The sequence below is a fragment of the Mercenaria mercenaria genome, chromosome 11 (genome assembly GCF_021730395.1).
Source record: "Mercenaria mercenaria strain notata chromosome 11, MADL_Memer_1, whole genome shotgun sequence".
NCBI classification, from domain to species: domain Eukaryota; kingdom Metazoa; phylum Mollusca; class Bivalvia; order Venerida; family Veneridae; genus Mercenaria; species Mercenaria mercenaria.
In genome coordinates this window covers 80,162,500-80,283,938 of record NC_069371.1, presented here as the reverse complement: position 1 = coordinate 80,283,938, position 121,439 = coordinate 80,162,500, and the positions used below count along the sequence as shown (strand labels likewise).

Genomic DNA, 121,439 nt, shown 5'->3' with positions numbered 1-121,439 from the left:
AAGTTCATTTCGGTACACAAAACTATGCAAGTGGTCCAAATTTGAAGGCTGTAGCTTGAGAAATGTAAAAGTAGGTCACTAGGTCAAAATCATGGTCAAATTTTATTTCGGAATACAAAACTATGCATGTGGTCCAAATTTGAAGCCTGTACCTTAAAAATGTGAAAGTAGGTCACTAGGTCAATGTGAAGGTCAAAGTTTTTTTCGGCACACAAAACTATGCATGTGGTCCAAATTTGAAGGCTGTAGCTTGAGAAATGTGAAAGTAGGTCACTAGGGCAAAATCAATGTCAAATTTCATTTTGAAACACGGAACTACGCATATGGTCTAAATTTGACGCCTGTACCTTCAAAAATGTGAAAGTAGGTCACTAGGTCAAAATCAAGGTCAAAGTTTTTTCCAGTGCACAAAACTATGTAAGTGGTCCAAATTTGAAGGCTGTAGCTACAGAAATGTGAAAGTAGGTCACTAGGTCAAAATCAAGGTCAACTCATGCCAAGGTTCATCTTGCCACTCAAAAATATACAAGTGGTCCAAATTTGAAGGCTGTAGCTACAGAAATGTGAAAGTAGGTCACTAGGTCAAAATCAAGGTCAACTCGTGTCAAGGTTCATCTTGCCACTCAAAAATATACATGTGGTCCAAATTTGAATGTTTTAGTTATTGACAAGAACATTTTAAAAGCTTTTCCCTATATAAGTCTATATGAACCATGTCACCCCCGGGGCGGGGCCATTTTTGACCCTAGGGCGATAATTTGAACAAACTTGGTAGAGAACCACTAGATGATGCTACATTACAAGTATCAAAGCCTTAGGCTTTGTGGTTTGGACCAGAAGATTTTCAAAGTTTTTCCTTATGTAAGTCTATGTAAACCATATGACCCCCAGGGCGGGGCCATATTTGACCCTAGGGGTATAATATGAACAATCTTAGTTGAAGACCACTAGATGATGTCACATACAAAATATCAAAGCCCCAGGCCCTGTGGTTTTGGACAAGGGGTTATTCAAAGTTTTTCCCTATATAAGTCATTATAAACTATGTGACCCCCAGGGCGGGGCCGTATTTGACCCCAGAGAAATAATTTGAATCATCTTGGTAGAGGACCACTAGATGATGCTTCATACCAAATATCAAAGCCCTAGGCTCTGTGGTTTTGGATAAGAAGGTTTTCAAAGTTTTTCCCTATATAAATCTATGTAAAATATAGAAATAAACAAAGGGCCATAACTCACTCATAAATTGTTGAACCAGTCTGATTTTCAGGGGGACACAACTAGGGTACCAATACATCATTCTGACAAAGTTTGGTCAAAATCCCCCTAGTAGTTTCTGAGGAGATGCGATAACGAGAAATTGTTAACGGACGGACGGACGGACGGACGGACGGAATGACGGACGGACGGACCACGGACGCAGAGTGATTTTAATAGCCCACCATCTGATGATGGTGGGCTAAAAATGTGTGCAGAAGGTAGTAAACCGTTGCAACGCTTTTGAAATAATGCGGAAAATTTGCATTCTTTTTGCATTTTTGCCAATATCTAACTTTTATTTTCACCCATTTTATCATTTTTCAGTGTCATATATACATTCTATGCCAAACTTGGTGGAAATGAACATGTTGAAAATTTTCATCCAAACTATGGGCGAGTAGCTTTAAAAATGCAGATAAAAATCATATGAACTTTCATTTTTTAACTTTAATGCCTCATTTGAAAACCCATCTCTAAGATCGAAAAATGTTAAAAAAAAGGAGACCGGCATAACGACACTATTATCCATCAATTAGTAACATACTTAAAGAAGCATGATTATATAATTTGTCGTAAAAATGTGTTTTACTTTTGTCACCATAGCATCGACAATATTAGATGCATCAATAGAATAAAATGGCCTAAAATTCTCTGTACTGTTCTTTCTCAACCGATTTATGAAAAGTACCATATGAAATTTCAAAGCGAGTGCGTATCCTTTATTTTTTTTATATTTTAACTATTTAAAGGCAATGAAACCATTTTGATAGTGTAAAAGGACCGGGAAAAATCACTCGTAATTAGATTTTCGCAATATCCACTGTTTTTGAATGACAGACGGACAGACAGACGGGTGGACAGACAAAGAACGAAGACAAAATAACATAGTGTTTGTCTTCTGCTTATGAACCAAGTTTCTTAAAGTTCAAGTTATTACAGTATCCATTTGTTGTAATGTTTATCAATTATTTGTTATCATAGCAACCAGAAAGTTTGACAAAGCAATAAAATAAAAGGACGTGCACTTTCTTTACATTTCCATGAAAAAAAATCTCTTGAACTTTACAGTTATCCCATAATTCACGTGTTCTCTAATTCATCAAACGTTTTTTGCCATGGTAACCGGACGTTTAACAAAGCAACACAATAAAAGATCATGCAAATCACCATATTGTCATCTGTTAATGTAATAAGTTTCATGACAAAATGCTGTTTATAAAACACATATGTCTGTCGGAGGTAATGGATAGTGAAATTTTTAGTTTTAACCCTTATTATGCTGGACACGATTGATTCTGTCTATATCATGATCAGCCTGCACATCCGTGTTTTAACAGTTAATGGTACTGTCCAAACTGAAAGATGGATAAGTTCATTATAGAAATTTAGCAGGATAAGGGTTCAATATGATGTGACCTTGTCCTTTCACTTAAATGTCTCGTAATAAATAGGAGTCGTCTAATAACAACAGGCAATCATGCTATGAAGTTTGATGACCGTAGGCCCACCGGCCCAAGCATTATCCTTTCATACAGAATAAAACAGCTAACACACTATTTGCTTTTTTTTGCCAATATCCGTTAAAAATTACTGGAAGTTTTTCAATTTTCAATTAGGTGTAGATTAAAATATATATATAATATATATATATATATATATATATATATATATATATATATATATATATATATATATATATATATATATATATATATATATATAAAGTTATTTTATTTATTTCATAACTACAATCCATTACAATCCACTAGAAAACAGAGGTGTAGATTTTGATTTTTTACAAGAAAACGGTTAATTATCATACAAATATCAAATGATCTTTTTCGATAATGCACGAAAACGATGTTAGTTTGTTTTTGTTGTCTTTTTCCCCCCTCAGGTCTCCGTCCCCAACAATCCCACGGGCTTCTTCAGACGTTAATACACACACACACACACACACACACACACACACACACACACACACAAAAAAAACAACAAAAAACGTGTATTGTCCCTATACCTTTGTGACTTTTCAAAAATGTGTTAACATCTTAAAATGAGTAAATTTATATGATGCTTTTGTTTGATTTTGTAAAAAATTCGAAATAAATTTAGAAGACAGTACTTTCAGTAACTTTTAAGATACTGGCAAAATAACAAATGGCGGGTTCAGTATATATTACAAAACAGTTTTACATTAAGACCTACTGGCCCTCAAAACAGCAAGAAGTTATGTGCTGACTGCTGACATCCTATGAAGTTAGCACGCGTTTTCCAGTTATTGATTGTAAAATACACCAAACTGATAGGCAGTCGTCTGCGGATCATAGGCAATCATGCCATGAAGTTTGACCACTGTAAGATAGAGACATTTCCAGTTAGTGATTGGAAACAATTTTAAGTCTCGATGTCATTGTGACCTTAACTTTGACCTTATGAACCCCTAAACTGATACGAGTCATTTAGTGCATTCTATTCCGATTGCCTATATTGAAGACCACAAACACAGTTTTCAGATTCCATGTCACCATGACTATAACTTTGACTTTCTAAACCCCAAAACAGTACAGGTGATCTACTGATCACATGTAATCATCTCATGAAGTTTTGACCACTGTAGGTACAATATCAAGGTCACTTTGACCTTGTCCTTCGACATACTAAATCACAAAAGAACAGAGGACATCGGCTTCACATTTCACATCTGTGTTAGTCTCTTATTCAGTTTTTTTTTTTTGCCTTTATTATAACGCAGTTAAACTTTTTGGTTTTCCCAACGTAGATACGCATTTATTTTTCATTCTGACAAAACGTGAACATTCATTTCAAAATAACGAAAAAGAAGATAAAATAGGTTTGTAGCACACTTGTTTTCTAGGCCACTAGGGTACTGGTTCATCTGATATAGTTTTCATTGTCTGAATTAAATACTAGTAGATACTGGAGAATTATACGTGAAACCCGAGCTGTATCAGCTCACACACTGGCTCATTAGCATTCTCGTCTGGGTATACAGGATGTCGTCTGCATACCACGGTCACTGTGCTTCCTGCAAAGTATGCTCTTCTAGTACCGGTAGTAGATATTTTTATGTGGAGCTCGCAAAACCTTCGTGACTGCCTTTGTTTGAATACTGAATAAGTTAATAGTAATACTGCCATTTGTGAGACATGGCAACCACGAGTATCAAAGTAGGTGGTTGGTAGGAAGTGGGGCGCGGTCCTTACATAGCATCGCCAGGCGACGGTCTGTCAGAAAATTACAAATTAAGATGTAAACTTCATTATAAATTCCTTTTTTTAAAGTTAGTATCTTGTTACTAAATTCACACGGTAGATGTTTAACTTTATGCTTCATGCAACAACCTTCAATAAAGTCTTGTCTACTTCGAGTCAAGTCGTTAGGTAACGTTCTGAATTTTATTGCGAATTATTTCTTTCTGACACTTACTTAAACTAGTGAGTTACCTGTTTATAAATTAATAGGTGGGCAAAATATAAATCTTCTGAAGAATATGAAGAAAGGTAAGAAAATAAATACACAAATTAGCAATATTTCTTGTTATCTTTAATCATTTTCAGTTCATTTGCTTTCAAACTGAAACAATATAAAGTGTTAAATAGGGTCCATCAGTATAAAACACCTGGTATATGGCTAGGTCCAGCTAATCTGTACACATATTTATACATATAATTCTAACACATTAATCATTATAACTGGGGCCACAATATTAAATATAAACACGAGACAGCATTTGGCCTACATCATATCAAAAATATCCTAAAAGTAATTAACTAGGAACAGGAGAGCTTTTACAGCATACCAAAGAGATTTACCTTATTTTTTCATCCTGCTCTCAAAAATTTGCAGTTGACAAGATTAATTCATATTTCACAAATATTTTCAAACATTGACCTATCAAGACCACTGAAAATTTATCAAAAAATACCATTTATAAACTTTTAATAATTTTCCATACTGAATATTTTAATGTACATGAAAATACATAGTCTGAAGTATAGGTAATAAATCTAAAATGCTTTTCACAGGTAAAATAGTAGACTTACAATAAATCATGTGAAAGCATTTCAAATCTGTATTTATTCAATAGTGTATGTACTACATTACAGTATCATACAAGGATATCATTTATGACAAATGTTGTAGAGAAAGGTAATAAATTAATATGAACTCTTTAGTATGTACATAGAAAATATGAAAATGATTTGTAGACTGTAGTCTCTCACACAAAGATTACCAACAATCCCCTGACCATGTGTAAGTACTGGTCATGCACATTAAACTCTCTCATCATACACTTTAACCCTTACCCTGCTAAAATGGACTCATCCATCTTTCAATTTGGACAGTACTATTAACTGTTAAAAGGGGTGCATACCAAAAAGATATTGACTGAATGGCGACCAGTGCAGGTCATGATCAGACTGCACAAACGTGCAGGCTGGTCAAGATCTACACTTGTCGCAAAGCCAGAATCAATCTGTCCAGCGTACATGATCCAGCATGATAAGAGTTAAAACAATGATTTTTGCGTAAATAACTTTTTGCTTTACTGTTAAAAAATGTTACACTTCCACCATGTACACTTTAATTGATGTCAAGTAGACCATTATACATGTATGTTTTTATGAAATTAAATATTTTTGATGGTTGTTAAAATGAATGATAAGTGACTAGATTTACATAAACTGTTATCAGATCTCGTACACATTTGCAATAAAACACCACAATAGTATTAATCTGATATGAAAACAGCGTAAAATATTGTAAAACTTTGGTTTCATTACTATAACAAAGAAAGATCTCAAAATGTAAGACAGAAAAAAAAGAAAGTTTTGGTCATAAACAATGTTGTTAAATATCAAACGGTTGAATTTCCACCACTCCCTACCACCACAACTTGGTGACATTTAAATATGCTTTTCGTCTAGTTAATTGTTCCATTATATTTTGATGCATAACTGAAAAGTTATATGAGAGTGTGTTTGAAGACAGCTTTTTGCAAGTTTTTGCCTCAAAACTGACACCTAAATCCTACATAAATTATAATTTATAGTTGTGATTTCTTTTGCAGGAAGTATATATTCAATGGGTGCAAAAAAAACAAACATGTTTTTTAAATTTATAAGTAATCATATATCATACAACCAAAAACTGTTTTAACTTCATTTTTTTCTGCTTACAACACTAAGTTTTGCCAAAAATCTATACAAAAAGCAAAAAAGAAAAATAATTCAGGTAATTTTCCAAAAACGAGAATTTAGTGAAAAGTCATCAATTACACGAAAAACAAATAATTTGTCTGTTTTAGCCTAAGAAAATAAAAGCGTGATTTATCTTTAAAACTATAAATTTTTATAAACACTTATGAACATGTTTAAGGGGACAAGAACACTAATTTTTAAAGTGGTTTTAAAGACACCTGAAGTTGTAAAGCAAACAGAAAATAAAAATGTCATTAAAATTTACAAAATAAAAATATAGACAAGAGATAAATTGTTATATTGAGATAAAATAATATCAACCTAGGACGCAAGTATGAAGGGTGTCAAGTTCTCATGACTGTAAACTATTTTAACACATCTCTTACCAGATCAAATATTGTGAAGATCTTAAATTAAAGGAAAAAGTATGCATTTGGTAAATCTCATAAAAACAATGGCACATCATGATTTTAAGATCAAAATCAGAATTAAAACTAGACATGCTTTTGAGAAAAGCGCATGTCTCCCACAACTGCCTAATCCTCTGAATAGTAGTATATGAGTCAACCATGCACCAAGACCTCAACTGCATTATCAGACTTTGAGTGCTTTATCAAAAACAAGTTTCAAGGGCTATAATTCTGAAGTGCCTGGGCCAATTTGGCTAGTTATCGAACTTGGCCAAGGACTTATTGGCAAACACATTTTGTTCAAGTTTGGTGAAGATCGGATGAGAAATGTTTGACTTAAGAGTGCGTACAAGCTTTGTGACAGACAGACAGACACACACACGGACAGGAGTAAATCAATATGTCTCCCACACCACTGTGTGGTGGGAGACATAATTATGCATCTTTAATTAAAAAATAATAATGAACAAAACAAAATTTTCTTTAAACAAAATGCGGATGATATTGTGACCACAAACTTCACCAAGCATAAACAACAAGAATTTAATCAAGAAAAATCATTTAACAATTTTTATAAAACAGTATCAGCAAAAATAACAAATCAAATCAGGGTTTTAACCGGTCATGAAGATAACTGTAACTTGTGATAAAATCTTTCAAAATGACAAAATTTATACATCTTCTAATGGTGTGTATATTTGATCAAGCTGAAATTCATAGTGATCCTGTAAGACCATTGGATATTGTTCTTCTGACCATATGTAGAAGTCTATCAGGCAACTTTGGAAGAAGATCTTAGGTACCCCTCAAGGCAATACAGCAGACTAGAGCAAGTACCAAGGTTTAAAATCACAAAAGAAACAGTTTGTGTTTCCATGGTAACAAAAGTACTGCTGCTACTGGCAAATCAAAAAATATATTTCTAGGTATAAATAATCAGACTCTTTAAAAATATCAAATTAAAAATAGTATCAAAAACACATTACATTTTGTACTCAAAAGTAAATACTGCGGTAAAAAATAAAGAAAAATATTTCTACAAATAAAAGCTGTTTGAAAAACATTTGCCTGTCATGACAGCCTTTCAGAGGTATCTAAGTACATGTATATCACTTTCAGCCACAAGGTTATTTATACACAAGTAATTGGTAAAATAACCTATGATCCCCAAAACAAACAACTTCATTTACTTCATCAGGCAATCTTCCTACCAAGTTTGATTTCTGAAGGTCTTCATGTAACTGGACCTAATTTCAAGGTCCGCAATAAAAACAAACAGCAGCCTTAAACTACTGGCTACAGAAATCAACCTATGCAGTTTGATGACTGAAGAAACAAGCATTTGCCATTTACTGACCAGAAAACATTTTGCGTTCCAATGTCACTGCAACCTTGACCTTTGACCACAATAAGTATTGGGGTCAACTTCTAACTACAGGCAAGCATTCAATGATTTTTGACAGCCATTAGATGAAAGTACTAATCACTGACTGAAAACCGTTTAAGCCTCAAATGTTACTGTGACCTTTTGTTTTTGTTTGTTTGTTTTGGGTTTAACGCCGTTTTTCAACAGTATTTCAGTCATGTAGCGGCGGGCAGTTAACCTAACCAGTGTTCCTGGGTTCTGTACCAGTACAAACCTGTTCTCCACAAGTAACTGCCAACTTCCCCACATAAATTACCAGAGGTGGAGGACGAATGATGTCAGACACAATGTCTTTTATCAAATCGTCACGGAGAACATACGCCCCGCCCGGGGATCGAACTCTCGACCCCGCGATCCGTAGACCAACGCTCTTCCTACTGAGCTAAGCGGGCGGGTTTACTGTGACCTTGATAATTAACTTTCCTAGTATTAAAACATTAGTTATTTGTCTACTCAATACTGCTAATGATTCAGACCTTGACACTAATGGTGTCCCAGGATCACGAGGACCCCAAATTCTAGTGAGGGACACCAATTATTCAAAGCTTTGTTTTCCTCCAGGATACCTATTTTAATAATGACAGTGTAATAGTACGCATTCAATACTGAATTACATTCAATGATTTCTTAATTCTAACAGAATATACCACTATGCTTTGAAACAGTTTTCGCGACTTTCGCTATCGGGCCAAAAAATGAGAAATTCTATTGAGGGCATGACAGAACCTGTAAAAATTCAATTTGAAATTTGAATGTAATTTGAAACAAAAGTAGAAATAAATATGATATAACATTTAGTGGTAGATTTTAATACCTTTTCATCCTTTCAAACTTGAGGGATCTCAAGTCTTAGTGAGGGACACCAAATTCTACTTGTAGGGGGCCCTCTGGGACACCACTAAAAAGTTAGTGTCAAGGCCTGTCATTCTATTACGTTTGAAAGCCAAAGGCTCAAGTGCTTTTCAGTTATTGATTGGAAACCAATTAGCCTTATTAGGTAGTCTACCAATACACAGACAGAAGGACTGGCCAACATGTGCACAGCAATATATTCCATCTCCTCATCTCCTGAGAAGCAGATATAAATATATTTAATTATATTGATATGAACTTTACCTAGTGTAGGACTATTGGGAACTAATGTGAATACTGACATGTAGTTTGAAGTTTTGTGCATTAATTAGCTACACTGCATTACATACTGTGAAGTCATTAACATTCATGGGGGACTATTTTTGTGGACTACTTTTCGAGGATTTTGCGTATGTGTCATCCATGAAATTAAATCCTAATGAACAAATAGAATTCCTGTTCATTTTAAGTTAAACAATTTAAAATCCAAGAATTCATACCTCCATAAAATAGCTTTTTTGGTCCAAATAACAAAATTTCAAGTCCATGAAATTTAATGATCTCACATTCGATGGGGATTTAATATCCTCTGATAAATTGTTATACAAAAGCAACAATTCTACAGCCAAAAAAAATAAATATCACTAGTTATATTAATACATTACTATCAATACAATATGATTTTGAAAATGAGAAAAATAAATTGCACTATATCTGACAATTACTTTGGGCAGTGTACTCTAGCAGTTACATATAATAATTATCATTTTTTATAAACAACCATATTTACCCATCTGTAAGATGATCCTTCTATAAGACAGTCTCTTTAATTACTTCAAAATCGGCAGTATTTTACAGATTCTTTAATACTTTAGGTCAATGACACTGACTCACTAATAAGACTAGGCAACACATAAGGTCTAATTTTTTAGGAGAAAAAACTCGTCTTATAGGTGAGTAAATACAGCACATGTATGTCAATCAAATAAATTCAGATGCACCCAACAGTCTGATTCATATCTTTTAATGCAGTTTTCGCTACCCTGTCAGACTTCTTATGTTTTTGTTTGGATGTTACGAACAAAGAGGAATAAATTTTTTGTTCTGAAAGCACTGAACTTTTTAAGCAACATCAAATAAATCTTCCTTTCTTTCATACTTTGAATGTGGCAAATCAAACATGAATATAAGCAAAATATTTCTCATATAATTACCCATTTTCAATAAAGATGAATAAAATTTTTCAAAGGTTTTGAAAAAAAAATATTCTAAGCTTGAAATCTAGATTTTTCAAAATCACACTTCCTTAAAGCTGAATACAGGGCAGAAATTTTTTTCAACTGCCTAAAAGATATGAATCAAACACAATAAATACATACAATTCATTCAACACAAATATTAGAACTCTAATGTTTACAAAATTGAATACATTAACAAAGATCTAACATTCACAAAATCATATATTCTAGCATTCACTAATATCAACAGGGACTGAGTCAATTGCACTGTATCTATTAATCATTAACTGATCCGTCTCGTTAGCACCTTGCTGAGAATCCGGTTTATTCATTATCGCTAGACTTAAAGGTCTCTGAGCATCATGGGAGTCCCTGTTCTTCTTATGGTTTCTTCGACTGTCAAGTTGTGAAATTTCTTCCAAGCTTCTATCAATACATGGACCACTTCCTTTATTTTCTACATCAAAGTCACCCAGAGGCTTGGGATTTGGAAAAGGTCCATTTGCAAGCACAGGTAATGGTTCATGTAATTTATCAAGTTTACTATTTTCATTACCTTCTACACAATAATCTTCAAGATTTGAGTAGTTTAAGTTTGAGTCGTTTAAGCTATTTTTCATTTCACTGTTTGCAGACAGATCCATAGGTTCATATTCAGAGTTAACCAAAGTGTTTGTTTCTGAATTAAGACCAGACGACGAGTAGTCTGGTACAGAGTTTTTCAATGTTTCAAGTGTGCTGGTTCCTGACGTCACACTGCTGCAAGTTTCAGTATTTGAGCTAAGGCCAGTCATCGGACCAACCTGACTTCCTGTGATAGGACTCCGTTCATAGCACCCTGCATCAATCCTCGGAACTCCTTCCAACAACTTCTGTAAATCATTATCCATTGGATTATAACTGTAGCCGCCATATTTTCCAGCTGGTACCAGTTTTATCTGATTTGGACCAGTTCTAATAACAGCACTGAAATTTGGCGGGGATGCGGAACCTGAACGAGACTGGTTCCGAGAAATATCCTCGATACTAAATCTTTCTGGGTCATGTTCACTTCCATACCCAGAACTCTTTTCATACCCATTCCGAGAATTGGCAGTTCCATTGTTAGAGCTACATTCACCATTTTGGCTCCCTAGAGGGGTATCATTATTGTCTCTGTTCATGCTCTTTTGGCCATAATTAAAAATACTTCTGATATTTATTGGATTCATTGGTGGGGGTATATTAATATGAGGTAACGGTGACTCAATATCATCGAAATTAAAGTTTTCACCATTTTGTCCGTTGTTACGATGTAGCACATATTTACTCCACTGACTACCCAGTAAAGGCCTCAATGCTGTGCAGGTGCTCCCGCTGGTTATAGAATTTGGACTCTGTGGATCATGGCTACTTGCTGGGTAGTGGCGGTCATCCGTTGAGCTCGATCTCACATCCTCCGATGTCGATGGTGAAATCTGTACTGGAGGGTCATCCGGAGATGGTGACAGATCTATCGTATTACGGTCAATAGTTTGTAACAGTTCATCTAAATTTCTCATTCGCAACACCCTGGATTTTGGCGGTGATGTTAATGTTGTCTTCCACATGTTTGGCCGTTGAGCATGAGCTAAATTCGTCATAGGAATATCATATCCTGTGAACTTTCTAGGTGGTGACGGTGACCTATTTTGTAGGCCAATGTTACTAAAAGGTGGCGGAAGCATGAAATCAAAACTGGATGACTCGATCATATTATCCAAAGCATCAAGGGATTTCTCAGGCTCATCCGAGTTTCCACTAAAGATGTCCTGTATCTCACCTGCTTCAGTATCTTCTTCAATCTCATCGTATGGTCCGACACTATCCAGATCTCTCCCTGATGAGGTGGCTGTGTTTGATTCACTGCTCCGCCTTTCATTGGCGTATTTTACACCATTGTAGGCACCTTTCAAAATTCCTTTTTCTGGTCTTGCACTGCGAGGATCAGAGATTATAACTGGAGGGGGAGGTAACTCTAAATCACTGTCATCTTCAGACTTAACTCCCTTCTTGTTCTTCTTTCCTTTTCTACCTTTCTTCTTCTTTTTCTTCTTTTCATCTCTGCAATGTAAGAAAATTATAAGCATTTTAAAGAAGGAAAAGTTAAGAACTGCTGGTTACAATGCACAATCTGACAAATAACAGAAGTCTTCAAAAACTCGTATCTCCACTGTAACATGCACCTGACACAACAGGTGGTGTCTGATACGAAATGTTGACAGTTACAGCAGGTTTTAAAGCATATGAAGTGTCGGCCTAGACCGGATGCTGGGGAGATAAATTTAACACTAGCATGTCACTGGAAATAAGTTGTTAAAGTAATTTCAGAACTGGCCTTCTTGTCATCCACCAACATTACCCATTAATAGTCCACAAAATGTAGAAATAACATGCAGTACTTACTTATATGAAGGCAGGTTGCCGAAACTGATGAGTTTATTTGCACTTTCTATGTCGCTTTCTTCCCCATCTTTGGGGTACTTTTTCTTCTTGTGCTTCTTCTCCAGTTTGACAGGACTTCTTCTTCTACAAAAAACACAATAACAAAATTTTAATGTTAAGTCTATAGCCTAGTTCTGAAGTATTTGGGGCAGTAATTTAATTTCAAACTTAAGAGACATAATTTATCAAAAACAATAAAACAACAATTGTTACAAGCGATCAAATGAAAATATAGTGAAAACAGTAAAAGACAACTGTGAATTGCTAAAGGCAACTCTGATGCCAGAGTGAGCAGATTTTCGCTATAATAACAGAAATAATACTGTATCATTTATACCTTTTATAACCTATGCAAAAAGAATTACATTTAAGAAAATTAACCCTTAGCCTGCTGCAGGCGAATTTAACAGCCTTTGCAAACAGCTTGGAACCAGATCAGACGCCGATTAAATCGGCGTCTGATTAGGTTCCAAGCTGTTTGCTACTCTGACAATATTTCTTCCAATTTTGGAGCAAATTGAATGAACTTTACAATTTTAGCAGACGACATTTCCAGCAGACGACAATTTATCTAGCATGCTAAAGGTTAAAAAGAAATATTTGAGCTGTAGTACGGTGAATGTTACCACTGATAAAATTACTTCATGTCACAAATTAAGAAAAGGTCATGTTGTCTGTAAAGAATGTAAATGTGATATTTCATGTTTTAAAAATGCAGTGTAACCTGCCTTAGTGGTCACATGTATTAAGCAGTCAACTAACTTCCCAAATTTACTTTCTGTTCTAATTTCAACTTGTCTTAAGCAGCCACCTGCTTCAAACAGCCAGATTGTGTTGCTCCTTTGGCTGGCTGCTTAATGTAGGTTTGACTGTATTTTTATTTCAATTTTTTTTTGTGCAAGTAACACAGGAGGAATTTTAGAAAGCTTACCTGTAACACACAAACGAGAGGCCCAGAATGAGGGCCAGACCACCAATCACTGAGGCCAGTATAATCATCATCCACTGGGTGTTCAACCAGCCAGATTCCTCTGCTGAAACATAACGGTAACAAATTATACAAAGTATTCTTGTCCTAGTAAAAGTTTACAGATAGGGCAGACTGATTAAAAAGTCATACACTTCAGGCAGTTATTCATTTTTGGTTGGTCTGTCCCGTCAGAGCAATACGAATGGACTGACTTGTGTGTTTTACCCCGAAATCCCGAAAATAAGCCACTGCTTATTTTAAATTCTCAGAAGGATTTGGTGGCTTATTATTGAGAGTGGCTGTTTTTGAGTCCAGCGCACTTTTGAGTACATGTATCTTGTAACGGTTTAAAAAATACTGCAGATACGGATGTCATATTTTTGCTTTTTAGTAAAACATCGATGTTGGTGCTTAAACATAATTACTCATTAAAAAGTTATGTCTGGCCTAACGAACAAATACACCTATGATTTAATCACCCATCGGATATGAATAACTTACACAATACGTGATAAACATCACATTATGTTATCAATTTAACCAGGTGTACTGAGAGTTTTACAGTATTTATGGTGTCCTCACCAAAAAAAGTTGGCGGCTTATTTTTTGGGTGAAGCTGATTTATGAGCCTATTCGCCTGTAGTGAAACAGTGGATTATTTTCGAAGCACCTGTAGTTACTGAATAATACGACAGCTTCAGCAGAAAATATTCTGGTCTTGCTACTTTCAACTGCTGCAGCAGAAGACACTGTGGATGCTGGTACATGAAAGGACCTACCTTGCACCACTGCAGCAGACGAAAGTTCTGTGGATGCTGGTATGGCTGTACTGTGCAATACATCCCATGGAATAACCTTGACATTTTCTACAGTAGCTGATGTGGTAGTTGTTGTTGTTGTTTTGATCATATCTATTGAAAGCATTTTGCGAGTTGAGTTCAGCTTTTCAGAACAGTCCTCTGCTCCCCAACCATCGTTACAAAAACAGATGTCATCCTTGGTACAAACCTGAAACATAATTACTTTACATTACATGTTTACTTAGTGTTTATAAAACTTGAATAGTTACGACTGAATGTGAAACATTCCTATGTCTGGTTTGTGCAATGACCTGGGTAACCATTTTACTCACCCCCTTGTGGCCTTGACTGACAGGTGTTTTACTGAATGTTTAAGTTACTTTTCCAAAACTATTCTAAAATCAGTTTAACTTTAAAAGCAATATCTGTACAAATATAGTTTATGAGATGTGTGCTCAGGTCTAGTTTCTTTTACAACAATTTTTTAGTCATACAAAAGCTTGTAAAACATGAAATTATTTGGTCACTGTGACCTTGACCTTTGACCTACTGACCTCAAAGTCAATATGGGTCATCAGCTAGTCATGATCAACCTCCCTATAAAGTTTGGTCATCCTAGGCCCAAAATATCTTGAGTTAAATCAATAGAGGTCATCCAGAGGTCATGACCAATCTCCATGCGGAAACCAATTGGTCTATAGACCAAACGTCCGACATCTGCAAAAAATAGTACCCTCCTTCTTTGCAGGGGGGCATAAATGATAGTGTCTTCTTTCAGCAGTGAGTGAAATGTCCAACTTTATATTGCTGCTTTTATGCTGTTGACACATGACATGATATTCCACCTAGTAAAATAATACTGGCACTGGGCTGACTATAGTCCTTGTAGTACTAACGGTCAGCCCTTAGTAAGGCAGCTACTTGCACCACTGATTCATGTCTTTGGTATGGGAACCCACAACTTCCCACACTTGAAACAGGTGCTCTACCACTCTGCTACCAAGACGGTTCTTGAAGTTTATGAAATAAGTGAGAAAAGTGTAAGGAGAAATACTACTGTTACAATCATTTACCCCATTTCTAGAGCAAACAGCATCGGCAGATCCAGGACAATTTAATGGGTCAAGGTTGCTAAGCGCCACACACTTCCTGTTCATACAGACATGTCCATCGCCACATTTAGTACCATCTAGAACCAGACCAAGGTTGGGTAAATCAAGAGTTGATGGTCCATGTACTGTCCTAGAAAGGAAAACCAGTTTTATATAAAATGCCCATTTTTACTCCATCATTTTTTACTTCATATCTGGAAGATTTTTACAGTTATTGTATATTTATACTGAGCTTGACTATACATGTATTAGATATGTACTATGAAAATACCTACCTTGCACCACTGCAGCAGACAACAGTGTACTATTTTAGATATAACACACAGTACCTTTTATACACAAAAACATGTTAATTTTATTATCCTAATGAAGGTTCATAGAGAACCAAAACTAGTTGATCCATAAATACAGTTAAAACTTATCTGGTGTTCAGGCGTGCTGTCCCTCTATTTTAATCAATTCTCCGTTGCAGTTTTATGTTTAGATAGAAACTATGAAGTAATAAATATTCATATTTTAAAACATGAATTTGGATCTGATATATCTTTAAATCAACTGTCATTAAGAAGGACTTACTTGCACTCATATTCCAGGCCATTTGAAGAAAATGTAGTTTTTGAAGAATCTTTGTCAGGTCCAAACAACGGCATCTTGTTTCCCCCGGAACAATGCAACAGCCCACACTGTATATCACTGAAAACAGATTTTATGAATACAACAACAATCTGCCTATACTGCTCAATTGAGTATACACAATAGACCTTTCATTTTGGTGACAAAAACAGTTCGTACTGATGGCAAATCACTCAAAAGTGTCTCATCACACATAATGAATACATTTTCAAAGATTTCTTAAACGGAAGTTTTGACTTTACTCCATCAAAATTTAGTGTTGGACTACAGACTGGTAAACAGCACAAACTATCAACCAGAGATTTATTGAAGGAGTCATGTAATAATTCATATCATTATTCATTAAACAGAAGTAGTGTACATACTCTGGCAGACATTTAGCATATGATCCTGTACTGTCATCCTTCCCACAATGCCCATTGAAATTTCCTGTGGGATTAAATCTCTCATAGCACTGTAACTCGGCCTTATATCCATCTATAAAAATGTCAAATAAATAATTCATATAAATTATTATAGAAATGTTACATTTCCTTAATTGATAGCAAGTGCTCCCTTTATCAATTAACTAATTTCTATGCTTCATTGATTTGCTAACAGACTCTTAAAATACAAAATCACTTAACCCTTATCCTGCTGAATTTCTATAATGAACTGGTCCATCTTTCAATTTGGACAGTAACATTATCTGTCAAAAGGGGTGCAAACCAAAACAGATACTGACTGAATGGCGAGCAGTGCAGATCATGATCTACATTGGCCACAAAGGCAGAATCAGTCGTGTCCAGCATGGTAAGGGTTAAATTCGTGGGCATGAACATTCATAGTTTTGACCTAAATGGCTATTTCATGGGAATTTCAAATTCTGAATAAGAACTGAAGGAGTCTCCTAAAGTGTAATTTTCTCTTGTTCACAGGAATTTCAAATTCTGAATATGAACTAAAGGAGACTCCTACAGTGTAACTTTCTCATGTTACTTTAGATTTTTCAAACTTTTTTTTTTGCTAAAAATTATGTTAATATCAATAAACTAATGATATCTTCTGCTGAAACCCTGGTTAAGCATTTTTTAAAATTTTTTGTATATATTAATTGATTTCCCAACAGACACTTTTGCTTGAATGCAAGGTTTTCTACAGCTAATCTTATTGATCTTTTTTCTTCATAATATTCCCTACAGTCCGCTAAAAAGATGCAGTTATTAATTTCTGAATTGGTTAAGGGCCATTTCAATGTCAGATTTTATTTTGTATATAATTTGTGAAACTAAAGATTTACAATGGGACTTTTTTCTCATCAATGTGCTAAAAATTGCATTTTGTGAAACTTTCCCTGTCTCTACACACAAATGTACAATTTAAATCTAGATGAATGTAATTTTATATTTACCGTTGCCCCAAATGTGCTGGCACTGTTTATCAAGTGTGGGACAGATTCCTCCCATACAATAACCTGTCTTATTGTTGCACGAATGTCCATCTTTGGCATAATTGTTTGAAGGACACTGTCCGTCCTTTCCTGTACAGAACTCAGGAACATCACAGTCTGTAGACTTCTCACGGCAAACATAGTCAGGTGACAAGTACTGAAAAATGATTTTATGGAGTTATATTAAGGAGGTAGGTTACCTTCATATTCGTATGTGCGCATGTCCAACCGGAAGCTAACGTGACGATTTACGACGACGTTTACGACAAATTAAATGTGTTTGTATATTCATTCTCCTGAAAACAAATCATGAACCTGCCTCCGATCTGATACTTTATGGTTTAATAATGCAGAAATAATGAATCAATTGCCGCAGAAACGCTTCAAAACAATGTTGCCTTAAAATGACGTCATTGACGTCATGACGTTACGTGTCAGTTACCGCGCAAAATTAATAGATTTTATCTTGAAAGTACGTAATTCTGTGCATTTTCTTTATTTTAACTATCTTCAAATAACAAATATTTGCTGAAATATTTTTTATGAATCTTTTGCTCTGAATATCATCAATATCTTGCTTCTTTTATGTAGTTAAATTGAAACGTTATGCGGATTGTAAGAAAATGGATGATGGTAACCAATGTTATTTGGAATATAGTTGGATGAAAGGTTACTTGTTACGGCCATTTTCAAATAAAAAATCTAGCAGTTTGATTGGTAATACCTATTTTTCAGGTTCCGTTGATAATTTGTTACTTATATACTAAAACTAAGATCTAAAATTGTTCAAATTTCAGTAGAAAAATGTGGTTCCTTGAATTTAATTGATGTTACCATGGAAACGAAGCCCGTGACCTATGTATCAAAATGTAAAATTCAAAAGCGTTGACACTGGTCTATTTAAGAAACACAGCTTCGGCTTTTTATTTTCATTTCAACAATATCCATGAGAATAATAGCAGCATGCTGAACGATTTTTCCATGAAAAATGCCAGACGAGGGGTACTGCCGTATGTATTCTAAGCTGTGAAATTTGTTTGAATCAATGCAAATAACAAGAAAATATAACTTACGTTAGAAATAATATGTTTTAAAGCTACATTAACTAGAATGATAATCTTATTCAATATTTTTTATAAGAAATTTCGACAAAAAGCAAGATATAAGCTATTTTAAACATCTCTGTTGCCATGGTTACTGTAAACTTTAAGAAAAATAGGGTACCATGTAAAGTGCTTGGTATTTTGCTTATAATATTTCCCAAATATTCCATGTTGGTCATTAACAGAATGCCACTTAAGCCGTCGAAAACCCCTATTTTTATACATAGTTGTTTTAAAATGAGAGAAAATGAGTTACCATGGAAACACGAGCCCCGCGACATATACATTTAAAGCTTATATTAGAAAGCTAACGTGCATATTCGTAAACTTATCAATTATGCAGACTTCTACGGATATCAATGAAACTAAAACACTGAAAAGTGTTAAATATCCGTATTTTCCTTCTTCTTTCAATATGAAATACCTTTAGATGGTCATGTTCTTCAAACCTGGATAAAAAAATGAATTTGAAGGGACAGAGACAAACGAAATTGAGATTGTAGCAGGTAAAACTTCATATTACACGAAATACAAATAAATGCTGTGGTTAAACTAACTTGAATTTACCCTTGTAACAAGGTAACCTACCTCCTTAAAAGATTTATTTCTCAATCTTTAGGGATTATCTAGATACTGAATAGAAAAATCATTTCACCTATCCATATGTTTTTTACCAGTCAATTGCATTAGCAGTTACTGGAAGCAAAAAGCACAGCTGCTATGGCAACAGTCTCTTGGTAATCTGACTCTCAAAAATATCTTTATTGAACTTTATTTTAACAAAGCAGCTGTGACACTTCTTTTATTAGTTAGACTGTTTTTCTATATTGAACATGATTACAATCTCTTAAGACTGCTACTAATAAAGAAAGCATTTAAGGGAAAAATAATGAAACAAGAGCTGTCTCCATAGGATGACACATGCCCCCGATGGCACTTTGAATGAATAGTTATGGCCGATGTTAGAGTTTAGGACCTTTGAGCTACGGACCTGGGTCTTGCGCGCAACACGTCGTCTTACTGTGGTACACATTCATGCCAAGTTATTTGAAAATCCATCCGTGGATGACAAAGATATGGACCGGACACGCCCATCAATGCACTATCCTTTAACGTCTAAGTGTGGCCTTGACCTTTGAGCAACGGACCTGGGTCTTGCGCGCGACACGTCGTCTTACTGTGGTACACATTCATGCCAAGTTATTTGAAAATCCATCCATCGATGACAAAGATATGGACCAGACACGCCCATCAATGCACTATCTTTTAACGTCTAAGTGTGACCTTGACCTCTGAGCTACGGACCTGGGTCTTGCGCGCGACACGTCGTCTTACTGTGGTTCACATTCATGCCAAGTTATTTGAAAATCCATCCATCGATGACAAAGATATGGACCGGACACGAAAATTGCGGACAGACTGACAGACTGACAGACCGACAGACGGTTCAAAATCTATATGCCTCCCTTCGGGGGCATAAAAAGGAAAATGTAATAACTGTACTCCAGAGTTTTATTAAACAAGAAATAGAACATCAGTATATTGTGGACATTGAACCATATCATTTTTCAATGTATATCTGTTTTTTTTTATCGCCTACTGAAGTTGAAGACATTATTGCATAAACAAGAAAATAAGAGGAACCAAAAGGGCTTTGTCGAGACATCATACAAACTGTGAGATATGACTACTTTTAAGATGTACCAAATGAGAATAGTACTGCATAAACTTAGATTTCTTACATTATGTACTTCCTTTAATTGCAAACTATTATTATGACATATTTCTTTCAATTCCGTTCAGTAGTTGCAAAACCATTACATAGGAAAACTTTAGCATAAACGGGAGATAATTTGAAATAAGCCAAACAGAGTTATCATTTTTGTGCACTACATTCCATTTTAAAGTAAAATATCTATAACTCAAGTTTCTGATTTATTTTTCTTGTGCATTGCACTACTTCTCAATAGAATCTATCTACATTTGAAGTTTCACTATAACATCTTCAGTACTTGTAGTTTTATGCTTTGAAAAAGGAAAACTAAAACTGGAAAGGGAGATAATTTGAAAATTATACTACACAGTGTTATGATTGTGCACTGCACTTTCCCTTATTGTCTTTTTGTCTTCATATATGACTTGAATAAATTCTTTTAAGGCCTTATAAAAATTATTTTTTATTACATTATCTTTAGCAGTTTTGATATTACCATCTGAATAAAAGAAAAGGAAGACAGAGTTATGGTTCTTTTTCTCCACACTCTTGCCCATCACTGTCTAGCATTATGTAAAGTTTCATCCCATTCCCTTCAGTGATATTAAAGTTATCATTCAGACAACAGGAGCTGTCCGTAAGACAGCGCACTCCACTATTCGGCGATTTGGCAGTAAAATGAATATATGTCAGAATAAGAGATCTCTACTTTAAAAGGAGGATACACCAAGGGGCATAATTCTGTCAAGAACACAAACTAGAGTTATTGGGATTGTTACCACACATGCAGATGATGATGGTAAAAATATATTTTGAGTTTCAAGTCATTACCTTATATAGTATCAAATTTATGTCCAGAAAACGAAGATTGACAAAAAATTTAAGTATGAAAGGAGCATAATTTGGTCAAAAATACAAATCAGAGTAAAGGGGATTGTTACCACACAAGCAGATGATGATGATAAAGGTACATTTCAAGTTTCAAGTCTTTATCTTATATTGTACTAAAATAACATCAAGAAAGCGAAGATTGCCAAAAAACTTTAAGTATGAAAGGGGCATAAATCTGTAAAAAATACAGTTAGAGTTATGGAGATTGTAACCACACATTATAAAGAAATATTTTTATTTTCAAGTCATTAACTTTTAAAGAACCAAAGATATGTCTATAAACAAAGCTTTAAAAAAAATTTAACATGAAAATAATTCCAAGTATAACAACTTTGTGACCTTGACCCTGGGTATAATGGGCCCAGCCCCTGCACATACTTTATCTGTATGCTGGAAAATGTTTATGTGAACTTCAGTAAGATATAAGCAATAGTAACAAAGATATGACAGAAAAACTAAGGTTGCTGAAAAACTTTAACCAAGAAGGCTCACGCCGACGCCGGGGCGAGTAGAATAGCCCCCCTATTCTCCGAATAGTAGAGCTAAAAAGTGTGCAAGGCTGAGAAACAGACTGTCTATATCTACCTCCTGCTTTCACAGTTGGTGATAATAAAGGGAGATAATTCAACAAGAGCTGTCACAGGAGACAGGGCGCTCGACTATTTCGATGCTGGATAGTGAAACTGGGCACATTTGTTGAAGCTGGAGCTGTCACTGGAGTGTTTTATGGCTCCAACATGGATGAAATATTGGATAATAGCTTCAGTCCGTGTCAAAAGTATTAAGTAATAAGAGAGATAAGGACCAAGTGTATCAAAACATTAAATATTAAGTATAATTCTTAGCAAAAAGGGGGCATAATTCAAGAAATATTGGTGCAACAGTGATGCACCTTGTGTCATGTTAAATCAAATCCATTTTGTAATAACTTGAGATATAGTAAAAATGCATCAAAATTAACCTTTATTTCTAAGTAAAAGGGGCATAATTCATGAAGAATTGGTGCCAGAGTTATTGACTTTGTGTCTTATGATGTGGGTGATAAGGTGGAACAACTATTTTAAGTTTGAATCAAATCCATTCTGTAATAACTGAGTTAGTGCAAAAGTGCATCAAAACTTTAACCTGAAATTATAAGTTAAAAGGGGGATAATTCATGAAATAATGGTGCAAGAGTCATGGCCATTGTGTAATATGATGTGAGTGATGATGTTGAACAACTATTTTAAGTTTGAATCAAATCCATTTAGTAATAACTGAGATAGAGTGAAAGTGCACCAAAACTTTAACCTGAAATTCTAAGTAAAAAGGGGGAATAATTCATGAAATACTGCTGGTGCAAGAGTTATGGCCCTTGTGTCATATGATGTGAGTGATGATGTTGAACAACTTTTTTAAGTTTGAATCAAATCCACTTAGTTATAATTGAGATTTAGTGAAAGTGCACCAAAACTTTAACCTTAAATTCTAAGTAAAATGGGGAGATAATTAATAAAATATTGATGCCAGAGTTATGACCCTTTTGCCATATGATGTGGGTGATGATGAGGAACAATTATTTTAAGTTTGAAGTAAATCCATCAAGTAATAACAAAGATAAAGAGAAAGTACATCAAAACTTTAACCAAAGTGCGGACGCGGAAGGACGCCGATGGTCGAGTAGGATAGCTCTCCAGACTTCGTATAATCGAGCTATAAAGTAAACGGACAAGTTATGGTTCTTGTACACAACATTTTTAACGGATACAAATTTCTATTTATAGTCAGGTAGTTATAACAGTATAATCATCAGTTATGAATAAACAGAGAACTTACAGTGCAATTATGACAGCATGATCCGGTCCTGCACTGTGCCCAGTGACGCAGCAGGCAAGTGTAGGGGTCACAACAAGGATCAGTTCTCGCACACTCCTACAAAAAGAAAAACACTCAGATATGATATAAACCAGTATATATTTGTTTATACAAAATAGATAAATATCTAACATATTTTTAATATTTTCATCTTATAGGACTTAAACTTTATACTGATCACATAATGAAACACTGACCTAACTGTTTAAACAGTTAACAACAGTTGATTTTAACAGCAACTTCCAAGGTAGCTGCTATGGCAGGTTCAGCTGTACACTAGGCACCACAAAACTTCTTTAATACAATTCCATTGGTTTTCCATCAATGAAATATTCAAGTATATCAAGATTTGAACTAAAAAGTGATACAGGATTATTTAAAAAAAAAATTGGGGTGAGAATCAGAATTATTTTACCTCGGGAGATCCGCAATCACATTCTTCCCCTCTTTCCACATGCTTGTTGCCACATAACTGAGGAAATGTTGGCTGAAATATTTAATGAAAACAATTTATATACCTCACTGTCAATGCTTTTTATGTTTAATCTTAAAATTCCCTAGAACAGGCCTTTTTTCTCAGTATTTATTTCCCCATAGAGAAAAAACACTGACAAAGAACTCATTAAATTATCCAAGTGCATCCAACTGCTAAACTATACATTGACGAAGCTGTTGTAATAAAATGAATTATGCATGATATTTTTGGGTGCACCACACCTTGAAAACAGGATATTATTTCCCCCAAAAGTATCCTAATGAATGAAAACATGGTATCATTTAAATCAATAAACTAAAAGACATTAACTTCTTTTTTTGACAAGCAATTACCTGTGGGTTTTTATTGAGACAGTCAGCAATACCCATATTTAGGGAGATGTCCCAGTCCTTCACATTACATGAGGAAAACATGCGAGAATGTTTCTCTGGGGTAGCTCTGAAAGTGAAAAGAAGTAAAATGTATTGTCACATATTCAACATATTGCACTTATAAAATCTTTTTCCTATTTCATATGGTTAAAATATTAGGCAATTCGCAAAGGGGACTATAGAGTAGACTATGAGTTCAATGTACAAAACAGACTCCAGTGTTCAAGGTATAAAAAGACCTTAGAGTTCAATGTACAAAACAGACTAGGGAATTCAATGAACAAAACAGAATACAGAGCTCAATGTACAGAACAGACTTTAGAGTTCAATGTACAAAACAGATTATAGAGTTCAATGTACAAAACAGACTTGAGTGTTCAAGGTATAAAAAGGCTGTAGAGTTCAATGTACAAAGCAGACTTTAGAGTTCAATGAACAAAACAGACTATAGAGTTCAATGAACAAAACAGAATACAGAGCTCAATGTACAGAACAGACTTTAGAGTTCAATGTACAAAACAGACTAGGGAATTCAATGAACAAAACAGAATACAGAGCTCAATGTACAGAACAGACTTTAGAGTTCAATGTACAAAACAGATTATAGAGTTCAATGTACAAAACAGACTTGAGTGTTCAAGGTATAAAAAGGCTGTAGAGTTCAATGTACAAAGCAGACTTTAGAGTTCAATGTACAAAACAGACTATAGAGTTGAAGACCTAAATAGTTTAATTACATTAAACATATTACTTACAGGACTTCTGTAGACATAATACATCCAAAATCATCCTCACAGTGACAGCCACCTGTAAAATATACAATACAAATTGTAACATTGCAAAATCAACACACAGAACAGGTGAAACAGAACCATAAACATTCAGTTTTAAGTTAAGCTTCAGTTTTGCTTTTTAACATTTGTGGATCTTTCAAAGTCTGTGACAATTATTAAAACTGATATTTATGTAGAAAGAAGCAGCGGACTACAACATTAATACAAAGGCTAACAAAATGTAATATCAACAGATGCCTGCATTAATACCAGATTTACCTGCAAAGAGTTTGAAATGATCTGAGATCTTATAAATGATTAAAGAAGAACTTTTTTTCTTGCACACCAGATGGGGATTTCTGGTATTTTTACCGGTGCTGGAAAAATCCATCTTACACCCCGGGGTGTAAGATGACTCTCGTGCTTTACATGACGTATTACGAACTACATATATGTAGAAGATTTATGTAGTTATTTATATTTTATTTCGAAAAACGAAATAAAAATCCAATACCTTGACAGTTCCTCTTTGTTCCCAATAGTATATTTCTTGATTCAAAACACGTTATTTTATAAAATATTCATAACGTTATGATTGAACTGATGAAACAAAACCGGAACTAAACATTGTTATTTGTCTTTGAAACGTCATGACGTCTTTCCTGTTTACGGATGTTGATTTCCCGGGCTTTGTTTAAATACGCTTCTATAAGAAATTGTTCTAAAAAGAAAGCCGTTCGACTGATTTTATTTTTATTATTATATCTTGACATCGGTATGCAAGAAAAAGATTCTGTCACTGGTTATAGGTGCAGATGGGAATATCCAGCTGTCGGGTAACTGTTTCGGCGGTAACTCAGTAGGAACCTCGTTAACTTCCAAACAGTTACCCTCGAGGCCGGAAATTCCCATTTGCACCTACAACCAGTGAAAGAATCTTATATTCCATCTCCTGCTGATCAGTCCATAAAACAATAGATATTTGATAATTTTAAGAAATTTTTACACCCAAGTAAAAGCATAACAGAAGAAATATCTATCCATTTACATCATGAAATATACAGAAATATTCACTATTATACTTAGTTCTCTGTTTACATAGCTTTCAAAATAAAGAAAAGACATAGCAAGCTGTGGTAATGGACTTGTACTGACAATTGACAAATTAAGTATTTTGTGTATGTGAATTTGGCATTCTAAGTTTGTTCTTTTTCAAACGGAAAGTCATGTAGCATGACATGTTCTGCAACATTTATGTTTAAACAATACCAAATTGCATAATAGGAGTATGTAATTGAAAGAAAACTGCCGAGTGTCATTATGTGTCGTTCCACTACTTTTATCAAGATGAATGGCTATGGTCGTTGAATGCTGAATTAAGCAAAGTCTTATGTGAGGACATTTAAAATGTAAAACAAACTAGACATTAATTTTCACTCAAGTTACACGAAATAATGACGCCCTTTTCATAAATTCATCCATCATTACCCCTTTGATATAAGCTGCAGTAACACAATCAATAATACGTGGTCAAAGAAAAGCTAGCATAAAGTAAGCTCTTTCAAGCTGAAGAATTATTTAAAATTAAGTCAACATTTTTGATATTGTTCTTAATCTTAAATATTTTCTAAATGAGTAGGGCTGGCTTAAAAATGCCCCAACAAAACACATAAAAACATAACCAGTGTTCATGATTCTCAGAAACAACTTTTCACATTTCAAGCAAGTAAGACAAGAAGCTGTGTTCAATAAATGCTTGATGCCCCCTTTGGCATCCTTGTCAATACAAAGCAACCCAAGTCCAAAACGAGGCCAAGTTCAAGGTCAAACTAAGGTCAGGTGATGTCTGAAGATGAGGAATGGTCACAGGTTACACCTGCATTAGTATCAAGTCATTCTAGTAAGGGGTATTGATACTAAACGAAACAGTCCCATTTGGTTAACCAAGAGAAGGCCCATACAAAGCAACCGAAGTCCAAAACGAGGTCAAGGTCAAGGTCAAACTGAGGTCATTTGATGTTTGAAGATGAGGAATGGTCACAGGTTACATCTGCATTAGTATCAAGTCATTCTAGTAAGGGGTATTGATGCTAGACTAAACGGTCCCATTTGGTTAACCTCATATGGACGTATGAACGGAAGGACGGACAGGACAATCACTATATGTCTCCCGCATCAGTAGATGCCAGGGGCATAAAAAGCAGTTTAAATTTTAATCTCTGCATTGTATGATACTTAAACCAACACCTTTTCTGTTAAGCACTGTATTGCACCATAAGTCAAACAACAGCATTTTTGTTGATACACCTTGGGTGTTGTTTTTCAAGAAGTGACAATTTCTATTCAATTTCACACTTAACAAAGCTGTTCATACATGTACTTAGTGAATGTAAGCCAGCATGTTTATTATTAAGCTTAATATTAAAATCCTGCTTACAATATATCTAGGAGTTATAATTGTGTGTTGGAATAAAAGTTGTGTTGGTGTTTTTCACCTTGAGCGATTTAAGCCTGTAACATATTGCAGGATAGATTAAAGATCAGGAAACGAGAGATTATATTTCAGGAAACAACATTATACATCACAGTATGTGGTGACATCCCTTTTCAAACACCAAACACTAACACCACCACACCTCTTACACTGCAACAAGTAAATATCTTATTTCTAAAGTTCTCAGTGCAAAATCTTTATACAACATAAAAAAAACACAACAAAGCCAACACAATATCTCAATACCTTCGTGATATAAATATCTCCAGTCCTCTGTTAGCATTTAAAGATATACATCATTTAAGTTGGTCAAGATTTTCTAATTCTATTTAAAATTGATATAATGCCTGCGATGTTAAAACTAAGAAATATCTTAGTTTATTAAATAACATATTGTTATAAATCAAATGATTTCATTTTAGCCTTTTTAATTATCTAAATGGCTGTATTGGTACAAGGCCAATACGACTGGACAAAATTTTTAATATAAATGCTAATACGACTGCCATAGGACAAATATAAAGGCTTCTATGAAATCACTTGATTATATGATAATTTTGTTATAAATATATTGCCCCTGCTAAATTTAACCAATCAAAATGCTTGAACCAAGCATTGCCCCAATTCTCCCATATTGGCCCTGAAAATTTCATATTGATCCCGATTTTCTCATCTGTTTAACTGAGTTTGGTATCAGCTCAATCCGTTTTGTTATCTAATTGCTAAATTAAGTAAGAAACAACATTTACTACATGTTTTCAGTTAACTATTGAAGTCTTACAGAAAATAATGTCCGTAAATATCACATTAAAAAATATAAAACATATTTTACACCAACAGGAAAATATAAAATGAATTTTCAAAGCCATTGAGAGGAAATGAGATAAATAGATAATACTTCTTTTACATGTAAGATTAAAATATCTTTCACTGTGTGAACACTGCTCTTGTATTTTTTTGTGTATCCACTCAAATAAATATTGCATCTGGTGTTCACATTGATGAAAGTGATTTTGATATTACACTGACCCAGATATCTTAATGTCCGCTGAAATATATGATAACAGTAGCAACAGACATTACCCACAGACAAAGATGCAGTCAGTTATTATTAACATTTTCTGGCAATTTTTGTTTTTTTCAATAACTGAACATATCATTATGTTAGATTTTAGTATAACAAATCGTGACAGCATTCTTTGTTAATATTCTATACTAAATTAATTAAACCACTAAAAGCAGTTTCTAGTCTAAACTATAAAATAAGCATGTCAAATTCCCCATTATCAAATACATTAATCTGACTACTAATTTTTCAAAATACGATAACGCCCGTACCATCTTCGTCGTGTTTAATGCCAAGATTATGTCCAATCATGTGAGACAGTATGGTTACTCCTTTCTGTGGCTCCAAATAACTTGGGTTCTGTAAATATATGCAAGAAAACAATAGATATATGGTTTGAGGTTACATTAAACCTTGAAACGATTCCATGCTGTTAGCAGAATTCATGATGACAGTTCCAGTATATTCCTAAACTGAAATTGTTGTGAAATCAACGCTACTTGAATAGTCGTGAAATTGTCACAAGTTCGATATAATATTTTAACAATCACTGTCCATATGGGAACGTTAATAGTCTAGAAAATGGCAAAATCATAAAAAAAAAACATGAAATATTGCTGTCGCGAGCATTTCTAGGTTTACCACAAAAGTCTTTAATTGTGTTTGCTGTTTTTCATTAAAAAAAAACTTTACGAACAAATATGTGAGAAACTAAAGGATAAAGTTTAAAGGTCCATTACTAAGGGAATAATAAGTGAAAGTGAGTTGGCAATTTTTTTCATAGCCAGTGCATAGACTTCTGCAAGACACTAAATAATGAAGATTGGCAGGTCAAAATTTACAGAAGGTCTTTGGAACTCAAAGAAATGTATGCGTATTATGTTGAAATTTCAATGAATCGACAGAATGGCCCCCCCAGGTCTTTTTAACTTTCTTCATACTTCATAGAAAAATAATTGTACATATACTGCGATTTATTTCGAATTTCTACATACCAACTTTCATTTTCCAATAAAATGAAATAGTTTCTGTGCTTTTTAAAAGAAATTAAAATGTTCACTTTCCTTAGTATTGGACCTTTAAGCAGACTTGTCACATCCATTTGTTTTCTTGGAATCCAATTTCTGCTGGATAACTTAAATTTATTTCTCACGTGTCTGACCATCTAGTTACCACACACAAAAGAAAAGTAGATAAAACTTACAGAATTAATACCGCCAGCACGTCCAGTACATACAGAATCTGGTATTGCCATTCCAATGGTATTGTCCTCAAATTTTCGGCGACTGAAAATATTTCAAACAGATTCAAAATATACTTTGCTTTAAATAGGAAACAATATTCAACATGTACATAAGAAGTATAATAGTTTACAGCATTGTATGCCAAACTTTAACTCACATGACACCAAAGCAAAGAGCAAAACCCAGGTGAAAACTTTAATCAAGGTGTGATGGTGAAGACAATGGCAGAGCCCAGGTGCGAAGAACATCTCATGGATCCTTGGTCTTTTTCTGCCATTTTATTTTTACAAAACACAGAATGCAGGGAGAAAATAATGTATAAATTTTTGACAGATTACGTGTCCAATGTCGGGGTGCGTCTTATAAACAAGTGTGCCTTATACACGAGAATGGAGGGTAGTCTAGCTAAAACTAGCAATGGACAGAGAAATCTACATTCAGGACAGAAAAACGTGGGTCAACATTCAAGCCTTAGTACTGAATAGAATGTAATTCCTGTGGTGGAAACTTACGTAAGTAAATGAGCAGCATGATGATCCACCCCTCGTAGATGTTGTTGTTGGTATCTCATGAAGTTCTCTAGCGTTTCCCTGAGCTTCTGTGAGACACTGATTCTGTTACCACGGTTCCACAGTTCTACATAGGTCAATGCCACACGTATATTTAACTCTTTGTAATACTGTAAAAAATATAATACTGCAATACTTAAAGACTTTTGAAATATATCAAAATGTTTTTTTAATGAATCACAAGCATATTAATCTTAACATTGTAATGAAAAATTCTTTTACTAATCAATTTACCAATTATGAAATACAATGTGAAAACACTTTGTTTTGTCCAAGTAAATCAGAAGGCTGCAAATCCTCCAAGTACTAGGTAACATTTTGAAATCTCAGGAAAGGTATGAGACATACCATGTCAACAATATTTGTCGTCTGTATGGCAAACTCCATCACTTGCTTCACTGTTAGGTTCAATGACCAATACTGAAATAAACACATTCATATCCTAATTTAAAAAAAAAAGATAACAAGGAGCTGCGTTCAATAAACGCTTGATGCCCCCAGTGGCATCCTTGTCGATACAAAGCAACCTAATTCTAAAACGAGACCAAGTTCAAGATCAAATTGAGGTCAGGTGATATCTGAAGGTTACATCTGCATTAGTATCAAGTCATTCTAGTAAGGGGTATTGATGCTAGACGGAACAGTCCCATTTGGTTAACCTCGTATGGACGGACGGACAAACGGACAGGACAATCACTATATGCCTCCCACATCAGTAGATGCTGGGGGCATAAAAATAAATTCATATATTAATGACATTAACAGTAATGAAAGTATCTTTTCGCATAATTATATGTAAAGTTGGCTTATACTTCTGACATTATTTTGCAAATTCATTTAAAGTTCAGTACTTACCATAGTGTTATCCAAAACCAAGGCAAGTTTTATATACTTGGTGGTCACTTTGGCTGCATCTTTGTTTAATGTCTGTCAAAAATATAAAGAAAAACTTTTGAAAAAAATCAGTTTGGATGAACTTAGAGGAAGGGAGTTAAATCTGTTTAAATAAAACTTGATGTGGTAATAATTACTTCCCTTATATATATTCTTATGGAAACTGGTATCAATACTGTTACTTTCCTCTACCATGACTTAAGATGTAATGTTCTTCTCAAAATTTGCTGAAAACTTTGCTGCTGCTGTTTTATAAACATGCAAAACAAGTCAATTTGTGATTATTTCTGATAATCAAATGCTAAATCCTAAAAAATCACACTTCACACCCTGTCAGGATGTCTTAATAATTTGAAAAGTTTCTAACAGAGAGTATAAAGAGGAAATAATACCCGTTGTGCATTGAGGAACTTCAATTTTCTGAGGAATTCGCCTTTGTGTAACTCATGAAACGGAAGCCATTTTCCATGATCATTACCGCATCTCTCTGTATCTGAACTAGTCGCCTTGTATACAATATGTGGACGGTCACCCTGCCATAGATAATAACATAAATAATCATCTAATTATTTGTTTTTGTTAATCCCTTAACATGCTGGACATGACTGATTCTACCTTTGCGACGGATGTGCAGGCTGATCATGATCTACACTGTTTGTCATTCAGTCAGTATCTTTTTGATAGGCACCCCTTTTAACAGATAATGGTACTGTCCAAATTGAAAGATGGACAAGTTCATTACAGAAATTTAGCAGGGTAAGGGTTAAGGAGTCCCAGACTGTCTTATTTCTGCAATAGTGACTTGCATTAAGTGTATAAATGTCAAAAAGATGTCCACTTCAATCAGCATTTTTTTCTTAATGGAATTTCTTTTTTTTTTTATTTATATATCATTTCGTAGCTGGAGGAATGTTTTTTATGGTGACTAAGTAATGGAAACATACAATTCTTTGTCTTAAAAACAAATTAAGAACAAGTCAATTATTCCCCCCAATTTTCTTTATATTATTGTTTTAGAACACCATTTTCTTTGATTATAAGCTTGAGGGTAACTATTTTCTCTGTTTTATCACACGTGCGTAATGTAGGAAACAATTCCAATATTCTATAGAAATACTTCACTTTTAAGTACTTTGCACTGGAATACAGTCCCCAGGAGTGTTTTCATTTTTTTGTTCTATTTAATCAAGTCTCTTGCATGAATTCCAATCACACCTTAACTTCTTATCACATCTTAGTATGAAGTGTGTGTTCAGACCATATGTTTAATTCCTCAAGAGTTATTTAAATTTGGAAATAAGGGCCAAGAAAGACTGGTCAGAATATGTAAGAGTAATGATTGAAAAAAGTTAAAAAAGATTGTCTAGCTGGTAGCTAGACTACTTAATATGATGAAATGTTATTCCCTTTGTTGCACAAAAATGAAAAATATACAGAAGGTTTCAGTATCAACAAAAATTTGAATAAAATTCCCTCCCTTTAATTGATTTAATAAATTTTCATATATCAATGCCTTATATTAAACATAAAATTGCTCTTTTCATTTTAATATGAAGTGTTACCTTTTTATGTTGTTATTATACCTATATCTGTACTTCCATAAGAATTTTCAATTTCTGTCTTCCACAATCATATGTAGTTTGGCACAAGTTAAATTCATATTCATATTCATATTTCATAATTTCACAAATAAATTATTAGATATAAACCACTGTACTATATTACAATATTATGAAAATAAAAGCAAGATACAAATGTATAACATACCCCAGTTTGATCCCCTTGATCCAGCGGCTGTATGATGTACGTCTCATTGTTTAACTGGATCAACCCCCTGAAAATATACAATAAAACAAAGAGTTGCAAGGAGGACAGCAATGCTCAACTATTTAACAGCCTTGTCACTACAGACTGTTAAATTAATTATTAGGGGCATAGTTTTGCAAATGCAAAACAGAGTTAAGGAACTTGTACAATGCATGCCAGATCATCAAAATGAACAGGTGTGAAGTTTCAATCAACTGCCAGTAGAAGGTACATGTACTTGGATACCAGCTTTACTATACATAACAAAAACTACCAAAAATTGCTTAGTCGAAAAAAGGGCATAAAACTGTAAAAATGCTAAGTGGAGATAATTATGTTACATGACTATCTATGCATTGCATGTTAATTCATCATAATGAAGAAGGGTGTTAAGTTTTATTCCATTCTGAAAAGTGGTTACTGAGATACTAACTTGCATACAAAAACTTAATCAAATCGTGATGCGGACACTAACCCTTGGATCTACTTTTGGAATAGTTGAGCTAATAATCATAAAATTATTCCTTTAATTACTTACTTAATGAAGTTATGATTAAACAGCCATTCATGTTATTTGTTCATGTTCTGACGAGATGAAATGTTTATGTAGGCAATATTATTGTTTAAAAGATCTAACTCACAAGAAGCTTGTATGTTTAAAAGATCTGAATCCCCAGGAGCTTGTATAATGAATTACAGCAAAGGTAAACACCATGGCAAGCTAATTTCCCAGGAGGATCTGACATATTTGTATTCTCTAAGAAATACTTTCATGCATGTAACAAAACAGACCAGATCATATGCATTCTTTGACGACCATTTCAAACTAAATAATCAAATAGTCGAACTTTGTTCGCTCAAACTCGGATATTTCGAACACCTTCCTTTGAACTCGTCCTTAGGTCCTGGCAACGGCTCGAACTGCCAATTACTCAAACAAATTTTCCAGTCCTGTCTAGTTCGAGCGAACAAAGTTCGACTGTACATTCTTTACTTAACATGGCTGTGAATTCTATTAAAACTATTCATGAGTCTTTAACCCTTATCATGCTGGACACGATTGATTCTGGCTTTGCGACAAGTGTAGATCGTGCAGTCTGATCATGACTTGCACTGTTCGCCATTCAGTCAGTACATTTTTGGTATGCATCCCTTTTAACAGTTAATGGTTACACTATCCAAATTGAAAGATGAACACATTCAATTTAGAAATTTAGCAGGGAAAGGGTTAATGTGATAGAAATTGGCTGTACATCTGAAGCAGAACAGCCTTTTCCAAAGTAAATACTGCCTAATGTAGAAGTAGACTTATACCAGTGCATTCTGGAAACATTTTACTTATTTCAACTTTTGAATACCACATCAGGCAGGAAAGTCCTACTTAAGTGCACACTGGCAAACATTTTACTTATTTCAACATGACTGTAATGTATTTCAGTACTATGAATACATCACAAAAAATTTCTACATTTAAACACAATTAATATGGGCCTTGCTGCTTCACCATGACTATGTGCTATCATTCAAATTCATTCTTCCTGAATCTTTACCTGCTTAGAATGTTCCATTTTGAAACCTTTCACAACTATCATACCTTTTCATTGTAAATGAGACTTACACAACTACTTGCTGAACATCATACTGTTTCACTGTAACCAAAAAAAAATTCATAGTGACCAAAACTAACACCTTTAACCTCTCATGACTACTTGCCGAATATCATACTATTTGATTGGTACCCCATCCACACAGACATGACTCTACAAGTGAAGGTGCTTTCATATAACCTTTAGCCTGCTGGCGGCTGGTGATTCCACCTTAAATGCGACCAGTGCAGACCAAGATCAGCCTGCACGGACATGGTCTGCACTGTTCAGTCAAAAAATTTTCAGTGAACACCCCTTTGAATAATAAATGGTACTGCCCATATTGAATGATAGACCAGTCCATTTTAAAAATTTAGCATTGTAAAGGTTAAGAGAAGATTGCATGGCACTGCATCATCAGCCTGCGCTCTTTGATAGCAGAGGATGGTACTGAGTGAGTCACATCGCAGAATCAATAACTCTCTTCATACAAAATATTCTGGGGGAATAAAAAAGTCTACAAAAAACATTACTACTGAATTTCTCAAATAATACAAGCAGTGAGTTAAAGGTTTTTAAATTAATTTCGAACATTATATCAGATACAATAGGCACAATTTGATGAATTACTGCATCTAATGTTTTTACAATGCAAAATGAAGCCTGATAGATCCGAGTCCATTAAGCTATGATATTTTTTTTTGAGTTCTTGTGATAAAGAAAAATCTCATTAAATTGCAATCTCCTATAAGTTGTTTGGATAATCAAGGTTTTTTATAGAGCGAAAACAATTATGATCAATATTACAAAAATTCATCAACTATTTTTCAATGTCTTGAATGGAAGAGTGACAAAAACCAATAGGAGAAACTATAGAAATGTTTTTGTTACAGATCATTAAGAGATGAAAATGTCTGTCCATTAATTAATTGAACTGTCTATTAAAATCTTGATATGGAATAAATAAAAGAAAAGATAGCCTAAGTGTCTGAGGATTAAATACAAAACTTCAGCTGTTTATAAGGGCTAGAAGCTTACAAAAGCATCTGGCATCCAGCAATTTTTCTCTCTAAAAATCTGCACTAAGTCTTACTTATAAACCTAAATGTTTTTTTTAAAATATTATATTCTTAGATCCAGAAAACATGTCTGTATATATACATTAAGCTTCCTTTTTTAATATAAACATAAATTATATAAAGTATGAAAGTGCCACCACTTCTTCAATACATATGCACAACTCTAGGGCTGGGGTTATAACATCTAGACCCCAAAGAACAGGTTTTAAAGCCTGTTCTTCTAGTATGAATTCTATCATTTAAGGTCGTTAAAATTTTTCTTCTTCAATGTAAAATTTGATTAAACCATGATTTTCGAAAACATACAGATATGCTAAGAACATTATTTGGCCAATAAAAAGATCAGGTCAAGTGTTTAACTTTTTGCTAGACTGATTTGAAAAACATGATTGTACTTCACTGAAATTTTCTGGTAGGACAAATCAAAATCAAGATCCCCTCCTCTGAAAAAACAAGAGGGCCATGATGGTAGCATATTTTCTTGTAACAGTCCCTTTTGACCTATGGGTCACATACTAGTCATAGCCAATCTCCATACTAAGTTTGAGGGTCCTTGGCTCAAATGCTGCATTTTTGTACTAGCATGACTATTCCTTACCCCAGAAGACTTAATTAACATTTAAAACCATCTCATCAGATGCTGCTGAGGTATATTCATTTACATACAATAAAGGGAGGTAATTTGTCATGAATTCAGTCAAAAGTTATCTACCCTGATTGTCCGAGTCCATCTGATGGCATAAATGATATTTCAAGTCAGTATCTTCATTGGTTACTGAGATACACCCATTTTAATTTGAAACAAAGGGAGGTAATTTGACATAAAATCAGTCCATAGTTATCTACCCTGATTGTCTCAGTCCAACTAATGACAATAATGAAATTTCAAATAAGTCCTATAAATACTTTCTGAGATAAATCCATTTTTATTAAAATCAGGGGAGGTAATCATGCATTGGTAAATGCATGTAGAAGATTATAGAGTACAAGCCTTTACAACAATATATTAGAAAAGTAAGAAATAGTAGAAATTTCTTACCATGGAAGACATAAATAATGTTTCAAACCAATCTCATTAGAAGCTGCTACGTATATTCATTGAAATAAAAGATAAAGGGAGGTAATTTGTCATAAATTCAGTCAATACATATCTTCACTGATTGTCCAAGTCCATCTGGTGGCATAAATGAAATTTCAGATCAGTATCTTCATTAGTTACAGAGATATACCCATTTTAATTTGAAATAAAGGGAGGTAATTTGACAAAATCAGTCCATAGTTATCTACCCTGATTGTCTGAGTCCAACTAATGACAATAATAAATTTTCAAATGAGTCCTATAAGTACTTACTTATATAAACTCCAGAACCTATGATTGGATCTGACAGATATGAAGTCTCTATATGACTGCACAAGCCAAAAACAGCCAATTTTGGACCTTTAAGGGGCCATAACTCTGGAACCCACAAAGGGATCTGGCCAGTTTTCGAAAGGAACCGAGATATTATGCCAATACAAGTTGTGTGCAAGTTTAATTAAAGTTGATTGCAAAATGTGGTCTCTATCATGTTCACAAGCAAAAAATAGCAAATTTTGGCCCTTTAAGGGGCCATAACTCTGAAACCCATGATGGGATCCGGCCAGTTTTTCGAAAGGAACTGAGATATTATGCAAATACAACTTGTGTGCAAGTTTTATTAAAGTTGATTGCAAATGTTCACAAGCCAAAAAAGGCAAATTTTGGCCCTTTAAGGTGCCATAACTCTGGAACCCATGATGGAATTTGGCCAGTTTTCAAAAGGAACTGAGATATTATGCCAAAACAAGTTGTGTGCAAGTTTGATTAAAATCAAATACAAAATGTGGTCTCTATCGTGATCACAAGGAAATTGTGGACGGACGGACAGATGGACGAAGGGTGATTACAAAAGCTCACCCTGTCACTATGTGATAGGTGAGCTAAAAACGGGGTGTTACAAAATTACATAATGATTTTGATGTCATTTCTATGTACAGAAAAATTTCAACTATGTTGATTTTAATGAAACTTCTGACAGCTATAAAACTGACATAATGTCTTTCTTTTGGTTAAATAAAATTAATGTATATGTCTGTGTTCATATTTTTGGGACATACGTCTATATATTAAAGGCATCTGCTAATTTCAAGCTAATTTTCTGACCTAATTTCAGAATTCTACCTGGTGTACATAATTTCTTATAAAAGTTTGATGACTTTTTTTCTCAAGATTTAGAACAAAACAGCATGAGGTAACTAAGTTAAAGTTTACGATCTGTCTAGAAATTTAATAATTTCCGGTTCTGATGTATTTTAACAAGTTGTTCGGTATATAACCAGAAGTCTTACACAGAACTATGAGATGGTTTTATCTCTTTTATGATTGATTATCCCAGTTATGGAGGTCACCTGTTTATCTTCACTGAAATATATTACTCAAGTTCTTCTATTCTTGCACTTAACTTTATGCTATATTTTCTCTAAAGATGTGTTGATTTTGATATCATATTTTTAAAGCATTAAAATAACAGTTACTATAGTTATAAACAATTGTGATGAAATGATTGAAATACAGCTGCACCTGCCAATCTCATGTTCCTTGTAAACCAGCGCTCGGGTCCCTACTAAGAAACCATGGTAACTGACAACAACAGTAACTGTTCAGGTCATTTCTGGTAATAGCAACATCTGTGGTATAAACTGTAATCTGTACAAACATGTATTTCTCTTGTTCACTCCTCTGATTTTCTATTCTGTTGGTGCCTTTGGTTTTCTTTTGGTTTTATCTTCTGCTGACGCCTTTTATTTATCTCTTCTGTCGGCACCTTTGGTTTTCTGTTCTATCCATGCCTTTGGTTTTCTCTTCCGTTGATGCCTTTTGGTTTTCTCTTCCATCCATGCGTTTGGTTTCTCTTTCAACAACGCCTTTGGCTTTCTTTTCCATTGATGCTTTTGGTTTTCTCTTCCGTTGATGCCATTGGTTTTCTCTTCCATCGATGCCTTTGATTTTCTTTTCCTTTGATGCCTTTGGTTTTCTCTTCCGTTACAGCCTTTGGTTTTATCTTCCATCAATGCCTTTGGTTTTCTTTTCCGTTGATGCTTTTGGTTTTTTCTTCCGTTGATGCTGTTGGTTTTCTATTCCACTGACGCCTTTGGTTTTCTTTTTAGTTGATGCCTTTTGCTTTCTCTTCCATTGAAGCCTTTGGTATTCTCTTCCATCAACGCTTTTGGTATTCTTTTCCATTGATGCCTTTGGTTTTCTGTTGGTTTTCTACGCTTATCAAATGCTTCAGTTGACTCGTTTCGTTTTCTATGGTTATCAACTGCTTCTATAGACCATTTTTTATATATATGGTTATCAACTGCTTTAGCTGACTCCTTTGCTTTTCTACACATATCAACTGCTTTAGCAGATTGCTTTGGTTTTCTTTAGTTATCTATCAACAGCAGACCCCTTTTGGTTTTTTATGTTATCATATGCTTCAGTTTCCTATGGTAATCACCTGCTATAACAGACCCTTTTTGGTTTTCTAAGGTTATCAAGTGCTTCAGCTGACCTGCCGCTTAAATGTTTATCTTAATACACAGATGTTCTTTTTGTTGTTACCACTCCATCTACCACTCCTTCTAGAATGGCCTTTTGACAACTAACTGCATTTAGGGCAATGATTTGTTATATCAGGTCACACTATAACCACCTGATGCTGGTTATTGAATAGGTATCACTACCTACACAAAATATATTTATATTTTCAGAAGATATTTTTTATATACCCGATATTTCTTAGCATTATCAGTTCAATGTGTGATAACTTTAACTGGGAAGAATCTTTTCCATATCTCAAGCAATTTCAAGATACCGGGAATTGCAGGGGCCATGATATGATGAATTTATTGATGTTTCTTTAATTCCTAGAAAATCCAAACCATATGTTTACTTTGGATGGCAGTAATACTACAGATGTTTCAGGAAATTTTTCAGCCATTCTTTAAACTTTCTGTACACCTGGGTTAAGACTTTTCATGAAAAAAGAGGTATCTACTGAAACAAAAGACCCAACAATGTGAAAAGAACACTTTTTTTTTCATTTGAGTATTTTTTCATAGCAGGAAATGAATGTCTGCAGTTTTGTTGTGCCTAGAAATCACAAATTTTACTAAAATGTACAGGAAAGTTAACATTTCACCTGTTACAATTTCTGCATACTTTCAACAGAAGAAGTAAAATTTACAAATGAATTTAAAGATTAATTTGAAGTACTTGCATCACACAGTCTTTGTATTTAAACTCTTTAACTTAATTTGGGAAATTGAGTCCTGAAGAAAACAGGCAATTATATGACACAGGTTCTTTAATGGAATTATGACTCATATTCAATTAATCTCTTCATTAAGAGGAACTTCTTTGTTGAAATGAACTGATGCAAAATGTATTTCATATTGATTTTTATGAATTACAGACAGATTTTTTAAAGGAAAATTAGCAGAATGGAAAGAATTACTGTCATTATTGATGGAGATAGTGTCAAACTGTCTGACTCTAAAAACTGTATGTAGACAGCACTGAAGAGCACTGAAGAGGTTGAGACATCATTCACACATGCAAGGGTCTATCTTAAATTTCTGGTTGAAAGAGATTCTTGACGTAAAAATCTTAATAATACCCAGGGATAGATCCAGGATTTTGATACAGAAGGGGAACAGAATTTCTATACGTTCTGGCAACATGACCCCCTAGGAAAATCTGTTTAGTCCCGAAATGGTTCAAGCTGCTTGACAAACATTTGGTCTAAATCTTTGACACACTGCCATATTTCAAATTTGTAAATTAAAAAAAAAACATGTTTGATTAAAATGATTGCTTTTAAATTCTAATATTGTTTTGAACCTCTTCTTCAGAAGTTATAAATACTACTTACATAATTTTTTGTGTGCCATTAGTCAGCCAAAAATTTCCATCTTTTTTTAATGATTAAATATCACAAATTTAGACTATAAAAATGTATCCCCTCCAGATTTAAGAGGGGCCAGGGTGCACCTATCTCTGGATCCCCCCTTACCTCAAGCATTTCAATTAAGTGAAGATTTATTTCACATACCCTGATGGATATAGATATCTCATAATTATTCTGCGATAAAGAAAACTGTTCAGTTATTCTCTAGAAAATAAAGTAATAGCAGCTTATGGAGATGAAAACCGCTTACTGAGATATTGTAGGCTTACATTGTACCCTAAGAAAGAACTTGAGAAAATGTCTTCATAAAGAAACATTAAGACATTCATTCATTATATAAAATAGTGTTTAAGAAATACAGAAAGCTCTGATAGGTTAAATAATACACTGCAATTGTAAGTGCCCAAAAAGAATGTACTGGAAGTGAAATTTACAAAAATAGCTATCCTTGATAGTTCTCTCAACTATCCTCAACTGAGTTCCCTCAAATGTCCTAAATAGTTTCCTCAACTGTCCAAAATAGTTCCCACAAGTATTCTCAATAGTAATCCCTCAACTATCCAAAATAGTTCCCTCAACTATCCAAAATAACTCCCTCAACTTCACTCAATAGTTTCCTGCTGAAATATCACTAGTATTACAGTTGCCCTTTCAGGAATATCAATAATATCACAACAGTGCTTCCAGCAATATCAATAAGTTCTTCCAGCAATATCAATAAGTCTTTCCAGCAATATCAATGATATCACAATAGTCCTTTCAGCAATATCAATAAGTCCTTCCAGCAATATCAATAAGTCTTTCCAGCAATATCAATAAGTCTCTCCAGCAATATCAATGATATCACAACAGTCCTTTCAGCAATATCAATAAGTCCTTCCAGCAATATCAATAAGTCTTTCCAGCAATATCAATGATATCACAATAATTATAGTCCTTTCAGCAATATCAATAGTATCACAACAGTCCTTTCAGCAATATCAATAAGTCCTTCCAGCAATATCAATAAGTCTTTCCAGCAATATCAATGATATCACAATAGTCCTTTCAGCAATAACAATAATTCCTTCCAGCAATATCAATAAGTCCTTTCAGCAATATCAATAGCATCACAATAGCCAATCCAGCAATATCAATAGTATTCCAACAGTATTTCCAGCAATATGAATAGTATCACAATACTCTTTCAGCAATATATATAGTTTCACAACAGTTCTTTCAGCAATATCAATAGTATTCCAACAGTGCTTTCAGCAATATCAATAGTATCACAACAGTTCTTTCAGCAATATCAATAGTTTCACAACAGTTCTTTCAGCAATATCAATAGTATCAGTGCTTTCAGCAATACCAATAGTATTCCAACAGTGCTTTCAGCAACATCAATAGTATCACAACAGTTCTTTCAGCAATACCAATAGTATTCCAACAGTGCTTTCAGCAATACCAATAGTATTCCAACAGTGCTTTCAGTAATACTAATAGTATTCCAACAGTGCTTTCAGCAACATCAATAGTATCACAACCGTTCTTTCAGCAAGATCAATAGTATTCCTACAGTGCTTTCAGCAATACCAATAGTTTCACAACAGTGCTTTCAGCAATACCAATAGTATTCCAACAGTGCTTTCAGCAATATCAATAGTATTCCAACAGCGCTTTCAGCAACATCAATAGTATCACAACAGTTCTTTCAGCAATACCAATAGTATTCCAACAGTGCTTTCAGCAATACCAATAGTATTCCAACAGTGCAATACCAATAGTATTCCAACAGTGCTTTCAGCAATACCAATAGTATTTCAACAGTGCTTTCAGCAATATCAAATAGTATTGCAACAGTGCTTTCAGCAATACCAATAGTATTCCAACAGTGCTTTCAGCAATATCAATAGTTTCAAAACAGTGCTTTCAACAAATATTCATCGTATTATAGTTGTCAAAATTAGTCTCAATCGTTATGTTATCATTTGATAATCTGTTACCTTAGAATATTTAAATACTGAATATGTAAAGAATGCATCTATAATTATAAGGGAAATTATTCAACTTCCTTAAAACTTACCTTGCTAAATTTATATAATGAAATTGTCCATCTTTCAATTTAGATGGTACCATTGACTGTTAAAAGGAATGCTTACTAAAAATATACTAACTGAATGGTGACCAGTGCAGATCTTGATCAGACATTAGCAGACTGATCATGATCTACACTGGTCGCAAAGGTAGAGTCAATCGTGTTCAGCATGCAAAGTATTAAAACATACTGTAATTACAAAATACTTATAATGCCAAGGTGACATAAATTCTATTTTATACAAATTGACTTTTAATATCACATAAATTGACTTCATCATTTTCTAAGAGATTAAATTGAAATTGTCTATATTCAGACACAATTAGGTGCAAAACAATTTGTGTGAGAAGATAATGATGCCAAATAAATTGTCTCTATGGAAACCAGTTTCTGATTAAATTTCTAAGCAATTTTAATTTAGCTTTTAACATGCAACTTCTTCTCCATTAATTTCTAAATTAGCATCTGAATCTTGGGAATTAAAATGACGTTTTATTTCTGTGTCTTTAATTGACTTCACTTTTAACTGAACTATTTTATCATCATTTCAACTTTTTTGCCTGATTGAAATATTCTGCAAGGTGAATTTATCCTGAAATGAATCTAGATGTAATGCCATCTATTCTCAGAAATACTGTATTTGTGAAGAAATACTCAATGCATGATGAATAATGTCACTTATCTTGATTTGTTTGTTTGGAAACAAAAATTCAAGTTTGATGTGTAAAATTTTGAAGAAAAAAAATGCCTCCCTGACTTGAAAAGCTTTCAAAAAATAAGGGAAACCACCTTATAATCTACAATTATGTTCTTTTTTATATTCCAGTTGGGTCTGCAATTTCGCTGAGCTTAACATTCAACTGTTCAACTGTTGTACTGGGTAGGAACCGGTATCTGACCAGAACCAGTTTCCGGACAATTTAAATAACAGTATTTCGGTTCAAACCAGTCAATCTTCTACCAAATTAAAATTCTTTGCATGGAAATGTCAACTTCTCCTGCCATGTGATTACAAAATGTTCACATGAATTTCTTTTTTTTAAAGAAGAAATAAGAAACTGATCAAACAAAAAGTATGTTTGGTATTGATGAAAAATAATTTCCTGTGTGATCAAACAAAAAGAAAATACTGGATGAAGAAATAAGACTACATTTGTATATATATTAAAACTTTAATCACAGATATAAATCAGAACTCATGCCATACAGACCAATAAAACAAAGTCTACTTGATTTTAAAAGAAGAAAAAGACCAAAATCTCAATAATTAGCTGATTTTAATGAAAATCGTTAAAATCACCTACTGTAAAATCATTTAATTTCGTGGGCATGAAATTTTGTGATTTTGGTTAAAACAGCAATTTCGTGGGGATATGAATTCGTGGATTTCAACTTTTGAACATAAAACGAATGGGAATTTTACTTGTTTGTTTGGATTAAATTTTGTGGATTGATGCAACCACGAAATCCTCAAAAATTAGTCCCACATGAATATTAATGATTTCACAGTAAATGTGATTATGTTCTCTTCATGATCACAGAATGTGTTTACTTTGTCCTGGGAAATTTAATCTGGTGCACAAGTGAGAAAGAATACCATGTAATAACCACACCAGTAACTTCCTGTAATTAGGAAATTCTTATTTGTCACAGTCATCAAAATCTGGGATTACCTGATTCCATCACAAGTTGCTACAGCCACAGCAGACCATTCATCTCGTTTGACAACACCTTGGTAGTAACATTGCTCTACAGTCTGAAACAACAACAACAATTAATTAGTTTGCAACCTAGAATCATTACCAACTACATAACATATTTAATTTTAAAAAAATCTTAAATTTTCTGTTTTCACTATTGCAGCAAAGTCCCTCTAAATATTGCATGTTTTGAGAAGAAATGCTGCTTAATAATACAAAATTTAAAAACCCTCCAGCGACATCTTTTATGAACAAAACATAGGGTCTGAAGACTGATTATTTGCGACCATCTGAACATGGTTAGTATAAAAATGTTTTCAGATATACATCTTGTTTTGTCAGTTTGAACCTCCAAAAGATCACTCCCAGTATTATAAAGGGAGGTAAGTATGTAAAAAGCAACAATAGTCCGTAATCCAGCTGTTTTAGCAGAAAAAAAGAAACACCAAGTCAACTATTACAAAAACCTTAAAAACTTGGCAACCATTATAAAAATCTCCACAGATATTGCAAAAACATGTCAACTTTTCCTTCGGCTTGAAATAGAATTTCTCTCTAGAAATACTTTCAAAAAAATATTCTAAAATCAGGGTAATTTCCTTATCTACAGGCAATAAAATTCATCTTGATTATCACAAATTATTTTCTTACTCTCTACAAGAGCTTGATGTTATAAGGAGAAAAAAACTACAAATCATGTGGTGAAAGCAATTTATCATTTGAAGTAGCTCTGCTTGTCACTCTCGACCTGCATCCATCTCTGCAATGTTCTCCAAGGAATGACTTTATTGTTTCTATTTTTCTGCTTTGACAGATGAACTGAACACAAGTGATACAAAGGGCACAAGCACAATACTTGCTGGGTAAATGAAGGTTTAAAAAGATACCATAGACAGATGAACAGAACTAAAAATGGATGATACCATGGACATATACACAACAAATGTGCTGCTAAGTACCCGAACCATGGACAGATGGAATACAATGGGCACATGAATAAGTATATGAAGGGTAAAGAATATGCCATGGACAAATAAACAGAGCTTGGGTAATTAATATGGACACATGCAAAGCACATATGCTAGGTATATGAGTAGTTACCATGAACAGATGGATACAATTACTTGTGCTGGGTATATGAAGGACAAAGTAGATACCATGGACAGATGGATACAGTTACTTGCACTGGGTATATGAAGGTCAAAGTAGATACCATGGACATATGGGTACAGTTACTTGTGCTGAATATATGAAGGACAAAGTAGATACCATGGACAGATGGGTACAGTTACTTGCCCTGGGTATATGAAGGACAAAGTAGATACCATGGACAGATGGGTACAGTTACTTGCGCTGGGTACAAGGACGAAGTAGATACTATGGACAGATGGGTACAGTTACTTGTGCTGGGTACATGAATACCATGGACAGATGGGTACAGTTACTTGCACTGAGTACATGAAGGACAAAGTAGATACCATGGACAGATGGGTACAGTTACTTGCGCTGAGTACATGAAGGACAAAGTAGATACCATGGACAGATGGATACAGTTACTTGTGCTGGATATATGACGGACAAAGTAGATACCATGGACAAATGGGTACAGTTACTTGCGCTGAGTACATGAAGGACAAAGTAGATACCATGGGCAGATGGATACAGTTACATGCGCTGGGTATATGAAGGACAAAGTAGATACCATGGACAGATGGGTACAGTAACTTGTGCTGGACAAATTAGATACCATGGACAGATGGGTACAGTTACTTGCACTGAGCACATGAAGGAGAAAGTAGATACCATGGACAGATGGATAGTTACTTGCGCTGGATATATGAAACACAAAGTAGATACCATGGACAAATGGGTACAGTTACTTGCGCTGAGTACATGAAAGTCAAAGTAGATACCATGGACAGATGGATACAGTTACTTGCGCTGGGTATATGAAGGACAAAGTAGATACCATGGACAGATGGATACAGTTACTGGTGCTGGGTATATGAAGGACAAAGTATTATACCATGGAAAAGAAAACCCACATGAAACAGGCAAATATTTAAATACACTCTTGTGATACAATTCCTTTGCATCTGAACTCCAAAAATGACAAATCACTGTTTAGGATATATTATTCCTAAATTAGTTATTATATTCCTTACTGCCTGTTTCTACAGGTAAATCAAGTACAAAAGATACAGGAAGAGAACACATGTTCTGCAATTAAAAGATGAAATCAATACAAATTTCAGCAGTAAATACTGATTACTAAAATTGTCATGCAATATCTCATTTTCTACCAAGTGTTCACAAACTGCTGCTTGGCAATCCCTAGATACATATTGCTTAATCATTTTATCTATACTGTATATGAGTCGTGCCACGGGAAAACCAACATAGTGGGTTTGCGACCAGCATGGATCCAGACCAGCCTGCGCATCTGTGCAGTCTGGTCAGGATCCATGCTGCTCGCTTTCAAAGCCTAATGCAATTAAAGAAACCGTTAGTGAACAGCATGGTCTGGATCCATGCTGGTCGCAAAGCCACTATGTTGGTTTTCTCATGGCATGGCTCATATTACAGGCAGCTCCAATAAAGGGAAATAATCATACTCTTCAGTTTAGATCATAATAGCTGTAATGGGCAAAAAAGAGCCATTAAAATGCCATCAAACAACTGATGTACAAAGGGAAAGTAATGAGAAACGGTCCCCATGAGAACTTGTAGAAAGATATCTGACTCCAAGCAATGATAAATGGCACCATTTCTATATTAAATCAAGAGAAACAGTGTATCATGTCTGAACAGATCATCACTGCTTACACTGAAGATATTTAATACTCATCCTCTTCCATTATAACCTCACCCACAACCCCCTTTTTATGAACAGCTGACCAGGAAAGAGCAGGTATGTATTCTGATCCTATTCTGTAACCTATCCACAGGTATTGTCATTCATCTTTCTCCTCTCTTCCGCCAAGCACCAAAAAATACATAATCATCTAAATTTGGCAAATCTGACCAACATCTGGAGGCATTCCATTTGGTAAGTGAGTTACTACTGAAAAGCTGAGGGTCAGTTTTGATTTGTTTAATAACATCACAATTGAGAGCATCTGATGTTTATAGGCTGAGTATATTGCTTTAATTATCTTTTATTGTGAAAAATTAGGGAAAATCATAACATTCATTATTTTTTATTGGGAAAAGATTGCTGTGCAATGGCCATCTCTAGCACAGGTAACTAATTAGTGCACCAAAATATTTGCAAATGTGAACAACTCAGTAAATCATGACTGTTACAACTGGGTGGTAACTCATCAAGTGATCTGTTAATAAGTTTTCAGGTTCAAGCATGAATGAATGGACAAGATGATGCCCCTTTCCAATTCACACCTCATTTTACATTTTTAAAATGATTTTACAAAGAACAGTCAACATTTTTCTTTTTTACCATTCAGCAGAACAAGCAATATTTTTCTTTTTTACCATTCAGCAAAACAATCAATATTTTTCTTTTATACCATTCAGCAGAACAATCAATATTTTTCTTTTTTACCATTCAGCAGAACAATCAATATTTTTCTTTTTTACCGTTCAGACGAACAATCAATATTTTTTCTATTTTTATACCATTCAGATGAATAATCAATATTTTTCTATTTTAGGATTTAGCAGAACAATCAACATTTTTTTTTTTGAACATTCAGCAGAACAATCAATATTTCCTGTTTTTAGCATTCAGCAGAAAAATCAATATTTTTTAACATTTAACAGAACAATCAATATTTTTTTGTTTGATCATTCAGCAGAACAATCACTATTTCTTCTGAATTTAACATTCAGCAGAACAATCAATATATTTTTTAAACATTCAGTAGAACAATCAATATTTTTTCTTATTTTAGCATTCAGCAGAACATTTTACACCTGGGCAAAATAAAAGAAAGAACACTTTACTCAGCACAGGCAATATAAACACAATTAAATGCCAATTTAATGTGGCTTATCAGTTCTGGCAATTTAGCTTCAATTAGTATATCACCCTGCCTCTCATTTTCTGCTCAATTAAAATTCCTGTAAATTGCTTCTTTACTCTGATACTCCCAGACTGCATCAACAAATAAACAGTTTATAATGAATGGCTTCTGATGATGCAAAATAGAAAAAGAAAAAGTCAGTTGGTTTGTTGAGAAATAAGAAGAATCAAATAAAATGTCACTTCATTTATCACAATTCATTAAACTGTTTGAATAAAATTTTCTGAGATACAATTTCTCAAGTCAACCATTCTAGGATAATATAAATTATGGCTAAAAACTAATATTCCCTATAAAGAATACAGTGGTTTAATGCTCAGTCTATATCTTTGTTTAGACTCAATTTGGTGGACGGATAGCTCAGTGGTTTACACACTGGCCTTCCAATCCTGAGGTCGGGGGTTCGATCCCCGGCAGCTACTCGGGAATTTCCAGAAACGCTTTTCAGTGTTTCCCATCCAACTAGAGGTGTACTGGTCAGGAACCCAGGCAATCCTTGCGTGTATCAGTGCTATACACTGGGCATATTAAAGAACCAGGCTGTCTATTCGCAACGAGTTAGGCTAAGTTAGCCGGACAAGCCTGTATCTGATTTCTGATCTCTCTGTCGTGGGGCTTTGTCTCACTCTGTCCCTCTGGTCAGATCACTCTGTATCTGTACTAGTAGAGGATGAATTATGCGCCCTGTGTGGCTGCATTTGAACTATGTAAAGCGCCTTTGAATGTGAAATTGATGATGAAAAGGGCGCTATATAAATCCGGTATAATAATAATATAACAAAAGCTGAAGATTCTTGAAAATGGCCAACTGACAAGGTTACTAAGCAATGTGACACTGTTTTACAATCTCGGAGATCATGGTACAGAGGACAGTCACACCCTGAACATTATACACTGTCTGTACTGATAACTTCTACTTTTGTTTTGAGAAGAAAACGGACAAAATTATAAAAAAAAAATCTGAAAAGCTTCAGGAGTTCACCTATGAATAAATACCAACTAATGGCCGTCTACATTGTAAAACTGAAGAAAAGTTTATGCAGGTATTGCCTTGAGAACTAAAATATGTACATATTTTAACTCCTCCATAGAAGGGGGTGAAAACCGATTAATAAAACGCTTTTTCTCATTAGAAAAATGTCAATAATTGTACTGTGTTTCTCCCTCAGAAACTCAAATTCAGAATTTAATACAAAATACAAGAAGCAACATTTGTTAATTTGTAGTAAGTGCTATTTCAGTCTTGAGTGCAGTAGCATAAAATATTTACAATAATACAACAAAATATTCATTTCATGGAGAAACAAGAGCTGTTAATATTTGTGACAAAAGCCCCACGAAAAAAAAAAATACACATCATTCTGTGACATTGACCTTGATCTGAGAGACCCGGGTCATAAGCGCGTCACACCTTCTCAATATGGTTAACATTTGTGTCAAATTATTTTCAAATCCCCCTATGAATGTTGAAGTTACAGCCCGGACAAGAATTTACAAGGTTGCATGCACACACACACATTATTATGATATACACACTGATGGACCCTGCGATTTTAATATTTTAAAGTTATGCACCCACTGAAGTAAACTCTGGAGGTGAAAATTCCTAACTACAGTTTTTTATGTAACAACTTAAAGGTATTTCATTAAAACAATAGGTGCAAAACAGACAATGAATTTTAATGTTCTTCAATAAGCATTAAACAGTCTAGCCCGTACAACCGAAACTCCTTTGATCTTCATTCAGAGAGATATTTTATAGACTACCTTGAATTCTCTTAAAAAAAAAGAAAAGCTCTAAAAGAGATTGATATCTATTGTACAATCAATACTTTTTATATTCCTTTTTTTCTAACGATATATTTTCTTTTCTCTTGTTTGAGAATCTTTTTGTTTCTAGACAAAACATGTGCTTGAAGTGTTCCAAGATTGCATGCTTTTGCGAAAACCCAAATTTTGTACCTGGGTGCAAATCTTACTTACTACCCCCAAACAGTAACCATCAATACAGTGCATTCAGCAAAGTATTATGTTCAAGTTTTTATTGTTTTATTAGGCCTAAAAAAAATCTTTGTTTCTGGTAACATGCTGAAAAAAAATTGGGTAGGTAGGTCGGAAATTTTTTTTTGGGGGGAATTTTTTTTTATTAAGGGAGACTTTTTGAAAATTATTTTTAAGTCAAAAAATGAATACAAATAAGGGGGTTATGCCTTTAGAGCATCAGTAAGTAGATTTCTAATATCACTGGCCATGATTAAAGCATAAAAAGTGCAGTTTTGCAACTTTTTGTTAAAAAGTTGAAAAAAATATTCTCCAAGCTAGGCCATAAAAACATTTAGGGTCGGGCCAAAAATTTAGGGTAGGTCGGGATACCGGAAACAAACAATTTTTTTTACGCCTAATCAAAAGAAAAAATATGATGGCAAGAATTATAAATTTCAGTAAAAGGCATTAAGACCTACTAAACTCTGGCAAAACATTTCAACGGGTCATAAAACTTAATTCTCTTATCAAACCATTAATCCAATCTAGGTAAGTTATTTTTGTCTCTCCTACTGTTATCTTATTATGCATTTTTTATTTGAAAACGCCTTTCTGATTTTTTGTAATTATCTAATACTCATATCTAACACAGTTTCAGTGCAGAGAAAGTCTACAGACAAAACTTTTAAAATCAGGTTTGCAGGTGTTCATTTGGCGGCCTCATTTCATTTGCAAAAAGAAAGTACAAAATAGGGTTATTGCATTCAAAACTGAGAACCATTATGTATTTAAAAAGAATGTTATCAATATCATTTGACAGATAATAATGAATATGAGTAGTACCACTCCACCTTTCCCCCCAGCCTCCCCAATCCCCTCCCCCAACCCCCAACACCTCAAGAAAGGAAAGATCAACTGTAGTAGTCACAATGAAAATGTGAATATTAAATTATGTTGTTCAAGAGTGAAAGATATTTTGATCTTACGCATAAAACAAAAATACTTTTTTTCTTTCTATATTTTCTTGTCAAGCCCATGGTTATAACCATATTTACTTTTTTATGTTAAAAGCACTATTCAAGGCCAAATAAGTCATTAACTCACAAAGTTTATTTAAGGACAAAAAATGTCCATGCAATTTCTTTTAAAAATTACCTGCAGGTTTTTATACAATCTATATCTATAGGGAAGTTTATTTTGATAATAATTTCCTATGATCTATAATTTATATTTTTGTGTTCAGCAGGAGTAAAAGTGATATTTTGAAAACTTTTCAAATATACAGCTGAACCTGCCTTAGCAGGTCACTGTATTAAGCCACCACTTGTCTAAAGCAGCCAGTCAACTGTTTTCCAAAATTGACACTTTACATAATTTTATTATGTTCAACTTGCCTTAAGCAGACAGTAAATTTACTTCCTTAAACATACACAGATCTTTGTACCAAAAGAACAAAACACAATATGCTTCATATATTGTATAATATGTAATGAGCACTTGGGCACGATTAGCTTACATTGTTTCTTCTTCCAATAATATCATATCCATTACATTTACATATAAGAAAATACTGACATGAATCATATGACAACTTCAAATACCATTCAATTCATAAATATCAATTCAATGATTGAACATGCATAACATTCACTTCTAATGTCTATATATATATAAACATTTTTAAATAAAGTAACAAATAATTTCCCGTGATTTAGATTTAAAAAATAATCTGTTTGTAAGCATAGGTGCCCAAAACTGAATGACCATACAAATCACAACAATCGGCACGATAACTTGCCTTACCAGCGTTACTAAGGCTACCAATAAAACAACCATCAAAACAAGATTTTGATTGGCCTGATACAACAAAGGATCTATACCTATTCAAGGAAAATATTTCCCGCCTAATTCGCTTCGCTTAACCGACGGAAAATATATTTTCCAAATTCATTTTCTTTTCTAATATCAACCTGTCCTAAGCAGTCACCTGCATTAAGAAGCCAGACTGTGTCATTTCCCTGACTGGCTGCTTAATGAGGTTTGACTGTAATACATTGTTTATTTTTTTGTTAAACAAATGAAAAAAATGAAATAAATAAACCCTGGATCACACAGAATATGCTGCACTGCTTATAAAATACATTATATTCCAAGCATCCAGTTATTTATTATCTCATTTAATTTTGTTTTTTGTTTCATTAAAGACAGTTATAGACAAAATAAAAACTGAAACAGCGTTATATCGGAGAGAAGAAATTGTTTCATTTTTTCCCTGTAACCTAGAGGATAATTCAGGTATGCTTTTGAAGGCTTTTACTGTTTCTTCACAAACAAATAACAGCAGTAAATGATTGCCTGGAATTTCCAGCAAAAAGGTAAGCAAAAAACACAAGGTTTCCCTAGTTCTGAGTTAATGATTTTTACTTAATTGCACAATGGAATTTCTTCAGGGATACAATCAAGTGTGCCTGGCAGTTATGAGTGTGAGTGATGTGAAGCCTCTGTTCAGTTTCTGACAGAAATTGAAACGCCAACAACTCAGATATGAATCATAATTGATAATACAAGTTAACAAGGAAAAAAATGTCATGGAAACCATTGACTGTCATTCAGGTATTGAAGAAACACAAATGCAGGGTTCCAGGTAAAATTGCGTATTAGCATAAATTACGCATTGAAATAATGCATATACGCATGTTTGATCATTTTTAAGCGTTTAAAAATGTATATGAAATTACACAAAACACATGCAATGACTTTTCACCAGAGTAAACAAAAACTGAATCGTCTGGATAAAGTACGAAATGTAAAATGTGTTCGGCTCTAGTAAACTTCAAAAGTCTATCATAAAATTTAATAGGTATTGTGACTCCACTGAATTAAAATGCTATCAAAATGTCTTTAAAAGGAAATATGAAAGAAAGTAAAATTTTGATTGATACTGATTGTGAAGAAATAAATCAAAGTAAACTATTAGATTCTGATATTTGTCTAATACCGTCAGCATATTCACTCATTTAATTGAAATTTTCAGGAGAGAAATTAGTTCTAGTCAATTTCAGATTTTACAACTTTGCTCATTCCCAAGAATTATGACGAGTAAATACTCATTGGCCTAAAAAATTATCTGGAGCTCTGACAAAATTTACAACAAACATAGCTACAGAACAAAACGCAAGCTGTACGATTCTTCACAAGAAGAAAGTGTTCCCTGTTCAAATGTGCTTTCCAATGAAGATGCATCTGAACCAAGTTATTCTATGGAAGCATCTTGCTGCCAGCAGAGAGATTTGCTGTAAATCATAATTTTCAACTCAATAACTCATACCTATGATTTAGAAACTGTTACGTATGTCTTTTTACTATGTAAAAGTGGCTTACGCATAGCCTGCACGTTTAAAGCCAATTTTTGACAACCACATCAGGGAGTCGGTTCTTTTGCTTACGCAGAGCCTGCATATGTAAAGCCAATCTCTGACAAGTGTCTCAGGGAGTTGACTCTTTGGCTCGTGGTTAGAGCATTGGACTAGCATCTGAGTGACCCTGGTTTGCTTTTTCTGGTCAGGTATGAGTTTATAATAGCGATTACTAAATGAGAGAACTTTCAGCTCTAAATCATATCAATAAGCAAAAACTAAACACTTCTCTCCCCTCACCTCTCAAACGCAACCTAGAATTACCCTATAGGAGAATGATGTACTGACGTTTATGAGTAAGTGATATGAACTTTGTATCTGTTCCCTGACAGAAATATCATTGTGAACAGATATATATCATACCTGATCAAGAACGGCAATATTGCCTGGGAAACTGACTTAAATCTGTTTGCAATGAAAGCCTTTTGCTGTGGAATGCATTTACCAGGGACAGCATAATTATAATGTGCCTTCTTCGTAAAACATTATACATCATTTTTAAAACAAGACGGAAGCCCTATCAGAGTGCATGAGGCAATTATGACTTCATATAATATTTTTTTTTAGAAGTATGGGTGATGAGTAGTTAAGGATTGTTTTAAATGCAATCATACTTTATCACAGCATGGGAATAACTTTGGGGGAAAAGCAAAAAAGAGTAATGGAATCTGTGCATTGAATGTCATGTCATCAATCATGAACATCCGTGTTGTTTCAATCCATTTTCATTTGTAACAGATATACACAAGCTTGTATAAATGCTTTTAAAACAGCAAATTATCTCCCCTGGCCACCATTTTGAGGGTAATTTGGACAAATCTGTGGATTTTTGCCTTTTATTGTATGTTTCTACATATGTAATCTTTACGTGTGTGAAGGATTATGAAAAGTGTCCTAATAACTTTTTTTCACTATCTTTATCAGATATCTAGAACTATGATACCCAAACTAGCTACCAGTTTTTTCAAGGGAGATAATTATTTAAAAATTTGGAACTATCTATAACGGTGTGCAATAGCTCTGTCTATATCAATAGTGTCATCCTGTGTCAACAGATTGTTACACAGAGGAGCAGTTTTGTTTATATGGTATATAATTGTTAACAAATATTTTAAGATGCTCCTTCAAAAGTTCTAATTTCTCTAAGATCTGGTATATTTTGAGGAAAGAAGGGGAATGATTACACAAAATTTGAATAGCCTATAGAGTTATCTCCCATGAATAAATTCAGAACTGCAGTTGAGTTATAAACCATACCTTCTCAATGACCTGTGACTGCTGTTCCTTGAAGTGCTTTGCCTGGAACCCGGCCGAGAACAAACCACTGAAAATATACAGAGAAAACAGAATTAAGTAAATGGTAAATATTTTCATTCTAGTCTTACTCCTTTTAAAGATGTTCATGTTTAGTACCTTCATATGTTCACAGAGAAACATCTCTTGCTGGAGCACCAGGGCTGTGTGTGGTCACTGTAGCCGTTTTCCTTATATTCTCTAAGTGTTGATAGCTTTAAACTCTGAATACCTCAAGCATTTTGCTCATCAAGCAATTGGTGGTTTGAACCTGTACATAAATTATATCATTCCGGTGACAAGCTTTAGCACCAGTCCCTTGATCTGCTGTTAAAGAAAGAAGTTAAGAAGCTACAATTCTGGTAGTACCTATTTTTATTAACGTTTATGTAATAAGTAGTATTTCTGCTTCAGTTCAAATATTCAAGGTGCCGTAAAACCTCCAAATAAACAAATGCTCATTAAATGCACCCACTTCCCTTTTTGAATTCCTCGTGCTTAATATAATGTTATGACAATTCGTTTCCAAAATAACATTTTTTAAAATTAATGTGTGGAAAAATGGACCATAATAAATGCCCTCTTATCCTCATGGAAGGGTCACGCTTATATAGGGTTTACGGTACAATAATATATGATATAAAAGATGCAGAACTGCAGCTAAAATGGAATTAAGAAGTAACTCAATACTTGTTTGACAGAATCAACTGAATTCCTGCACACTAAATTGTTTATTAATGCAACACACAAAATATCAGTTGAGCATTTTATTTCATTCTCTTTGACAACGCTGTATCGGAAGCCCTGTATCGGAAAAAACAAGGATGGTGACTCATTTTCCTCCCTAACAATGAGGCAAGTTGCTCCCAGAGCAATAAATACAAAACATTAGCTCTGCTCTAACATGTAATATCTACATCTGATCACAGGCTATTGATTGCTACAAATCAATACTTTTATACACAATCACTGATTTTTGCATTTTTAAAGCTTGAAATTACAGTACAAGCCACCTCAGCAGGTGTTTCATCAAGAGCCTCAGGGTTGGGCCAAATTTCTGCTTGCTATAGTGGTCTGAAGCCCCCTCCCCACACAAACAGTCATCCCCGACTCCCCCCGCCAGCTACTTTTCCTGTAGCAAAATATAACAATAATACATGGACCCCCCTATACTTTGCAATTTCCGGCTTCTAATTCAATGATTAATGAAAGTCAACTGGGATATAGTTAGAACAACAAATCCAAGAAACAGCCTGCAGCCCTATACAATATGATGTAAGGTATTATACATGAACAGATGTGCACCTAGTGATTAGTCTTTTCAGAAACCATGGTTTTATCACCAAACCCAATCAATACTAAAGAAACCGCAAATTAAATGGCACATTACATTCTACTGTAATAACAGTCTTGTATTTGCAATTTATAAAAGCCTATTTATGTATTATTATATACCCATGTTTGTTTTGCTTGTTTATTCTAAGCTTCTGCAACTTAATTATCATTTATTGTATTTTGTGCATTTTTGAAACTTCTAAAATTCCAAGAACTTTAATTATTTTTATCAGACTTTTCTCAAATAATATTTTTTTGTAACACAGCAATATGATACCAGTACCAGCATAAGACAGTTTTTGCATAAACAATGGCCTTTCAATTTCCACTTAAACTGCTGAGAAAATGTCAAATTACATGGCTCAGGTGAATTGAAAAACCAACATTTAATTATGTGGGCAGATGTATGTTTAATCAATAGAGGATACAATCATTCTGCTCCCTGATGCAGCAACACTAACAAATAATCTCCCAACTTAATTACAAAGCATATAGAAGATATTTTTTTTGTTTCAGTACGAGACTGAAATATCTTGAACAGAGTGCAAACCAGACGCTATGTTTTCAGGAGTGGCGATGCAATCACTCTGGTGTTCATTAAAAACTGAAAAGAAATTTGATTTTATATGAAATAAAAAATCCATGTTTTAACCTTAGCTAATGGCCCTGAAAGTTTTTCTACAGTCTACCAATATGGGATCTAGGAGCTCTTAACCCTTATCATACTGGACACGATTGATTCTGCCTTTGCGACCAGTGTAGATCATGATCAGCCTGCACATCCGTGCAGTCTGATCATGATCTGCACTTTTCGCCATTCAGTCTGTATCATTTTTGGTAAGCACCCCTTTTAATATATATAGTGCCACAATCTGGTGAGAACCAATGTGTGAATGTGCCACAATCTGGTGAGGACCAATGTGTGAATAGGTCACAATCTGGTGAGAGGACCAATGTGTGAATGTGCCATAATCTTTTTCATTATTTTTTGTTGTTGGTTTTATCCTCACGCCAACACAATTATAGGTTATATGGTGACTTTCCAGCTTTGATGGTGGAGGAAGACCCTAGGTGCCTCTCTGTGCATTATTTTCATCATGAGCAGGCACCCGGGTAGAACCATCGACCTTCCGTAAGCCAGCTGGATGGCTTCCTCACATGAAAAATTCTGCGCCCCGAGTGAAGCTCGAACCCACATCGGTGAAGGGCAAGTGATATGAAGTCAGCAACCTTAACCACTCTGCCACGGAAGCCCTTGTGCCATAATCAGGAGTGGTCCAACGTGTGAATGTGCCATAATCTTGAGAGGACAAATGTGTGAATGTGCCATAATCTGGAGAGAACAAATGTGTGAATGTGCCATAATATGGAGAGGTCCAATGTGAGAATGTGCCATAATCTGGAGAGGATAAATGTGTGAATGTGCCATAATATGGAGAGGTCCAATGTGAGAATGTGCCATAATCTGGAGAAGACCAATGTGTGAATGTGCCATTATAATGGGGAGGTCCAATGTGTGAATGTGCCATTATAATGGAGAGGTCCAATGTGTGAACGTGCCATAATATGGAGAGGTCTGATGTCTGAATGTGCCATAATATGGAGAGGTCCAATGTGTGAATGTGATATAATCTTGAGAGGACCAATGTGTTAATGTGCCATAATCCGGAGAGGACAAATGTGTGAATGTGCCATAATATGGAGAGGTCCAATGTGAGAATGTGCCATAATCTGGAGATGACCAATGTGTGAATGTGCCATTATAATGGGGAGGTCCAACGTGTGAATGTGCCATAATATGGAGAGGTCTGATGTCTGAATGTGCCATAATATGGAGAGATCCAATGTGTGAATGTGATATAATCTTGAGAGGACCAATGTGTGAATGTGATATAATCTTGAGAGGACCAATGTGTGAATGTGCCATAATCTGGAGACGACAAATGTGTGAATGTGCCATAATATGGAGAGGTCCAATGTGAGAATGTGCCAATTTAATCTTGAGATGACCAATGTGTGAATGTGCAATTAATATGGGGAGGTCCAATGTGTGAATGTGCCATTATCTGGAGAGGACAAATGTGTGAATGTGCCATAATCTGGAGAGATCCATTGTGAGAATGTGCCATAATCTGGAGAGATACAATGTGTGAATGTGCCATTATCTGGAGAGGTCCAATGTGTGAATGTGCCATAATCTGGAGAGATCCAATGTGTGAATGTGCCATAATCTGGAGAGATCTAATGTGTGAATGGGCCATAATCTGGAAAGATCCAATGTGTGAATGTGCCATAATCTGGAGAGGTCCAATGTGTGAATGTGCCATTATCTGGAGAATGTGCCATAATCTTGATAGGTCCAATGTGTGAATGTGCCATAATCTAGAGCGGTACAATGTTGTGAATGTGCAATAATCTGTAGACAACCAATGTGTGAATGACTGCTATAATATGGAGAGGGCCATTTACTAATGTAGATAACTCATTATTGGTCCAATCCATTTTCAAGTGTTTTGTAATGTATTATTATGCTGATTGTGTATGCATTTATCAATAAAATAATACTGAACTAACAGTGGGGAACAAATATACACTCACTCAGAAGACAAATATACTTAAATGCCAGACATTACAGAATATTTACATTTACACATCACCCTGTAGCTCTCAAACAAACCATCATTGTTTTTTACATTGCAGACAGGGCTTTTAGTAACCTATTACAGTGATGGACAGACAGAGAATCTGATGGAAGCAATCAATGTCTGTGATCAAATTGATTAGAATATGAACAGTCACTCAAAGCAACAATCATCCGGAACTGTAGAGAAATATATATATGTACAGAGGATGTCAGATAATTATACATGAACCTGTTCAGCCAGTAAATGAACATGTTCATCAGGTGCATGGCATAAACATCCAGTACACTGAAACATGAACAGCTGGTACATGAATACAAACAGCAGGTACATGAACCTGTAAAGTCAGTACATGTACATCAGGTACATGGCATAAACATCCAGTACACAAACATAAACAGCTGGAACAGAAACATGAACAAAAGGTAAATGAATTTGTCAGCCAGTAAATTAGCATGTACAGCAGGTACATGAACATGCACAGCCAGTTCATGAATATGTACATAACGTACATGGCATAAACAGCCAGTACATCAACATGAACAGCCAGTCATGAACATGAGCAGCAGGTACAAAAACATGAACAGCTGGTACATGAACATAAACAAAATGTACACAAACATGAACAGCCAGTCATAAACATGAACAGCAGGTACATGAACATAAACAAAAGGTACACAAACATGAACAGCCAGTCATAAACATGAACAGCAGGTACATGAACATAAACAAAAGGTACACAAACATGAACAGCCAGTCATAAACATGAACAGCAGGTACATGAACATAAACAAAATGTATACAAACATGAACAGACAGTACATAAACATGAAAAGTAGGTACATGAACATGAACAGCAGGTACATGAACATGAGCAGCAGGTATATGACAGCCAGTACATGCACATGACAAAGCTGGTAAATGAACAAGAACTGCCAGTATGTGAACAGCAGGTACATGAACAGCAGTACATTAACATGAACAGCTGGTAAATGAACAAGAACTGCCAGTACATAAACATGAAAAGCTGCCAATGCAAGCAGAAATTTAACATATACTAAGATTTAAACAAATGTCTGTCTAGTTTATTAAAAAACAGAACTGTACATTGGTCAAACATGTCAAAGGAACGTCAATGCTAGTTTTCATCAACTTCTACCAAATGGCTTCATAGAAATTGTCCTTTAAAGAAATTTATATTTATTTATTTATTTGGGTTTTATGGCACACCAACACAGTATAGGTAACTGAAGGGACAAAGAACATTCATAATAACGTTGGTTGGCCAGTGATCACAATGAATTATAATTTTTTCCTGCACACAAACAGCAAACGAATATTTGAAAAGGCCCCTGCCACCTAAACTTTCAGTCAATCTGAATGATTCATTGGATCTTAGAATGTAATGATCATGTTTCAGACTGGAATAAATTGAAATGAGCTGCACAAGCTCAACAGATTTTCTGAGACAATTTAATCACTCAAGAAAATGCAAAATAATGCATGTTTTTCTTGAATAAGTCCATGTCTGGCTGAAATTTTCTGCTCTGCATACTGAATTGCAAGTATCTCTTCCAAACCAAATGCAAATTGTTAAAATAGCCAAAAACAACAAATAAATTCTATTCTAGACCAGTAGGATGATGATACCATTTTTCTGTTGTTTTCATAAAAAATCTTCAGAAGTTACTTATTGACTGCATTTAATACAGAAACAAAATGTGTGAATCCTGGTTTTTTATGAGCTCTGACAAACAGAATGCACAGCAGGTGATTGATAAATATAGCGCTTGAACATAATTAGCTAAATGAAAGTAAGACTATAACATCAAAAAGGCAGATTTTGCATACCAAGTTTGGTAATATTCTATCAAGTGATTAATTCATGAGCAAAACCTGTTAAAAGCTTTTTTTTTCTTTTCTGTTTTTTAGCTCTGATGTACATTGCGACTGTGCCGTAGAAGCATTTGAATAGATGTCCATGCATTGTGATGCTACATCTGAAGTTTGGTGAAGATCCATTGAACAGTTCAGTTTAATGTCAGAAACATTATACCAACACAGCATGTCATTCCGGACTAACCACCTATACCAATACCTTTGATCTCCGTGAGCTAAAATTGCCAATGATCCTTTAATTGGTTATCAATCAGATTACCAATTAATTAATTACAAGCTGCTTTAATTGATCTACATGATTTCATTAGAAATTTATTAACACACAAAATAACATGGTATATAATCTGTAGGATTTTGCTTCTACTTTTATATACATAATTCTGATAATTCTCAGAAAAATGTTTGCTATTTTCAACATTATCTTAATTAAACATCACTTAATCAACTCCATCAATTTTCCTATGAGGGTTGCAGGAGACTGTATTAACAGCTTATCATATGATGAAATAAAGTTAATTTGATTATGTAACAGCTTGAATTCACTATAAAGACTGAACTAAATCTGTAATGATAAATGAGCCACGCCACGAGAAAACCAACATAGTGGGTTTGCGACCAGCATGGATGCTGATCAGCCTGCGCATCTGCGCAGTCTGGTCAGGATCCATGCTGTTCGCTTTCAAAGCCTATTGTAACTACAGAAACCTTTAGCGAACAGCATGGATCCTGACCAGACTGCGCGGATGCGCAGGCTGGTCTGGATCCATGCTGGTCGCAAAGCCACTATGTTGATTTTCTCATGGCGTGGCTCGAGTATGTTTTTTAGGATAACAAGTCTAATCTGATGATTTCCTGTTAGATATTTTCATGTTTAAAGAGAAAATTTTGTTGTTTGATTCCTCGCCAACTGTCTTTTTTAGAATTCATAACAAACCAAGTTCAGGCTTTTCGAAGGAATGCTTTATATCAGTCCTGTAAGTGTGAAGTCAGTCAAAAGCAGCTTACCAGAAGATCTGTTAACAACACTCTAAAAATACATTTAAGAAATGAAACTTTGTTTTTTCATTGTTAAAATTCATGCGAAACGAACGACAGAATAGGATCTGCAAATCCATGAATCGTGCTAGCTAAAAAAAAAAGAATTTCCGAAAACATCCCAATTTGTTTTCAATAAAGAGGCCCTGGACAGGTGAAACACGGGTTTCGTATACTTTTATAACCGCCATAAACTTGAAGCAACACTCTCTAAATGATTTTTCCATTTTCTCAGTGGACAAACGTAATGTAAAAATGCACTTGTCTGCCCGCAAAAAGTCCCGAGTCGAACAAGTCGGACATAGGAATTCCACACCCGTTTTGACCAAAATAGCTATTTCATATAGATATGAATCCTGTGCATTTAGATTTTTAAACATAATTTAATTATAAAATATGACTTTTATTTGTTAATTTTGTGGACTGACTAAACAATGAAATCCGCAAAAAAAAGTCCCCCACAAATAGTAGCTCCTTACAATTAATCTTGAGCAGTTGATCAATGTTCTGATAGACCATTTTGCAATATTGCTTTTGCTTTAATGCAAATGATATTGTGAAAGCAATTGTTCCTTATTCAAACATTTCAATTCTGAATTAATAAATTGTTTTTGTCCATTAATATTTTTTACCGGTAATGCCTGAATGTGAAAAAAAACATAACATCACAATACAACAAAATGTTAAGTACTCAATATGCACTTATGGTGAAATCTGTTTTAGTATAGACTTCAGTACTACAGACAATTGAAGTCTGTTCTTAACCGGGGTTTGTCACAATCTTAAAATTACCATGGCACTCATAACTACTTTTTTAATTTAAGGAAAACTGATAAACAATATTAATGAGATAAAACTAACCACACCCTGTGGCATCAATTTTTGCATTATGTGTCAAAAAATTATTATCTCCCTTTTACAAAAATATTCATGAATTTAGTCACTGCATCAGAAATATTTTCTTTACAGTTTTATTTGTTACTTGCCTTTCAAGTTTTAACAGGCAAAGGAAAACAGCACCTTTCCCAGTCAAAATTGATGGTTTATTACCATGGTAATTCATGGTTTACCATGGTAGTTCATGGTCATGGGACAATGGATTACCATGGTTGACCATGGCTGTGGTAATTGGCACCACAGTCATAAAACATGGTATCAGACCATGGTCAAAAATCATGGTTGTGAACCATGGTCGACCATGTTCGTACAAGGTCCACGACCATAGTCGACCATGGTGATTACTGACTATCAAAAACTATATAAATATGAATTTAAAAGGGTCATGAAAATACATGACAAATGCAGTCTATATCTATTTTTGCAAATCAGTCATTTATTTGTCATAAAACTGCTAGGATGACAACAAATTATAGTCAGACTATGAAAGTTTACCTTTGAATCTGTCTATAAATGCAGGAAAACTATTCTATAACAAGGAAAACTTTTGGAGCCAAAATGCAGTCAGGCAGTGTGTGAAAATTTAACTAACATGGTAGTCCATGGTCAACCTTGGCTGAAAAAAGTTGACCATGGTAGACCATGGTCAAACTGGTGATCATCTTTTCTGACCATGGTCAATCTTATATCACAATGGTAGACTATGGCCGACCGTGCTACCATGTTTTCACCATGGTATTTGATGGCTGACCATGTTAACCATCAAAAACCATGGTGACCATGGTGACCATGTTTGCCTGGGCTGCCTTGTTGTTTGTCAACAATTCATTTTGACTTTGTAACCCTGTATTTTCGATTTTTTCCTTTTAAGAAGCCAGACCCTTCTTAGCCATTGCTAGTTATTGCTTGCTAATGTACATTGTACAATAATGGTAGAGACGCTATGCGCACAATGCTGTGCAATGAAATCAATCCGACGTGCATTTAAGAAGTTAACTGAAAATAACTGGAGAAATACAATGCATATAAAAAATCTGATATGACCAATTCTTATTTTTACAGTCTGGTTTCTTAAAATATTTGTATTATTGCCAACAGACCACAAATTTTGTGTCAGATTTGATGAGTTCAGCAGAATTTTAGCAGTTCCATCACCCCTGGTCCATTGCCAACTAAAAACCGTTTAAATTACTAGTATTCGTGCTTGATATATGCCAGGATAAACAATTTATTCCTGCTACAATTTTTACTGTTTCTCCAGACATCAAATATTTATCGAGGAAAAACTATTTTTGAGCACAAAATATGTCTTCCTTTCTTTGCTAGCTGTTAAATAATGTATTTCATCACATTTTTTACACAAACCCAATTTTGGTATTACACTGGTGTAATAAAGCTCGAACGTTTGATGTTGTGATGTTGGTCGAATTCACTTGGGTCTATAATTGTTAAAGAAAGAAGAAATCATGAAAAGCTTATATGTGACAAAAGGAATATTACATTTGCGCCTTTCCACACTAAATTCATTAAACTTGCTGAATAAGCAGAGCCTCGCATTTTGCTACTTTATCCAACTTGTTTCATAAATTCAATAAAGACAATAATGTAATATCCTCTATATCAAAGCATCTCCACATCTTGTTGGACCATCCTTCCTGTGTTGTTCCTAAAAGCTTCTTCTGATAGCAATAATGAGAATGTTAGAGTGAAAGATAAAACAACTGTTTTTGAACCTTTCGCCACCAGTTCAAAGTTGGATACATTAACCACTAAACCAAGGTTCAATTACTAGTGTACTTGGACTTACATTCGTCTGTTTAAATGATACGCATATACACTTATAATGGTGAAAAATATTAATAATATCACTTAATGACTTTCTAAAGAATTAAGTTATAGCTTTCTCTGTCTTTCCTGCACTACGTAACTGCAAAACTTAATTTCCTTAGAAGGTCAACCTAAACGTAGAGCATATATTACGTGTGTCTTTTCATACTGACTTTATAAATTTTAAATAGTTGATCAAAATGATAAAGCATCAGGTTAAATGTAAAAAGATAAAAATGTTATACTCTCTGCATCATATGTTATCTTTCCTGTTAAAGCCCTGCTCCGCGGCTATTCAAATTCTATTGTGTGTATGCAGCCCATGATTACAATAGGTAACAGGCCACGCGCCATACTTTAGCACGCAAAACCACAGGTATTTTCTATATAATTTTATATAAAATAGACTCTATTTTGACAGGTGTCACTGTTCATAGTCATGACTTTCAGTGACAATTTAAGGTTAAAAGGTAGGACTGGAGCAGGTCTTTAAAACCTGGAAATTTCTTCTTTCTGTACAAAGTAAATTCAACCAACGAGCAATAATTTGTCAAACACTAAAAGCAATGACAACATCAAAATGTAATACCAAAATTATGGAATGGCTTTATTTGACTCTCAGGATGTCAAACAAGCAACAAACTAAAATACCTTACATGTATTAAAATGGCTCATCCCTTACCACAGCAAAAGAAAGTTTTACTTTTGCCTAATCAGATCAGTTGGCTGTTTGGTCTCAATTTTCAGAATTTTACAGTATGACAATGTAATACTATGCAAAGATCTTCTTCAAATATTCATGGAGTAATCTGACAACAATCTTTGTAAATTATTTATTTGACAGACATTTATTGCCCTGGCCTCATGCTTCTGGATAATGCCAACAACTGTTTGTCTGTGTTAGCCAAATATTCCAGACTGTTATTGTTTTTCAAATAATCTTCATAAACGTGACCTTTTGACCATTTTGATAAATTTATTTTGCTATATAGTACTGACTCTAACACAGTCTGCTAAAATCTGGCTTTCTCCCAGTAACATTGGTTGATTCCACTTGGAAAGGTTTTCATTTCAGTTCCATGAAAAGATACTGTTTGAGATCAAAAGGCTGCTCAATTATTAGATTTTTGCAGGAAAGATAAATTTGAAAACCAGCTTAAGAAATAACAGAGGTCCTGATCAGTAAATTATATCAAAATATATCAAAGAATATTACTGTCTATTAGGCCAAAGTCCCAAAAAACAACGAGAAATATCAAACAGGGAATGCCACGCACCAAAAGCGCAGCCTCCTCAAAACGAACCCCCCAGCACGCAAACGCGTGCACCACACACACACACACTCAAAGCTTACACATCAGGACAAAACGAACAACACACACACACACACACACTCAAAGCCAACACATAAGGACAAGACGAACAATAAGCATACGAGACATGGCCGGCGCTCCAAACATTGAGGTTCAACAACAAATTATTTTAAAATCAATGCAACAAGATACAGGTTCAACTATATAATACTGTAAAATCATTTAATTTCGTGGGCATGAAATTTCGTGGTTTTGGTCTAAATGGCAATTTCCTGGGGATATGAATTCGCAGATTTCAACTTTTGATCATAAAATGAATGGAAATTTTACTTCTTTGTTGTGATTAAATTTCATGGATTGACTTAACCACGAAATCCATGAAAATCAGTCCCCCACGAATATTTATGATTTCATGGTATTATGATGGACCAAGCTGTTTTCATAAATTTATACAAGGAAAAGTGAATTTATCCATAACTGGTACTCAAAGAATGATACACAGTATTGCTCCAGTAGACAAAGCTATCACATATAAATTGGGCTGAATTTCAGCAGTTATTTTTTGTTATTTCTGAATTTTGTTGTGCAAAGTTTATATCTCAATAATTAATTATTATAAAAAAATTTCTAATATGAGTCACAAGCTGAAAAATAGAGTTACTACTTTTTCAGGAATTGTGGGGAGAACTACTTAAAAGGTAAATAACAGACTAACTTGAAAGTATTTTAAATTTAGGTTGACAATCACTTATAGCAACCCTAAATGGATAAAAGAGTGTAGCATTATTGTGTATCTGTATTAATCTGTATGTTATGGCACAAGTTTTATTTAGTGGTACTGTCAAGCATGTCACCATTTTATGATCACATGGTATTTATGGTCACACGTATGATTTTCTTGGAAGCAGAGACAACTGCTTGTCAATATTCCTGTGCGGAGATTACTAAGTAATGGTATTCAGAATGTTCTTACTTACTCATTTCTCTCCAGTTTCAGCTTGTGTTTTTTCTTGTCTATAATGATCTGTAGCGTCACTTGCTGTAAGTGCTCATACATTCCCTGAAAACAGAGACTTTACTGATTGTAATGATAACTAAGAAACTTAAGGTATTGGACCCATCATGAAAATTGACAATTATTTTTCCGTTAGTTTATGTATTCTCCATATTTTGGCATTCTCTGGTTGATATAAGAAATAATTTTCCCTTATGGCCCGAGGATACCGAAATCGCATACAGAATTTACGTAATCGCACAGACATTGCCAATTGTTATTACAGGTCCATTACCTTAAAGGCACCGGCCTCCAGATCGTACGACAACAAATAAAGAATTGTTTTTAGATATCTGGAAATTAGTGCTATATTTCTAAAGAATGCTTTAAAACTTAATTATACTGACAGACTATCGTTATGTTATGGAAAATTGTTATTACTAATTTTTACAATGAAACTCGAAAAGCGTTTGTAATATAAACTGCCTTGATTATAAATATTTATAATTGAACATGCATTAAACACAAAATCCTCAATAGTGGTATTGGTAATGGCAGCATAAAAGTTCTTTATTGCTGTGGCAGTCCAGGTTCAATTCCCAAAGCGGTAATACAAACAGTGGATAAAAAAAAAATTCAGTAGATTGCAGGCCGAGTACAAACTGCAGCAGGAAAAGCGAAACTTCTTGGCAGTTTGTCCTGCAGGAAAACTTGCTTTCAAAGAATTAGTCAAGCCCTGCACTAACTGTAGTGTAACAGAAAGAAATTGTTTTTGTAACTTCTCATGATAATTATCTACATGATATATTCACATAATACAATTACAGTTTACACTGGATTTAAATTTATGTTATGCTTGCAAAGGTTCTGCAGTATTTGTACACATTTGCATTAATTTATGTGACTGCAGCATTATTTATAACATATTTGACAGCACTGTTTCTGGAACTGATTGGGTACATGTTTAAAGGTCTGAACTTACATGTCCAATTTTGCGTACTCTTGTAGAGGCTGGTTCCAGGCTATGTTTCTTCACAAGCTTCACAAAAACTATCTGGAATGGTTTGGGAACCGTCCTCAACAGGAACCGGTTGAAAGGGTATTCTTGCATTAATCTCCCTACATCACGTTCTGAAAAATAGAAATTAAATATGTCACTTGATAAAACTTGCATTAACAAACTGAGCTCTATGGTACCAGGTGCATTAGTATATATAAGCTCTGAAAAAGAAAATAAACAAGAGCAGTCCTGCCTGTCCATAAGACAGCACACTCAACTTTTCTCATTGCTTGACTCAGAATATTAGAGCTTTGCCAGTAAAAACATTATAAAACTTGAACCAGAAAATTCTAAGTTAAAAAGGGGCATAACTCTGTCAAATTTCAAATAAGAGTTATGGGGATTATTTCTCCTGGTGTAGACTTTGATAGTAAATAACTATTTTAAAAGTCAAAAACCTTGATAGTAACAGAGATATTTGACTTTATCAATAACTTTAAACAATGGCAACGCCGATTATGACACCAACACTGGAGCAAGTGCCATATTAGCTCTACTTTTTCTTCGAAAAGTCGAGCTTAAAAAGAATTATAGATTTGCACCATTGTGATGGCTTGTGTGTTTTATGAATATACATGTACTTGCATGGAAAGATCTATTTCAATCAATGAAATGAAGTGTGAACATGCAACAGATCTTCAATTTGATCATAACATAAAATACGATCTGAAAATATTTCAAAGTTCCCAATGCCTTACAAAAGACAACAAAATCCCTGGGGGATTCAGCTGGGAAAAAATCAGCTTATCATCTCTTGCATGATTTAAGACAGAGATCAATGGTTTTAATGGTATTGATTCACTTCAGATGGCATGATGGTAATGTTTGTTTAGTATTTTGTCGGATTCTCCAGTGATTATTATACACTTACAACCAACAGGAAAAATAGGAAATGTTCAAACAAAGGAACTGCCATAAAATGACATGTAACTCTTGAAGATGCTTTTAAATTTGCTCCCCACTTCTCGTCCGCCATTGGCTTACTGTATTATCCGATTTCACAATAAATATTACTTTAATACCTGATCAACGAAATAACAAATTGTTCACTTTTCTGGCACTCTGCAGGATATAAGATCAAATCTTTTGTTATAACCAGGAAATCAGTATTTGGATATTTCTTTAATACTGTTTGCATTTAATGGATCAGATACACAGCTGGTGTCAATTTCAATACTTAAGATTGATTTATTGGCTGCTATAGAGAAGGGCTTTAGAAGCCAGGAAACAAAATGTAACAGGCTTCTGACAAAACTCACCCATTGACTCAACAATCTATAAATCTGTCAAGAAAACAATTAGTGGAGTAACCTTGTGGAGTTTTAGCATTACAGGGATCTGTAGATCAATATTATACAGATCAGTGTTGAAGCAACAGTTCCAGATACAGGTAATTAGCCTAATGACAGTTATAAAATGTCACACACATGTATTCTGTAGACAGATGACGACTGCTGCTTCTGGTCTGGTCTGCTGCTTCTGGTCTTGTTTTTTTTGTTTTTTTTTTTCTGGGGGGGGTGGGGGAGAGTGGGTAATAAGAAAACTGTCATTAGTGTCAAGGAGTCCATGCAAACAGAATTATTTTTTTAAGAGCAATCAGAGAGATTGATAAGGGATTTCACATGTCAGCTGCTAGAATCATATCATTAATGTATTCCTACACTGCAATATACATTCAAAAGCATGACATTTTTCTTCTGTACAATGTACATATATTCAATTCTTTTCAGCTTTTTGGACATTTTATCTTTTTCAATAAAATTTGGTAAATACTATATATATTTACAGATACATTAATTACCAGGATCCTAGAAGATTCTAGGGTCAGGCCATGAAACATGAAGCCCTTTCCTATTGCTATAGTCCCACTGTTCCACAGGTAACACCAAATGCAGGGCTTGCCTGTATGGACTGCCCTATTGCCCAGGGCAGGAAAAAGTGTAGTACAGGCAGGCAAAAAATCATACTGAGTTGCCCATTGGGCAAGTGAAATTAAAGATCTCCAGAAAATACTTCTAAGAAAATTATTTTCTACTGCTTGTGTTGCTTTACTGCATTGCAATATCTAGTCACATCACCATCCTACATTTGAGCAACCTAAAACTGGGTTTTGCATGGCAAGTAAAATATTGTTGAAGTTACCCTATGGGCGAATGGTCCACAGAGTTAACGTCAAGCCCTGAACTGACTTTATTCGCATAACACATTACTGTTTAATTTTGCCTAAAACTTACTGACTGAATCAAATTTACTTTTTCATATCTTACCTTTTCAAACATGTCAGAGCCCTGAAAAAAATATATGTCTTCAAAAGGTCTGAAGACATGGTTGTAACTTTTAAAGAAGTTAATATTTAAACCCATGCCACTGAATTTTTATTACAATTTTTTTGTTCAGTCTGACAAAGAATGATTCATCTCTTACTACATTATTATCCTAAACAAACCTTCCATTAATTTATATCACACAAAATTACAGGTATAAACCCTAGATAATTACTAACTCGGAATTAATTACTACTGCACTTGGGTTATTACTGGTGCACATGGAGGAAAAAAGGGAAAACTCAGAGCTTTAAGCACTGAAGAAAAAACATCAAAGCTTTCAATAACTCACAAAACACATGTGGTAAAAGTAACAAAACATGGAATAACCATAGAAACCATTCATCACAGAAAATATGAAGTTCTAAAACTTGCTCTTCGATGTCTTGTGAAAAGAACTGTATTAAAAGGTACTTGCTGTATTTCGGTTCACCCTGGTTCTGTTTCAAACAGATACTGGCAACTTCCCCCTCCCCCACCCCCTCCCTACCCCCACCCCTATCTCCAGCAAGTGAAAGTTCTAGATATAATATTTAATTTAAGGTTATTCTGCACATCTGAATCAAATATTGTTCTACAATGTAGAATTTTATTGAATAATATTTTTCACTGTATCCAAAGGAAACATTGTGTGCTTGATATTTCATAATATTGGTCCTTCAATCCATTTTCAGGATGGACTTCTATGGGAAGCTAGCACTTTTGATGACATTTCCGAGACATAAAAAGTTCCATACTGTAAACTAAATTACTAGACTTTAAGGAAACTTTTCACACAAGCAGATTTACCTGCTTTCAATTATAACTCAGTGTGCTTAAATTTTTCAATAATTTGCCAAATATTAATTGAAGTCATTATACTGTTGCTTATTTCATGTTTATGATGATTGTTATAATTTTAAATTATTTTACATCAAAACCCATTTACTGTCAACATTAACCTTAAAAGGTTGTAACGCTGCAAGTTTAACACTAAGTATACAGGACATAACAGATTCAAGGCAACATTTATCCTACTCATATAATCATAATGGCTACCATGCATTATATATGTCATCATTTCTGGATAATCAAATGTGTAGAATCACCTTAATACGATACCGAGCAGTTTCTACACTTGCAATATGCTGAAGAAAATAAGTCAGACAGACAGACAGACAGATAACTTTATTCACCCAAGGTATTATATAATACTACATGAGGATATACAAATAAATTTGAATAAAGCCAAAACTAGTTCCGGTAGTAACCTGCAAAAAAAAAAAAAAGAGTGCAATCAATTGTTAACAAATACATGTATATATGTATTGAGGGGGAACTCATTTACTCCTTTAACACAAATACATGATAAACTCACGTTTAATAACAACTTCTAAAGAACAAATATGGAAAAAAAGATGTTTAGTTAATTGACAAAAACACAGTAATACACACACACACACACACACACACACAAGGGAGATTACGAAATATATAAGTTCAGTAGGAACTACATAATACGTCGCAATGATTTAAAGTAAAGCGTGGGAGTATGTGATTAGGCTTTAATGACCTGTCATTCTATATTTAGACAAAAATAAGAGTTTGCTTATATGGATCAATAACAGCGAATTACGGATAGGTTACACGTGCTCGGATTTACTCTATGAGGTTTGTAGGTCATATATATTTACTGTCTTAAGTGTTTTGTATTTTAGTTACTAACTTGAGAAAAAAGGAAGGTTATTTGCGTATCTGCAACTGGGAGGCAATATCAAAACTTAGAAATAATAATTCGTAGAAAAGAGCAGAGATGCACTAGCGAATTTGCGTCTGTTGACTGTATAATTTGTCGAAATGAAAGATCGCTATCCTGAATATTCGAATCGCGCAGGTATCTATTTCTTTCTTGCCTAAAGAATTCGCAACTGAGTAGATAATGTCGTTCATTTCCGACGGAGTTATTACTGCACAGTGGGCATATACGTTCCTGAAATGGGGTTCCATCATAACGGCCTGTTTCAACTGGAAATCTGTGGTTGCTGGTGCGAAATTTAAGAAGCGTTAGATAATCTTTCCTACTTAGTACATTGAAATAATTTTCGTATTCATGGCAATGTTTAAAGCTATTGTAAAACAGACCTTTTGTTGAAAGCTGCATTTGGCTATGCCAGTGTTGTTTGAACTGGTCGACGAGAGTTTGGTTTATTCTTTTTGGTGTACTTTTATTTAGTGCTACATCTTGATTAAGCCATAAGTCTGACCTTCCAACCGAATCCAGAATTTCTTTGATTTTAGAGATCCATTTAAAACTAACGTCATTTTGGTTAAGCATATATTTATACATCAAAAATGAAATCTTATTTTCTTTTCCTAGTAGCAATCTTGTCCAGAAGGATATCATCTTGAATTTTATAGATATTGAAACTGGGAACGTCCCAGTTTCTCCATATAACATGTACATTGGAGTACTTTTCCTAGCATTCGATATTTTTCTAAGAAAATCATTATTTATTTTTTCTAGCAAATTAATATTTTCGAACCCATAAATTTCGGATCCGTAGGTAAGAATAGGTAGAACCGTGTGGTGGTAAAGTTTGATAGTTAAGTCTACTGGCAGGTGAGCATTTTGGGTTTTTGTAAATAAAAGATACATGGCTTTGCTGGCTTGTTGAGCTACGTGTTTTCTGGCTCTCAGGAAAGATCCATTACTGGAAAAGGTTACCCCCAGATAGTGGTAATTGTCCGTTATTTCAATTTCTTCGTCCCCTAGTTTAAAGATAAAATTAGAATTATTTCGAGAGCCAAAAACAATTATCTTAGTTTTTCTTTTGTTTACCTCCAATTTCCATTGGCTACAATAATTATAAAAAGCATTTAAACTATTTTGAAAGTCATATTGGTTATTAGATAATATTACAGTGTCGTCGGCATAAAGCAAAAGTAAAAGTTTAAGCCAGGTTTCCCCACTGATTGGGTCACTGAGACTTATGCCTTGGACATTATGTGTTTCTAAATAACTTCGCAAATCATTCAAATAAAGGGAAAACAGGATGGGGCTTAGGTTTTCACCCTGACGAACCCCGATTTCAGATAGAAAAAATGGAGACTGTGTGTTATTGTGCACCACACAGGACTTTATATTTTGATACATGTTGAAAATTACCTGAAAAAATTTGCCATTTACAGACGTTTGCAGTAGTTTGTGCCAGAGACCAAACCGCCAGATCTTATCGAAGCATTGTGAGAAATCTATGAACGAACAGAACAGTTTTTGCTTCTTTTTCTTAATAATTTCAATCAGTGCATGTAAAGTAAATATATGATCAGAGCAGGAGTATCCGCTCCTAAAACCTGCCTGATTTTCATCGAGTAAGTTAAAGTCCTCGATATAGCTAGTAAGTCTGCGATTTAGAATGGAAGTAAATAATTTCCCGAGACATGATAGGATGGTAATCGGTCTATAAGAGCCGCAGTCCGTGGGGTTACCTTTATTTTTGTATATAGGAATGATCATGCCTTGTGACCAAGATTTCGGAATGATACCCGTATCGAGTATGCTATTAAAGAGACGGTTATACACAGGGAGAAGTAACGATTTTGTGGCTTTGATATATTCATTTAAGATATTGTCTGTCGGGCAAGACGCTTTTCCATTGTTCAAATTATCTATGCATTTAATTATTTCAAGATCCGTGATAGGCATGTTAAGAAACAAGTTTGAATCATTATAAAGTTTGGATCATCTAGTAGTTCATCTTCATCAATGTCTACACTTGGCTTCGTGTTAATACTTTTAAAGTGGTCATAAAACTCATTTATGGACGGATGTTCTGTGTTATTGGTTTTGGGTTTTAAGCTTTTCAGAAATTGCCAGTATTGCTTAGGGCTTTTAGAATGCATATTTCTGAGCTTATTCGCTTTTTCAATCTTGTACTTGTTAATGAAATAATTCATTGTTCTTTTATATTCTTTGCTGGCGTTCTTTAGCCTAAGCTTGCTATTAGCGGAACGGTTATTGCGATAGTTTGATTTAGCATCATGATAATTTTTCCTAGCCTTATTACATTTTGTTCCAAACCACGGCTTGTTATTTCTTATGGAGTAACTATTTCTTACACGAGATCGGTTAACTTCAGGGAAAGAACAACTTGCAGAGTTTTCGAACAAAAGCTGTATTTCATCAGTAACGTGTTCAATTGATAGCTCTGTCTGCGGTAAGTTTAATGTGTTTAATATGGAATTTAAGTGACCTGAGTTAATATTTTTAACAAATTCGTCCTTGAGGTTATCTCGCCAAATCGGCTTTTTGGCTACTTGAGGACCGGAGCCGTTAAAACTTGGTAAGCTTTGTTCACATTTAAGAGACCAGTAAAGCGCACTGTGACCGTCGGAAAAAAGCGCATCCGTTTCGTTTATTTCAAATTCGGATAGGAATTCGTAACATTCTGCGCTTGCAATTAGGTAATCTATCACTGACTTATCTCTAAATGTAAAAGCACCTATGTTGCTGTCTTTTCCAAGCCTCCCGTTTGCAATAAAAAGATTATTATTCCGACATAAATCTATGACTAATAAACCATGCGTATTTGTTTTCTTATCCTTGGAGGTGCGGGTAAGGGGTATAGACAAATTTTCTAAAATAACGTATTTATCAAAGTGCATGATAGAGTCCTGGTCAATTTCAAAGATATCATTCAGATACGTGTCAGATGGTATATAATCATTCATTTGAGCTATTCTGCCGTTAACATCACCGGCCAACATGACATATTTATTCTGGCTACATTTAGAAATAATTTCATTTTCAAAAAGATTCAAATCGTAGTCATTAATGAAGCGTGAATTTTCAGGAGGGAGATATATCACACCTAAAATTAAATTTTCATTCATTAATAAAAGCTGTTTGTCGACATTAATCCAAAGGATATACTCATTATCATTTGGTATAACATGTATAAATTTTGCAATTGGCTCTTTTACATATAACCCTATGCCACCTGATTTGCGTTTGTAATTTTGACCTCTAGGTTTTGATAAAAAAGTATAATTTTCAATGTCTACAATATCATAACTGTCAATATGCGTCTCTACAACACAAAAAATGTCATGCAATAAAACAAATTCAACAAAATCTGGATATTCCAGTCTTTTTTGTAAGTATTGTTCTACAAAAATTGCATTGGTTGGTCTGCAAAACCTAGCAATCTACATATATATTTATATCAGATGTTCATGCCAGACAAACTTGATAACCGAAAGACAAACATGATGCAAAAGTAATTCACTTGCATAACAATCACCCTAGGGCAAACTTCATAGGACCAACATCACTAGATCCTTGTATCAGATAAGCCCAACATCTCCATGCCTGTATAACACAAGTTGCTGCTGCTGCTGTCTATATTATTTATGAAATAATATAATATCTCATAAATTTAATGATTTGTCATTGAGTAAAATCATTGTTTGGAGTTCAGATGTGAATGAATTATATATGATGGTGCAGCCTAAGTGATTTAATATATGCACAGATCTGAATGAAAAACAATGATTTTACTAATAAACATGCTAAAGAGCAAATCTCTAAATGAAATATATATCATTTTGACTCTAATACATTATCATGGATTATTGTCTACATCTTTAAAGATAATTCACCAAACATTTGCCTGTTCTGTGCGGTTTTCTTTTACATGCGCTGCTATGACATCTGATGCTATGGCGTAATTATTGTGTCATATACAAACTGTGCGTGTGTTGCAAAATAACACACAGATTCAACCTTCTTCGTGTAAAAGTTAAAACTTAAATAAATTGGGTTCGGTTAGAATATATATTTATACAAACTTTGAGATAAAAAAAAAATCAGTCTGTGTAATGGTCCTTGCAATAAGCAATTAATGCTATTAAATCTTTAATTAAAATATCAATTAATTTTTGATTCCATAACTATATTAAGCCTTTCTTTATAAATTAATAAAGAGTTTCCTAAACAGGGGTTTCATTAACAGCAGACAGCTGAATTTGCAAAGTAGAAGTGTCTACTTGTCTGCATATTTAGAACTTTTTGCCACAGGAAAAGTAGCCGTGGCTTCCAACCATTTAATGCAGGGGGAAATCCCCGTCCACAGCCCTTCATTAAACCCATTCCTAAATCAGTTACAAAATGTATTTCTTTTTAAAAAGTTTAAAATGTAAATTGTTTGTTTTATGATGTCATACAAGTTCAATAATTTACAACACTTATTTCAGGTATTCTCAACCTTAAAGTATTCCAAACGGAAACAACCTGTTATATCTACCTAAGCACACATTATTTATCAGGCAAATTATTGTTATCAAGTTTCCTAATTTCTTACCTCAGATGTTAGATGATCTGATAATTGCTGAACTAATAGTCAATAGCCAATTATGCAATTCCTAGATCACTGATAATAATATCAATGATACCTACATTTTTTTTCTTTTTATCATTCATCTTACTAAATCATACTATAAAGGAACTAACTGAAGAAATAATAGAAATAAAGGAATAAATAATGTGTTTAATTTACTTCCAATTATCAGCTTTTCTGCCTTTAACACTTTAATGGTGTCAATTAAGTAATTAGACACATTTTGCCTTTAGATATTTTCCAGTATCAATGATTATGAGATTTTTATTATAATATAATAACTGCAATAATAGATAGATTTTATCTTGCCAGGCTTTTCAAAGCCCTTATTCAAGTTATTGATATGACTTTCATAATTGCCATCATTTTGCACCTTGGAGTCTCCATTTTGTAATCTGAACGTTAATTAAAATTAAAGTACATTGTATCTATTGTTAGAAAATCTTATAATTTTCGTCTCTCTAAAAAATTCTGTTTTAGAATTGTATTTCTTCTTTATTCACAGCCATAAAAGAAGCACTTAAAGAAACTTTTAGTTTGAGCTGAAAAATGAGAAGACATGTCCAGATTTTCTAGGCTGACTGCCCTTTTAAGCACTCACATATGCGTACACAAATGTTATTTGTATACAGCCTTTCAACAGCTTCTTCCATACATGTGCAAATATTTCTCCAGTAATGATGGCTTAACCCTTAACTTCTTGCTAAATTTCTGTAATGAACTTGTCCATCTTTCAATTTGGACAGTAACATTAACTGTTAAAAGGGGTGCTTACTGAAAAAATACTGACTGAATGGCAACAGTGCAGATCATGATCAGACTGCATGGATGTGCAGGCTGATCATGATCTACACTGGTCGCAAAGGCAGAATCAGTTGTGTCCAGCATCATAAGGGTTAGGGTCTGGCAAACCCTTCAATATATCATGTAAATTGAATACAACAGAACAATACCTCTCCATCCCTTCACTCACTCACTGGCGATACAACTTCCTGAAAAAATGGGGATAATTTGTGTAAACTGCTCTGACCACCTCCAGACTGATACCCTATAGCATTGCCTGATTCATTCCGCCATCCACTTTTACCAATTTTTCAAGCTAATATTTTTTTAAATGAACATATCACCTGTCAAAAAATTTCTCAGTATTTCTATTGCTAGTATACTCTTCTGGAGTAAAGGATTACTGAAGATGAGATGATGAAGACAAACTTTCACCTGAACTTTTATAAAGTAGATCCTACAACAATGTAGCGTTTCTCATATCGGGCGGCCTCGGTAGCTGATTGGTAGAGCACGGCACGGTAAGCCATAATTCCGAGGTTCGAGTCCCGGTCAAGGCTGCACATTTTTCCTTCAGCAGACTGTTCATTTGGAGGTTCTACCGAGATGTTCACCCTTGGAGCCCATGCCGGGCAAGGCAGTTTGGCTGGGGTGTGCATCTGAATCCGGTTAACAGTCTGCGGCAGACATTGGCTAGGAGTGCCAATGTCTCGCAATAAGAGAGAAAGTGTGTAGCAGTTCTGTAGCTCAATTGGTAGAGCTTTGGCACGGTAAGCGGAAGGTCCAAGGTTCGAGTCCCGGTCAAGGCTGCACATTTTTCCTGAGACTGTTACAACAGTATTCTGTGGTCTTAACCTCACTCATTAATCTTATTTGGATAGCTTATCTTATTTCATGATCTGATATTTTATTGTTGTCATCCCTCTGTGATGGACAGCATATTTAAGTAATGTCCCTAAAAACCCCATTATTTGGATTATTGAGGTCCTGTCTTTGAAGGGGTGGGTTTTTCCAATCATGTTATGTGACATTAACATATACAATTCAATAGTAATTATAATTTTTCTATATTTTAATACCTAAAAATATTGAAATTAGATTAATATTAATGTCAGGATGCAGCTGTATTATTCTAAATAAATAAAAATTAAAATAAGAAACAAATTATTAATTTAGATAGATGAAAAACTCCACTCCAACATTGTGAGTCATGGCTTTACTAATGTCATACACTCCATGTAATATAATGAGATTTCGCGATCAATAAATCAATTACCCATCAATTAATTTGACAATTAATACTTACTAATTCTACTACATTCTATTTCCGAAAAAATAAATCCAATCACAATAACCAGTAAATACCCTGAAAGAAATCGCATTTCTTTAACACACACAAAAAAATTTTTATTTCACAAATGCACTACATTTTATCCATCCGTCAAACACACTATCAACACAAAAAGTGCAAACTTCAAAGGAGCCGCTGATACACGAGCCTCGTTTTCAAGTTTTATGACTCTAATAATGGGACACAACTCATTTACAAATTGAATAAAATGTGTCACGAGTTATCTCGTTTTTCTAGCCATTATAACAAACATATTTTTCTTAAGATATTAATACAAACATTTATTAATAAATGATCGCATTTACACTGCAATCAGGCACGTAATTCAATATACACGGTGGCCAACCCATGTGGCATTTCTGTATCATACACACGGGGGAATCGCTCGATTCAGATAATTCTAAATTGTCGCTAATAAATTTCCTCATTATTTGTTTGTTTTATTTATATAAATATTCCTTTTTTATTTATTAAAAAAAAGAACAAGGATGAATATCAAAAAATATATGGCCACGTTTTAAAACCACAGCATTACCAAAGTGCATAATTTTGTTTGTTTTATCTATATTCTTCTTTTTTGTATTTATTATAAAAAAGGGTTGAATACCAACATGTATAACCACGTTCCAAAAACGCAGCAACCCCAAAGTGCAACCCACAGCACGCGCACGTGCACAAGACTGGCACATACAAACAAACACTGCACATAAAAAGACAAACCAAGCCCACTAAGACCAAAGGAACAAATAAAGGATAAAAAGTGGGAACCGCCTTGGAACGGTCAGTGGCAAAGTTTAACCGGTTTATGGTGCGTACCCGCCTATTATCTTACCCCAACCATGATTCAAAGTCACAGGACAGTGTAAATAAGTTATCCCCGCTAGGTGAAACCCTAACACACGCAATGGCAAAAGAAGACGTGGCATGTAAAACACAAAAATGCCCTTATAAATTTACATAAATAAGCAATCCTTACGAACTAAAAACGCATGTCTCAATGACTTTGTAAAAGGCAGAGCATCAGGAGAAACACCCATAAGGGCCCGACGAAACAGGTCAATACAGTTCAGTCCTGGTGAGATTTAAAACGTGCCTTTCATAGAGTCCCCTGCATGTTCCGTATCAAAGAGGGAAGCATATAGTCCAACTGTAGAAGTGCTGAACACTAAACATGCGGAATGACTAGAAACAGTTAGGTCATAACCTCTTAATAAAATATTGTTATTAAAATAGTGGCTTGATCTGGGAGGCTGTGTGACCCTTTTATCATATACTTTCATCTTTTTGTTTGTTGTTTTGTTATCAAACGAAATCTTCAATGTTATCACAGAGATGATTATACAATACCCAAAGCTATGAAAGCGGGACTGTTGGAACCACCCACGCCGAAATGTTCAAGCTGAAAAACTAAACAGTACCAAAATCACAACATAAACGTCGTGCTGAGCGATCTGATAAGATCGTAATATTACAGCTCTGATTGAATGAGACTTTTTTTGGTCGCCACACGGCACAAACAACGGCTGCTGTGAAGCCGTATTTTTGACAGAATTTATGTAGGTATATAATAAAACGTTTTATTACTTTCCAAAAAAGTAAAGTTAGAAAGTTACCATGATATTGTGGCTCATCTCTGCCATTTCGTTCCTTTCAAATGGATCAACACGCCAACACAACAAATACGGTTGTCGTCGTATCGGCAATTTATCGAAATTGCGAGCGAGAAATGTAGCATTTTCCCTTGCAAAAGTCTTTTGAATCTGGACAGTTAGTTTTTCATTTATTAAAGTGTGTGGTAGGTATGTATACAAAATAGAGAAATCATATGTACTGACGAAAGAAACCTTGTAACTATTAATTTTCAACTTTCTAGGACTTCGCAAGAATATTTAACAGAACAAAATAAGTTTATACCAAAGTTTTCGTATATTTTAACGCAATATGATTTACATAGGCAGAAAGACGTGATGTTAATAATTTAAAAAATATTTGTATTGGTATAGAGCTTAAATTAACGATGAAACGAGCTTAATATGGCTATTAATGTAGCTTAGGCTGGAAGTTTAAATTTTTGATCACTTATACGAACTTTCAGATTAGAAACTGCAGTCATGTGATTAGTGACCAAATGTTGTTTAACAGAAGGACTCGATGTATAATCGTCATTATTATTTAGTTCGTATCGTAAAACGTTGATATAGTGTAGGCGTCAAAAGATGATAATATTGTTGACCGCCTTGTCTCTTGGAACTAAAACAACCTAGAATGAAATTCTCGGATATCCCTTTTCACCAGTCTTAATGTAAACTTGGGTTTAGATGGAAGTAGGTGTTTTAAAAGCCACACAGATATTTTATAAAGAGCTTTAAATGTTATATGTTAATGAAGTTAAAACCAAAGTTTTTGTTTCAGCAGATCTAAACGGAAGCATGTTCCAAACAAAGCAGCCTTCACAAACTGCAAGACCTGCTCACGACTAACCTGTTGGAACTACATTGGAAACGTGTTACATATGATATTCTTATTCCTGATAATGGCAATAAATTTTTTTTTAAAGCCTAAGAACTTATTTACTTACATAATAATAATAAAAATCTTAATCATCCGGAAAGTATATCTCCGATTCTTGCATATTTTCAATAAGTCTCCAGCGGAAAGCAAAATTCCGCTAGACTGGAAACATGCACCGTCTTTCAAAACGGAGAAAACATGATGCCATTAAATATAGGCTAATATTAATAACTTGTATCTATTGTAAAATACTTGGATATGTCATCTCTACTAATGTTATGTCTTTCTGGAATGTAACAGCATCTTATATGATTTTCAAAATGGCTTTAGATCAGCACATTCTTGTGGGACTCGACTCACTTGTTACAACATTCACACAGATATTATTATAATGTGTTTTGCCATAGCTTTTGGCAAAGTGCCACATAAGCACCTCTTGTATGAATTAAAATACTAAGGAATAACTTGTAATACTTTAAACCAGATTTCTGATTTTATGGAGGATAGTACCCAGACAGTGGTCAAAAAAGGTGAAATTTCAAAGACAGTGTCTGTAGCCTCCAACGTTCACCAGGGCACGGTTCTGGGTCCAATCCGCCTCTAAATCTTCAACAATGATTTTTCCGACTTTACACAACACAGATTTTTAAGACTCTTTGCGGATGATAGCACAATATACAGAGAAATAACTAAACTACTTGTATGATTTGAAGGTGCTGGTAAATGGGAATAGAACTGATTGATGAATTTCCATCCTTACAGGGAATCGATTCTATGATCGATCCCTCTACGGTAACATGCAATATACCGAATGAGATATATACTATTGAATTAAAAAAATGTGTACTTCCGGCACGTGCAAAGAGCGTCTGACTTCGGATTTTTTTGGAAGAATACGCTTTTTACTTTTGCCTACTAAGCGTCCGCATAACTTGTCCAGACAACAACGTCTTGCACATCAGTACAAATATGGATATATAGACTCAACGGTGTTCAATAAAGACATTTTCTGGTATATATATACGTAGTGTGCCCTTGTAAATAAAAGCAACTCGTGATCACAGTTAATATAAATAAAGATACATTTCCGGAAGGTGCGCCTATCCAAGAGGCGGAAATTACCTGTAATACAATACAATATGAGCAGTGTTGTTTTTATTTCAAAATCTACCTTTAAATTGATAGGAAATCGAACCTACGCAGGGCGACGATAATCAGGGGTAACATGCGATACAGATGCGATATGCCGAATAAGAAATTTACTATCGAATTAAAAATGTCCTTCCGTGCTGTCATTAAACATTTTCAAATGTTAGTCGAATCGATTCCCAATTGAGGCAATGCCTTATTTCATATTAAAAGTAACATCCTTAGTATGACACAGAAAAAGAATCACGCAGAAAACCCCACAAGGATAAAGCGTACAAATGAAAGAACAGAGTGTATCACCGGTGGCAAAAAAAAACACTGGGGAGCTTAAACTATATATTTGTAATCCAGATCATATAGCATCGTTGCGTACCTTCAAAGTGGAGCCATCCTTGACACTAACACGAAAAATAAAACACTGTACATTATGGCGATCCGTTTCGTATTTTGTGCACCTTTTCGCTGAAGATACATTTCGATATTTGAAAAATTAGGAAACGATAGTACGGTTGCGCTTTTTCGCGTGACCGGAAAACGCGAATGAGCATGCGTGTTGTTTGGGTGATTCTATTTTGATAGGTTATGCAACTTGCATTATATAACTACTTTAGAAGTAATTAGATTGATCTCAATAATAAACCGTCGTATTAAGTATTTGTATCAATTTGATAAGATTTGTTTTTTTTCTCAAAAGATTGCAATATCAAATGTGAACCTTCAACTTTAGAACATCTTTACCTGACACCCCTACATTCTGTATAAGACGGGGAGTCCAATAATTGTGACGTCACTGCTGTTGTTTGACCTTTTTGTTCGGCATCCCAGTTCACACGCTTGGGACTCCATCTACTCGAGAAAGTAAGTATTTTATTGACATGTAGCTTAATTAAACTTTCTTCCTGTATGTAGGAAACTCTCCAGATAGAATTTGAAACAAACAAATGCAGTAATACGAGTGAATTTAAGTACTAATCGCACTGTAAGTGTAAACGTGCCAAGGTGATCTCCACTGACAGTAGAGACCACTGACGAAATGTCGTTTCTTGTTACATAAACCAGCTCAAAAACGGTTTCATAACTTCAGATTACTCGCACTACTTAAAGCATACTCAAGTTGGCATATTTCATTTGAGAATGAGCTTGGAATTGTAAAATTATAGAAATTTTCATTCATCAAACTATTCAAGGTCATTTACTTGATAACCTAAAAAGTGTTTTTGGATTGTACAGAGTTAAATTTTACGTGTTGTAAATCTATTGAAAGGTAATTTAATTATGATTCTTCAATATTTTTATTTATGATAGTTTTTATAACACTTATCAAGGTAGCTTCTGTTGCATAATTTCCCATTTCTAAGAGTTTGTTCTTTTGGGGTTTGAGTCTGAGAGGTGTCCTGTAATAGATTTATTTATGAATTTTTATTGCATATTTTATAATACTTGAATCCCGTGATGAAAAGTTGCTTACCTTTGACTGTTCAGTATTTGAATTAATATCGCTACTTCTTGTAAAGTTTGTGTTGATGAAATGTAGTTTATATGGGTAAGGTCATACCATTTATTAATGAATTTTTATTGCATATTTTATAATACTGATGAAAAGTTGCTTACCTTAAACAATATTTGAATTAATATTGCCACTTCTTGTAAAGTTAGTGTTGTTGAAAGGTAGTTTATATGGGTAAGAATCCATACTCTAAACGAATTTTATTGTAGAAGTATGAATCTGTACCTAAAGACAAGGTTGTTAGGGTTTGTCTAGGAGTATAGACCTCTGTTTTTAAGATATTTTCAGTTATTTACATGTTTGATTTTGTTGCAAAGGAAATCTAATATTTAATCAATATTCACCTGACACTTCAAATAAAAGTGGTTCACAGATACCAACTTTTACTCAATTTACATTTTCCAAAGTCCAGACACTTTATTAACCTTATATAAAACAGATTACCTAATATATTATTCTATAGAAAGAAATCCAGTCCTTCAAAAATTCAGGAAAAGCTATAAAGAATTGTCATAATAAGGCAACTTTTTTGCACGTATAAATTGATATGCAGTTTGCTTCTAGACACTTTTTTTGCCATGTTTGGTAAGAAAATATTAAATTATTGTCAATTTTGAAACTGGCTTATATTGATCTATTAGAAATCAGTTTTTTTTATCCCTTTTATTTTGACAGTTACCTTTATGTGTGTGTTAACAAAACTGAACATTTATGTTGTCTCTGCTATGTTTTGCAGATGGCTGACATTCCAGCAGGTGATCCCACTAAGGGAAAGAAGATCTTTGTACAAAAATGTGCCCAGTGCCATACAGTAGAAGCAGGAGGAAAACACAAGACCGGACCAAATTTAAATGGACTTTTTGGAAGACCAACAGGACAATCACCAGGATTCACATATACAGAAGCTAACAAAAAGAGAGGTATAACCTTTAATCACAGTGTAAATGGAGCAAATATCTTTTTTTATTGGTTGGGGGAAATGGAGACTTGAAAATTCAGAAGTGTAATCAAAATTTTAGTTCATATTTAGGAAGGTAAAGAGTAGTGAAATGGTTTCACTGTCACACAACGATAATTACAATACTGATGCCCTTAGTTTACTTGAGAAAGCCGGAAACTTTCCACCTCAGTGCATAGTGTTGTAAGACAGTTTATTACACTTGCGGCTGAGGTGGTACAAGCTTGTGTTTTTACTTTGGTTAAATCTGTATAAGTGAAGCCTCATTTTACAGCTCATAAACAGTAACAGGTGGTGACATTATTTTGCACGTTAGAGAATCCTCAACAATTTTTGATTTATTTTCAGGAATTACTTGGGGCAGAGATACTATATTTGCATACTTGGAAAACCCCAAGAAGTACATACCAGGAACAAAGATGGTGTTTGCTGGAATCAAGAAAAAGACCGAACGTGCGGATCTGATCGCATATCTCGAGGAGGCTACCAAATAATGTGATCTTCGATTAGCTTAACAAATTCGATATGAAATTTTCAAGATTTTTAATTTAAAAGGTTTTTTACATTGACATTAATTTTGTGTTTTTAAAATGGCAAAATTTTAACCAGTTAATTGCAGTAATTTCTATTTTTGGATAGGTAATACTCAGGTTGGCAGCAAGCTTTTATATAACGTCTGTAATGTTAATACAATAAATTAACAGAAAAAGCTTAATGTCAGTTTCTATTGTATTTGATATACCCGGTTGTACAGATGTTTTATGCAACCTTTTTCCTAGGCTTGCCAGTTCGCTTTTACAAGCCACTGAGTGGTCACAGTCACATGTATATGATTTCACTAATGTACATTTTTTTCCATAGCAAGTAAGAGGCATTTATGTTTTAATGACTGTACTATATTTGTTTGAATAAAAGTTAAATTTTTTTTTCCGATTCTCTTTTGATTTCAAAATCTGCATGGTCCATCATGATCATAACTAAAGGTGATATTTAGAGAAATATTCGAATAATGCTCCACCTGGCATCTAAATGGCAACATTTAAACAAGCATGGTTATTTCAGTTAAAATTTATTTATTATCCTAAGGAAAATACAGTGGAATTAAGAAATAAAATGTGGCAAACTGTTTGATGTAATTTTTAACAAGTAAAATCTTTGCAGTTCATGTGCGAAAGAATTTCATCACAAGAGTACAGTCTTAGTGATATCTGAATAGGCATCAGAATTATGAACTATTTTATTTGGGAGAGACTTGCTATAATGTAATATTTCAATCTCGCAAAAAATCGATGATTATTTAGAAATGTCGTGAGCCAGATATTTGCCCGTTTTATGTTGTTTCCATTCTCGGCTTTTTTGGTATTGTCTGAACAAAACGTTCAGGGTGAGCTATTAGTATAGGTTGATGGTGTGGCATCCATTTTCATAAATTCTTACTTGGCATCTCAAAAACTAGTCAGAGTAACACCAAACATGGTCGATAGTATCCTAGCAAGGATCTCTTGAGTTTGTTCAGATAGTTTTTAGCTCACCTGGATATAGTGAAAAGGTGAGCTTTTTTGATTACCCTTCGTCCGTCATCTGTGCGTGCGTCCATCCGTCAACATTTCTTGTCTGCACGATAGTGGTTTCATTTATGATTTTATTTTAAACAAACTTGCACACAACTTGTATCACCATAAGATCTCAGTTCCTTTCTTGAACTGGCCAGATCCCATTATGGGTTCCAGAGTTATGGCCCCTGAAAGGCCAAAATTAGCTATTTTGACCTTGTCTGCACAATAGCAGCTTTATTTATGATTTGATTTATACCAAACTTGCACACAACTTGTATCACCAAAAGATCTTGGTTCCTTTCTTGAACTGGTCAGATCCCATTATGGGTTCCAGAGTTATGGCCCCTGAAAGGGCCAAAATTAGCTATTTTGACTTTGTCTGCACAGTAGCAGCTTTATTTATGATTTGATTTTTACCAAACTTGCACACAACTTGTATCACCAAAAGATCTTGCTTCCTTTCTTGAACTGGCCAGATTTCATTTTTAGCTCGACTATTCGAAGAATAGGGGAGCTATCCTACTCGCCCTGGCGTGAGCGTTAGCGTGAGCGTCACTCAAATGTTTGCGTACCACCCCAAATATTTTCAAAGTCCACTGAGATATTGTTTTCATATTTTGTATACTTGTTTACCATCATGACCCCAGCCTGTAAAAAGGAGGCAGCTCTATCAAGTATTTTGATTGAATTACGGCCCCTTTTCGACTTCGAATAAATGTTAAAGTTTGCGTACCACCCCAAATATTTTCAAAGTCCATTGAGATATTGCTTTCATATTTTGCATACTTGTTTACCATCATGACCCCAGTCTGTAAAAAGGAGGAGGCAACTCTATCAAGCATTTTGACCGAATTATGGCCCTTTTTCGACTTGGAATATGCTTATTGTAATGTAGAAGTTTTACTCATTGCTTATGTTATACTATCAAGCACTGAGAATAGTCGAGCGCGATGCCACTGACAGCTTTTGTTTGGTTCCAGAGTGATGGCCCCTGAAAGGGCCAGAATTAGCTATTTTGACCTTGTCTGCACAATAGCAGCTTCATTTATGATTTGAATTTAATTAAACTTGCACAAAACTTGTGTCACCATAAGATCTCGGTTCCTTTCTTGAACTGGCTAGATCCCATAATAGGTTCCAGAGTTATGGCCCCTGAAAGGGCCGAAATTAGTTATTTTGATGTCTGCACAATAGCAGCTTCATGTATGATTTGATTTTAACCAAACTTGCGCACAACTTGAATCACCACAAGATCTTGGTTCCATTCTTGAGCTGGCCAGATTCCTTCATGGGTTCCAGAGTTATGGCCCCTTAAAGGTCCAAAATTTGCTATTTTGGCTTTTGCAGCCATATAGAGACTTCATTTATGGTTTGATTTGATACAAACTTTCAAAATATCTTCAACAGCAATAAATTTTGGATTCCATGACGAATCTGTCAGATCCAGTCTTAGGTTCCAGAGTTATTTTATATCTGATTACCTCCCCAGATTGTAATCAAAATGGATTTATATCAGTAAGTACTTATAGGACTTATTTGAAATTTCATTATTGTAATTAGTTGGACTGAGACAATCCGGGTAGATAACTATGGACTGATTTTATGTCAAATTACCTCCCTTTATTTCAAATTAAAATTGGTATATCTCTGTAACTGATGAAGATACTGATAAATTTCATTTATGTCAACAGATGGACTTGGACAATCAGTGAAGATACATATTGACTGAATTTATGACAAATTACCTCCCTTTATTTTTTATCTAAATGAATACACCTTAGCAGCTTCTAATGAGATTGGTTTGAAATGATCATCATTTTGAGCAATGGTACTCAGGTGAGCGATACAGGGCCATCATGGCCCTCTTGTTTTACTTCGAGTAACTAGAGCTAAAACTCGAGAATAAACATCGAAAATGGCTATTCTCGAACAGCATGATGGATTTTCACCAAACTTTCTCAAAAGTGTACTTGCTTAGATCTTTCTCTTTGGAGCTTTGCATAAAAAACATTCAATTTATTGATGTTAACCTTGACTTATGGGTAGGTGGTGATGAAAATATGTGGAGAGAGCATACTGGTAAACTGGATTGGAAGGTGAAGGGTTAAATTCCAAATGTCAGATCTGTCAGTCATATTTCATATCCAGAGCATAACTTAAGACCTATTGAAGATAATGACTGGATACTTCAATGTTTTTAAGCAGTGATGAAACAATTTGCAAAATGCATCAACCAACATAACTTCACTATCTCCAACATAAGCCACCACCAAAAATAAAACACTTGTACACTAATGTTCCTTGGTATCCTGTCAATGCCAACCCCTTCTTCCACAACCCCACTATCTCCCACATACTTTTAACTCACCTGAACCTAAGGTTCAAGGTGAGTTACTATTATAAGTAGATGGTCTGACATCTGTTGTTGATTTTCCACAATTTTAATATTCTGCTCTGAAACTACTGGTCAGAATTTAGTTCCAGTTGGGGGCACTCTGTCCCTTTAAAGGGCTGCTAGAGGAAAAATAGAAATGCCAGTAATCAACTTCTCATGAACTATTTGACGGATCTTCATCAAACTTTTATCAGTAGCATTACTATAAGGTCCTCGCCAAATTTTTTCAAATGAGAGCACTCGACCCTAAAGGGCCGCTAAAGCTGAAAAATTAATACCTTTTAACCACTTCTTATGAACCAATATGGATCTTCATCAAGCTTGGTCTGTAGCATCATTGTAAGGTCTTGTGCAAAGATTTTTCAAAATTAATGTGGGCACTCATTTAGGGGCCACTAGAGCTAAAAATAAAATACCTTTAAATTTATCATGAAAAATTTGGTTGATCTTCGTCAAACATGGTCTGAAGGATCATTTTGAGGTCCTCTCTCACCTCCGCTCAAATGGTGGTGTTTGGCCCCTTAAGAGGCCGCTAGAGCTTAAAAAGGGTATTGGACCTGTAATAGAGTACCTCCTTTTTGAAGAGTATTCAGTTCCTACTATAAACCTAACTTTGACAGCAATTTTCAGCGGGGTGTAGATTCAAGCCCCACTGGGACCAAATTTTTTTTCCCCATATTTTCCTTTTTAGCTCGCATGTCACAAAGTGACAAGGTGAGCTTTTGTGATCGCGTGGCGGCCGTCTGTCCATAAACTTTTGCTTGTGACCACTCTAGAGGTCACACTTTTCATGTGATCCTAATGAAAGCTGATCAGAATGTTCATCTTGATGATATCTAGGTCAAGTCGAAACTGGGTCACGTGCGGTCCAAAAAACTAGGTCAGTAGCTCTAAAAATACAAAAACCTTGTGACCTCTCTAGAGGCCATACTTTTCAATGGATCTTCATGAAAATTGATGAGAATGTTCACCTTGATGATATCTAGGTCAAGATCGAAACTGGGTTACGTGCCATCAAAAACTAGGTCAGTAGGTCAAATAATAAAAAACCTTGTGACCTCTCTAGAGGCAATATTTTTCATGGGATCTGTATAAAAGTTGGTCTGAGTGTTCATCTTGATGATATCTAGGTCAAGTTTGAAACCGGGTCAACTGCGGTCAAAAACTAGGTCAGTAGGTCTAAAAATAGAAAAACCTTGTGACCTCTCTAGAGGCCATACTTTTCAATGGATCTTCATGAAAATTGATCAGAATGTTCACCTTGATGATTTCTAGGTCAAGTTCGAAACTTGGTCACGTGCCATAAAAAATAGGTCAGTAGGTCAAATAATAAAAAAACCTTGTGACCTCTTTAGAGGGCATATTTTTCATGGGATCTGTATTAAAGTTGGTCTGAATGTTCATCTTGATGATATCTAGGTCAAGTTCGAAACTGGGTCAACTGCGGTCAAAAACTAGGTCAGTAGGTCTGAAAATAGAAAAACCTTGTGACCTCTAGAGACCGAATTTTTCATGAGATCTTCAGGAAAATTGGTGAGAATGTTCACCTTGATGATATCTAGGTCAAGTTCAAAACTGGGTCACATGCCTTAAAAAACTAGGTCATTAGGTCAAATAAAAGAAAAACCTTGTGACCTCTCTAGAGGCCATATTTTTCAATGGACCTTCATGAAAATTGGTCAGAATTTTATCTTGATGATATCTAGGTCAATTAGGTAATGAATTCTCTGCAAATGTTTTGATAGTGGCCATCACATTGAAATTTGTCTCTACTTGAGCTTGAGGAAATACCATAAATTATACAAAATTTACAAAAAACGCACGGTAAGGCAATAGAAAATTAGTTTTTAGATTCTCATCCCCGCCCGCCCCTATCTGAAACCCCACGCCTCGAAATTTTTTATTGGTCAAAATCCAGATATCCAAAATTTCATGTCCGGATACTGATACACTTTCATAAACATTGCATAATTCTAGAGTTTAAAGAAAATGTTTAACATATTATGGTAATGCAAAGACAATTTAACAGCATTTGACAGTATCTGATATTAAAATTGCCATTTCATGCCATTTTCACGTGCAAAGTATACTGAATTACCGCGCTATTTGTTTCATAGATATGGAAATAGGATTAAAATTATTGATGCTGTGCATGCAAGTGCATCTAATTAAAAAATATCGGAATTTTTTCAAGTGTAGAACTACTAGATTCCTCGTATTTTAAACTTTAAGCTGGAAAGTCAATATCATCATCATCGGTTCCAAGGGTATATAGCTTTAAGCACATGCTCAGCAGGAATGACAGATTGATTGTTTTCTTTAAAAATCGTGGCTATACTTAGACAGAACTAAATATTTTGAATTTGCAAATACACTGAACAGACAAATATTAATTTGCCGTTGTTGTAGATTTACAGATTTGTATAGGATACAATCAACCATCAGACAAAATAATTTACTATCACATTATAAACAAGATAAAAGTTTATGACATAAAATTATTTTGTTCATTTCAAAATTATTTCAAAATGGGTTTTACATATACCGGTACAAGCATTTCAAAGACACAGCAATACACACTAGAATATCAATACAGTGATATTTTAAATAGAATTTGTCAGATTGACCTCACAATACCATATTTCCAAATTAAAAAATAAAAAGTGTCCACCCGCCCCATTTTTTCTCGAAATTCGGATGAGAATCTAAACATTTATTTTCTCTGGCCTAAAAGTTGTTTAAAAGCAACACAGTGCGAAACATGGTCAACTTTAAGAATATACCAATCAAATGCCATTTTTTAAACATTACTATTAGGGGTCAAACTCTGTCAGTAGCATTATCTTAAGGTCCTGTCCCATTTTCACTCATCCGATTTTTGAAAAAAAATCTACGAGGTATTGTGGTCACTTGATCGTTGGCATTGATTAAAATTTTTGATTAGGTCCACCTCTTCCTGACAACTGTAAGAGCTACACCTTTGAAACTTTGCACACTTGTTTAAATTATGATCATTAGGGGACTATGTAGGCCAAGAACCAAAACACTGATAAGCATTTTGTCAGAATTATGGCCTTTTTTGTACTTGAAAAAAAAGGAGTTTCTTGGTTAAAATTTTTGCTTAGGTCTGCCTTTTCTCAAAAACTATAAGAGCTACAGCTTTGAAACTTTGCACACTTGTTTATCATTATTAAAGGACTTTGTAGACCAAGAAACATAACTAACCTGCATTTTGTCAGAATTATGGCCCTTTTTGTACTTTGAAAATCTGTAACTCTTCTTACATATTGTCTAGCACTTGCAGACGAGCGATGGCACCCTTTAAGCCTAAGAGGCTGCTCCAGCTAAAGTTGGAAATGTATTTGAACAACTTGTGAACTGCTTGATGGATCTTCAAAGGTCCTCTCCCATATGTTCAAATGGAATTGTCCAACCGCTTTTTAGGTTCTGCTAGAGCTGAAATAGAAATATCTTAAGGAGGTAGGTTACCTTGTTACCTGAGAGTAAATTCAAATTAGTTGAACTGCAGTAATTTTTTGTATTTCGGGTAATTTAAAGGTTTAACTGCTACAATCTCAATTTGTTTTACAGTTTATCAGAGTCCCTTCGAGTAGAATTTTTATCCAGGTTTGAAGTACATGACCCTCCAAAGATATTTATGTCTCCCACCACACAGTGGTGTGGGAGACATATTGATTTACTCCAGTCTGTGTGTGTGTGTCTGTCACAAGCTTGTCCGCACCCAAAGTCGAACATTTCTCATCCAATTTTCACCAAACTTGAACAAAATGTGTTTGACCATAAGAGCTTGGCCAAGTTCGATAACTAGCCAAATCCGTCCAGGCGTCTTGGAGTTATGGCCCTTGAATTACCAAAAATCGGCCTTTTTACACTTGTCCGCACTCTAATTCAAACATTTCTCTTCTGATCTTCACCAAACTTGAACAAAATGTGTTTGACCATGAGACCTCGGCCAGGTTTGATAACTAGCCAAATCAGTCTAGGCATTTTGGAGTTATGGCCCTTGAATTACCAAAAATCGGCCTTTTTACTCTTGTCCGCACTCTAATTCAAACATTTCTCTTCTGATCTTCACCAAACTTGAACAAAATGTGTTTGGCCATAAGACCTTAGCCAAGTTCGATAGCTAGCCAAATCCACCCAAGCACTTTTGATTTATGGCCCTTGAATTACTGATTGGATCCACTCATCCAGACCATATAATTGGATCCACTCGTCTAAACCATCTGAAGAAACTAGACATTTTACATAGGGGCAGTTGTGGGAGACATGTGCTTTTCTCAAAAGCATCTCTAGTTTATATCGAAATAAGAAGGAAAATACGGATATTTAACACTTTTCTGTGTATTTTGGTTTTATTGTTATCTGTAGAAGTCTGCATAATTGATAATTTTACTAGTATGCGCGTTAGCTTTCTAATATAGCTTAAAATGTATATGTCGTGGGGCTCGTGTTTCCATGGTAACACATTTTCTCTCATTTTTAAACAAATATGTATGAAAACAGGTTTTTTGACGGCTTCAGTGCCATCTGAAATGACCAACATGGAATATTTGGGTAATATTATAAGCAAAATAACAAGTCTTTTACATGGTACCCTATTTTTCTTAAAGTTTAAAGTAACCATGGCAACAGAGATGTTTAAAATAGCGTATATCTTGCTTTTTATCGTAATTTCTTATAAAAAATATTAAATAAAATTATCTTTCTTGTTAATGTAGCTTTAAAACATCGTATTTCTAACGTAAGTAATATTTTTGTTTTATTTGCATTTATTTAAACAAATTTCACAGCTTAAAATACTTACAGCAGTACCCCTTGTCTGACATTTTTCATGGAAAAATCGTTCTGCAGGCTGCTATTATTCCCATTGATATTATTGAAATAAAAAAAAAGCCGAAGCTGTGTTCCTTAAATAGACCATTGTCAACGCTTTTGAATTTTACATTTAGATATGTAGGCCACGGGCTTCGTTTCCATGGTAACATCAATTTAATTCAAGAAACCACAATTTTCTACTGAAATTTGAACCAGTTTAGAGCTTAGTTTTAGTATATAAGCAACAAATTATCCACGGAAACTGAAAACTAGCTATTACAAATCAAACTGCCCAATTTTTAGCTCACCTGTCACAAAGTGACAAGGTGAGCTTTTGTGATCGTGCGGTGTCCGTCGTCTGTCGTCCGTCCGTCCGTCCGTGCGTCCGTCCGTAAACTTTTGCTTGTGACCACTCTAGAGGTCACATTTTTCATGGGATCTTTATGAAAGTTGGTCAGAATGTTCATCTTGATGATATCTAGGTCAAGTTCGAAACTGGGTCATGTGCCATCAAAAACTAGGTCAGTAGGTCTAAAAATAGAAAAACCTTGTGACCTCTCTAGAGGCCATATATTTCACAAGATCTTCATGAAAATTGGTCAGAATGTTCACCTTGATGATATCTAGGTCAAGTTTGAAACTGGGTCACGTGCGGTCAAAAACTAGGTCAGTAGGTCTAAAAATAGAAAAATCTTGTGACCTCTATAGAGGCCATATATTTCACAAGATCTTCATGAAAATTGGTCAGAACGTTCACCTTGATGATATCTAGGTCAAGTTCGAAACTGGGTCATGTCCCTTCAAAAACTAGGTCAGTAGGTCAAATAATAGAAAAACCTTGTGACCTCTCTAAAGGCCGTATTTTTCATGGGATCTGTATGAAAGTTGGTCTGAATGTTCATCTTGATGATATCTAGTTCAGATTCAAAACTGGGTCACGTGCGACCTAAAACTAGGTCAGTAGGTCTAAAAATAGAAAAACCTTGTGACCTCTCTAGAGGCCATATATTTCATGAGACCTTCATGAAAATTGGTCAGAATGTTCATCTTGATGATATCTAGGTCAAGTTTGAAAGTGGGTCACGTGCCATCAAAAACTAGGTCAGTAGGTCAAATAATAGAAAAACCTTGTGACCTCTCTAGAGGCCATATTTTTCATGGGAACTGTATGAAAATTGGTCTGAATGTTAATCTTGATGATATCTAGGTCAAGTTCGAAAGTTGGTCACGTGCCATCAAAAAGTAGGTCAGTAGGTCAAATAATGAAAAAATGTTGTGACCTCTCTAGAGGCCATATTTTTCATGGGATCTGTATGAAAATTGGTCTGAATGTTTATCTTGATGATATCTAGGTCAAGTTTGAAACTGGGTCAACTGCGATCAAAAACTAGGTCAGTAGGTCTTGAAATAGAAAAACCTTGTGACCTCTCTAGAGGCCATACCCTTGAATGGATCTGCATGAAAATTGGTCAGAATGTTCACCTTGATGATATCTAGGTCAGGTTTGAAACTGGGTCACGAGCCTTAAAAAACTAGGTCAATAGGTCAAATAATAGAAAAACCTTGTGACCTCTCTAGAGACCATATTTTTCAATGGATCTTCATGAAAATTGGTCAGAATTTTTATCTTGATAATATCTAGGTCAAGTTCAAAACTGGGTCACATGAGCTCAAAAACTAGGTCACTATGTCAAATAATAGAAAAAAGGGAGTCATACTCAAAACTGGGTCAGAGGTGAGCGATTCAGGACCATCATGGTCCTCTTGTTATTTGAAAATGACCGTAATAAGTTACTTTTCACCCAACTATATCTCCAATAACATCAGTTACCATCATCCATTTTCTTACATTCCGCATAACATTTCAATATATATAACTACATAAAAGAAGCAAAATATTGATCATTACCGTATTCAGAGTGAAAGACTCATAAAAATATTTCAGCAAGTAATGGCTGTTAAAGAAATGTTCAAATAAAATGCACAGAATTACGTACTTTCAAAATAAAAGCTATTAATTTTGCGCGGTAACTGACACGGAGCGTCATGACGTCATTTTAAGGCAACAATCTTTTGAAGCATTTCTGCGGTAATTTATTCATTATTGCTGCATTATTAAACCATTAAGCATCAGATCAGAGACAGGTTCATGGTTTTTTTTTCAGAAGAATGGATATATAAACACATTTAGTTTGTTGTAAACATCGTCGTAAATCGTAACGTTAGCTTGCGGTTGGGCATGCGCACATACAAATATTAAGGTAACCTACCTTCTTAACACAACTTCTTTTCATAAATCGCTTGATGGATCTTCATCAAACTTAGTCTTGAGCATTATTGTGAGGTCCTCTCCGGAATGTGTTCAAAATGGGGGCATGTGTGTGGTCCAGTGAAGGGGACACTAGAACTAAAAATAAAAATACCTTGAAATGATTTCATGAACTGCTTCACCGATCTTTATCAAATTTGGTTTGTAGCACTGTTATAATGTCCTCTCCCACTTTTTTATCCCCTGCCAGGAGTTTTGATAGGGTGGGGAGTGGGGGGTTATAGGAATGGTCTCCGTCCTGTCTGTCTTTAACACTGTGTCTGCTCTGTATCTCCTAAACCCCTTGAAGGATTTTCATGAAACTTTGGTCAAACGATCACCTCATCAAGATGATGTGCAGAACAAATGAGTCAGCCATGTCGGCTCAAGGTCAAGGTCACAACTCCAGGTCAAAGGTTTGAGCCTTCCATTTTATATCTGCTCTGTATCTCCTAAACCCCTTGAAGGGTTTTCATGAAACTTTGGTCAGATGATCACCTCATCAAGACGATATGCAGACCTAATGAGTCAGCCATGTCGGCTCAAGGTCAAGATCGCAACTCTAGGTCAAAGGTTTGAGCCTTCCATTTTGTGTCCGCTCTGTATCTCCTTAACCCCTTGAAGGATTTTCATGAAACTTGGGACAAATGATCACTTTATCAAGACGATGTGCAGAACTAGTGAGTCAGCCATTTGGCTCATGGTCAAGGTCACAACTCAAGGTCAAAGGTTTGAGCCTACCATTTTGTGTCTGCTCTGTATCTCCTTTCAAATTCATTGGTGTCGTCATACATGGACTATAAAATGTACTTAACAACGTCAATGCTTCCACCCAATACCTTTAACCCTTTCACTATCCATAACAGCGGAGGGGGATATAGCTGTGTTTCAGAGTGCCTTGTATACAAGTGAGGTTTGTTTGCCCCTTGTAGGAGCTTCTAGAGCTAGAAATAGAAATATGTTTAAACAACTTTTCATGAACTGCTAGATGGATTTTCATCAAACTTAGTCTGTAGCATCCCCATAAGGTTCTCTCTACTAAGTTTGAGGCCCTTGGCTCCTTGCTGAAGTTGCTAAAGCTAAAGATAGAAAAGCGTTTAAATGACTTCTTATGAACTGCTTGTTGGATCTTTATGAAACTTGGAATGAAGTGCAACATCTTTGTAAGATCCTCTCCAAGATTTGGTCAGAATGGTGGCACTTGACCCCTTAAACGGGCCATTAGTTTATAGTTAACACCTTATTCAGTGTGTTATATGTATTCAAGGTCAAACAGTCAAGTAAGATGAGAGGCTAAGAGCCGCTAGGCCTTCTTGTTGTTTTTCGGTTTCTTGGTATCCTCGTCCCCGCAACCCCACACATCCTACTCTTAACTTGACTTTTTTTCTATCTCTTTGCAAATGGGCATATACAAGGCAGAGCCCTTAAACATTTTATCATTAAGACAGTAACTTTATCCACCAAACTTAAAATGCCTGATTGAACATTTAGGGTACAAAGTTATTCATTGCCCTTATGAACTTTAAACAAGGCTTTTAGTAGGGGCATGAATCGCCTTTAGTGATAGCACCAGTTTGTCATTCTGTATGTGTGTACCTTCATTAGTCATAAAGCATAATCATGAAAATTTAAATATTCAGCATCACTCACACACCCTAGCGCCTAGTTTATAAATTGCATATGAGTTAAAGAATATGTTGATACTTATAATAGCAGGCTAATGACAACAAATATGTAATAATGCCCTTTGGTTGCAAGACAACTGTTTTGTTCACAGATGTTTCTATAAGAATTGCTTACCCTTGGTTTGTGGTTGGCAGATGTAGTTGAATCAGACATTGATCTGTTCACTGGATTTAAAGTAGTTGAATCCAGGCTAATGCTATTATTATTAATATTTAATGTTGCATAAAAGTTTACTGACCTTCAGCAAAACCCAGTTTTATAACATATTCACTTACTTATGTTTTGGATATTTTGTTTGTATAACTTCATGTTTGTAGGCTGCTAATGCAAAATCAATATCCAAATTCATAGCTTATTTACAAGTATTATCTGCAGGCAAAGACAGGTGTAGTGATTGCATTTTCTGTGTATCTGTAGAAAGTAGTTCATTCTGCTCTGCTCCAACATTCACAAAACTATTTCAGTCTCAGCTGAGTTTGATAATGAAACTTATTTATCATATATATCTAAATTGCATGTTTAAAAACAAAAGTTAAGTTAATGACTACTGGTATTTTTCAAGGGACCATTCAGAACTGATGGCCAATCTCAAATGGAATTTAATCTTGAAGTTCTTGTGAGATTTGAAACAAAATTTCCATCTCGAACTCGGCTGACACCGAAAAATGTTTTGTTGACATGGGGCCATGTCCTATATCTGAAATAATACATGGAAGGGCAGTTGGGCACTTCTCCATCATAAAAACTGGAATTTACTATTCTTAACCGCTTGGCAATGGAGGCCTCAACAAATTCTTTCAATATTATTAACAAAATGAAACAAATCCATTTAATAGTTATATATATTTTATTTTGAAAGCTTTAAAATATACACTAAATATCATGAACAATTTGCCAGATTCAAAACAAATACATACATCTTTTCTTATAACAGTCACAAATCATAAAATAATAATTTTCTCTCAGAAATAAAAGTAATCTACTTTGAAATGACTGGTATTCAGAATGAGTGTAGTTCTTTATGAATGTTACATAACAAGCTGTCTTCTAAGGTAGTCGTTTAAAACTAGGCTTCAATATTTGTGCATAGCTTGATTCAGCTGTATCTTAGCTTTTTTTAGTGACCGTGGCTAAACTTTTGTAACTGCAATTAGTAATTTCTTTTGCCAGTATTTTGTACAGCAGCGGAGAACTTCAAAAACTTGTGAATTTCCGATCACTTAATTTTGTATACAGAAACGTAAGAGCAAAACCTACATGAATTAAAAGAATTCAAGTTTCATTAACCCTTAGCCTGCTGGCGGCAAGTGATTTTGCCTCTGCGACCAGTGCAGACCAAGATCAGCCTGCACGTCTGTGCAGGCTGATCATGGTCTGCACTGTTCGCTATTCAGTCAGTAAATTTTCAGTGAACACCCCTTTAAATAATAAGTGATGCTGCTCAAACTGAATGATGGACCAGTTCATTTTAGAAATTTAGCAGGGTACGGGTTAAACTTCAGTTGAAGTAGCAGACCCATTATAGCAATTGATAATTTCCTTGCAGTAACGTTTTCTTGTACGGCATTTTTGATTCTTCCAATGGTAATGTTATTCACCTTGCTTTCTGTTCATACTGGAGAATACCGAAATTGCTACGGAAAATGTTTAATCAGACAGACTTCCGATTGTCATTACCGGTCAACTACCGTAAGATTCACAAAATCTACAGTGAAGTCAGCTCGAGTACGAAATGTTGTCGCAATCCAGAGCTTGTCAAAATTGGCAAGAGTAAAGTAAGTTTAAAATAAATAAATTTAACAACCTGTACATAGTTTATTAACAAAACAAGTGAAAGAATCTACAGAAGTCTCGAAATGGTTACTAGTAATATACAGGACCTCTCCAAGCTTAAACCAAAGTCACGAAACATACAATAGTGTTTGGAACTATAACGTCAGAATCAACTTGTCATTTTGATTAAACAGAGGTTATTTGTTTCCGTGTATAATCAAAATATCTTTTGTTAAGTGAACACCAAATGCAATATTTTCATGAGTGACATAACCATTAGTTCAAATATAATATATGGTGTACATGAGTCGGAGTGTACAATATTTTTTTCTTGCATATAAAACAATTTAAGCAAGCCTTCAATTTTTTTTCATTGCTACCATACTAATTTAATATTTCTAGAAACTGTACATGTACATTTCAGACTTTAAAATACACATTTTTGGCCAATTGCCAAAATCAAGCACAGGAAATTATAAATTAAGTCTGTTCATGATGATTAAAGGCAAACAACAATATAAAGTTCCAGTTTAGTTTCATACTATGTAGCACAATGTTAGAATATATTGGGCTGGAAGAGTGATGCTATTTTATGTGAACAGCTGTTCAATTTTGCTTAATAATGTGTCTATCCATTCGCATACAAACACTGTTGCTTAGATATAACTCATATTAATCAATGTACAAAATGTTCAATGAGGCAAAATTTTCCAACTTGCAGGTGGTCCATAAAAGGATGCTTCAGACCAAGTTTGGTGAAAAGTTTTTCTCTTCTTATCTTAGCTCTAGTAGCCAGCTGAATCATTTGAACTGACTTAAGAGAGATCCATGCCAGTATACTTCAGACCAAGTTTGGTGTAATTCTGATCAGCAGTTTCAGAGGAGACGTTTAAGTAAAAATGCAGGATGACGGACGCATTACTATCTGTCTATACTAAAAGCTCATTCTGAACAAAGCTCAGGTGAGCTAAAAATATACTACTCTCTACTCACAATTTTATAACACAATGTACACATTATATTACAGAAATCACACAGAGGTAAACATCTAATTCATGTTATTTATAAATAAAGCGAAGCTCACAATACCATTTTACAGTTTGTGATAATTAATATTTGCTGGGAACTAATTTTCAATAAATGAATTTCATGGTTGAATTAATTCGTGAAATCAAAGCCCAAAGAAAACTCCCATCATTTAAATGCAAAAGCTGAAATCCATAAATTCATATTCCATCAAAATACATGTATCAACCGTCTGCAAAAATTAACAATCTCACAGCAATTGGTGTTTCAATGTGATAGATCATGGTTACTGTTTAAGAAAGTGGTTTCGGTAACTTATAAGGCATCTTCAGGTTGGTAATAGAAAAGTTTAAAAACTTGGCTACCATTACATTAACTGTTAAGCACCTTTATGTAAAAATATATAGGTACTTGGTAAAGACTGACATTACATAACTACAAACATCGATTTTGCATAATTTTCTAGCATCTTTTCTATCGGTACGATATTCATTTGATCCTTTGATCAACACATAACAAACATAAATAGAGCAAGGAAAAAATACTTAAACAACGCAAAAACTCTTCAAAATAGAGAACTTCTAGAAATAAATTTTAAAACATTCTGATTAAGCAGTAAAATAAAATTGGAAGATGTCAAAATAAGCAAAAGTGATATAGCTGAACTTTGTTCACTTGACTCGGATAATTCAAACACCACCCTTTACTTGAATTCATCATCAGGGCCAGGCAAAACCCCTATATAATGTACAACTTTTGATGTTTCGAACTACTGATAACTTGGAACAAATTTTGCCGGTCCCATCGAGTTTGAGCGAACAAGGTTCACTAATTCAACCCTGATCTAAAAGCAACTCACTTTAGCTAAGAATTTATTTATATATCTGAATTGTAGCTTTAAATAAAAAAATTGTTAAAATCATATATCCAGTTGAAAATCGATACTTTGAAATCGCTTCTTGCAAAATTTCTGTTATCTTGAAAACACTTTCATGTCGCGTCCCGAAAACATGTGGACAAAACATCATTTTAAGTAAAATTTCGGTTATCTTGAAGTAAAACGTTTGATCCCTTTGTATAATATTTCCAGTATTTCTTAACACCATTCTAGGTGTTGCTATTGCTAAAATTAATGTCAAATTAACTTAAAACCCAGATAATGTCTAAAATAACATTTTAGACCTTGAAGTTGTCCACAAGACACTACAATGTATATATCCTAACTTTTCTTTAAAAACGTTCAGCCAGATTTAGTAAAACCTAAGCAAAGGTAAAACACAGCACCACTATCCAATGTGTATGTTAGTAGAATAAAACAAATCCTGACATATAATCAATAAATAAGGTCTAAAAACAGACAAAAACAAAACCACCTTGAAATTATCACTGCCTGTTTCTAACAATAGATACATCAAATATTACAAGTAAAATCCTTACCAGTAAATTGAATCTAACATTTCCTTCATTTAAATGCATTAATGTAAACATTTACATCATATCCTCAGGGGTCTAGCTAGGTCCAATTTTTTGGGAGAAGTCACTTCTCCCTCAAGCTGATTTAGGGAGAAGTGAGGAGACTTTAGGGAGAAGTGGAAAGACTTTTCCTACTGCAATGATGTTGAGTGATTTGAAAGGTGGCTGTAATGTTCTTGATAAAAAGTATTGATGTGACCATTCATTTCTTAGTTAGATCATTTCCCATACAGTGGTTATTGTTTCGTTAAAAAATTCTGAAAAAAGTCGTTTTCAAAATTCAAGCCGATTCTGTAAATGTAACCCGCCGAATTTTGGTTATATCTTGTATGAAGTGTTTATTATTAACACCGAGTCATTCACCGAGGAATGTCAGTATCTCACTCGAATAAAACTGAAAGTAAACTGTGTAATCTAGAAATACATATTCAAATAAATTCATCGATGGAAGTCAATTTAAACATAGTTTATACATTACATGTCGTTCTTTTATCATAGATAACAAATAATTGTGTACCAAATTCCAATTAATCGCATGGTTAATCAGCAGATTCTTTAAAAAAACTTTGCTTTTTGCACTCAAACATGTTGACAATTAAGAACGAAGTGTCAAAGATGTAAACGCGACGCTAATTGGCTGAACACAATCAACGAGGTGTATCGGATAATTTGATTCGCTTTCACACTTCTCGGGAAAATCTCGCAAGTACCTGAAGTAGGCGGAGCTTAAATTATGCTCCCGGCGTGTGTTTGTGTATTCGGCACTCGATATGACACCGTGCAAATTGTAAACAGTCCGGGTAGCACTAATTAGTGAGTGCGGAAATCAAGAAAATCGGGCGACTTGCATTTCGCTTTGAGGTTAGATTTGAGCGAAGTTTGAAGTTCTAGAGCGCCTATTTCGCTCATGTCGCCCACTCGCGAGAGCCCTGATCCTAGCATTAAGCTCTGTTAATGTTATTTACAATGGGTCTTTTAACAGGAAAAATAAAGGATTACATGCTTTTAACACACATTTCATATATATACACATCCCATGGCCGCAAGGGCCCTAAAATGCATAATCAAAACCACTATAAATGAAAATGAATCCTAGGGTTTATCGATATAGTAATCATTGTCATTTAGCTTAGCATTTGACATGTTTTGTACTACTCTGTAAAAGCCGAAACGTTGGTCTAATAATAAAATTGTTAAACTAAACCTGCTTTGATTGTGTGGTGACATTACACTTTGGTATCTTGTTATATGTTTTGTACTAGGACAGCACTAATGCATGTTTGTTTCCTTTTACAGCAATTGCAGAATCCCTCGGGATGTGCTGGTATAATCCCTTGGGATATGTTGGTATAATCCCTCGGGATATGTTGGTATAATCCCTCGGGTTATGCTGGTGTAATCCCTCAGGTTTCTGCAGATTGTAATATCATGAAACAAGGTGTTATCCCTACAAACATTAACAGATACCTAAGACAACATTTGGGAATGAAGTGGTAATATACTTAAACATAGGTGAAGATAGAGCAACTGGTAGCATTTGAAATTTTAACATTACCAATGCTATCTACAATAATGAAACTTCTTGAAGGCGAGAGCAATTATTTTATGCACTTAAATATAGTATGTGGAAAAAACTGATTCAATAAAAACTCTAGTCACTGAAATGTAACTTCGTTTCGGGGCATTTGATTGTCGACAGCCTTAGTTGTATTTTTAAGGCATGGAACAAAGTAGCTGTTTGAATTTTGATACATAATGCTGGATAATATATTCACAGCTGTTCACAAATATATCTATCACAAATATTGCCAACTTATAGTGGTAAAAGATGTGATATAAGATAACTAAATCCATTTTAGGGAAAGTTAAATTGTTGGTGCCTGAAAAATGGTCTGTAGATGTATAATCTATTTACAATTATCAAGTTTGATTGACTCTTTCATACCTTAAATCTGTGTTGACAGTAAAGTGAGGTAAAAGTAAACATGTGCTTGTCTAATATAGGTTTGTCTATGTAACACACATATATCGTAATATATCAAAATTCTTCTACATACATCAGCATCAAAGCAAATTTCTGTGTGTATATCCACGCATATGTACAAAGCTGTTATAACAATTGTATATGCTAAATATTTCACAATCTAATAAAACAAGAGCTGTCGGAGGACAGCAACGCTCGACTATTCAACAGCCTTGTCGATTGAATGAATACGGAAGTCGAAAAAGGGGACATAATTTAGTAAAAAAGCAAAACAGGGTTATGGAACCTGCATAGTGCTTATCAGCTCATGACAGTGGACAAGTGTGTGAAGTTTCAATCCATTCCCATTAGTGGGTACTGAGATACCAGCTTACATATAGGAATTTAACCAAAAACACCTAAGTTGAAAAAGGGGCATAATTTTGTAAAATGCGAAGTTGAGTTATTGACCCTTTGCACTGCATGTCATATCATGACGGTGAACAAATGTGTGAAATTTCAATCCTTTCCCATTAGTGGATACTGAGATACCAGCTTACATACAAAAACTTAACCAAAAATTTCTATGTTGAAAAAGGGGCATAATTTTGAAAAAAAGCAAAATAAAGTTATGGGACCTGCTTTGTGCATGTCAGATCATGACAGTGAAAAAGTGTGTGAAGTTTCAATTAATTCCAATTAGTGAGTACTGAGATACCAGCTTACATACAAAACCTTAACCAAAAAATTCTAAGTCAAAAAAGGGGCATAATTTTGTAAAAAAGCAAAACAGAGTTATGGAACCTGTGCAATGTAAGTCAGTTTATCACAGTTAATAAGTGTGTGAAGTTTCAATCCATTCCCACAAGTGGTTACTAAGATACCAGCTTACATACAAAACCTTAACCAAAAATTTCTAAGTCGAAAAAGGGGCATAATTTTGTAAAAAAAGCATAATAGAGTTATGGAACCTGTGCAATGTAGGTCAGTTTATCACAGTGAATAAGTGTGTGAAGTTTCAATCCATTCCCACAAGTGGTTGCTGCGACACCAGTTTACATACAAAAACTTAACCAAATCGGGACGCGGACGCAGATGCGGACGCCGACGCATGGGCGAGTCCAATAGCTCTACTATTCTATGAATAGTCGAGCTAAAAAACAACCGTGACTATTTGTTGTTTACTCCATTCATTTGGCTGATTTACATGATTTAATAACTACATCCCACTGCAAAATTCTGATATAATATAATCAATCTTTTACCACTGTTATAATATTTTGGTTCCAAAGTTATTCCGTGCAGAATGTCATATAATAAATTCAACAAGATCATTAGTCATTAATGAATGCCCCTGAAGCAAAATGCCCATGTCTGGGTTAGAGTACTTGCCTGAGACCTTGACCTTGATGGTAGAGACCAGACTCAAAACCCTTGACCCATCACCTGATCATGCTTAATATATGTGCTACTTTCTGTCGGAACATCCAAAATCATTTTAACCTAACAGCCAAGACATAAAATGTTTCAGATGGACAGACGTTACCCACAATCATACAATGTGATGACTATATATCTCCTTTTGACGTGAAGTAAACACGTTTTTGGTGAATTATATAATTTATATATGTAAGCAATATGTTCAGTTCACTCACTCATTTCCAAAAGTTTTTTTTATAAAGAAATATGAAATCTTTGACAGTGCTTGGATATCATTCATGCTGATAGTTGTAGGTTTAATTTAACAACCCACTGACACAATTATAGGTCAAATGCCAACTTTCTAGCTTTGGGTGGTGAAGGGAAGACCCAAGGTGCCCATTTGAGCAATATCCCAGACAAGAGCAGGCACTGGTGTAGAACCATCAACCTTCTGTAAGCTGAATGGCGTCTTCCTCACATGTAAAGAATTCTACACCCTACGCAAGGTTTCAAACCCACAGTGGTGAGAAGCAAGTGATATGAAGCCAGCGGCTTTTACCACTTGACCAGGAGGGCTCTGACTACTGTAACATCATGGTAAGATTTTCTCATATATCATCAAGAGACATGTCACTACTGCAATACACAACAGTAACAATAATTAATTCTATGTGAAGTTTGCACTTCTTTCGTTTAAGTTTGAATTATTTTTATAATTTGGGCCCACATGTGACGAAAAATTGAAAGTTATTTGAATCATTCTTGACTTTGATTTCTGGGAATAACCAGTACTGGTGCCCAAATCATTATTCATCCTCTTTTTGCTGATTTATGATGAATAAAAATCAAGACAGACCAAAATGAAATTTTGTATGTTTGTGTTGAGCCATAATATAAAATAATATATATCAAGTTGCTGTCAGGTAATGAACTGAGAAACGTTTAAACAATATCACAGAATTAGACCAAAAGCATTGTGGGTACCGACTAATGTATGCTTTTCTTTATGTTACTGTATTAGCACAGAGTACCTAAGTTACAAATCCTTATTGAACATTCTTAACATGTAAACATATATTTTGTGGTTCCTTTACCAAAATTCACATCTACCTCTGTAATAATGAATAAAATACACATACTGCATTGTCTAAGTTTTCCATCTTTAAAGTATTTCCCAAAGTCTGTCAAACTTTCTTCCCAAAAAATATTTGTTTAAATGCCACTTTAAATTTCTACCCTTAATATTCCTAAATCCCCTAAAATAGACAGAGTTCTTAAAATCATAAACTGCTAAAATATAACAGCATTCATTGGTTATTCCCATCCTTGATTTGTTTGGTCCATTTGTTAGTCACATGATCCATCATATAACACAATAACCACCACAAGCCCCGCCCCCTCCTGCTTCGTTCCCTGAGATGTGAAACCCTTGTCGAGTATCCGTTTCCCAAAGGCCTGGAGTCTGAATAATCTGTGAAATACAGAAAATATACATGACATTGTTACTGGTTTCTCCATATCATCAAGGTACAGGGACATTACTTGAATTAAAAATATCCAATGCACATCTTACACTAAAATGGTTTATTTTTAGATACTAACTTTAGACAACTCAGTGCATATATAGCGCAAAACAGTAGGCTGATATGATATTAATGTCTTTTAATGATTTTAGAATATGACAAGGAGTTACATGTTTAACAAATAATTTTGCACGTCTAGTCTTCTAAAATTAAGTTTAAAAATCATTCTGTTACATAATTCTTACTGTGAATGTCTTGTATATAAAACAGTACATCAAATATGGTAGCACTTTTCCTGATGCATATCTTGTATTAAATATATAACATGTCATGACGTCCATATTCCAATACTGTAATTAAAATAAACACGATTTTTCCTCAGAAGTATACTGTTATGTAAGAATTTTCTATATGTAAGCCAATATAGGCATAGACAAACACAGGTATCCGTGTCCTGAAATCAGAACACCAGTAATATACTCAAAACAACAACCTGTAGTTAATTTACCTTTTCAACTAACTCCTCAAAGGCACATTGGACTCCTTCCTTTGTTTTCGCACTAGCTTCAATGAACAACATTTGGTGTTTTCTGGCAAACTTTAAACCATCTTCCTTGCTTACTTCACGTTTTGGCTGCAAATCAGATATAAAATGAAATGCTACAGTGCTACGTTTACAATGCATATTTTATACTGGTACACATAATTTATATGACATTTAAAATGAAAATTATCATTTTACAGAAAACCTTAAAAAATGAGACAAATCCCACCTCACAAGTTACAGATTACAGAGTCTATTCTCTACATTTTGGGCTCACCTGCTTCACCTTACTGTGAACACGCTAAAGTCTAAAACTTGTGTAGAGCGAAAATCACGAATTTTGACTTCCACCTTACAAAATTTTTTTTATACTGTTTTAACTACCTACTTTGCGTTTTCATACATTTCTGATTCAGAGGAAATTATCCGTTGGAAGGGCTACCTGACAGACAAGAATCTTTCACTGGCTGAAGGTGCAGATTGAACTATCTGGCGCGAGGGTAATTGTTTAGGCAGTAACAAGGCTCTGCCTAGTTACTGCAGAACAGTTACCCGAGAGCGGGATATTTCTACCAAGACCTACAAGTAGAGATAGATTTTTTCTTGCATACTGTTTTCTTCAAATACGGTATTACAAGAAATACAACAAATGCTTTAAGCACTTTTTGATTATAGTAGCATATACATGTACACATTCATTCATAAACTACAGCATTTAAGTCATATTAAACCCTAGACACATGGCATCTTGTCTGGTATGCAAGAATTTCAGTGGCTTGGTCCAGTTCTGAATAGCTTAAATGACTATGCCAAATTTGGAAACAGAAACAAGGTTACCTGATCTATTTTGTTGCCCACCAACATCTTTATGAGATCATGTTTAGTTGAGAACGTTTCCAGTTCGTTTAACCAGGCATCCAGTTTGCTGAAAGAGCTTTTGCTGCATACATCATACACTGAAATAACAACACTATAGTAACATCATTCTGACACATAAATGACTCGAACAGTTAAACTTTGCCTTGAATTTTGAAAATTTTCTTCTTCTAGACTAATTCTTGAACAGCTTTTACACTATTGCAACTTTTCACTAGAGCTGTTTATAAAACACATACACCCCCCAGGATGGCCTGTTATGTCAATTTAAGTATAAAGTTGTAATGTTATAATGTTGTAACTTGATCTTTAACCCCCGAAACAAAAGAACCACGAACAGTTACACCATGAAGTTTTAGGGGCCATATGCTTACGCCTTCTGAAACTGTTTTCAGTATCAAGGTATCTGTGACCTTAAACTTGAATGTACTGACTCCCAAAACAATAGGGGTCATCTACTACCAAAAGGTACCATCCTATGAAATTTGGTTGATGTTGACCCAAGAGCTCCAGTTACTGATCCCAAACCATTTCCTGTCTCAATGTCCAATGCGACCTTCACTTTTGTCTAGTAACTCCAAAATCAAAAAGGGTTAATTGTTGATCATGGCCAATTATTGAGCTCAAACTGTTTTCAATCTAATGGTCACTTTGACCTAGACCTACTGACCAATACGGGTCATCTTCTGACCACATGCGGTCATCTTGTGAAGTCAGACTGCTGTAGGCCTTAGCACTCTAGCTACTGAATTGAAACCAAATGACCAACTGACAGACAGACCTACATGAGCAAACCAATATACCAATGTTCGAAAGGGGGCTTAGGTTTACTTGCTACTACCATATACTCCCACACAAAAGCCCCCGTAGTGTTATATTTTGCTAAAATATTTTTGCTAAGTAACATATCCAACTTATATTAATGAACAAATCTTATAAAGTATATCTCTTATTATTGTGTTGGTTATCACTTATGTCATACATTTTTTTTTGAAATATGGGTGTTTAATGGGGGCATGAATTAAGGAATATATGGTATGGTAAGCCCTTTCTCATTTTTGCTCTTTTGTTTCTGAAAATTCAGAAAGTATACCTTATAACCAGGTAAGATATGTCTAAAATCATTTAACTTACATCTCTATTTCAGAACAGGAAAGGTGTGAATAACTTAAAATAGAACTGGGTAAGCATTTCAGAAAATCCAGAAACACAGCTAACTAAAATATGTTGTACTGAATGAATCAAATGAATATACCTAAGATAACTCCCTGTGCACCTCTATAATAACTAGGCGTCAATGTACGGAACCTCTCTTGACCAGCTGTATCCTGTGAATTGAAATGCCAAACTGATCTTTAAAATCCTTAAGTAATTAAACCAAAGAAACCTTACACACTTCTTGCTCAAAATTCAAAGCGAAGCAAAACTTTTACACTGTGATTCCTCAGTGTATTTGCTTTAAAGAAAACTTCCCAAAAATGATGTAAGAAGTGAAATTCAACATGTGCTACTGGAATATATATTGATAATTACACAATTCCTTAAATATAAATCGTCAGTTCGTAGTTTGTGCTCTATGACCAGTCTATATTCAACACATCTGGTGGGCTAAGGAGTCAAAAATGTGAAAACAATTCTGTGAAAACTAATTTCTCATGTCATGTACTAAAAACACTTCCTGAAGGGCTTGCTGGTCTATAGTCAAAACTACAAACCCACGTCTTTGGATCTCGGTCAATAGTTTTTTTCTTTTGACTGGCAAGCCATTCAGTAAGTGTATACAATTATACAAAATATGAGTTACTGTGAAATCATTTAATTTTGTGGGCATGAAATTTCGTGGTTTTGGTCAAAACGGCAATTTCGTGGGGATATGAATTTGAGGATTTGAACTTTTGAACATAAAATGAATGGGCATTGTACTTGTTCGTTGGGATTAAATTTCGTGGATTGACTCAACCATGAAATCCACGAAAATTAGTCCCCCACGAATATTTATGATTTCACAGTATTATGTCAAGTATTCAAATAGATGCCAGACTTAGTCACTTACCCATATTGCAAGCTTTGTTTTGTTACCATCTACAGTTAGATTCTTCACTTTAAAGTCAACTCCTACATAAGTAAAAATATATAGTTAAAACATCTATTTAAAACAATCCATGTTGAAATAACTTCAGCACTGGAATCTTCATATCTTAACCTTATAAAATCAGAAACATTTCTAGATTAAGAGAACCACTGTGTCACAAATGTTAACCACAATAACTCTAACTGGAACATTCCTATGTTAGAAAATAGCACAAATGGTGTTAATATTGCATGACACATGCCCACTGAAAATGTCTCTAAGAACAATACTGTAAATTCCAATAAAAATGGGCTTACTCCAAAAATACTGGTAATCAGGCATGAAATTCCATAAAATATTCCTTTGTCCACTTTGTGTATTGTGTTAAGCCCTTTTTATGAACTTCACCACAGTGAAGTGATAAATAAAATTAAAATAGAAGTGGGCAAAAGGTAACAAATTTATGGTCAGACAAGAAAGTGCAATGTTCAACCTTTAGCCCACTGGCAGCAAGTGATTCTGCCTTTGCGACCAGTGCAGATCAAGATCAACCTGCACAGACATGCATGCTGGTTAAAGTCTGCACTGTTCACTACACAGTAAATTTTCAGTGAACACCCCTTTGATAAGCAAGTGGTACTGCCCAAATTGAATGACAGTCCAGTCCATTTAGGATTTAGCAGGGTAAAGGTTAATTGCCATTTTTATTCCTCCTGACCTTTATCTTGATGATATAAGATCATGGGTTTTGTGAAATGCACATAATGTTGTAATACATAGTTATACCAAGTTGAAATAAATATAAGCTATTTATAGTAACAACAAAGGGAAGTAATTCTATGATCTTACACATGACACTCCATCTCATGATGATGAACAATATGGCCAAGTTACATCAAAATCCCTCTATGCATCAATAAGATATGCTCCAGACAAAGTCATTCTTGTATCTGACTTTGACCTCTAAGTGTGACCTAGATCTTAGACCTACGGACCTGGTTCTTGCGCAAGACACTCCATCTCATGGTGGTGAACATTTATGTCAAGTTACATCAAAATCCCTCCATGCATGAAGAAGAAATGCTCCGGACAAAGTTGTCATTCTTGTATCCTTTGACCTCTAAGTGTGACCTTGACCTTAGACCTAGGGACCCGGTTCTTGCGCATGACACTCCGTCTCATGATGGTGAACAATTGTGCCAAGGTACATCAAAATCCCTCCATACATGAAGAAGAAATGCTCCGTGACCTCTGACCTGTAAGTGTGACCTTGACCTTTGAGATAGGAAACTGGGGTTTGCGCATGACACTCTGTTTCACTGAGGTTAACATTCATGCCAAATATAAACAAGATTGCTCCATGCATGTCAAAGTTATGGTCTGGACAAACAAATCCGGACGGACGCATGCACATACACCAAACAGCCATTTGGACAACTATGTCTTCGCTTCCGCAAGCGGGCTCAACAAAAATTGTTAAGTGTAACAAAGGCGTAGCCTGGACAAGAAGGTGCAAAACTTTAGTCCCAAATAACCCCTCCTGAACTAGACCCTAAAGAGAAGGATGACAGATGGTGTGCACTGCATTATGGCATGGTGCAAGAAGTACATACATTTGTACCAAGTTCAAATAAAACTGGAACAAAGGTTACAAAGTTAAGCCCTGGAAAGATTGATGACAGAGACTATCAGTACTACATGGCTTCGATCAATCTGACAAGGAAAAGGCCCAAAATAAAAAAAATTCAGCGAGTTGTAAGCAGTTTTTATTTTAAAAATACTCACGCAGTCATAATGGATGTTAAACTGGGGAAAGTAAGTTTTCTTTGTATCATAATGATTTAAATTACAAACCTATTGTAGCTGCTTGTTCTGGATCAAATGTATCATCCGTAAACCTCAACAACAAACTGAAATTATAAGAGTGTCGTTAAACCTCAACAACAACTGAAAGATAAGAAAATGAACATCACTGTCAGTCTGAAAACCTCAACAACAAACTGAATTGATAACTAGAAGATGCTTTTGTAGAAAAGCGCATGTCTCCCCAAATGTGCATAGTAGTAATAGGCAAGAAGTCAATAGGGGACAGGAGCAAAAGTCCAAGAGACACCGATGGTTGGATGCAATAGGGGTCATCAGACTATTCTACTCTGCATGTCCTATGAAGTTTCAACATTCTGGGTCAAATGGTTCTTCAGTTATTGATTGGAAATGAAGTGTGTAAAACCAGTCTTGCTCTATTTTCTTATTTGCACTGTTTATTTTTTTGTGGTTACTCAGATTTTTATATAACTTTGCAGGAAATTTATACATGTAACACATTCCACTGATTTTCAAAAGTTCTTCAGAATAGAAATAATAAAAAAAACTTGGCTATGGAACATGTGAATCAAAATTTATTACAAGCAAACTGAATTTTTTTTCTTAAATATCTCACTTTGAACAAACTACAAGACCACTTGCAAGATAGCTATACAATTATATCACCTTCGACTGGTTTTTATCACTGCTCGCATGTAGCAAGTTATCTATACTGATGTTTACAATTTATCATGCTGTTATACATATTACATAAATCCAAATCTAAACTTGTATCTTTTTACCTTTATCAATCCTCTGTAAAGGACACTTAAAAAGTTTTAATTACAATGTATGTATTTTAAATACATCTAAGGGAGAAAGAGCACACATGTATACAAACAAAAATCTTTAAATTAAGGTAGTTCTGCACGTTCGGATCAAATTTTTTTCTACAATGTAGAAATTTACTAGAATATGATTAAACTCTGATTTTTCAAAACTTCAGACTGTACTTCGAAAATCCAGCAAAGAAAACAAGATAGGGCCGTGTGCCCGATTTTTTGCTAGACTGATTTGAAAAGTTTTCATAATGGGAGCTAGTCTATGGGAAAATCTTTCGTAACATTTTGGTGAGTAAAACTTTTTCTAAAATGTAGATTTTAATGAAACTTCTCACAGTTGTAAATAAACATATGGCCTATAACGTGGTGCAATAAAATGTTTATAAATGTCCTTGTGCTTATTTTTGAGATATTTGACCATGATTAAAGTGAACCGCACATTTAACACTATATAATTTTTAGACATTATTTTGAATTATTTAACGTGTCAGATGTTTTAATACCATACTTTAACTTTAGAAAGATTGTAACAGTGCCATTGTGATAAATTTACTCACAGGTTGCTATTTATTCAAAAAACGATTTTCATTTCCGTATGTCGAATCCAGGCTTTATTCTACATTTTCCAGATAAATGACGTTACTTTATCACCTCCGGTTTATCAAACGTGCAGAACTACCTTAAATGAACATGATTTGACCAGGTATGCACAGCCATGCGATAATTCTAATACAAATAACCCTTAGCCTGCTGGTAGCAAGTAATTCTGCCTAAGCGACCAGTGCAGACCAAGATCATGGTCTGCACTGTTTGCCATTCAGTCAGCATCTTTTTGGTAAGCACCCCTTTTAGCAGTTAATGGTACTGTCCAAACTGAAAGATGGACAAGTTCATTATAGAAATTTAGCAGGGTGAAGGTTAAAAATAGATAGACAGAGGGCAGTCCCTACATGTTCTCTTTCACTTTGATGATATCAAAGAGCAGGGAGATATGATTAATGTTCAAATGTTCAGCAATTCTTGAACCATACAAATATTTACTTTCAATGTCATTTTAGCAATGTGTTTTGACCAACTGAGATCTTAACTTAGTGTGACTCCCAAGTATTTTGCAGCATCTGTTGTTTTAGACAGGGTTGGCAACTACCCGCCCGGCTGGGTTTTCCCGGGTTGGGCAATACTCCTAAAAATGAATGAAGTGGGCAATACTGGGCAAAAAGAAGTTTTTCTAATTTTTTTTTACCAAAAATTTATCAGATAATAGTGTGTAACAGTAAATGATTTTTTTCTTCTTTCAAAAGATCTACTGAAGGCCTTAATGATGACATCAACATGTTTGCCTGTCTCAAGATAGTCAAATACCTCCTGTGTGAAACTTAAGAGCTAATCTCAAGAGTCAAAACTATGCTTTGACCTCGAGTGATGTTGGTACTGGTTAAGGGGATCACTTCTGTCAAGCTGGGACATGATATCTGAGACAATAAGGAACATTAAATTTTGTAATGATATCATAGTCATACAGAAATCTGTTTATATAAAGTTGTGTTATAAGTCCGGCAACAATGAAACAACAGAGAGGTAAATTTCATAGAGATAGATAAATGTCTATTCTGATGTCCTGCTGGTGTTTTAGAGCTACTTATTTATGTTTTAACAAAAATTCCGAAGTGGATGGGATAGCTGGTGAATTTCTGTGGATAAAATTTAGCTAAAATAATTCATGTTCAATGATGTTTTTAAACTAATAGTATAGAAAGTGCCTTAAAAAATTCAGCTTCAAACATGCTTAATATGAACAGATTTGGATCTGAAAATGCAACTATAAACAAGAGGGCCATGATCGCCCTATATCGCTCACCTGTTATCATTGCACTTGAGGACAAGAAGGTCCTCAGAAAAAATTTCTAAGTCTAAAGGACAGGAACAACAAAGGGAAGAAATTTAACCAAAAAGAAAAAAAATTCTTAGAAGGTACAGATATGTCAAAAAACACCTAAAAATTGGAGGTACCATCCATGTTGTACCACAGAAAAGTGGTCTCGGTTTTTCCCTACGGCCAATAATAAAAAAGTTACTAAAAATAAGCTATTTATAGTAAGGTAAAAGGGAAGTAATTAAAAAAACATTACTGTAAGTGAACAAAAGAAGGATCTGCCAAATAAATCTGTTGACATAAATGAAATTTCAGATCAGTATCTTCATTAGTTACGGAGATATACCCATATTAATTTGAAATAAAAGGAGGTAATTTGACATAAAATCAGTCCATAGTTATCTACCCTGATTGACTCAGTCCAACTAATGACAATAATGAAATTTCAAATAAGTCCTATAAGTACTTACTGATATAAATCCATTTTGATTACAATCAGGGGAGGTAATCAGATATAAAATAACTCTGGAACCTACGATTAGATCTGATTTGTCATGGAATCCAAGATTTATTGTTGTTGAAGATATTTTGGAAGTTTGTATCAAATAAAACCATAAATGAAGTCTCTTTTTTTTTTTTAATTTTGGAACCACATTCAAGGAATGGCTTAGATTGTTTCTACATAATACTATGACTTCAGTACAACTCAATGGATTCCTGTCAGATTTCTTCAAAGTAGAACGAGGCTGCTGCCAAGGAGATCCAATTAGTCCTTATATTTTTATATTGTGTGCCGAAATAATTGCTATTAAAATAAGAAATTCTGAGAAAATAAAAGGTATAACTATTGATGAAGTTGAGTATAAAATATCTCAATTTGCTGATGATACTTCACTCTTGTTGGATGGCTCGGAAGAGTCTTTACGTGCTACCCTAGATATGCTACATGAATTTTCATTTTATTCTGGTCTAAAAGTTAAATTTGAGAAGACTTATGTTATTTGGATAGGTGCAATGAAATACAGTACCCGATCTATAAAGACAAAGTACAAACTATCTTGGGGTACTACAAGGTTTAAAGTACTTGATATTATTTTTGATGTAGATCTTGATAATATGATAATGCTTAATTACAGTGATAAGTTAAAAAATGTTAAAAGGATGATATCCTACTGGAACAGAAGATTACTTACTCCTATTGGAACAAGAGCTGTCAGAGGACAGCAACGCTCGACTATTCAACAGCCTTGTCAATTGAATGAATACAAAAGTTGAAAAAAGGGGCATAATTTTGTAAAATGCAAAGTAGAGGTATTGAACCTCTGTACTGCATGTCATATCATGACAGTGAACAAGAGTGTGAAGTTTCAATCCTTTCCAATTTGTGGATACTGATATACCAGCTTACATACAAAAACTTAACAAAAAACTGCTAAGTCAAAGGGGCATAATTTTGTAAAAATGCCAAGTAGAGTTATGGGACCTTCACAGTGCATGTTAGATCATGACAGTGAACAAGTGTGTGAAGTTTCAATCCATTCTAATATGTGGATACTGAGATATCAGATTACATATAAAAATTTAACCAAAAACTGCTAAGTCGAAAAAGGGGCATAATTTTGAAAAAAAAGAGAGTAGAGTTATGGGACTTGCTTAGTGCATGTCAGATCATGATAGTGAACAAGTATGTGAAGTTTCAATCCATTCCCATTAGTAAGTACTGAGATACCAGCTTACATACAAAACCTTAACCAAAAATTTCTAAGTCGAAAAAGGGGCATAATTTTGTAAAAAAACAAAATAGAGTTATGGAACCTGTGCAATGTAGATCAGTTCATCACAGTGAATAAGTGTGTGAAGTTTCAATCCATTCCCACAAGTGGTTACTGAGTTACCAGCTTACATACAAAACCTTAACCAAAAATTTCTAAGTCGAAAAAGGGGCATAATTTTGTAAAAAAGATAAATAGAGTTATGGAACCTGTGCAATGTAAGTCAGTTTGTCACAGTGAATAAGTGTGTGAAGTTTCAATCCATTCCCACAAGTGGTTACTGAGATACCAGCTTACATACAAAACCTTAACCAAAATCGGGACGCGGACGCCGACGCCGACGCATGGGCAAGTGCAATAGCTCACTATTCTATGAATAGTCGCGCTAAAAATTACTGTTGTAAAATCATTGTTAGTTCCTCTCTTTACAAATTTGTTTATAATTTTGCCAACACCACCTAAAATATTTATGGATAATTTAAACAAATTGTTATATGACTTTGTATGGAATGGCCCATATAAAATAAAGTGCTCTGTTGTTGTCAAGAATTATGAAGAAGGAGGGCTAAAAATGGTGGATATTTATAAATATGAACATAGTATGAAAATGTCATGGATAAGAAAAGCTTTTAATGGAACTGGAAAGTGTTATGTGTTGTTAAAATCAATATTTGACTTACATAGAATTGTTAATCTTGGAAATTTGTATTGCGAAAATATAATGAAAAGGCTAGGAAACAAATTCTGGTGTGATGTGTTAAGAAGTTTTATCTCTTATATGGATAAGATGCCTGTTGAAACTGTAGATGAACTTCTTGCTATGCCATTATTTTATAACAGCTGTTTTAAAATTGGTAACAAAGGTGTATTTGATAAAAGTATGTTTGATAGAGGTTTTAGATTTGTTAAAGATTTAATATCAGACACAGGTGAATTTGTAGACATATCTTACTTAGAACAGTGTATTGGTAAAAGGTTAAATTTTGTATTTTATGAAGGTTTAAAAAGTACTATAAAGTCCTATTTAAGAACATGTAATATTAGAATAAGTGGTAATTGTAGTTGCTATGGACCTGTTGTCTCTTGTTATGTTTCAAAAGTTTTATTTTCAAATATGGCAAATAAGCATGTGTATAATGTACTGATTGCAAACAATGATATACCTACTAGTCAAGTTAAATGGAACCAATGTTTTAATAATATTGAATGGAAGTATGCATATAAATCTGTATTTCTCATGACAAGAGATTCTTACATTCAGTGGTTACAATTACGAATACTCCACAGAATTATTGGTACTAAGTCTTTATTATATCATATGAATACTGTAACTGATAATCTTTGTACTTTTTGTAAAGAAGATGAAGAAACAATTATACATCTGTTCTGGTCTTGTACTTGTATTCAAAATTTATTGCAAGAAGTGAAAAATGTTTTATTGAATAATGGAATAACTGTTCAAATAAGAGCAGAAGACTTTATTATAGGAAATTGTGAAAAAAGAATTGAAAAATTTTATGTTTTGTTCTTACAAATTAAGAAATATATTTTCGCTTGTAAAAGAAAAGAGATTGTACCAAGTTTTTATGGTTTAAAAGGTTATTTGAATTGTGCCTGGCAAGTATACAGAAGCACCAATATAAAAGAAATAGAAAGAGATAATTAGGCAGTTGTACAGCTTTTTATTGTCAGTCCACATACTTAATCAACATTTAATATTATTATCTGTTGCCATTAGATTAGTAAATTGTTTTTCAATTATTTAGAATAATCAATACAGCTTAATCATTTCTTCTTTCTATGTACTTCTTTTGTATGTTTCAATAACCTGATAGTACTTATTAAAGAGGTTTCTTTTTCCTTTTAAAGTAAGGTCGAACTACGTTTTTCTAGAAAAAGACATGTACATGTTAATCTTTGAATGTTATATATGTTAAAAGTAGAAAAAATCTTTGAATGTTATATGTAATATGTGAATATTTTAATATTGTATATGTTATATATTGAAATGTAAATGTAAATTTTGTGATGAATAAATGGGCCTTAAATGTGGTTAAAAAAAAAATAAAAAAAATAAATAAATGAAGTCTCTATATGGCTGCAAAAACCAAAATAGCCAATTTTGGACCTTTAAGGGGCCATAACTCTGGAACCCATGAAGGAATCTGGCCAGTTCAAGAAAGGAATCAAGATCTTGTGGTAATACAAGTTGTGTGCAAGTCTGGTTAAAATCAAATCATAAATGAAGCTGCTATTGTGCAGACAAGGTCAAAATAGCTCATTTTGGCCCTTTCAGGGACCATAACTCTGGAACCCATTAAGGGCTCTGGCCGGTTTAAAAAAGGAACCGAGATCTTATGGTGACACAAGTTTTGTGCAAGTTTGATTAAATTCAAATCATAAATGAAGCTGCTATCGTGCAGACAAGGTCAAAATAGCTAATTCTGGCCTTTTCAGGGGCCATAACTCTGGAACCCATAATGGGATCTGGCCAGTTCATGAAAGGAAATAAGATCTTATGGTGATACAAGTTGTGTGCCAGTTTGGTAAAAATCAAATTATAAATAAAGCTGCTATTGTGCAGACAAGGTCAAAATAGCTAATTTTGGTCCTTTCAGGGGCCATAACTCTGGAACCCATAATGGGATCTGGCCAGTTCAAGAATGGAACCGAGATCTTATGGTGATACAAGTTGTGTGCAAGTTTGGTTAAAATAAAATCATAAATGAAACCACTATCGTGCAGACAAGAAATTGTTGACGCACGGATGGACGGACGACGGACGAAGGGTGATCACAAAAGCTCACCTTGTCATTATGTGACAGGTGAGCTAAAAACAGGAAGTGTCCAGAGGTAGGGATCACTACTTCTAGGGTTGTCTAGGAGTATGAACCTCCTTTTTAGAGATATTGTTGGTTATTTGCTTCTTGTATTTTGTTGCAAATGATATAGCAAGTATGGCTGAAACAATATTCACCTAAAACTTGATTCTAGCTGGTTCACAAGATACCAGTGTCATTTCAATGTTAACAGTATCAAATAAATCATATCGCATCTAACTAGCAGAAATAGATTAAACTAGATGCCCACAGGCAACAGGTCGAGCCCACCGCCTCACTGAGGTTAACAATCAGGCCTAATGCAAACAAGATTGCTCCATGCATGTCAAAGTTATGATCCAGACAAAACAAATCCGGACAGATGCACAAACACCACACAGCCATATGGACAACTACGTTTTCGCGTCCGCAAGCAGGCTTGACAAAAACAGTACTGTATCTAATATTATCATTTTTATGATGTCGTTTTAATATCTAATTAAAGTATATTGATAATGAACATGATGCTAATAGTCTTTTAACTTGGATAATACTTCACACTAAAATAGAAACGCTATTGAAACACACGTTGTGTGGATAAGGGAACTAAAAGAAAATAATCGGCACGACCATGAGGGTAGACACTTCCCTATAAAAAATGGGTCAAACATGAACGTCAAATGAGTTTGGCAAAAAGGTAAATTTTAAAAGGTAAAGTTTATTTACCGTTTCTTTTGTGAAACAATGAACATAAGCGCTGCAGAGCTTTTGACGTCCTTCTTTAAATTAACAGTTAAAACCAACTGCACCTTAGTTACCCCCAGAAATTTGTGGGACCACATTTACAACTGCGTGACTGAAGCAATCATGATAAAGTGCCTTGCCTAAGGACACACCACAATATTAGGTGTATAATCCCAAACCCCAGGCCTTCACCTCTGTTGGAAAGCGTCCCCTTTTAAGTACCAAAATACTTGGGACCGTGCCAGGCCAAATTTCTGTCTCCTCAAATATTAATGATGTCAAAGTCTCTACAGTATAAATTCATTTACTATGGTACAAGTATTTTATTGCATTATACTTAGTAGGCCATAATTTTGATTTGTTCAGTGTCAATTGGCCTACTTTCATTTTCACTGTTCATTTGAAATTAGTCCATAAGCTACCTGGATTTTCCGACTCCACTCTCTCCAATGATGAGTATCTTTAATGTAGTCAATACATCAGGGTCTCCCATCCTTTCCGCATATAAGATATTATTTATTTTATCAGCTGCGTAAAAGTTGTATTGTTGTCATTCCAGCCAGGAAAATGGAAAATACTGTTATGACGTCATTGTGGGGGTTTTCCAACAAGGACGTTTTTGATTGGATAACTGGGGCCATAACGTATTTTTATTCGACAATTTCCGCTAATTTCCGTTTTGAGATAAAAATGGTAAGGCAACTGTTTTTAAATAAGCGGCAGGTTTGAAAAAACGTTAATAGACATATTTTTTCAGAATTAGTTTTGTAACCATACACCATCATAACTATTAATGTAAGTAATATTTACGGATCCATATTTACAGCCTCGATATTTGTAAAAACAATGAGATATTTCTTCAGAAGCCTTGCAAACATAGATGATATTATCAGATGAAAGCGTATTCGGATATTGCTAATTTTGGC

The 121,439-nt window shown here is 34.5% G+C and overlaps 3 protein-coding genes across 6 annotated transcripts; 1 reads left to right on the top strand and 2 right to left on the bottom strand.

Moving 5' to 3' along the window:
* Positions 1–4,810: 4,810 nt before the first annotated feature.
* LOC123531184 (disintegrin and metalloproteinase domain-containing protein unc-71-like) lies at positions 4,811–79,195 on the bottom strand. Of its 3 annotated transcripts, none has more exons than XM_053517896.1 (25): positions 79,036–79,195; positions 68,168–68,316; positions 67,169–67,251; positions 55,208–55,274; positions 44,482–44,564; positions 33,055–33,121; positions 31,680–31,820; positions 31,249–31,320; positions 30,742–30,813; positions 30,337–30,503; positions 29,785–29,866; positions 28,853–28,940; positions 27,761–27,787; positions 25,003–25,054; positions 24,209–24,314; positions 23,796–23,867; positions 23,342–23,437; positions 17,780–17,975; positions 16,755–16,866; positions 16,333–16,449; positions 15,718–15,886; positions 14,624–14,852; positions 13,806–13,908; positions 12,836–12,958; positions 4,811–12,493 (listed from the first exon to the last, which is right to left on the bottom strand). In XM_053517896.1, exons 1-25 carry the CDS (start codon positions 79,109–79,111, stop codon positions 10,639–10,641), a joined length of 4,404 nt encoding a protein of 1,467 aa, XP_053373871.1. In that variant the 5' UTR covers positions 79,112–79,195; the 3' UTR covers positions 4,811–10,638. The 3 variants fall into 3 exon arrangements, with proteins under 3 accessions (XP_053373871.1, XP_053373872.1, XP_053373873.1); XM_053517897.1 differs by having other exon boundaries at positions 13,806–13,905; XM_053517898.1 differs by lacking the exon at positions 27,761–27,787.
* Positions 79,196–83,444: 4,249 nt separating this feature from the next.
* Positions 83,445–86,130, top strand: LOC123531970 (cytochrome c). 2 transcript variants are annotated; one of them, XM_045313291.2, is made up of 3 exons: positions 83,445–83,598; positions 84,984–85,167; positions 85,554–86,130. In XM_045313291.2, exons 2-3 carry the CDS (start codon positions 84,984–84,986, stop codon positions 85,697–85,699), a joined length of 330 nt encoding a protein of 109 aa, XP_045169226.1. In that variant the 5' UTR covers positions 83,445–83,598; the 3' UTR covers positions 85,700–86,130. The 2 variants fall into 2 exon arrangements, with proteins under 2 accessions (XP_045169226.1, XP_045169227.1); XM_045313292.2 differs by lacking the exon at positions 83,445–83,598 and adding an exon at positions 83,858–84,004.
* Positions 86,131–98,817: 12,687 nt separating this feature from the next.
* LOC123531707 (ras-related protein Rab-18A-like) lies at positions 98,818–121,089 on the bottom strand. Its single transcript, XM_045312900.2, has 7 exons — positions 120,936–121,089; positions 112,515–112,570; positions 110,643–110,704; positions 109,845–109,917; positions 108,551–108,669; positions 107,678–107,803; positions 98,818–107,117 (listed from the first exon to the last, which is right to left on the bottom strand). The coding sequence occupies exons 1-7, from the start codon at positions 121,004–121,006 to the stop codon at positions 107,010–107,012; spliced, it is 615 nt and encodes a 204-aa protein (XP_045168835.2). The 5' UTR covers positions 121,007–121,089; the 3' UTR covers positions 98,818–107,009.
* Between the last annotated feature and the right edge of the window lie 350 nt (positions 121,090–121,439).

Coding starts and splice junctions, on each gene's coding strand:
- LOC123531970 (XM_045313291.2), top strand. CDS start 84,984: ATGGCTGACATTCCAGCAGGTGATCCCACTAAGGGAAAGAAGATCTTT. Junction 85,168..85,553: donor AGAAGCTAACAAAAAGAGAG/GTATAACCTTTA, acceptor ATTTATTTTCAG/GAATTACTTGGGGCAGAGAT.
- LOC123531707 (XM_045312900.2), bottom strand. CDS start 121,006: ATGGGAGACCCTGATGTATTGACTACATTAAAGATACTCATCATTGGA. Junction 108,670..109,844: donor TGCACAGGGAGTTATCTTAG/GTATATTCATTT, acceptor TTGTTATTTCAG/TGTATGATGTATGCAGCAAA. Junction 107,804..108,550: donor TGGGCAACAAAATAGATCAG/GTAACCTTGTTT, acceptor TCTGATTTGCAG/CCAAAACGTGAAGTAAGCAA.
- LOC123531184 (XM_053517896.1), bottom strand. CDS start 79,111: ATGCGATTTCTTTCAGGGTATTTACTGGTTATTGTGATTGGATTTATT. Junction 29,867..30,336: donor CATGCTGCTCATTTACTTAC/GTAAGTTTCCAC, acceptor AAATATTTTCAG/TCGCCGAAAATTTGAGGACA. Junction 28,941..29,784: donor GTGCTGGCGGTATTAATTCT/GTAAGTTTTATC, acceptor ATATATTTACAG/AACCCAAGTTATTTGGAGCC.